Consider the following 139,716-nt stretch of genomic DNA (forward strand, 5'->3'; position numbering starts at 1 on the left):
GATAGGTGAGATTACAATTATACAAATAAATAATGTTTATGCTTAAGAGAATATGATACAATAATATCATGCATAAACAATTATACTTAAATTTACTCATCTTCGGTCATATTCAAATGATAGAAAAATGCGCTTAACAATATTTTAAATTAGCACATCATAAATATGACTTTAAAATTTCTTTTATATGAAGTATTATAATAACAAAAATTGTTATTTGGAATAGAAGTGTGTCAAATAGTTTTCTAATTTATCCAGAAAAGAACTCTTAGAATAAAATTTTTCAATACTCCCACTATAAATTAGAAAAAAACACAAATACAAAACGGATCATTATAGTAAGAAAATAGTATATAACAACAGAGTTCTGTTTAGAATATTCTGAAAAAGGATTTCACTTCTATATAGGATATCATATAATTGCACAACAAAAGAGAAGAAGAACTAAATTTCTTCATATGTGCAATAATAAGCAATAAGTCACAAGAGGATAAAATAATTAAATAACAACTTACCTCGCAGAGTGTGACGTTCATCCTTATACTTAGAGCCACTGAATTTTGATGACTTAACGAGAATATCTTATAATATAGTCATCTCAAAATAATCATGAATAGAGAATAAGTCATTATAACTAAACATATATAAGACTCTAATTATAAATCAATATGATTTATATAAGAACTCAGATATAAGGACGATACATATTTTAAAAATTGCCTCAATTCTCAATAAGTTGTTTTGATAATAGTTAACAGATAAACAACAAAGAGGCGTACAACCTTTAATTCATAATTAGAATTTTAGCATAAAAAATGCAACAATGCATTATTCACTATATATAAAATATATATTTTAATATTATTATGATCCAAATATTTAATTACAGCAAGACACATAATTATGTTTGTCACAAAATTTAGAGTAATAAACTACGAGTCTAGATTAGAGAGTATAATAGAAAGCATAATGTATATTAAAGAGAAATATGTCAATTTTAGATTCAATTAATATAAATGACATATATAATATACAACTTACTATACTCATTTTGAAAACGAAATATTATTAAGACCCTTTAAATCAATTTGTGACAAGAATCAGGAACAAGTGTCTAAGTTCAAATATGTCGCCAAAAGAATGATCAATTAGTGAACTTTGGATCTTTATGCTAAGACAATATGAATTAAAGAATATATTAAATTCAATAGTTTAAGCTCAAATATTGAGAATATATGTTTTGAAGAGAAATTATCCTCAACGATCATTTTAAGATTTGACAAAATTTTGAAACCCACAAATCAAGAATATATATAGTATAATAGTAAAGTTGTTCTTGACAAGACAAATAATTTTGAGGTTATCAACAAATCTCAAAATATATATAGAATATATGATGCAAGAATATAAGTTTGAGTCTAAGAATTTTCACAATCGTAACACTTTAAAACTAATTCACATAAGTGTTATTACCATAAAAGAATATTTTCTCATAGGATATTATAGACTCAAATCTAATGAATATATGATTTAAAAGTGTATATGATTCTCATATCAATTTACATCAAAAAATTAGAAATTTAAATCCCAAATTTTAAGGGTATAACATAAATCAAATCTTCCGAATATTTTGGGTACAAGAGAAATTATATTATTATCCCAAAATAATATAATATTTACTAGTTAATTAGGGATATAAAATTCCTCATTGACACATCAATCTCAAGTTTGAGAGAGTGAGATTTCTCAAAAAAAAAAAAGGGTCAAACAAGAATAAGGAATATTCATATAATTTTCGCACAAAAATTGTGAGAATATAATTTAATTATCCCCAAATAATAACATATAAAACATCTTCGGGGTCATAAAATTCCAAAATATTTACCAACATGTGTAGAATAATAAGTAACCATTATTTGGTAAATAATACATGAAATTTGGAATTTTCTAGCCCCATAAAGCTGAAGCGCGCGTGGCTATTAGCAAGTTGTTTTTTTTTTTTTTTTAAATATATAAATAAACTGTCTTCTTCGCCCGGAAAAAAGAAACGGGTCGTTTTGACCCGCGATTTGACCCGCACTGATCCTAGCTATTCTCAACGAAATTCATCAATTTTTATATCGATTTGATCGAAATTGGGAGAAGGGAAGAACCCATGTATCGATTTTGAGGAATATCGACCCATTCACAGAATGAAAATTAGGGTTCATAGCAAAATTTAGATTCAAATTCGATTGGAATTGGGTTTGCTTTGGAAACAATCGATTTAGAGAATTCCTCATTCGATTTCATGAATCATTAATACAGTAGTGAGAAATCTTGGATTGTAAATGGGGTTCATGGTTTAAATTGAAGATGACTTGTTTATATGATAGAAAACATGGTTTACCACTATATAATTTGAACCATAGCATAGAACAAAACAAATTTGGTACACAACACAGTGGCGTACGTACAACATGCATAGAACCCAAAAAACAATTTGGCAATTTGGATAGAGAATTAAAACCATACGATAGGGTTGGTAAATTTGCACAGCAACTAACAATACAAGGGATGCATGTTACGATTGAAAAGTATAGCCATAAAGTGTATCTATTTGGCTCTGATACCAATTGATGAAAATTTTAGTGTTCAGTCATGAATCACTAGATACAAATTATAGCATATCATCAATAACAAAGAAAGAAAAAGAGATTGTGTACCTTTGAATTAGGTTGATGAGGATAACCGTAGACAACGCTGACAACTATAAGAGGGGTAACTACCCTCATTCCGTCTAGCTCTAGGTTTTCACCATGACATTCAGAATAATTAACCGTCTAATGGGATGACGTTTAAATAGCTAAACGGCTGAGGGCAGGGACCTCTCATTGGGCTTATCTAAATGGTCCAACCCATCACGGTCCATTTAGTTACAAAAGCCCAATCACTCAAATTCATCATATAATTAGTGCTTAACACAATAGACCATAATTTATATTATGACACCGACTTATAATAATTGATTATTGTCAATCCATAATTGATTAATTAAATAATTAATCCAACATATATGTGTTGTTTGCATTTATATCAAACTTTGTTGTTTCTGCGGGGAGGGTAAGATTTGTGAGTGCGGAGAATTGCGACTGCCTAATGGATGAAACACAGGAGTTCAAGCTTTTTGTCTCTTTTTATGTCAAACACTTGTATGACATGATGAATGATCATTCCTTGATTCTTAAACAACGCTTCTCTGAATCAGACTAATTTCATTCAATGATCTGTTTTTTTTTCAATTCAAAATTCAATGATCTGTTTTTTTTTCAAATTTATATTAGACTATTCAGACTCATTTTGCTTATGCTTGATAATTTGACCAGATTTCATTGTAAAAAAGGCGCTCCATATTGGACAGATATAAATCCATGGAATGAGATGTTTTTAGGTTTGCCTTCATTTGAATGCGTGTTTGGTTACCAAGTGAAATTTCAATCATAAAAACTACAAGTGAAATTAAAATTACATATGACCTATATTTCATCATAAAAGCATTTAAATTTATCTAACTAGATAGCCGACCCGTGCGCCGCACGGGTCTTATGAGCTAAGAAACATCCGCTAACAATTAAAATGCAGTAATTAAAATAAATAAATTAACACAACATTATATAATATTGTACTGGTCACTAAAATATAACTAATAGTCGGTGTAGTCAAATAATCACGTACATAAGATTATTTACATTAAACATTACGGAATACTTCGTCATAGACGACATTGGATGTAAAATCAGAATCTTCACCATCTTCATCCGTGACCGGTATCTTCAAACCTTCTCTTAAAGTTTGTTGGTGTAATGTCAGTACACCAAGGGACGTTATTAATTGTGGTTACGATATCAAGCTGTCAAAATTTGAAAATGCAAAGAATAGCAACTTGAAAGGCAAAGAAGAAATCAATAAAACAAAATAGTTTGCACTATCATCAAAAAAAAAAAAAAATTGGAAGCTCTCATATCCTCCACACATTTGATCTTCGCATTTTGCTAAAACAATGCAACATATTATAGATAAAATTGGAACATGCACCTACAGGGATAATGATACAATCATGTAACATTATAAATCTTATCCAGTCTACTTCATAGATTGGTCACAACAATACATTGTGAGGTATGAACTTATATTTGATAAAACCAATTCATGATAGACCAGATGATTAAAAACCTAGTAAAATATCATGCCACAACAACAATATATGATGACCAAACTCATGAATATTGACAAAAGGATCCCATCTCTTTTTCATAGACCATGTTTTAGATACACATACACACTATAGTTCTTAATTAATTTGAGTGCTTAACTAAACTTTTTCTTTTTTGATTTTTTTTTGTTACGACAATTTGTTTATGGCATTGGCCTCACTGGTCCAATTTGGTAAGAATATCCACATGCTGCATTTACTGCATTCTTTGCGTTTCTTTCTACATTTTGGTTACATCTTTTTTTTTTTTAAGGAAGTTACATCTTTTTTTTAGTAAGTGTTTTCTCTGCTTTCTGTTCAATATATATGAAGTGGGTTTTAATATTGATATTGTTGTCTATTATCTTTTTTGTGTGGCTGAAAATAGTTATTGATTTCACTCTCTTTTTTCCCATATTCAAAATTTTATATTTTTTCTTCTTATCTCTTGCTTTCAATTTTAATACGTATTTTGAGGTGAGTATTTCAATGAGAATGGTATACTTGCTTAATACTTCATCAGTTGTTGATTACTATAGTCTTTCGAAATTTATATATACATAAATGAATAAATTTTAAGGTTTGCATACAATTTTGGATGATGATTTTGAATTTTTTTTATCATGTTTGGCTCTTGCGCATGCCTTTAGTTTTTCATATGTTTTAATAGTAATAGAAAATATTCATTTGTATCAACTGCATAGTGGTCGTGTGTATGGGCTGCTGCTATATCGATAGTACTTCGAATGTAGTGTTTAAAGAAGTATTTCGAAATTTGTGGACATGAGAAACTTCTATTAAATTTGTAGTCGAAATTAAGACATTAAAATTATAAGTTTGAATTGTGCTATTAATATTTTCTTTTTATCTACTACATTTACAACGCACGGGTGGAAAGTCTAGTTATTGTGAAATTCAAACTAAAAGGCCATTGGGAGGGAAAATTTTTTAGGGTTAAAGTGATTAGCAATTAATGCAACTAGACCAATGACCCGTGCTACCGCACGGGTCCAACCACGTAAAAGTTGATCGAAACAATAAAAATAATGTAATCATACATTGGCGATAGAAGTTTTATATCATACATAACAAAATGAAATGGTAGCAAACATAACAAAAAGGTTTGAACATTAACCATCAAGATAAATTACGAAAGACTTCGTGATAAACAACATTTGAGGTCGTATCAGTGCTCTCTCCATCTCCATTAACGATTAGTATTTTCAAACCTTGTCTAAAAGGTAGGATTTCATACCAGCAACCACATCCTCTTCCTGAGAGATCAAAATGTCTTTGAAGTCCATGAATTCAAACACGTTCCGAGGCAGGTTGCTAGCATTCACCTTAGTAAATCTCGAATTTCCCATCATGGTAAGCTTGTGCTTGTGTGGCAAGAGTTTGTAATTTCCCTCGTTGAATCCGACCCGGACATTCTCAAGCTTACATGTTCCTCCTTCTTCAACCATATTTTGCATCGTTGGCACCAAGAATTTACGAACCGTAGCATGGATTCGTCCTCGCTAAACAAAAATAACATGTCATTAACATAAATCAGAATAAACCTAATAACAGTGACAACCTAAATTATTGTATATGGTAAGACATTAGATTCATATAAAATACCTTCTCATCAACCAATATCATGTTCATGAAGATGATGTCACCTGGATTCTCCTTATCACGGATGAGCCAGATATGGGCCACACGCACAAGCAACTTCAAATCCTTCTTCCCACCTTTGATGGCTGAAATGGGGGTGAAAATGTTGGTCATCTTAAAGAGAAAAACAAATATTTTTGCTTACAAAACAGAATAGATTTAATCTCACAACTAAGTGGTATTTAAACAGGTAATTGGCAAGCTCAAGTTGAAAGTTTTAAATGTCGATTATACTGGTACTAATTATTATTCATTGCAGCCATAAAATGCAATTGCTGCGAATTGATTTGTTATGCTCTCATACCTGAATTTTCGAGTAGCAATTACTGTATTTTTAATAGTAAAGGAACTACATATTGGCATATTCACTCGCGTGTATACATAGGAAATTTATACATAGAAAATTTTTCTATTAAAAGTAACTCTTATTAAATGCAATTACTACATATTTATTGGCGTCATAAAAGCAATTAGTGCAAATTAAATGTATTCTTCTAAGAAAGTCATGAATGCATTCAATACGCACTAATTGGCTGAGCAATTAGTGCATACTGCATAAAAGAGTTTACGAAAGTTTACGGAATCCGTTTAAATAGTAAAAAAGTTTACGGAATATCATATCATACCTAACCAAATTATAGACAGCATAGAAAAAGTTTACTAATTCTATATGACAGCATAGAAAAAGTTTACGGAATCCTTTTAAATAGAAAAATGGACTATCTTATATATATTGCAGGTATTATTACCTAACCAAATTATAGACAACATAGAAAAAGTTTACTAATTCTATATGACAGCATAGAAAAAGTTTACAGAATCCTTTTAAATAGAAAAATGGACTATCTTATATATATTGCAGGTATTATTCGCTAAATGAATACATACGATTTGATTGACATTAACTACGATTTTATTTACGAAATGAATACATACGATATGATTCCCTAAATAGAAAAGTTTACTAATCGTTGGGAGTTATGGTGATTTGATTGACATTAACTACGATTTTAATGGACATTATGACGCATCTCTATGAGATAGGAAATGAGTAGTTTGAAACATAGCTTTTGAATCAACGGCTGAGATTAGATTAGCAATGAATTCACATCAACGGCTGAGATCATATAAATGCTTAGGAGGAAAAATAGGAAGTGATTAGGGCAAACATGATAGCTTGACAACTAAATTATTTGAAAATAAAATACTCCAGTCAAGCGTTTATCAACTAAATTTTTTTACTGCTGCAAAGGTGATAATATTTGAAAATAAAAACTAAATTATTCTTTCTTTCAAAGAAAAACTTAAACTATCACTAATAAAATACTCCAGTCAAGCGTTTATCAACGCTTGGATACGATAACATATTTTTTGATACGTGTTAATTTTTGAAATAAGTACGTAGTTAATTGCTTTTAATAGGTAGTAATTGGTAGAGTGGTTAGTGCATAATGCATAAAAGCAATTAAAAGTAATTCCTATACGAAAATATGCGACTTAAAAGTAATTCCTGTGAAGAACGAACATTTAATTTTAGTGGTAAAATTCGAGGGAAATTTCACCTTGAAACGCATATCTTCCTATCACTCTATATCGGATAGCACAGTATAGTGTAAAAAATGCATGCGTGAAACATTGAAATGTCAGTAGAATAATGTGATATGAATTAGTGTATGCTTGAAACAATATAGTGTAAAAATGTATGCGTGAAACATTTTCAATTGCCACTTTCTAAGGGATGTTTATGTTATTTCTGATTAGCAATTAGTGTAGGGGTATTAGCAATTATTGTAGGGGATTGTTGACCGACTCGATTAGGCTTTAACACGTATTCAATTGCATTAACGAAGTGAGAGAACTTTTTTCAAGTTTGAATAAACGGATGTGATCAAGTGCTTGAACGGTTGAGATTACTCGAGCAATTAGTACATGTTTAGGAGGGAAAAAAGCTAGGGAATTAGGGCAAAGTAGGGAGGATTAGGGCAAACATGATAGCCAAGCAAGTCTAGCTTTTATAATAAAGGATATCGGATAGCACAGTATAGTGTAAAAAATGCATGCGTGAAACATTGAAATGTCAGTAGAATAATGTGATAGGAATTAGTGTATGCGTGAAACAGTATAGTGTAAAAATGTATGCGTGAAACATTTTCAATTGCCACTTTCTAAGGGATGTTTATGTTATTTCTGATTAGCAATTAGTGTAGGGGTATTAGCAATTATTGTAGGGGATTGTTGACCGATTTGATTAGGCTTTAACACGTATTCAATTGCATTAACGAAGTGAGAGAACTTTTTTCAAGTTTGAATAAACGGATGTGATCAAGTGCTTGAACGGTTGAGATTACTCGAGCAATTAGTACATGTTTAGGAGGGAAAAAAGCTAGGGAATTAGGGCAAAGTAGGGAGGATTAGGGCAAACATGATAGCCAAGCAAGTCTAGCTTTTATAATAAAGGATAGAATTAGAGGGAAAAAATTAGGTTAAATGATGGCAAGACCTAATAAGCTTTAAGAGTAAGTGATTACATAAAGATTCATTTCATTGCCACTAAATAATTTTGGCTAGGTTGTATACAGATTTGCGACATACAGAATTCAATCAAATAATTAAATTGCTCAATTGGATTATAACATAAAACAAAATTCATTCCATTGGATCATAAGACCTCTTATCAGTTTATGCTGCCTATTAATAGAAGTTACAATTACGACTTCTTTTTAGCGACACAGTATCATTGGTTTTAGACATCCAAACATATAAACAACTTCTAATACTAATGTTAAATAACATTGCAGGAAATTGTCCCAGTACTTGATTGTCCACACTCATAACCAATATTTGCCATGGATAATAACATTCAAAACTCTTACATTGATATATGTCCACCTTGTTCTTTTATTATAGGTTCCACAAAACAATAAAGTGAACAAACCATAAAAAAAATTTACTTAGAAAATACGTGACCTGTTAGAGGTTGGTTCTTTGATTAGTTACAATTAGGTCGATTCCTGCCATTCAACAAAGTTTCAAGCAATACCAAGTCTATTCCCTTAAGATGTGCTTAATAATACACATATCAATGTTTCACCCACAATTAAATATTATCTATATAAAATATGATAATTACTTGTTTTATCTTTCAAGAATTCATGTTTACGATAAGTGCAAAAACCAATTAATTCACTTCTTTTACTAATGAAAGAAAACGATATGCAGGTTATATATTAAAGCAAACGGCGCACCATGATTAAAGCGAAACAAACACTTAATTTCATAAGGGATTTTAGCAATAACAGATGGGTGCCATAACTCATAAAAGTTTGGATGAAAAAAAAAAAAAAGGCAGGATCTTAGGTCAACATACAAAGATAACAGTGACGGCAGCAGCTTTCTTGAACACCAAAACCTGCTTTGTTCCTTACCTCCACCGAGCAGTGAGAGTTGACTGTGATGGCAACAACAACTGAAACGACAAAGATAGTGACGGTGACAACATCGACGGCGATGGTCGACAACAGTAACTACGACGTGGGGAGAAACCGATGATAGTTATACAGTTGCGGTTGACAGCAAGGTCTCGATGTTGGGTCAGCCATGGCAGGGATTTAAAACACAACCAGAAGTATCGAATGGAACCCTTTGAAAAAACTCAACATTACGGGCAGCCATTGTACAGTTTGAGAATATGGGAGAAATGTTAAAAAAGACGAGCAAGATGACTAATGATAGAATCTTGCATCTATATTTATACAGGAGGAATAGGTTTGATGAATGAGTTAATCTGCGTGGGAAATTGAGGAGCAACTTTTGTGGTTTTCTAAATTGAAGTCGAATGGCCCTTATTTAATTTTCTTCGGTTATATCAAGCAAGGGAAACTTTGGAAAAAAAAAATGCATGGAAAACAGAAGGATTATAAACAGCACGGTATACAAAAATTATTGGAAAGATACCAACGAAATTCAAAAGGGGAACAAAAGGGAGGGAAATTTCTTAGGTTTTAGTTAAGCTAGTAATTAAAGCAAGATTATTAGAGGGAAAAATTAGGTTTAGTGATAAGCTACACCTAATAAGCTTTAAGAATAAGTGATAAAATGAAACTTAAATCAAGAGATATAAGGTTAACTTGATGACCAAAGTTAGAGAGTTAAGGAATGCAGTGATGATAAGGGTGGTTTTGAGTTCGATTCTCACATGAACAAGTATTTATGTAAACTTATTTATTTTTAATGCCTAAAATACCATTGCTTTATACTACTAAAAAAGATCTTACTTCAGTAACTTGGATCTTGGACTGGTGCTCGTTCGTAGGAACACATCATGGACATTTGGACGGTTGTCCTGCGGTAGCTTTCCCCAAATCTCTCGTGTTATAGACCATATGCAATGGGGTTGTTGAATCCCACATTCAACATGTTTAACCATTGGAGACCCCTTATTGAACATGACATGGAGGAAAGAGATGGTGAATTAATTCAACAAGTTGAAATGCTGTCCGACAGGGAAGGTGAGGTACAGGAAACGCGGAAAGAGAAAGAGGAAGTGATAAAAACAATGACACGTGGCTTGCTACGATTGACTGCTTGGATTTTTATCTTCTTAATAATTTGGACTCAATTATTTCATTGCAAATATTTTTTTTTTTTACCAAAATTCGTGATTTTTTTCTCTATAAATAGAGACTTGGATCATTTCATTTGGACACAAAAAAAATCAAGTTTTTCACTCTCTTAATCTCATTTTAATCTTTCTTTTAAAGTTTTAGTCTTTGATTAGTGAAATGGATCCCAATAACAATCAATTCAACACCCAAAATTCTTCTGATTACCCATTTAGCTACCAAAATCCCAACAATTATCAACACCCAAATCAATTTCTCAACCAACATCCTCAAAACCCAAATCAATTTCCCAACCAATATCCTCAAAACCCAAATCAATTTCTCAACCAAAATCCTCAAAACATGCCTAATTTTGGTTTTGCCTCAAATTTCAATCACCCATCCTTTGTTCCAAACAACTTTCATCCATATTCTAGATCTATGATGGGATATCCATCTCAAACACCCCCATTTAATGGTTATATGCCGATGATGAATGAAAATTTTCAGAGTCTTGGTGAATATCCTGAATTTTCATCACAAATAAATCGTGGTGGAATGACAAGAGACAATGAATTCACTCCAGAGGATACAACTCCTAAGAGCAAGAAAAACCCCCAACCATCATGGAACACTGAACAAAATTTGGTGTTAATTACTGGGTGGATAAAATATGGAACATCCAGTGTTGTCGGGAGAAACCAGACAAGTGAAGCATATTGGGGTAAAATTACTGAGTACTGTAATGACCATTGCTCATTCGATTCTCCACGCGATGTCATTGCATGCCGAAACCGTTTTAATTATATGAGCAAATTAATAAATAAATGGGTTGGTGCTTATGATACCGCTAAGCGTCAGCAAGCAAGCGGTTGGTCGGAAGATGATGTTTTGGCAAAAGCCCAGGAAATATATGCATGTGGGAAGAATGGTAAATTTACTTTAAAGGAAGAATGGCGCGCTCTCCGTGATCAACCACGTTATGGCAGTCAAGTAGGAGGCAGTCAAGTGGGAGGAAATGTTGGCTCAGGTAGTAGTGGATCTAAGAGATCTCACGAGGACTCTGTAGGATCTAGTGCTCGTCCAATGGGAAGGGAGGCAGCTAAAAAAAAAGGAAAAAAGAAAAGCAAGGACGCTGGCTTGGAGGAGGTGGAAAAGGAGTGGGTTCAATTCAAAGAAATGAAGGTGCAAGAGATGGAACACTTTAAAGAGTACACCGAAAAAATGGAAAAGTACACCGCAGTGCAACAAGAGAAAAACAGATTGAAGAAAATGGACATGTACATACAGTTAAGTTCCCAAGAGCATCTCGATGACAGGAAAAAAATATGTTGGAAAACTTGGAGCGTGAGCTGTTTGGAAATTAATTTCACTAATATTTGTTTGTATTCGGTCAAAATTGTCAGTGTTGTCTAGTCCCCAGTGTTTACTTTAATAATTGTCAGTGTTGTCTAGTCCCCAGTGTTTACTTTAATAATTGTTAGTGTTGTCTAGTCCTCAGTGATAGTCCCTAGTGTTGTCTAGTCCCCCGTGACTTATTTCACAAACTATTTGTTTTAATAATTATGCATACTATTTGCCCCGTGACTTATTTCACAAACTTTAATTTCACATACTATTCTATGGTCTTCCTCACTGTGCCCATTACTAACTGTCCACCACACACTATTTGCCCATTAATAATTATACGTGACTTTAATTATACGTGACTTTAATTGTTAGTGTTGTCTAGTCCCCCGTGACTTATTTGCTTTAATAATTCACATACTATTTGCCATTAATAATTATCTCCATTATCTCCACCATCTCCACTATTTGTCAGTGTTGCTTTAAATAAACCATCACTGACTTTAACTATTATCTCCACTATCTCCACTATTTGTCAGTGTTGCTTCACCATCCGTGACTTTAATAATTATACCATCCGTGACTTTAATAATTATATCATCCGTGACTTTAAGCTCGATTTAAAATCATCCGTGAACCAGCTCGCTTGTGGGACATAGCCAATTTGGGTATCATCATGAGGTCATGCATCATATTACATAATATGATTGTTGAAGATGAACGAGATACATATGCTCAACGTTGGACCGATTTTGAGCAATCTGAGGGAAGTGGATCTAGTACACCACAACCATACTCGACCGAGGTGTTACCCACCTTTGCAAATCATGTGCGTGCTAGATCCGAGTTGCGTGATCCAAATGTTCATCACGAATTGCAAGCAGATCTCGTGAAGCACATATGGACAAAGTTTGGAATGTTTCGTGAATGAAGATGATTTGTATCGGACTAAATAAATTAGTTGTGTGTTGTGTGCTTAATTGTTGTCTTGCATTTTAAGCTATTTGTGTGCCGCGTGCTTAGTTTGTTGTATTGCATTTTAAGTTAAGAAAAAAAATTATTTAAATAAATATTGTTTTTTTAAAAAATTAATTGTATTATTTTAATTTAATTATAATCGATAATTATAATTTTATGTAATTATAAAAACAAAAATTAAATAAGAATAAGAAATAAAAAGTGGTGGGGTAGGGTGTTGAATGAAAACCATTGGAGTGGTAAAAATTGAATGAGTGTTGAATTAAGAGAGAAAATGATGTGGAGTGTTGGGAATTGAAAAAATGGGTGTTGAAGGTTATTGAATTTTTTTCTTCCCATTGTACCATAGAAAATTATGGGTTTCTATGGTAATCATAGAATCTATAGGTTCATGTACCCAAAATCCTCACATATAAAATTAATTCTATCAGATTCACGGATCCCATAATAAATCCATATAATTTAGAGTAATTTACATTGATATAATTTCATATTTAGAATTTAGCTTTTTATGACAGATGAGTTGTTGAACTTAGAACTATAAAACTTCAAAACAAGATAAAATACTCAATCTAGTAAAAAATACAATTAATGTTCACATGAACTAACATAATAGATAACAAAACATTATACATCCACATGCTATAGTTCATATTTGGGTTCATGGTAAGATTAACGTAACTAAATTGAGTCACCGCAATTTTAACAAAAAGTTACACTTTAGCTTCAATAAAAAATCAAGGTGTCATTGTACTTTTTGTTAAATTCTCACCGTTTTGAACATACATTTAATTTGTTTGAATGCATAACCGATCTAATCCAATTGATATAAATCTGATCCCATTAATATTTTTGAATGCATAACCGATCTAATCCAATTGATAAAATTCTGATCCAATTTAAATGCATATGATCGATTTTTTATTTTTTTTTGAAATAAAATGCATGATCAATATTAGATTAAGTTTTACTTGATCACATTGAAGCAATGTAGAAATTATTGTACGTCATTACATTATAACGCTCACAAATTCACCGTGCTAACAAACATGTAGGCATGGCAATGGGGCGGGGTGGGGACGGGTTTTACTTTCCCGTCCCCATACCCGATTCTCATATACTTACCCGTTACCCTACCCATATCCAATGGGGATGAGAAATTGAATCTCATCCCCGTCCCCGATGGATTCGGGTATCCCCGCCCCATCCCCATACCGGCATTGAATAACTTTTTTTATTAAAGAATAGAAGTTTTTTGGCATCCTCAAGAGCAATGTTGTAATACATTATCCAACAATGCGCTCACTTTAACATTTGTTAGACAGAATGATTTAGTTGATCTTTAAATATCAATGGTAGTTTTTATTAACATGACAATTATCAAACAAAATAACATGACATATCAACATAAAGTAATTTTTTACATTTGGGACGGGTTTGGGTATAGGTTCGGGGTGGGTACCTATATACTCGTTACCCATCTCATACCCGTGTTTTGAAATCGGGGAAAACCCAAATCCATACCCAAACCCAGTCAAAACGAAGAAAACCCGTCAAATTGGGTTTGGTTCGGGCAGGTAACCGCATATATGGGTTTTGTTGCCATGCCTTCAAACATGTGGTGAGTCAACCTTAACACTTGCATAGTTGAATAAAGCAAAAGACAAAGTAGTACCTTGGTTCAAAGTAATGCCATTTTATGTAAGGATGGCCTTATCTTCCCAATTTGGATCAACAGTCATGGGTATTTTTGGAACTTAACCCTCCAAGAAAAAGAAATATCACGTGATAGTCCATTCTCTCACACACGTGTCACATGACTATCCCATACTCATCCCCAAATTCTTGGGACCCATGTGTATGCCAAACCTTATCTCTAGGAGAGTCCAGATCCTTCCTCCACATAGTAACCACTTTGATCTCAATCAACGGTCCAGATATAGTTTTGAAACCCATGACGTGCTGAATCTTTTTGTTAAATATCTATCTAAATTCTCTCATACTGCTATATGCTATGTGTCTGCTCTTCTTCCCATATTGTCTGTCATGAGCATTCTTGATCACTTGTGGGATGATACCGTCGCCGGACCTAGGCCGGAGAATGGTCTCGGCAAGCTCCGGAAACACCCTACCTTCCCAACTCGTTCCATCTCCGATAAGGGTACGCATCAAAATCTTCACCATTGATGCTAGACTTAACCAATGTAAAAATAATTTAAGAAAATATTAGAGCTATTTCAATAACAAGAAATATTATACATCTATATATATAACATAATTCATCAACCTTAAGCTGAATATATATGCATGTATATAATCTTATCTTATATATTTGTACGTTGCAACTTGCAAAGGTATTTTTTAGATGAAAAATTAGTCTAAATTTGATTATGCACTTGTGATTTGATGTTATGATCAGAATCAGGTGAGGGTGGAAACGTGAGATCCTACAGTGGGGATTCACCGGAGGATGCAATGAAAGTGACACGTAGTATCATGATAATGAAACCAGCTGGGTATCAGAGTAATGGATCAGCACCTGCTTCTCCCGCCGGTTCTACTCCTCCGGTGTCTCCGTTTTCCGGTAAGGTACTTTCAATAATAAAATGTCTAATTAGACCTTGGCTTTCCGGGATCTGTGTGTGGAGTGCTTGAGTGAGGGAGAGAAGCTCAACTTTGTATAGAGGGGTAATTCTGTCCTTTGGGCTTCATATTTTTTCTTCTTTATAAATATCTTTTTCCAAATATATGGTGATAAATTTCCATGATCTAGAGTTTTGTCGTATAGTGTAGTTAATTAATTTATTTTAAGTAAATTTAAGATTACTTTATCATGATGGAAAACTACCGATACCAAACTTTGATTTTCTCATTCTCATAGGTATAAAAGAATTCCAGAATTCTCCTTGTACTTGTTTTTAAAACGTGGCACTTATAAAGTCTAAAATGATAAAATAAGTAGGTTAAATGAGCGTGAAAATAAAACACTTCACATGGGTGGGGGACCATATGAAAATAGTAATACAACAGTTCTTTTCATTAATTTTTTCATTACATACGGTGATAACAAACCGTATGTATTCCTAAAAAAAAAAAAAAATCGTATGTAATGTGGAAACCAATTTAGACCCATAATTAAAGTCATCGCAACACGCACACATTAATATGGTGCTTTTGGTTTATTATAATCATCTCCTCATGATAACGAACTACTATACATTTTATTTACTAAACTTTTTCTGATTTGTATATTTTTTTATGATCAAAATTGTACTATTGAATGCGTGAGTATTAAGGAGCTTATGCTGATAAATGATAACGATATTTTCTAATACATTATTAAGAGTAATGATATTTTGACATCCATTTGATGACAATTTTGTTGACAACCTTGTTTTTCTCACTTCTTATTGGTCAAAAACAATGGAGAGAGAAAAATGAAGAGAGATGATAATAACATCATGTGAGTATGAGAGAGAAAGTTGTCCAAAAGTTGTCAAAAATTGGTTGTCAAAATATCATTTCTTCATTATTAAACATGGCAATGTGCAATTTGCTTAATGTGTTGTATGTGTATGATATATGTAGGAGCTAGAGAGCCCTTTCGTTTTCGAAGAAGGTCAACATCAGATGCGTACGAGAAGGAGAAGACAGGCCCAAACAGACCAAGCCCTTCTTCTCCTTTCGATGTGTGAAAAATGAGTTTGCATGCGTGAATCACCTCAAGGCTCAATGCATGGATCAGTACTGATAAATGAACATAGTGTTTGTTTTCCTTTGGCTCGTTATTTTTTTTTTGTGTGTGTGTTTCTGATGTATATATAGAGGTCGTGTTATATAGTTTATGCGAGTTAGCATGTTGTTTATTTAGTCTGCTCTAGAGATGTAATGCTTCGTCAGTTTAAGTAGTAAGGGGATGGAGCTGTATCTAATCTAACTACTTAATTATATAGTTTGTATGTATATATGCTTATGAAAAGCCTTGCTCATGTGAAATAATGGTTGGTTAAGTGCAACTGGTTTTTTTTTTTTAATAATAGAGGAAAGAAATGGAACGGATTGAGAAATTACTCGCAAGGAGTGGATCCAATATTATTATATTTCAAAAGGTAAAATCGGGTTTCACACAAATATTGACTTTGATTTATCTTCCGTGACTAATGTAAGGAAATGAGGAAATGAGACGACTCTTTCTTGAACTATATAATACAAATCTTTTCCCCTCCATATCAATCACGAGGTTTTCTCCATTCCTCCCGTATATCGTTGTAATGTCTTTAATACTAGGATTTGGAAAAGACTTTTCATGTCATTTCCAATTTAGGTTTGGATCCCTTCGTTGTTTTCTTTTCCTCCCGTACCTTTTTCTCAATATGAGAAAGATGGTACACTCGAATTGTATTATTTAAGTGCTTTTTACTTGCGGATGTCAAGACTTTTCGGATATGAATTGTCATTACTAACGATACTCAATATCCTTAGTAATGGCGAACACAAAAATACCCGATACCCAGAAGCAAAAGGTAAATTAACAAACTAAATTCTTAATCCTACAACCAAACAAAATCCTTCCACATATGATCAATGATCGAGAATAATGAAAGATCCATAGTCTTTAATTAAATCGGATAATACTTGGGTGACATTGTGGTTGGTGACATTGGCCAACCACAACACATGTACAAAGAAACAAAAAAATATTGTGAAAGACAAAGAAGAAAGACACTTGTAACATTGTGGTTGGCCAATGTCACAATGGCACCAACTACAATGTCACCCAAGTGCTACCCAATTAAATCTATCCAAAAAAAAATAGTTGTTAGTGTTCACTCATTTCAACTATACGTGGTCTTTGAAATGACAAATTCTACTACATGTTGATAATTCATTTGTAAGGCTGAAAGCATGGTAAAGTTAGTGTTGATTTTGGATTTCCAAACTGTTGTATTTGAATTTCCAAATTTTATTATCTACCGAAGTTGTTACTAGGTTGAGTCACGACCAGGTCGCTCTCTTTAAGACGTTTCGTGGCACTACCCAAAATTGTGCAAGGTAGACTATCAACCACGCCGCCTCCAGGATAAAACAAGCCCAGCTACAACTGTTCGATTAACTACTGCACTGTAGAAAATCGTTCGAGATTTACACCTTCAAATATGGTACTAAGACCACTCTTTAATACTGAAACCACTTTAATATGGTATTATTACCATTCTATATGGTGTTAAGACCACTTAAATATGGTGTTTCCACCATTCTAACCTTTAAGTTCTCCAAACTTTCAATATGGTACTACGACCACTCAAATATGGTGATACCACCATTTCTCCTCAAATAAAAAAATATTTAAATAATTTATATACTGTTAAGATCATTCATAATTCCGACGGGACATTATTATTACGAAAGAGACTATGATCTTAATAGTACTCTTTATTCCGAAGGGACTTAGATTATCGAAGGGACTATGAACATAAGACCACTCTTAATTCCGAAGGGACATTAAACCGAAAAGGGATTATGGTCTTAAGAACACTCTTAATTCCGAAGGGACAGAAAGGAGTAGAAGCAGAAGAAACTCGTTAACACAAGTCGGAGGGAGAAGAGAGAAACCGCGCAGGAAGCATCAACTGTGCGATTTGGTGTGTTTTTGAACTGAGTGGAGTCCTCTATTTATATAGAGATTCTGTAACTGTTTTAGCTCAAATTGCGACAAGAGTTACTCTTAATGGATAAAGTTAAAATGAAGTTTATCTATTAATCAGTTCAACAATACTTGTGGATAGGATCAAAAGAAACAAATCCACAAAAGTGGAGGAAACAAACTATTAGATTTGAATGAAGGAAATATGAGAAATTCAATTAAATTCTTATTCTTATCACAACCACCATAAGCTAAATTTTTGGTGGCCGGTTATGTAATTTGTATATTTGTGGCCAATATGTAACTAATATTATATATATTAAATGAAATGAATTATTTTTTTTGGTGGCTGGTTATGTCACACCAATTATTGCTTGCATTACTTACTTTGTCTCTAATTATTGCCATATTTATTTTATCTCATTTATCTCATATCTATTTTTCATTATATTTTTGTGAGGTGAAACATGTCTGAAGATGCACAAGATCCGGTTAAACTTGAAGTCCGTTATGTAGATGTGAAAAAGAGGGATTGGTTCACTGTAAACCCCACCGACAAGTTGGACGAGTTGAAGGCAAAGCTTGACGACTTCTTTGTCCATATTGGTTCAAATCATAGAACATGTGATGTGATAGTAAATGTGTCAGGCCTGGACTTGGGGGAGGATAAGGAAGAGGACTTCTGGAAGACCGTGTATTATCCACAACTTCTCAAAGATGATAGCGACGTTGATTTCATGTTTAGGGTAATGGTTGAGAATAATACTTTGTATCTTTTTGTCCGATCCGTTGAAGTGTAATCGTTATTTAAGTGTAATAGTGTAATGTTTGACCGTTTATGTGAGACTATGTAATTTTATAAATCTATGGACAAATTTGTGTAATTTGGATCGTTTACGTGTCATTAAGTGTGTTTAAATGATTACGGGTCATTACCGGCGAATTTGTGTAATTTGGACCGTTTGGATCGTTATGTGTGATTATGTGATTGTGAAAAAAACGATGTTTTGGTGTAATTTTGATGCACCAAGTCGTATTATCCAATAATATAGTTAAATTGGCGTAATTAGGTTCAATTACGAGCATATTAGGGTTTGGACCCAAACTGCATTCAATGCACATCAGTACAGCATTTAATGCTGTACTGATATATCAGTATTGCGTGAATTAACTCGCGCAAGTGTAATACTATGCGTGAGTTAACTCACGTAGTGCTTTATTTCATACATGCCTATGCGTGAGTTAACTCACGTAGTGCTTTATATCATAAATCACTATGCGTTAGTTAACATGCGCATAATTTTACACTTGCGCATCTTAAGTCACGCAACGTTACTTAACTAACGCATAGTATTACACTTGCGTTAGTTAACATGCGCAAGGGCAAAATTGGCATGACTGCAGGGTGCGAGCAAAACGTGCTGGATGGAGAGCAAAATTCTCATCTTTTTTGGTTACACACGAAGGCTCATCTCATCTCTGTTTCTCATCTTCATATATTTATTTTTTTTTTACCAAATCTTCCTATGTTATTTAATTTTTATTTTTTTGCTCTAAAAAAATTAAAATAATATTTTTTTAAAAATTTATCCGGAACTTCACCAAATGACAAGCTAGTCCCACACTCTACACCCAAAGTTAACAAAGTTGTAGTTGAAAACTACCCCTCGCAACCACCACAAACAATTGCAACCATAACTTTAAGTTTTTATTTTTATTTTTTACAATCATTTAAGTTCAATTTGACATGTATCAATTTTTAATTAAACTTATATAATACTAACGTTTAGGTGGGCTCCTTTGTCCGTTGTCAATTCGTTTTAAGTTTTTATTTTTATTTTTTACAATCATTTAAGTTCAATTTGACATGTATCAATTTTTAATTAAACTTATATAATACTAACGTTTAGGTGGGCTCCTTTGTCCGTTGTCAATTCGTTTTATTACGTCAATACATATAAATTACGAATAGTAATTTTTATAAAATCTTGATTTTGATTAAAATTGTAGGTATAAATATTTTGCACTTTCATATTGTGACAAATTTTCCTTGCTTTTTTCAATGACATCAACAATTTACTAAATATAATATAAATTCCAGATAAACTAAAATTTAGGTTTTCAATAAATTACATAAAATTAGAGGATTAAAATTATTTAAAATTTAAAAATGATAAAATAAAATAATTAAAATTTTGTGGGGTATGAAGATCAGGTGTTGATGAATCTTTAATTATTTTTAAGAGTGGACTTAGAGCTCGTACATGTTGCATTGGACGTCCCAAAACATACTCTCAAAAAAAAAAAAAAAAAACTAATTTTATTGTTGCTGGGTGAATGAGAGAATAAACAAAAATCAATACCCGGGTCAACAAAAGAAAAACAAAATTCAATTCTAAACATCCATAGAAATTTGCACCTAGTTTGGGTTGAGTCGTAACATAACATAACATATGGTTCTGGAAACTTGATGAAATCAAGGTCACACTCGTAGAATGGTGTTTTTTGGGATATGGAAGCACTCTCAGCTCGGAGCCAATAAAATGGAATACGCGTTCCTTCTTTTGCTCCTCCTCTTCCATATCTACCTTCCTCACTCTTACGGTTCATTACCTTTCTCTTTCTCTCTCTGTAATTGTATTTACATAGTTAGGAGTGTGATAGTGTTCATGATCCCGGAAATTTTTCAATTTTTTACAACCTATGCTGTTTTTTGATTTGGTTTCGGATCGGTATTATGTTGATCCGTTATATTACTCTAGTTAACTATGAAGGCCAATCTTAATCGAACCAATGGCTACATGGATATAGATTTTGTAAACAAAAAATGGGTTTTTGGAGGTTTTAACTTTTGTATAGGGGATAAGCTTGATCCAGATAACCGATATAGAACCTAACCCAATCCAAAGACTCATCTCATCCATGTCTCATTTGACCTGTAGAGCTTTGAGTCTGTTTAGGAAGAGATGGGTTTATGGCCTAATTAATTGACCTTGACCCAATAAAAGTTTAGGGATGTGTTTTGATCCGATACAACGGTCTCAAATTCTACCTTATGCATCCGTAATTGTTAGTTTTATGATGTCTGTGACGAGGCTTTTATAAACAAAATATTCAAGTTTTTTCCTTTACAAGGAAAATTATTCAAGATGAAATCCCCGGTAGTTTAGTTAATAATTTTGTAGCAGGCTACTATTGTAACTTATAATAGCCATGTTTGGATACATATTAATAATCCGCGGTAGTTTTAATAGTCTTTCGGTCTAACCTGTTTTCATCTTAGCTAATCCCGGTCTTAATATGACTAGTAGAGAACCAGGTTTATTCAGACCTAGAATATGCTTTAAAGAGGTGACCTGGTCTAAAATTTTTGGCCGGCTTTGGGAAAGGTGCGATCCATCCCTTATGATACCTTTTGTCTTTCATTTACCAATACAGTTAACCGGCAATGTGTATGCTGCAATTCAGCTTAGCTTGTTGGGATCCTAGTTTTCAAATTCTTCTCCTTTAATCTTAACTTATACCAAAATGGCCATGATAATCTTTAGGGCATGTAAATCTTCTTTTAAGCACGACTCTCAGTCTTTCCGGAATGCAGGTAAACCCAATGGAGTGTGTGTTTCTCAAGGTGGTCGCTTTCCTCCCTTCAAATCAGAGGGTAACCCTGCCAAAAGGGGTCCTAAAGATTTGACCCTTTGTCGGGTTTTTCGCAAAAAGACTTGTTGTGATGTAACACATACACATCCTGCACTGCTGTCTGTAAGGAAGCTTTCTTCTGGCGGGGAAGCTAGCCCAGAGTGTTTGCACTTATGGGAACTATTGGAATGTGCCATATGTGATCCACGTGTTGGTACTCAGCCCGGACCTCCACTAATTTGTGCATCTTTATGTGAGAGAATTTATGAGGCATGCTCGAATGCTTACTTCTCTATGGATGTGAAATCACAGGTATTTTGGTGATCGTCTTCAGGAATTTTTTTATATAATATATCATGGAAAGAAGTTTAGAGGTCTTTATATATGTGATGGTGAAGGAGCAAAAGCCTATCTGGGGTTTCCAGTAATTAGTCATTCAGTTTACATTTTTAAGCATTCGTAGGAGAAGTATTTGTGCCTTTATTTGATAGGACAGAATTGGTTTCTTGTTAATAATTTGTAGCAGAATGCTGTTCATGTTTTGATAACGCGCCATAAGTATTTCTGTTAAGTAGAAACATTCAGCATGTATATATTTATCTTTTGAGACAAGATGGAAATTTGTATTTATCTCCTTACATCCATATTTTGATTGTTTTAAAACACCAGGTTCTTGCACCCTGTGGAGTAAATGACTTTGTATGTGGTAGGGCTGCTGAATGGGTCTCCAATGGTACAGATCTTTGTCTTGCTGCAGGTTTTCGAGTGAAGTCATCTGATATCGTCCATATTGCCTCAGAAGAAACTTTTTGCTATGGTGATAAAGCAAGTCTAGGTTCAGTTGCTGATTCATGGAAGGCTTCACAGTTTGAGTCGACCAAGAAAGGGGAGAACTCGGTGATTTTTGACGATTTCCAGCAATGGACGAGGGATATGCCATTCAAAGAGAGAGTTTCTTGGGCTATAGGAGGGATGGTTCTAACAGCAGGATTAGTGTTTATAAGGTCAGAATGCAATCCTTTTTCCTTCCAATTATTAAATGGCTGGCTGTACATTTATGTATTTTTTTATTAGGTCAATCTTAGGCAATTAAATTTCAGTGTTGTCAATCGCAGTTGCAGAAAATAGTGGTCTGATCAAATTCCACTATGCGATAGTGCCATAACACCACTATTTGGCAATATTTTTTACTAAATAGTGTATCGCGCAATAATAGTAATTTGTTCAGAGTCCACTATGCTATAGCGCTATAGTGCCGCTATTTAACAACATTGGGCAGTTTTAGAAAGTCCATTTTTCCTTTTGACATGGTACAGATGGAATTTGTCATATATCTTGTTTTTTTTTTTTTAAAAGTCATATATCTTTTTTGTGTTTTACATAGTAATTCTTACATGAACATGTCTCTGTTGGACCCACTAATTAAAAACTTATGGAATATTATGTCTGTCATTTTTGATTTGATGTTTCCAATAGGCATTATGCAAGAATTACTGTTACATTCAGTGAGAAATGATATCTTTATCTTATTCTTGGAGTGGTACCTATTTTATATTTATATCTACATGATAATTATGCAGCAAAAGGAAAAGCAATAGCCAACGCCAGAAACTAGCAGCTATAAAGCGCACCGCAAGGAAGCTGGGAAGCAGGATGGCGGATCAACAGCCTTCAAATGCTCCAGAAATTAGGAAAAGAATTTCCTGATGAGAGCTCTTTGTATGTGTAACTGTTAACAATACATAATTAGATGTGGTAATTTATAGGTCAATCTCATGTTTCTTGTTTTAATTAATAATAATCTAAATGAAGTATATGGCTTTATTTTGTAGCCTTGCTTTCTCGGTTCTTTCCTTTCCATTTTTCATTTAGTTTTTTGATTGATATTTTCGCTTACAAAATGGTGTGTTTTTTCTTTCATTTCAATTCAAACCTTATTCCTGTTAAACTGAGCAATGAAACAATCTTTGGAACTGATAATAATAATACTAGTTTCCACTTTTGACCTCAAGACAGAGGAAATCATGTTGAATGAAATGCGTGGGAGGTGACTCTCTCATAGTTTCAGGAAATGATATTCCAATTCTAGGCTTCTAGCATATATATCAAGTGAGAAATATATTTTCATGTGACTTGGCCTTTGGATTAGAATGAAAAGGTTGAGATTCAATCGTCTCGTTAAAAATTTCATGTGCATCTTGTAGCTCTATTCCATCTCAAACAATATGCCAAATCAATTCATGAAACATTTGAAAAAAAAAAAAATTGAATTGCAAAGGTTGTAGTTGTTTTTTCATCTTCTTTCCAACCCACAATCGCGATCCAGTCTCATAATCGACATTGCCACTCCTATCATTTACCATGAAGCACGAGCAAAGTAGGGAATCGTCAATTTCGCTCTATCTAAAGGCAAATCAATTTTGCTAAAGCCAAAGCAAATGAAAGTGAAGTACAACTTTTAAATTTTTGTTAAGGGTAAAAGAACAACACCGCATTGTGCCTACAATATCTATTTAAGGTATAAACTGTCCCATCGACATCTAACAGTTATACAATCATTGATCGTTTGAATGAGTGCAACCAATGATTATAGAAAGAGTTCAATTTTCATTTTTTTAAGTTCGTTTGGATGTATGCTACCAAATATTAAAATATAAAATTATTTTAACACTTTATTTTTTAGGAAATTAGTTGTAAAAAATAATAGTAATTTTTTGTTTAAAAAAATTCAATAGGATACGATGATGCACAACAATACACATCCAAACGAACTTAAAGAAATGAAAATTGATTTTTCTGCGATCACGACTTACATGCATTCATGCTGTCAATGACTACATGACCGTCTGATCTTGATGGGACAGTTCAAATCTCAAATGAAATTTAACTTTCTTTGAAAGCTTTTTTTCTTGATGGTGATTTTCTTTGAAAGTTAAAATTACAGAACTTAAATCACGTCCCATAAAATAAAAAAAACTTAAGTCACCTAAGAATTTGATTTAATTTAATTAAACTGAAATAATGAGTTAATATATGATGGGCCTTTTATAAGCATAAGTCTACATAGAGCCCATATATTTTAGAGCCCACATTGGTATCACGAAATATAAACCCTAGCTTTTTCTCTACCTGTATTACCAGCAGCAACCTTGGTGGAGCAGTCGCGCGTGTTGAAGACCTGAAGCAGCCATGGTTTGTCTTCTCTTAAACAATCTTGTTATCATTCTGTTATGTATTTGAAGCGAAGCTCCATTGTTTCTGTTTCTTACGTTTGAATTGAACTTTGTAGGGTATCGATCTTAAGGCAGGAGGTAAGAACAAAAAAACAAAAAGAACAGCACCAAAATCCAATGATATCTATCTCAAGCTTTTGGTCAAGGTCAGTTTTATGTTTCTTTAGATCTGAATGAATTTTAACATTGTTGTGTTGACCCTGTAGCTTTATGTTATTTCTTGATCTGTCATTGACAAACAATTTTAGGCTTGTAACAATGAGAAAGTTCCCAATGATTTTTTTTTTTTGACTATGCTAATGCTGATAATTGATGATTAATAAGTTTAATTTATAATGCTGAGGGAATTAGTGAACTCTTTAATTCTGTTTTGTTATCAATGTTGAAGCTTACTACTTCCTCTATGTTGAAATGTAAGCAAAAATGGGTCGAAAAAACCTATTTTTGGTTATATTTCATTGCGATGGATCACTTCATCTCAGAAGAATCTGTTTTCAAAATATTATTATGGGTGTGTTTGTTTAGGATTTTAAAAAAAAAAATCATTTTTGACCCTAAAATGAGTTGGCTTTTCCTAAATTATTATTATTGTTATTGTTTTAAAAAACAAGGAGGTAAATCATAAAAACATTAAAAATTATAAATCATGAACAAGTTAATAGAAGTGATTTTTATGGGCAGTAAAAAACAGAAATTGTTCAGATTTTTTTTTTTAAATCTCTAAAAATTAATCTCTTGATATTTTATCACACAATCCATTTTTTTTTAAAGCTAAAACAAACGCACCCTCATTTTTCTCATATATCTACATGCATATTCATTTGAGATTTATGTCTTTTTTTTTGTAATATCTTTTGAATATTTACATTGAATTGTTTTGATTGGATTTTACATGATCAGCTTTATCGGTTCCTTGTTCGGAGAACTGGCAGCAATTTCAATGCTGTTATACTCAAGAGGTTGTTTATGAGCAAGGTTAACAAACCTCCACTATCTTTGTCAAGGTTGATCAAGTATACCAATGGCAAGGTTTGTCAATCTATGCAATCTTCATTTTCATAGTATTTTTTTTTGTAAATCAGTTTACTATAGTTATAATGGTTACCATTTTGTAATTTACCTATGTAGGAAGGTAAAATTGCTGTCGTGGTGGGGGCTATAACTGATGATGTCCGTGTTAATGAAGTTCCAGCCATCAAGGTTACAGCACTCAGGTTTACCGAGAAGGCAAGGGCAAGAATAGAAAGGGCTGGTGGTGAATGCTTAACATTCGATCAGTTGGCTCTTAGGGCCCCTCTGGGACAAAACACGGTATGTGTCATTCTCGCATTAAGCTTTTGTCAGCTTCTGAGTAATTGACTCTATCAGTTGCTGCATTTTTTGTGAAATGATTGAATTAGTTCTGCTCCTGATTATTTAACGTCTTTTTGATTGAACTTTTTAGAGGATGGAATTTGTTCTCTCTAGTCTCCAACAAAGGAATCACTATAGTGCTATTGCTGTCATTTAATGGATTGATGGAATCTTTTCTTAAAATTAACTGTCTGAGGATCAAAGTTATAGTTTTGTGTTCTTTATTGTGGTCGAATATGTTTCAGGCTTTCCTTGTTCAAGATCAAAGTTATACTTTTATCTGTACTTTTCCTAAATCTTTGCTTAAAATTAACTGAAGATCAAAGTTATTGTGATTGAATTTGTTTTTTCTCTACTCTCTAACAAAGGAATCTTTTGCTGTCATTTATTGGATTGATGGAATCTTTTCTTAAAATTAACTGGGAGGATCAAAGTTATAGTTGTGTTCTTTATTGTGGTCGAATATATTTCACATTTTCCCTCTGTAGCGGTTTGTGCAACTATTGTGATGTAAGGTTTGATAGAATGAAAAAGGTTACGCTGAGGTTATAGAGGATTTTAATAATATAATACTTGGATGCAGGTCCTTCTTAGAGGCCCAAAGAATGCTCGTGAAGCAGTTAAGCACTTTGGTCGTGCTCCTGGTGTCCCACAAAGCCACACCAAACCTTATGTTAGAGGAAAGTCAAGGAAGATTGAGAAGGCTAGAGGAAAGAGGAAGAGCAGAGGATTCAGAGTTTGATGTGATAGTATTTCTTTGCTGGTATTATTACTTTTGAAATTCAGATTTTGTCTACATCTAGACACTGTTGTTATTTGTGTTTGATAATGATTTTCAGTATGGAGATTTTATTCCTTGCTCCCTTATTTTCTGTGGATGTGTTTTGTGCTACTTTCGTTACAGTTTTGATGTTAGAGAATGGGTAGTTGTCAATTAAGGATGCATGCGTTGTGAAATTCAAACATGATATGCTGTTTGTCTAGATTTTCTAAATTACATTGGCAAGTAGTTTTGTTCAGAAATTCAATTGCAATTCATTTCCGCCACCTTCGTTTTGAAACCAAACAGAGCTCAAGTCTGTCTGATTTTACTTTTTTTTTGTTCCATCTTTCACATAGAAATCCCACTTGGTAAAACACGATTTGGTTACAACTTACAAAAATTAACTCTGGTACTGACCTTACAAAAGAACTTAACGAAGAGAAGGTTGAACATAATTTTGAACTTTGAACAGATCAGCACCACCAAAGAAACTTAATTTATTCCCGAGGAAATTCCTTTAAACCAATTATATATATGAGAAGTATTAACTATGTGTCGCTTAGTTAATGTTCGTTTAATCGCTTTAGTTTTTTTTTTCTTTCTTGGGCTCAGCCCTCTTCTTGTACCAAAAAAAAAACTATGTGTCGCTACGGAGAAGAAAGTGTTCCTTGTTTCTCTGTTTCTTGTGATTTCAGTCGAATGAATTAGCTATTTTCCCTTCGACTTAAATAAACTCAAGCATTTTGTTTTTCTTTAAAAAAATATCGGTAGCAAATAGCAAAGCTCAATAGTTTAACTCCATTAAGCATTGCTTACCCTAAACAATAATTACTTTTTTTGAGTTTAAATCCTAGCATGATAGTTTTACGGGTTATTTTATTATTGGTAATCTGTTTTCATATTACCCACGCATAAATTTGAGCTGGTGCTTTTTATATATTGGCTAGACGTCTACCACTATTTTGAATCTGACTACCCACGAAGTATTTAATCGGTGGAGGGTTTTGATAAAATAAAATGCTTAAATGCGTATTTGACCCCTGGAATTCTGGTCCTTCAACAAAAAAATAATAACAATTTCCCCCTTTATCTTAAGGTAAATGTGCTCTTTTGATCCTATGTGTATATATGAAAATATGTTTTTTTAACCCTCTACCTTTAAAGATATACTCCTTTTTGTCTCTTTATCTTTACAAAATGTTGCGATTTTGGTCTTTATTTTGGGATATATGATGTCTTCTAAGCAATTTTGCAATGTTTTGTAAAGTTAAAGGGTAAAATTGTTATTTTTTTAGTAGGGACATAAATCGCAACTTTTTTAAATTCAAGGAGTTAAAAAAAATGCATTTAAGCCAAAATAATACTGAGGGAAGTGTCACCGAAAGCTCCAAGGACGTCAACTCTAAAAGGTGACAACTAATGACGATTCAAATACCTCGTGTCATTCTTTTGAGTTGAATTCTCTTTTTCAACTTATACTCTAATTTGAAGCGGCTCAAACAAAGGCTCTTAAACACAGTCTCAAGTTTATACTAGTACTAGTATTAAAGCTATAAATGTTGAGAAAAACAACAATAGCAATCTTCATGCAACATTAACTGAGAACAACTTTTATTATATTTAATAGATGGAACAAACAAGAGCACTCAAATGAAGCTCAAAACAACCAAAGGACTTGCAAATTCCACATTTATTAAATAGCTTGCCAATATTAAAGTTTCTTTCAACTGAACTTTAATTGAGAGAACGGTTCCACAATTAAGTACTTGAAGATCAGAACTTCTGAATAAAGTCATAAATGTGATTGCTGATGTCTTGTGCTGCTTCTTGGTTGTTGAAGTGTGCTATCCCTTCCTGCACAACCACTTCCTCCAAACCTGGAACATCTTTCTTGAAACCACCATCGAGGATATATTCCTTCATACTCGGCGTAGTGTATACCAAACCACAATCACCTGTAATGTACTTTACCGGTACATTTACCACTCCTACTTCACTCCATGGTGATGTTAGCTCCCAGTTCCTGGAAAGTAACCATTATCAGCTAGTGAAAAGAGGTGAAGTTCTATAACTTTTGACACCTTTTTATTTTTATAAATTTTGGAAAATAGTGACAACAACAAAAATGAACACTTACAAGCTCAAATTTCTATAGTAGTTCAACCCTCCAGTGAAGCCAGTTTTGTTGAATTTAGTAACATAATAATCAAGATCTTCTTCGGAAAGCCAAGATGGTAAGATATCCTGCATATCCGGATTGAATCCAGTTCCATACCCTCCTTTTGGGAAAATTGGAGGACCGGGTTTCCTCGTTGTCATCATGTTACGCAAAAAATAGGCAACACCTACTCCAGCCAATTCGGCTTCGGCTTTTCCAGGTTCCTATCAATGTTATCAATAAAGTGAATACTCTTATATCCTAAATTTTGTTGTATTTAGTACTCAATCTTTAATTATTTGATTCCATGTCTTTATATATACTAAAGTAAATTTAAATTTTGAATTAAATTTACCTGAAATCTGCACACATAATAGTCATCTCCATACTTGGCATGAAATGCATCATAGTTGTTTACTTTGGGGTTTCTTCCAAGGAAGGGTCGGAATGGAACACTAAGACAAACATAGGCCTTGACTCTTTCCGGTCGGAACATGCAAACATACCAACCGATGATCGCACCCCAATCATGTCCGACAAGGTACACTTTGTCCACACCTAGAGAGTCAATGAGTGCAATGATATCACCAACAAGGTGAAAACAGGTGTAGCTGGTCACTGATTCCGGAGCTTCAGTTTCACCGTAGCCCCGAAGATCAGGGGCCACTGCACGGTAACCCTTGGAGCTCAAATCCAGAATCTGATGGCGCCAAGAGTACCATAACTCAGGGAAACCGTGCAACATCAACACCACTGGACCTTCTCCTTTCTCTGCAACATGCATTTTAATGCCATTTACTTCTACTATTCTGTGCTCTACGCTCTCCATCTCTTTCTATGTGTATGTGATTGTGTTTGTTTTGTCTTAAAACTTTTGAGTTTATAGAGCACAAAACAGACTATAATGCAATATTTTTTAGATGGCCATATGTGTCATTTCATCTTAATAAATTTATCCTTCAAATCATACAATATGCAAATGTTAAGAAGTCTTTTAAGAATAATATTATACTGAAGTCTTCAAAGTATGAAAGCTTAACAAATTATTTTTTAATTATAAAATATCAAATTATTAATATGCAAGTTAAATTGTGATAGTAGTTGGTCATTGTTTAATTTTTTTCTCATAACAATGATTAACAAGAATCTAATTGTTGATCATTGTTTAATTTTTTTCTCAATGAATTGTATACGTCACTAACACTTCCTTATCATGATTGTCATCTTGTGTACATATGCGGCGGTGGTCAAGTTGTAGCAGTATATGTTTTGGATCAACAATTGAAAGTGATTTTTAAATTTGTAAAAGGAAAAAAACCATTTTGATATATTTTTTTCTTTCTGTTATTTGCCTTCTATGTTCTACCAACGTGCGTCAGAGTTTAACTACTTACTATTTAAAGAAAACCAACAGATAATAATTTATGTTCGATTCTTGGTATTAACTAGGGTATTAGAAAAAAAGCCTCCCCTAAGGGTGTCGGTTGTAAAACAAGCAATTGAGTTCATGGTTAATGAACTCAAATTGTTCAGGAGAACTGAGATTGATTCGTGAGACAAACAATTCTTAGTCAGATTATATTTATCTGGCTGAAATCTGAGTACCAGAGTCCTTTCCTTATGAACCGAAGAGTTAACAAAAAAAGAGTGTCCACAATTTGATTTTTATTTATTTTGAATTAAAAAATCATCTGATCCCAAGATTAATTACAATAGCATGTGTTGAATATTTTTTTTTTCCTTCAAAAAACCAGCTCCGATTCAATTAAATGCGAATTGGATTGAAATAATGTCTGATCCCAAGATTAATTACAATAGCATGTGTTGAATATTTTTTTTTTCTTCAAAAAACCAGCTCCGATTCAATTAAATGCGAATTGGATTGAAATAATGTTTGGTTTTTACCAATACGTAGTTAGTTATTATAATTTCTTTTTTTTGGTAGATAGACGAAATGGCAAAGCCATTATAAACCCACGCACACATTATAAACTCACACACACAAGTGGAGGTACCGGGGTTCGAACCCCGGTCATGGCATCCGGCCTAACAATTTCGGCATTTTGCCAGTTGAACTAGGACTTCTGGATAATTAGTTATTAATTTCTTTTTTTTTTTTGAGAGAATTAGTTATTAATTTCTATTATGTCAAATTGCTATGTTAAGATGACACATGAAATATATTAAAGCTGCAAATAGATTTAAAATGAAGCTTTGTTTGATTTATTTGATTTGTGCAAAACAGACTCCTAAACAGAAAAATCACAAAAAAGACATTAAGCTATACATCAAATAAAGAATATGAAGATATCCCGTTAAGATGTAATGAATGGTATCAAAATGACACAATGGATTAATAAAATCAATAAAGTGATTACTTATAAGCACAAAGCATAACATCAAGATCACCGTTTTTTTTTTTTTTGAATCGGCAAATTTTATTAATGATGCTCGATCCCGCACACAAGTAGTGCCACAGGACAAGTGAAAGTTACAATGATAGAATACACCAATAAACTGTAACAGAAGGCGGAAAAGAAGAAAAGTAAAGCTCCTTGCCCATACCAAGATCACCATTTAAGCGACGTCTTTTTGTGCTTCTTGTGTTCAGGTATAGTTGGAAAGTAAGGAATTCCAGTTTCCTTAATCCAATCGCCACCATGGAAGAACTTGGATGGTGCAAACCTATGTGCAGCCTTTGAATTGAGGTTATAGATTCCAGCCCATTTCACACGCTTTGATTTGTCTGAACCAGGTCCATAGTTATGGTATTCAGCATAAAAGCAAGTGTCCATGTTAATAGGCCCCTCTTCTGTATGCCATGGCAAAAAACCATCGGGATGAATCAAATCATCGATGAATGTATCCATGATGATAGTCCTAGAGAAATTCTTCCATGGACGGGCTAGGTAGGACTTGTGGTCAAACCTGACTGGATAGAACTCAGGGTCAGCAACAATAGAGCCTCCTTCGATGACTATTGCTGATGGTGCCGTTCTTTCTTTTCTTCCTTGTGCGGTCACAATGCATTGTTGGTTTGACATAGGCTTTCGGACCACGAATTTGCAGTTTTGGAATACTGATTCTGCATTACCAAAGACAAAGTCGATGGTACCTGAAATAGTGCAGTCGCGATAGAATTGACGCATGGCGTGTACATAAAGTGTGTCTTGATATCCATCCATTGAGCAATTGAAGAAGATGGCCTTATCTCCTTGAACTCTTAGTGCCACTGCTTGATGTTTCTGTGGACCAGCTGAGTTCTCAAAACCCATGTTAATGGCGGTAAAGTGATCTCCTTGAATAGCTGCAATGATATGCATAAATTTCTTATCAATTTGTAATTCATGTATCAAAATTGGAACAAAATAAAAAGACAATTAAGGTCTATATATATGCATGAGTGGAAAGAGACATACCAACAGTGGCGGTGTGGTAGGTGGTAACTCCATCCATAAAGTTTTTGTTGCCGGAGATTATTGACTTCTTACCACCATCACCAACAAACACAATATGTGTCATATTTGTTAAAACTTCAACATACTCTCGGTAAACACCTGCCTTAATGTAGATCACAAATGGTGTTTTACTCTCCTCATGAGGAACCTTTTTCAATGCCTCATTGACGCTCTTAAAATCACCACTACCATCTAAAGCTACGGTAACATTAGGCTTATGTTTGAATGTGTTTATCTTTGCATCAAGGAGTTTGCGATGTTCAACCCAAGAAGGAGTCTCAGAATCTTGAAGGAGACGACGTCCAACAATTTTGGTCACGTTCATATCAGAGACAGTGTCAGCAAAATCTGTAATAATAGCCAGGGCATTGCTACTCATATGCATGCTTGATGTTAGTAAGTTTTTCATCTTTTTACCAGCTTCAGTTGTAGTATTTTCGAATCCATCCAAGCATGTATCCATGTATGTGACAGCACCATTGAGCCAAACCTTCAAATTCATGAGAATTTTCTCAATATTTTGAATATCCAACTCGCCTATTCCATCAAGTGACCTTGTGAATTCACCTATTGAGAGATCCATAAGTTGCTTGCAAGTAGCAAGTGCATCTTTGGATCTAGGATCCTTCTCGAGCTCGCGCATCATATCTGTTTCCTTGAGTTTTTCACCAATTTTCTTGATGGTAACATTGAATGCTATTTTAATAAGTTCTTTTGGGTCTGTAACATTGTCTGCCTCTGCCTCTGCTCTTAAGGATTCCTCACATTCCTTCTTGTAATCGGTCGGTTGACAAATGGTTCGTATTGCTTTCATTGTAGAAGCAACATGATTCTTTTTATTGTCTTCTATATCGTCCTTAAAACTATATTTGTTTCTGGCGCCAACTGTGACAACAATAACCATAGCCACCAATAACAAGGTTGATACGCCAATTATGGCGCTTCTCCTTGCATCATTATCAGCCATAATAATATGAGTCAATTAAGGTACTTCTGTTTTGCAAGTATATCAGAAACTTGTTTGAAGAATGCGCTTCCTTTTTTTCCTTCTTACATGTAGATAAAGAATGTCCTTAAAAAAAAATGTAGATAAAGAATGTGTTCCTATGTCTTGGAATAGAAAAGATGATAGTTATTTATATAGAAAAAAAAGCAAGGTGCTTAACACGAATTAATTAACAGCATATAGTTATTTAGTTGAAATGCCAGGTATGAAAAGATGGAACACGGAGACAACACAGTATATAATTAACAGAATAACAGTATATAGTTATTATTAAGGTACTTTTTTTTGGGATACATCTATATAGAGTACGGCCACAATAACTATATCAATCATTAATACTTGTTATAATGTGTAATTTGTAAAAAGAATAAGCAGTAATATTTATGGAATAAAATGGTATTCTTATAACTTTTGTACAATTATATCAAAAATAAAAAATTGTTCTATTTTTTTATCAAAGCAATGAAAATAAATTGCAAACCAGGATTAAGGCCTGAACCTGTTTACACATCAGAAAGAAAGGAAGCCTAAGGCATTCCTTTAGCAACATAAAACAAAGTGTCTAATCAGACATAGCAGCAATTATGCAGTATCAAACCTGTCTAATCCTCTAATCACAATATTTGGGATTGTTTTTTATTACACCCTTTTTGGAACGAGTTTTGATGTGCTCACTACTTGTGTTTTTTGGCGAAACTTGTCTATTTGTTTGCTTCTTTTGCTATCAACATAATTAAATTGGCATGCTTGTTAGCCATTGTCTAGCTGAAATAGCGGTGGTGATTAGTTGGAAGTCAATGTAAACTTTTATATATTTAGATTAGATAAACTTCAATCAAATAAACTCATTTTAATTTTTCTCTACATTTTAAAATAAATTCATATATTATTGATAACAATTTCATAAAAATTACATAAACCTTAATTGGAAATATGTAACAAAAAATACCTTTAATTGGAAATAGAATTGATTTTTGGAGTTAAGCTTTTGTATCATTTTAGACCTTCATATTTTAATGACTATAAGAAAACAACAATTTGTTTTTTTTCCTTAGTAATCTAGAGTTTATTTGGGATAAATAAAGTTTGATCAAGAATTGCTCCACACATGAATCAAATTATTTTTAAAAAAATTCATTAACCACTTGAACTCAATCACTTGTTGGAAAAACCACAATTTAGACCTTATATTCATGCGAAAATGAGTTTGTGCGGTAAAAATAATAATTGTAAGCATGATTTTTTCTTCTTCTTTGAATGGAATAATTGCAAGCATGATAAAAGCATAAAAATATATACCGATTTAAATTTATTGATGTAGGAGGGTTTCCTTAGTAATTTATTATTTATTATTTTAGCCCAATTTTAATAATATCTATTTTATTTTTTATTTTGAATTTTTGGCCCATTAGGTTTTGTTATTTCCCTATTCAAGATATTTTTTAATTCATTCAATAATATTTTAGAGAGTTTTCTCAATTTCTGGTGGATTCCGGAACCCTATTTTCACTAGTTTGTCGCTTGCAAACTTGTTTCCTTTCAATCTAAGTTTAACACTTGCTAATCTACGCTTCCGACTACGTCATTTATACAAATGGCAAGATGAAGGATTTTATAATAAATATTTTAAACACATTAAGTGATTAGATTCACACACCTATAAGTGTGCGTTTGATTTTTATTTTTTTAGGCCAAGTAATTGAGTGATGAGACTCACACACTTAAGTGTGGAGAAATGAAAAATTCAAGGTTCCATTGGTGCGGTGTTCTCGTAGTTTGGTTCTTTTATATATGAATGAATAGTTATTTATTGGTCTAATTTAAATAAAATAAAAAAACTAAATCCTATATAAGCAATGTTTTGAGATCGATTTCCTCTTGTGCATGCAAAAAAAAAAAAAAAAAACAGATGCTAATATTGATTAAAATAAAAAAAACTAAATCCTATATAAGCAATGTTTTGAGATCGATTTCCTCTTGTGCATGCAAAAAAAAAAAAAAACAGATGCTAATATTGATTAAATTAGTTCCCGAGTTTGACTCCTATGAATAAGAGTAATCACTAACCATTAGTTTAAGGAAGAAAAATAAAACATTGCACGAGTTTGAATCAACTAAAACAACATTTTAATTAGTTAAGTAACATATTTTAGTAACAAACAATTATGCCATATATACTGTGTGGTTTCCGTGTTTTACCATTTATAGCAATGAGTAGTTGCACCACATTTGAATTCATCTATGCATATAAATAACAATCAACATTGCATGCTAAGATGTAGGGACGCATTCTTCTCCTACGGACTTTGGCGGAGGATTGCTTTCCTCACGAGCAATATTTCTCTTCTTCATTTTTTTTGTCTGTGTAGTTCCTCAAAAATGGCAGGGGGAGATGCACAGAAAGGAAGAAGAATCGCCATAATTGGCGTATCTACCTTGTTATTGGTGGCTATGGTTGTTGCTGTAACGATTAGCATCAAACGAAACCAAAATGCTGTTAAGGACGATTTTAAGGATGGTTTAGAAGACAACAAAAAGAATCACGTTGCTTCTACATTGAAAGCAGTACAAACTATTTGTCATCCCACCAGTTACAAGAAGGAATGTGTGGAATCCCTCGTAGCGGAGGCTGAGGCTGGCAATGTCACCGACCCAAAAGAACTCATTAAAATAGCATTCAATGTTACCATCAATAGAATTGGTGAGAAGCTCAAGGAAACTGAAATGTTTCATGAGATCGAGAAGGATCCTAGATCCAAGGATGCACTTGATACTTGCAAGCAGCTTATGCATCTTTCAATTGGTGAATTCACAAGGTCACTTGATGGAATAAGCGAGTTTGATCTAAAACATATCGACCAAATTCTCATGAATTTGAAGGTTTGGCTCAATGGTGCTGTCACATACATGGATACATGCTTAGATGGATTTGAAAACACTACCGGCGACGCTAGTAAAAAAATGAAACACTTATTAACATCAAGCATACACATGAGTAGCAATGTCCTTGCTATCATTTCAAATTTTGCTGACACATTCTCTGATCTGAACGTAGCCAAACTTCTTGGACGTCGTCTCCTTCAAGATTCTGAGACTCCTTCTTGGGTTGAACATCGCATACTCCTTGATGCAATGACAAACAAATCAAAACCAAAGCCTAATGTTACCGTAGCTTTAGATGGTAGTGGTGATTTTAAGAGCATCAACGAGGCATTGAAAAAGGTTCCAGAGGAGGAGAGCGAAACACCATTTGTGATCTACATTAAGGCAGGTGTTTACCGAGAGTATGTTGAAGTTTTAACAAATATGACACATGTTGTGTTTGTTGGTGATGGTGGTAAGAAGTCAATAATCACCGGCAACAAAAACTTTAAGGATGGAATTACCACCTACCACACCGCCACTGTTGGTATGTCTCTTTCCAGTCACGCATATATGTAGAGCTTAGTTGTCCTTTTATTTTGTTCCAATTTTGATACATGAATTACAAATTGATGAGAAATTTATGCATATCATTGCAGCTATTCAAGGAGATCACTTTACCGCCATTAACATGGGTTTCGAGAACTCAGCTGGTCCACAAAAACATCAAGCAGTGGCACTAAGGGTTCAAGGAGATAAGGCCATCTTCTACAATTGCTCAATGGATGGATATCAAGACACACTTTATGTACACGCTATGCGTCAATTCTATCGCGACTGCACTATTTCAGGTACCATCGACTTTGTCTTTGGTAATGCAGAATCAGTATTCCAAAACTGCAAATTCGTGGTCCGAAAGCCTATGTCAAACCAACAATGCATTGTGACCGCACAAGGAAGAAAAGAAAGAACGGCACCATCAGCAATAGTCATCGAAGGAGGCTCTATTGTTGCTGACCCTGAGTTCTATCCAGTCAGGTTTGACCACAAGTCCTACCTAGCCCGTCCATGGAAGAACTTCTCTAGGACTATCATCATGGATACATTCATCGATGATTTGATTCATCCCGATGGTTTTTTGCCATGGCATACAGAAGAGGGGCCTATTAACATGGACACTTGCTTTTATGCTGAATACCATAACTATGGCCCTGGTTCAGACAAATCAAAGCGTGTGAAATGGGCTGGAATCTATAACCTCAATTCAAAGGCTGCACATAAGTTTGCACCATCCAAATTCTTCCACGGTGGTGACTGGATTAAAGACACAGGAATTCCTTACTTTCCAAGTATACCTGAACACAAGAAGCACAAAAAGACGGTGCTTAAATGGTGATCTTGATCGTGTTTTTTTTTTTTTTTGAATGGATGGTAGTGAGTTATACAAAGAGTATTTATAATTAACCCTAATTATCACTTTTATCGATCCATTTTGATACCATTGATTAAGAGGATGTTCTTAAGTTTTTTTTTTCAAGAGATGCATAGCTTTGCATTTGATGCAAGTTAATGCCTCTTGTTTGTGGTTTTATTGTTTAGGAGTGGTCACTCGTCTGTTTTGTAGATAGAAAAAAAGAAAAAAAAAGAAACATTTAAATTCCATTTTGTTTTGTAGATAGAAAAAAAGAAAAAAAAAACATTTAAATTCCATTTTGCATTGGAATCAGAATTGTGTGTTAGAATCATAATTGCACATTTCAATTTTAGGCATATATCATTTGGCTTGTAATAGAGAATTGAAATTTTGATTGTATGTTTGACAAAATAATGTTATAAAATAAACTAAACTTATATTCTTATGTTAATGTTGGGAAACAATGGTATTTATTCTCTTCTCTGTATACAGAAAGGTATGTAAATTAGAAGAATACCAATTGAACTTTATGTGGAAAACTCTCTCAGGAAAAATCCCTAATAATGAAAAGATTGTCACAAGGAATTGAAATTGCTTTATACTACTTCCTATTTTGAAATTCCATTGAACATTTACAAATGAGAGATATATTTTAGCATGAAAGTAAAATATACAGAGCTAATAAAGTTATATATTTTGTATCTATTTTCTCTAAATATTCACATGCAAGCAACCCGTAAATAAGATAGGTTTTTGGAAACAATCAAAGTTTGAAGATGTCTTAATCTATTGATTCTATTCACAATCAAAATTCCAGTGCATGAGGTCTCTGACATCGACACGTTTGACATGTGTTTATATTCAAATTTAATCATTTTTATTTTCTCAAATTATTATTGGCATCTATGTGTCGACGTGTCGTTGTCCACTTATGCTCATAATCTAAGGAAAAACAACATTGCATACATTACATAGCATACTCAGAAGCATTTTTCTAATGTAGTTCTACACTTGAAACTGAAACTAACTACCACAATACAAGACGTTCTGGACCTTCTTGTGTGTGCTAAAATTTCAACCTAATGAATAAAGTTCCATTTAGAGGGAAACCAATAGAAGTCATACCTTCCTCATTGCAGACATTGATAGCAAGTTTTAGTGTATGCTTTATTCCACGGCTACAACAATTACTTTTGAAAGAAAAGATTGTGTATAATTGATTTTAGTTAAAACTTAAAAGTGAATTGAAGCTAAAATTGTTTATGTTTGGAAACATCACCGTAAGAGTGGATTGAGCAATAAACTTGAAGTCAAAAACTATAAATTTTAGCTTCAAATTAAAACCAATTGTTGAAGCAAAATCAATTATAGTCGATATTACCCAAATAGGTAAGTATCAGTTTTGCACCTCTAAATCAATCTTGGCTCCTCAGCACAAAGAATGCAACAAGTAGACGTAACAGAAACATTTTCTATTCACAATCAACAAAAGAAAATGGAAATAAAAGGGAAGTGAACACCTTGCGCTCAAAACTGTTTGGTTTTATTAGGAAACAAAACCTTGACTGTGCTACCCTACGTCCGTCAGCACCTCTACCGTGCTAGTCCGTCTGCTCCCAAATCGCATATGAATGGATACGATGCTGGATATATAATGTGACGTCTTCTTTTGTGGTCCTGAAACATCGATCAATTGTTCGTCTCGGCACTTCCCTGGACGTGTTTGCAATTTTGATACATTTAGAGATTATAGTGAGAACGTACGTCTTACACATTTTGTTTGCATTTTTATACGAAGCTGCTTTGTTTTCTGTTTTGATTTATTATTATTATTATTATTATTATTATTATTATTATTATTATTATTATTATTATTATTATTACTGTAATTTGTCTTTCAAGCAATTATGAGTCTCTTCAAAATAAAGTGGATTGGGGTTTTGGATTAGAATAAAAGTTTTTATAAATTGCAGGCACAAAAACCAATTTTTTTTTTAAAAGGACTAGAATCAAAGTACTATAGATTTGCAGGACCAAAAGTATAAATAAGTCTATCAAGTAATTGTAAAAATAAAATTGTCAAGATTTAATTTACATCAATTGTGAATCTATATGTCTGATAGGAGTTAGGAACAAAATAGCGCATAATCATCTATGATGAGAAATACAGCAACAAAAAAACTAACTTCCAAACTAATAATCTAGTAAATATAAAAGATAAATTACAATTAACTGTACAAATGATGACCTTTGCACCTCCTGAAAATTTATTTGATTTACTTCTTGGGGGATTTCTCTCCAGAAGAGTAAGGAATTTTAGTAACCTTAATCCAATCATCCCCATGAAAGAACATAGATGGTAAAAAATGACTTGCATTTTGTGATGTAAGTGTCTTAATCCCAGGCCATTTTACACGTTTTGATTTATCTGAACCAGGACCTTTATTATTATACTCGGCATAAAAACAAGTGTCAATGCCAGAAATAGTACCATTTGGTCCATGCCATGGCATAAACCCATCTGGCTGAATCAAATCTCCAATGTAAGTTTTCATGAAAACAGTCCTTGAGAAATTCTTCCACGGACGCGCAAGATAGGCTTTGTTGTCGAATTTTACATTGTGAGTATCAGCCACAATGTGGCAATTTTGAATGACTATTCCTGATGGTTGATGTCTCTCTTTTCTACCTTGTGCAGTTACAATGCATTGTTGGTTTTCTAATGGTTTTTTAACCAAGAATGTACAGTTTTGGAAAACGGCTATTGCATCGCCAAAGATGAAGTCAATCGTGCCTGAAATTGTACAATCGCGATAAAATTGACGCATGGTGTGTACATATAATGTGTCTTGATATCCGTCCATTGAACATTTGTAAAAGATTGCCTTGTCTGCTTGGACCCTTATGGCCACTGCTTGATGTTTTTGAGGTCCAGCTGAATTCTCAAATCCTATATTGATGGCTACAAAGTTATCTCCTTCAATAGCTGCAATATGTATGCATAAACATCAATATATTTTGTAATTAACATATTGTTTTTTTTTGGTCAAAAAAACATACTGTTACTTCCAAGTAACTATTAATAATAAATTCCCATAGTACTATATCTCTTATTAATCACGCATAATGGTTTTTAAGTTGATATATTTATAGTTGCTTCCCATGTATAGTTTTTGTACATAGAAAAAGCTGAAATAGCGACATGTTAAGGAAAGAAAAATGCGAAATTAATTCGTCTCTAAAATATTTTTACTACGTAAAGGATACACGTACCGACAGTGGGGGTTTGGTAGGTGTTAATTCCATCTATAAAATTTTTGTTGCCAGTAATTCTTGTCTTGTTGCCACCATCACCAAAAAACACAACATGAGTCATTTTCTTAGTAACTTCAACATACTCATGATAAACACCTTCCTTGATATGAATAACAAAAGGTTTTTGGTTCTTCTTTGGCACCTCTTTCAAAGCATCATTGATTTTCTTAAACTTTCCACTACCATCTTTAGCCACAACCACATTAGGCTTGAGTTTATGTTGAGTTACATGAAGAAGTCTTCGAACACCAACAGTTGAACCATCACCAACCCAAGAAGGAACATCATTAACATCATCTTTAGCAACAACTTGTTCACCCACATAATCACCCTTATAATCATCAATAAGACGGCGTCCATCACTTGTCGCATTCAAATCCAACACATTCTTCGCCAAATCCGAAATGACAGCAAGTGCATTGCTACTCATATGCATTGAAGTTGTTAAAATACTCTTCATTTTCTTGCTAGCATCACTAGTAGTATTCTCAAAACCATCTAAACAAGTTTCTTGGTATGTAATTGCACCACTTAACCAAACCCTTAAATTCACAAGAATATTTTCTAAATTATTGAGATCAAATTTTTTTATTCCGTCGATTGACCTATCGAATTCGCCAATAGAAAGATCCATTAATTGCTTGCATGTGTCTAGTGCCATTTTTGCCCTTGGTTCCTTCTCAACCTCATGCAAAAGATTGGTTTTCTTGATTCCCTCGCCGATTTTTGTAACAGTGACATTGAAAGCAATTTTAATGAGCTCTCTTGAATCTGTTGTGTTTCCGGCATTTGCTATTACATTCTCCTCGCATTCTTTTTTGTAATCTGTTGGATGACAAAAACTTTTCACCGCTTTTACGGTTGAAGCCATATGAGTCTTACCGTTGTTATCCTTTGAATCATTAACACCAAAACTTACACCAACGGTAACAGCAACCACCATAGCCACTAGTAAAAAGGTTGAGACGCCGATTAAGACGATTCTCCTCCTCTTTTGTGTATCTTCCTCAACCATTTTGATTTATCTATATATATATGCAGCTAGCTAGCTCCTATGAATGTGCGTAATTAACCACATATATACAACGCACGAGTTTCTACACTAGTAATAAAAAAATTGTATGCAAGTTAGATATAACTTTTTTCTTGTTTCTTCTGAATTATATGTTGATATATTGTTTTCAAAGGTTATGCCGATCAGGCGGTGGTAATCCTCCGTCAAACCCTACCGGAGTGTGCAATTCAGAATGGTGTCCAAAATAGAAATTTGTTTGAATGTATATTATTGAAGAATGATTTAGAAGTTGTTATAGTAAATGTGAGGTTTAGAGTCAAATGCTAGATTAATTATGTTTTCTAAAAACAAAGAATGTTGGAAGCCGCATGATATATAGAACCTTTTTGGTTTGTGTTTCTTAGATTATAAGCTAAATTTAAGGTGATAATTAGTGGGTAGAGTCTCTCCTCTGCCACACTTCATATTTTGTGTGTATGATGCTATGATCTTCTTTATTTCATAAAAGTTAGATACCTCTATTAGACTATTGCTATAATTTTGGTATATAAAAACTCAATTAACCTCAGTAATTTTTTTAAAATATGTTGGTACATCTTTTATTCACCATAAAAACAATAGCAATTGGATTTTTATTTTTTTTTTTAGAAAATGAAGAGGACCTCTACTTCATTTTACATGAATTTTTTTCTTCTAAAGCAAAGGATAAGTTTAAGTTGTTTAAGTTTTATGTTTCTTTTTTCAAATGCATTAAGAAAAACTAATTTTTATTCATTTCTCTTGTCAACATTCTTTTATCCGCGATATGAAACTAATTACTCACACTTGAAAAATTAACAATATTTTCACTTGAAACCACATTTCAAATGAATGAGAATCAAGGGGAAGAAATATATAATCACTGAAACCCAGCTCTGAAAGGCACTCCTGTCATAGGCAACCACGTGTCACCTTGTATAAATTTGTTAACTGTAAATTCATCAGCATCTTTTCCATCAATTTGATGGTACCCTTCCCATGTGACCCTATTACTAGTATTTGAACCTTGTCCCCAATTAGCATATTCTGCATAATACAATGTGCTTAATGCAAAATCCCCTAACCATTCCATCCACCCCTTTGGATCAATCAAACCATCAATAAAACTTTGCATATAAATTGTCCTTGAATATTCCTTCCAAGGCCTACCCAAATATGTCTTTATGTCATTATAATTATTATTTGCACCACCCAATTCACTAGCTGCTACAATGTAACAATTCCATATAGAGAACCCTGTGTTTTGGTTAGGATCTGTTCTTCCTTGTGCTGTAATTGCATTGAATTGATTTTGCATTGGAAGTCTTGGATAGATGTTGCAGTTTTGGAATATTGCTGCTGCATTGCCAAATATGAAATCTACTGTTCCATAAATGTCGCAGTTTTTGTAGAATTGTCGAAGGGAATGCGCGTATAATGTGTCTTGGTAACCTTCAAAGCTACAATTGTAGAAAACTGACATGTCAGCTCCGTTTCTTACTGCAACTGCTTGATGCTTGCTGGATCCCGCGGTGTTACGAAATGTTATGTTCACTGCTACAAGCCCTTTTCCGGTTACAGCTGCACAAACATAGCAAACAATATTTAGTACTTAAGTTGAGACAAGTGCTATATTAACTAATGTACATGGACTAACAGATAAAATGCAACATCAAAGAACACAATGTCCAATTTGTGTTTGATTGCGTGTTATCTAGACTTGTTGTTCAAAGAACACACTTGTGTGTTTTTTGTGCGACTAGTCTAATAACACTTTTGACGCATGCATTATCAAAGGTTACTTGTAATAGAAGTATAAAGTTTAGGTAGATTTTGTTAGTAGTAGTTAGTTTGTTGATTCTCTTTGATATATAGAGAATCTCATGTATTTATTTACTATCTTTTATTTCTATCTATCAAGCTTTCAAGTTATTTTCCCTATAAGATGAATCTTAATCTCTTTAATCCTGTGTTTTGTAACAATTTGCGTATTAGATGACCTAGTGCGTTACCAGAAGTTACGCGAGTGAAAGTATCAGATGACCTCGATACTTATAAGTTATAATGATTATATCTATCATAACACATATAAATTATACGCGTTATGAGAGTAAAATTTAAACGTTATTAGAGTGTGTGCGTTTGTTCGAACTATTAATTAACTTACCAAAAGTTGCGGATTGGAAAGTTGTCCAACCATCAACCACGCTACGATTACCGGTGATGATAGTCTGACCGATGCCATCTCCAACGATCATTAGATTCTCTTTACTCTTAGGAATAGAAACATACTCACTATAAATCCCAGCAACAACATGGATTACATGGTACCCATTGTTGGTGCCTGTTTTGGTAGGTGCAGCATCCACAGCATCATTTATAGTGACAAAATCACCAGATCCATCAGGGTTGACAACCACTTTTTGTCTTACCATTACATTGTCAACACTTGTCTGTAACAACTTTCTATTATTTGTTGTAATTTGTTTTGTTAATCTTCCAATGATAGTTTGAGTCCGACGTAGCGTGAAAAACTGAAGAGTTATCTTATAAAGTTTGTTCACATCAGAAAGAGAGTATGATAAGGTAGTGCTAATTTTTGGAAAAGGATTTACCTCAAGAAAACCATCTAAACATGTTTGATGATTGGTTAAAACAGCACTAAGCAATGTTTGCAAATGATTAACTTGATTACTACTCATTGTAGTATTGGTTTCTAGGGCTTGGAGTACAATGGACAAGAAATCAGTATTTAATTCAGCAAGATTAAGACAATCTTGAAGGACAAGTAAAGTGGAAAATGGAAAGGTGGATTGGTTAAAAAAAGAGGAGATTGATTGAATATTGTTTTGAGTTATTGTTAAGGATTGTTGAAGGAAGAAAATGGTTTGGTCATCTATGGACAAATATTGAGAGGGAAGAATAGATAAACAGAATGATGGGAAGGGTGTAAGGTTGCATGTGGTGTTTGGAGAGGAAATGAGAGATGCTAGAGAGGGAGAGATGAAGAGGATAATAAAGAGGGACACAATAGTGGTAGTTGATGTTTTCATGTTAAGTGGCTATGGCAAATTGGTAGATGGTTGTGTGTGGCTTTAGACATTGGATATTGCATATTTATATACTTTGCTAGCTTGTATTAAATTAACTATTTATGCAGGGTTCAAAATCTGGTCGAGACGGTGTATTGGTAGTTACTGCAGTAATGAAATGCACCAGTGAGATTTGGTATGTAAGTGTAGTAAGAATCTTACACAAGATATAAAAAAAAAAAATTGGATGTTGAACGATATGAAAAGATTTATATATGTATTACTATATCTTAATATTGTAGACAAAGATGAGTTAGTGTCGAATTCACTTTTATGATTATTCTTACCCTAATGTGATAATCTCCAAGCTCCCGTTATGACTCGATAACGGGTATTGTACTTTGTAGTATGTACTCTCTTAGCTATGATTCACATTAAATAAACCACAAGTTTTTTCTTTTACACGATCCCATGGGAAAAAGTAACAAGTGTTATGACTTGAGTTTAATCGATGGGAGAATCTCATAACTTAAGTGCCATATTGATATTTTTTATGTACTTGGCCGTAACAATATCATGTGCACTAAATCTCGGTTGTTTTGTTTATATTCTCAAATTAATTAATTTCAAAATCTAGTTTCAAAAATAAAATTGGAAGATACTCTTTTAAGTTTAATTGATGGGAGAATCTCATAACTTAAGTGCCATATTGATATTTTTTATGTACTTGGCCGTAACAATATCATGTGCACTAAATCTCGGTTGTTTTGTTTATATTCTCAAATTAATTAATTTCAAAATCTAGTTTCAAAAATAAAATTGGAAGATACTCTTTTAATAGAGATTTATCTTTTTTAATAGTGATTTATCATTTACTTTATTTTTAAATTAAAAGAATAGATTATTCTACATTAATAGACGCACTTAATTTCTATATGATGTTAAGTATTTTTCTCTTTTTCCCTAAAAAAAACTATTTTTCTCTTTTAATATATACTTTTAAAATCATAAATGAATTAAAATTTCTTTATGATTTTAAATATATTTTTTTAAATTATAATTTTCAATTATACCTGATTTAAAAATATCAATGCTACAAAGTATCTGTTTAATTATTTTTTATTTATAATTATTTTTTATTTATTATGTTTGTATTTATGTAAAAAAAAATCCGCAAATATTCTCAACTTTTTAACTTGAACTACATGTGAGTAGTTTGATTTGACTTTTATATTTTCACTCTACTAGAGGTAATTATGTTAGAGACACGATTCAATAATATAGTTTGAAATTGAACTTTAATTTGTTTAGTGTTGAAAATAATTATGGTAACAATTCAATCCACTTGAGTTGATATGTTGATGTTGGTTTAAAACTTTGGAGTGTGTTGTTCCTTCTTAGGTCCAAACTTTGGTTTGGTGTCTCGAGAAAATGAATACTCAACGTTCTTTATAAAACGTTGAATCCATGATAGCTATATCTATATCCTTCTCTTAAAACAACGAGAAGCGTGCAATTCCCACGTTCTGTTTTTATATTCTGTTTCAATCTTTATTGTTCACAAATACACCTTCAATAGATTTGATGTGTAAATTTTGATACCGCCAGTCAACTATTAGAAGGTGTTTCCCATTACAAGTCATTTTCAATTAACGAACAAGCAACATATATTTGTAGAAGCCTTAAGCTTAATGGAAGGCATGTTTTATGTTCAAGTTTCATCGTGCCTAGAAGTCATGGCCTTGCAATTTGAGCAACTAATAAATTAACAATTTAGTTAGTCGAAGGGTGCGTTTGGTTTGCAAAACAGTAAGTACTGGACAGAACAGTACAATGCAGAACAACACAACACAAGGCATAACAACACAGGACAAATTTTTATGGTATTGAATAATTTTTTGTTTTATATGTGGACCATCATCATATTCCTAAATGAATCAAATGATCCCTGAAAGACTCTTCGCATGACATCATCACTTCGCCTTGTCCCAAGACTCGTGCTTGGGGGGCTGTGGACCGTCATCATATTCCTAAGGGCATAGGAGCCCTCCAAAAATGGGTTCTAAGCCCTCCAGAAAGGCCTGGGCGCCCTCTGGAAAGGCCGGGGCGCCCTCCAGAAAGAGTCCTGAGCCCTGGCGCGCCCCCTAAAGGGCGCCGCCTCATTAAACTTCTAGAAGCCTCTAGAAAGCGCCCAAAAGCCCCAAAATACACAAATACCCCTGTTGCTTGGAAACCAAGCAACCGAAGCCCAAGCCCATAGCAGGCTATAAATACCACTCTTGAGAGCATTCTCAAGGCATCTAATCATCAGTCTAAACCCTAGAATCCTAGTATTCCTTACCGTACTTTTTGCAAGTACAGTTGGCGCCGTCTGTGGGGACAGGTAAAACTAACCTTGACCACGTTTCGGGATCGCAAATCGTGATTCAGGAACCCTTAAACCAGACCTCTGAATCGTAAAAACTCCTTTGCGATTTAGAAACCCTAACCCCTTTCGACCAACCTAAATCGCACCTCACGTACGATTTAGAGAAAAGCCTCTCGTCATGGCAACAGCCGAAGAGTTGGAATCCATGCGAACTCAACTCGCTCAACTGAAGGATCACAACGATGCCCTTCAGGCCTCAATGGAGACCATGCAACAAAAGCAACTGGAGGAAAAAGAAGAATCACACCATGGCGAGTTAGATGACCCTGAACCACAACCATTATCCACTGAAATCTGGGACGCACCAGTTCCAGAAGGCTTCAAGCCGCCCCATCTATCCACCTTCGACGGAAAGAACGACCCCATGGAGCATGTCACGGCCTTCAATACACGCATGGCGGTCGTCGGGGCTCCCGATTCTCTGAAATGCAAATTGCTAGCAGGTACTTTCACTGACGCCGCCTTACGCTGGTACATGAATCTCCCACGTTTCTCCATCCTCAGCTACCAGGACATGACCAGAAAACTCATACAACAGTTCTCCGCTAGTCGACATCGCAAGGTCCCAGCAACTAGCCTTTTCAATGTGCGACAAGGGCATAATGAATCCCTCAGAGACTACCTGGCTAGGTTCAACGATACAACCATCAAGGTAATCAACCCCAACCAGGAAGTGTTCGTAGGAGCTTTCCAGAACGGACTAAGGGCAGGGCAGTTCAACGAGTCTCTAGCCCAGAAACCTGCGGATTCCATGGAAGAAGTTATAGCCAGGGCAGAATGTTACATCAAGGGCGAGGAGAGCAACGCAGAAAAGAAGGCCAGAGACGCCAAGGAACGCGTAAACAATCCAGAGCGGCGACCTTATCAACCAACAGCTGGCAGAGATCGCGCCCCCTACAGAAGGCCGGAGAGGCGACCGTTCAATCCGTATTCTCAAAGGGACTTCACGCCCTTAAATACTAGGCCAGAGCGTATCATGAAGGAGGTCTTCGAAGCAAGGCTGATCCCAGAGCCCTTGCCAGCCCGCAGCCCCGTCATGGGAAGGGATGAAGACAAATGGTGCAAATATCATAAGGTACGAGGACACGACACAAACTCGTGCATTCATCTTCGCCAAGAAATCGAGCGACTAATACAAAGTGGGAAGCTAAGAGGATACGTCAGGGACAGAAGGGGCGAGAATAAACAAAAAACGGATCATAAAAAGGAGGAAGTGAACGACGAAAAAAGACACGCCATAAACACTATTTCGGGCGGCTTCGCCGGAGGAGGGGAGTCGAGTTCGTCGCGAAAGAAATATGTGAGACAGGTAATGTTGTGCCAGGAGTATGAAGAGACAGATCAGAAGCACGAACCAGAGGTATCCTTCACGCCCAAAGATTATCGAGACGTAGTACCCCACGACGACGACCCCATGGTCGTCACTTTACAAATCTTCAAGTGGGACGTGAAGCGGGTGTTGATAGACCCAGGAAGCTCTGCGGATATTCTTTACTACGACACATTTGATCGAATGGGGCTAGACCCAGAGCAGCTGCAACCTTTCAGAGGAACTCTGGCAGGCTTCACGGGCGAGCAGGTTCATGTGAGAGGATACATCACCCTAAAGACAACTTTCGGAAGCGGATCTCACGCCAAAACCATTCGAGTCAGGTACCTCGTCGTAAACTCGCCTAGCTCCTACAACATCATCATAGGTCGCCCTGCCTTCAACCTGTTGGGCGGGTTCTTATCCACGAAGTTCCTAGTAATGAAGTACCCTCTTGACTCTGGAAAGATTGGAACCGTTCGAGGCGATCAAAAACTCGCCAGGGAATGCTATCATAACAGTTTGCGTTTGCAAAAGACCAGAAAGAAGCCAAGTAGTGAGGTAACGCACGAAGTTAACATGATCGATCTGGATCCCAGAGAAGGCTTCCAGCAAGAACGCCTAGAACCCACTGAAGAATTAAAAGAAGTCTCCATCGGACCAGAAGCCCACCATACAACAAAGATTGGCACGTCACTATCTCCTGAAGAGGAGGTCGCCCTGATCGAGCTACTAAAGAAGAATCTGGATCTCTTCGCCTGGCATCCGTCAGAAATGCCAGGGATGGACCCCGACATTGCTTGCCACCACCTATCTATCAAGCCTGGCGTGAAACCGGTAGTACAGCGGAAAAGGAAGATGGGCGAGGAAAGAAGGAAGGCAGTTGATGAGGAAGTGAAAAAGTTAGTTGAAGCCCACTTTATCAGCGAAATAAAGTATCCCACATGGTTAGCCAACACCGTCCTTGTTAAGAAAGCAAACGGGAAGTGGCGAATGTGCGTGGACTACACGGATTTGAACATGGCGTGCCCCAAAGATCCTTATCCTCTCCCTAACATTGACCACCTGATCGACAGCGCCTCAGGTTACAAAACTCTTAGCTTTATGGATGCCTATTCAGGTTACAATCAAATACGGATGGACCCTCTGGACGCCCCAAAAACGGCCTTTATGACCAGCACAAAGAACTATCACTATGAAGTCATGTCTTTTGGTCTAAAGAACGCAGGCGCCACCTTCCAGCGATCTATGGACACCGCGTTCTCCGCGCAGATAGGACGAAATCTTGAGGTGTATATTGATGACCTGGTCGCAAAAACGAAGGAGGGATACAGTCACTCTGAAGATCTGGAGGAGATATTGAGCCAGGTTCGAAGGTATAGGATTCGTCTGAATCCAGCAAAATGTTCTTTCGGAGTGCAGGCGGGAAAATTCTTGGGTTTCCTCTTAACAAGACGAGGCATCGAAGCAAACCCTGACAAATGTCAGGCGATCATCAACATGAGAAGCCCCACCAACATCAAGGAAGTGCAGCAACTCACAGGTAGGCTCGCCGCTCTTTCTCGTTTCTTGTCCTGCGCCGGCGACAAAGCCTTCTCTTTCTTCGCCTCCATTAAGAAAAAGGAGAGATTCGAGTGGACTCCAGAATGCGAAGATGCTTTCCAGCAAATTAAGAAGTTCTTAGCTAGTCCGCCCATCCTTCAGCGGCCAAATCCGAACGCCATTCTTTTCCTGTATCTGGCGATATCTGACAACGCCATGAGCACAGTCTTGGTAGAAGATTCAGCAACAGGAGAAAAGCCGATTTATTTCGTCAGCAGGGTGTTCAAGGGGGCAGAGCTGCGATATCAGAAGATAGAACGTCTCGCCCTTGCTGTCGTCGTAACAGCCAGGAAGCTTCGCCCCTACTTCCAAAGTCACAAGATCGTCGTAAAATCAGATTACCCGATCAGGCAAGTGCTGGGGAAACCTGACCTGGCCGGAAGAATGGTAGCCTGGTCCGTAGAGCTTTCAGAGTATGACGTCCAGTTCGTACCAAGGGAGAGCATCAAATCCCAAGTTTTGGCAGACTTTGTAGTGGAGCTCGCCTCTCCAGTACAGGAACAACCTCCTTTCGTATGGCTCTTATCTGTAGATGGCTCATCCAACCTGAAAGGCAGTGGTGCAGGCGTTATCTTGGAAGGGCCGGACGACGTTCTCATCGAACAATCCCTCAGACTCGAATTCAAGGCAAGCAACAATCAGGCCGAGTATGAAGCTTTAATAGCTGGCATGACCTTAGCCCTAGAGATGGGCGCCGAAAATTTAAGAGCTAAGAGTGATTCCCAGCTCGTAACAAGCCAGATCACGGGCGACTACCAGACGAAAGACACACAGCTGGCCAAATACCTGACTAAGGTGCAGAGCCTCGCCAAGAAATTTAGCTTCTTCGAAGCCATTTATGTACCACGGGAGCAGAATTCCAGAGCAGATTTATTGGCAAAACTCGCCAGCACCAAACGACCGGGCAACAACAGAACAGTTATCCAGGAAGTGGTTGCAACACCCAGTACGAAGGTGGCCGAAGTACTTCAGGTCGTAGAGAACACAGGAGGATGGATGGAGCCATTGCTTAGATATTTGACAGGATCATTCACACCAACCAACGACGAGGAAGAACAGACAATCAGAAGGCGAGCATCCAAATTCACTCTGGTCTCTGGGAAACTCTACAAAAGAGGCCGCACGACTCCCTTGCTACGATGCCTGGGAGAAGACGAGACGCACTTGGTCCTTCTGGAAGTGCACGAAGGCGTTTGCGGTAGCCATATAGGCGGGCGAGCTCTAGCCGCCAAACTCCTCCGCGCCGGCTACTATTGGCCCACCATGCTTCAGGATAGCTCGACTTTCGTGAAGAAGTGTGACAAGTGCCAAAAGTTCTCTGACAGGAAGCATGTCCCAGCTCAGGAGTTGACCTCTGTATACTCGCCATGGCCTTTTCACAAATGGGCAGTCGACATCGTTGGACCCTTTCCTCTCGCCCCAGGACAGCTGAAATTTCTCATAGTGGGAGTGGATTACTTCACCAAATGGATCGAGGCGGAAGCAGTCGCCAAGATAACTGCGGAAAGAGTAAAGAAATTCTACTGGAAGAAGACCATCTGCCGTTTCGGCCTACCTAAGTGCATAGTGTCAGATAATGGAACTCAGTTCGCAAGCTCAACAATGTTGGACTTCTGCAAGAACCTAGGGATACAGACAAAATTCGTCTCGGTAATTCACCCGCAAGCCAATGGGCAGGCCGAGTCGGCCAACAAAGTTATTCTTAGCGGGATCAAAAAGAAATTAGAGGCCGCCAAAAGTTTGTGCGCAGAACAACTCCATGAGGTATGAATAATTTACAGAGTCAATTTACTCTCGCCTCAACTTTCCAAAGCTTTTAAAATCTCTTTCAAGCTACTATACTATATATAAACAAATGCATCGATCAAAATAAGTACAGGTACTATGGTCCTACCACACTACCCCCCATTCTACAACCAAGGAGACACCGTTTACTATGGTTTATGGCACAGACGCCATGATACCGGTCGAAATCGACACCCCCACATGGAGGCGAGATACGTTTTCAGAAGAAGGTATCTATCTTATTTCGCCAGGCGACTAACATTTTTTAATGCAGGGAAATATTGCTATTGTGAATTTACGTGTTATTTTCCTTAAAAAAGCTAATGAAGTAGGTATGGCGGTAAGCATGGACGTCATTGATGAGGTAAGAGAGCAGGCACACATCAGGGAATTCGCAGCCAAGCAGAGAGCAGCTAGGCGGTACAACTCCAGAGTGACGCCCAGGGAGATGAAAGAGGGCGACTTAGTCCTCAAGCAAGTTGTCGCCCCAACCAGAATAGGCAAACTATTTCCAAACTGGGAAGGACCTTACAGAATCAGAGAAAAATACGCTCACGGGGCGTACAAGTTAGAAGAACTGAACGGAGACGTCGTACCTCGCACTTGGAACGTGGCCAATCTGCGTCACTATTATAGCTAGATTTTTTTTCTTTTGCATTTTAATTTTATTATGTACCAAATAAGGATGATGTAAGATCACCACTGCAACTCTTATATTTTGACTATATCAATAATACAGGGTTAGGGTGGCACTCTTTTCCCCTGCAAGGGCAGGGGTTTTTAACGAGGCGCCCTTTCCTTTTTTCATATCATTGATTCTATCCACATTTTTTCTATCATGCAAACAGAATTCGCTCCCTGAAAGAACAAAGATAAAGGATCCACAACGTCAACCTTGATAAAGGCTCTGGCTGCGTCGACGCATCAACTCGCCTAGCCTTCCATCAGAGTTGGAAGTATAAAATAAAAAAGTCTTCCCTCAGAGCGGGAAGCAAAAGTCCTCCTTCAGAGTAGGAGGCGCCTTCCATCAGAGTTGGAAGTGTAAAATAAAAGTCTTCCCTCAGAGCGGGAAGCAAAAGTCCTCCTTCAGAGTAGGAGGCGCCTTCCATCAGAGTTGGAAGTGTAAAATAAAAGTCTTCCCTCAGAGCGGGAAGCAAAAGTCCTCCTTCAGAGTAGGAGGCGCCTTCCATCAGAGTTGGAAGTGTAAAATAAAAGTCTTCCCTCAGAGCGGGAAGCAAAAGTCCTCCTTCAGAGTAGGAGGCGCCTTCCATCAGAGTTGGAAGTGTAAAATAAAAAAGTCTTCCCTCAGAGCGGGAAGCAAAAGTCCTCCTTCAGAGTAGGAGGCGCCTTCCATCAGAGTTGGAAGTGTAAAATAAAAAAGTCTTCCCTCAGAGCGGGAAGCAAAAGTCCTCCTTCAGAGTAGGAGGCGCCTTCCATCAGAGTTGGAAGTATAAAATAAAAGTCTTCCCTCAGAGCGGGAAGCAAAAGTCCTCCTTCAGAGTAGGAGGCGCCTTCCATCAGAGTTGGAAGTGTAAAATAAAAAAGTCTTCCCTCAGAGCGGGAAGCAAAAGTCCTCCTTCAGAGTAGGAGGCGCCTTCCATCAGAGTTGGAAGTGTAAAATCTTCCCTCAGAGTGGGAAGCAAAATCCTCCTTCAGAATAAGAGACGAAAGAATAAACGCCAGGCGCCTCGACGTGACCGCCGAAATGCTTATGTCGACATTTTAGGGCGACGAAATGTACCAGATGAGTGATAGAGATTTAAATCTAAAAAGAGACGCAGTCACTGAAAACTCTCACTTTTGAAGAAACAACTCATGAAGACGCATTAAACATATAGAATGAAGTCGAAAGCAACGTAGAAAATCATAAAATTATTTAAACATTTGCAGAATATCAAGCCACAACAGGAAAGAGACACCGCATCTGACATAAGCATATGTAAACATCCAAAGTCACAAATCGCCGAGCAAATAAAAAAGTGTTTTAAAGGGCGCTCTAAGAAGCCGCCAATATCAAGTTACAGACCAAGAAACTTAGTTCGAATAACAAACAAATAAAAAAGCACAAAACTATTCATCGTCCACCAACTCGCTGTTCACGATGATCTTGAAGGGATCAAGCTCTTCAACTTTGGCCTCCGGGTTAAATAAAAGCACCTGCTCCTTAGCACGCATAAAGCCGTCCTCAAAGTATAGCGCTAGAGCCCGCCGCCCTTCGTCTACCGCCAACTCTGACTTTTCTAACGCAGCTTTCATCGCGTCCTTCTCCGCCTCCGCATCCTCCTTAGCCTGCTTCATTTCCTCCAGGGCGGATTCAGCAGCTGTTTTGTCCTTCAACGCCTCCTTAAGGCGGCTTTCAAGTCCAGAAGACTTATGTTTCCATTTCTCCACGTCTTCCGCAGCATCATTGTGCTTCTTCTCCACTAGGTCATACTTCGTCTCCAAACAATGGCTCAACAGCATAGTTCTCAAAGCTGCAGTATGGATATCCGCCACCAGGTCGCTGCACTTAGCTTTCACTCCAGCTTCCACGTCCACCTTAGTAAAAGGTACCTGTTCCTTCATATACCTGCCAGATCATCAAACAATAAAGTCACTAAAATTCGAAGACCTAAACGGCCAAAGGAATTAACGCCTAAGAAAACAAGGATAGTATTGTACCGGCGAATGTCGAATCCGGAATGCCAAAAAGAGTCCATCACGTCGTCATTCAGAGAAGTCCCTCCAATTTCTTTTCCCGAGGGCGGGCGGCTGCTGCTAGGTTTAGATCCCCGACCCGTCCTCGCCTTCTTAGACGAAGGAGAGGCCGCCGAAGTAGGGGCATTTCCTCCACCAGCGTTTTCTGAATCGTCCACCTCAATCACACCAGAATCACCTTTAACGGACTCCTTCCTCTTCAACCTCCTCAAGGAAACGCCCACTGGACTGCTGGACACGTAGCCATCAGGGTTCTTACTTCTCTCCAACTCCGCCAAATACTTCCTCATCTCCGCGCCAGTAAGGGGCAACATTTCGCCTGCACAAAGTAGAACGAACTCAGGTGAATAAATCAAATAAAATGCCAAAACCAAAGCAAATGCGAAACTTTTAAAAGACACTCACGCAAATAGGCTTCCATGCGGACAACGTCGCCCTCCCTATTTAACAGGTCATGAATATTTGTCAATGGAACCTTCTCCAGGAACTGAGTTAGCTCATGCTCATAGGGCGACATCGCATCCAAGTCATACCCTTTTACCGCCAAAGGGGCACTGGACCACCGAAGAGGAAACTTTGGCTCGCCATTCACCAGAACTGAGGACGTCGAGCATCCAGGCGACCCCTGCACTCTAACGAAAGTATCCCGCCACTCCTTCTTAAAGTTACAAGCGTAAGGGGGAAAGAGCCTCTTTCCAGAGTGAGCAGAGATAGCTATCCAGGTCCCTTTGTTGACATCTTTGGTACCATAGAATTGGAAAAAGACGGCGACAGAAGGCTCAAGACCCAGCGACTTACATAGAATTTCGAAACCCCGAATAAACGCCCAGCTATTAGGAAAAATCTGTGTGGGCGCCACGTTCAGAAACTTCAATACGTCCATCTCAAAAGGCGTGAAAGGAATTTTCACGCCGAATTCCTCTAAGACGGCGGTATAGACAAAGTAAGATTCGTCCCCCTCGCCCGCCATCTCTTGATCACACACGCGCTCGTCGGGATCACAAGACAACATCACCACGTCCTCTTCCCGCCCGGTAGATGAAATATCGAACTTACTTCGAAATGAATCCATAGCAGAAACATCAACATAAAGGGATTCTTCTAACAACACTTCTTCCGCGAACAAAGACATCCCTAGTGACCTAGAAGGTAATCTTTTTCCCTCCACTGCACGCGAAGTCCCCTGAAGCGGACGAATTTCCCAGCACTCGTCCTCCTTAGCTGCCCCTGAAGCGGCAGACAGAAACACACAATCACTATCATGGCCCGAATTAGCACTTGACTCGCTCGAAAGGTCACTAAACAATTCTTCCCCGAATAACCCATCGTAATAGGCATCCCAATTGATAATCCCATCAGCACCGGTAGCGTGCCTCAGGCACGCTTTCCTCAAGTTCTCTTTTTCAATCGGATCAACGGGTTGGACCAGTTTCCCCTCACCATCGCACTCCCTAATTAGAACCATCTCCTAAACTAACGTTTCTCGCTCTAAACATAAAAATACAAAAAGAGGGAAAAAGAAGGGATGAGAAGTCAATAAGTACCTGCGAGGGAGTGGGAGACGGATCTGCAGATGCTATAAACCGGCAACAAAACGTGAAGAGAACCGAAGAGGAGAGCAGCAAGGAACGTTGGATAAATGAAAAATGAAGAAATGAAGACCTAGAAATCCGTTTTTAAGGGAGAGCAAAAGCCGCCTCGGGAAGCGTGCCAGGCAGAGTTAAGATCAGGACACGTGGCGGACATCAATGGTTCAAGGCATGTCAAAGGTCAGTAAAAACCCCAAGAGCGCCTTGGGGAGCTCGCCATACAAAAGGAACATACGAGATCGCCTAATGGCGACCTCCTTCGAGCAAAACATACACGGAGCAAACCCGGATCACCAACCAACTCGCCTTGACCCAAGACTCGTGCTTGGGGGGCATGTAGGATACGGGCACACAGAACATACACCCGCGGGTTCCGTCAGCATTCCATGACAGACTCAGTACGACGCTCCAAGTTCAGGACATATATCTACCCTCGGGGTCTCCGTGACATTCGTAAACCGCCCTGGAGAAATCCTTCGAAATAGTCCGGCTGCATAGCAGGATTTCATGAAAACATCATCACTTCACCTTGTCCCAAGACTCGTGCTTGGGGGGCTGTGGACCGTCATCATATTCCTAAATGAATCAAATGATCCCTGAAAGACTCTTCGCATGACATCATCACTTCGCCTTGTCCCAAGACTCGTACTTGGGGGGCTGTGGACCGTCATCATATTCCTAAGGGCATAGGAGCCCTCCAAAAATGGGTTCTAAGCCCTCCAGAAAGGCCTGGGCGCCCTCTGGAAAGGCCGGGGCGCCCTCCAGAAAGAGTCCTGAGCCCTGGCGCGCCCCCTAAAGGGCGCCGCCTCATTAAACTTCTAGAAGCCTCTAGAAAGCGCCCAAAAGCCCCAAAATACACAAATACCCCTGTTGCTTGGAAACCAAGCAACCGAAGCTCAAGCCCATAGCAGGCTATAAATACCACTCTTGAGAGCATTCTCAAGGCATCTAATCATCAGTCTAAACCCTAGAATCCTAGTATTCCTTACCGTACTTTTTGCAAGTACAATATGCTTTTTGGGGGACGAAATGTTATTTTGGTGTTTTAGACAACTTGTACGTGGGACATGGTGTTTTAGACAACTTGTACGTGGGACAAAAAGTTGTGATGTGGTTTGGTGAGGGACAAAAATTTCAGTTTTTGTCCTATTCCTTGCCTCCAGTTTGTTCTGTCTCTGAAACAGTTTTACAAATCAAACACTGGACAACTGGAGTTGTTCTGTCCTATCCTTCATTTTTTAACAAATCAAACGCACCCTAAGGCTTAATTGTAAGTTTGCATCTTCGTGCCTTAGAATTGTGCAATTTAAGTCCCCTAAAAAAATATTGTATTTAAGTCTCTATTTTTCAATTATGTGAATTAGATTTCTCAAGTTTCCAATTGTTACTTAGCTTTATTTGAGAGTTTGGAGCGGAAGGGAAGAGAAGATTTTGGTAGGACGAATGTAGGAGAGAAAAAAATAGAGAAATCTTTTAAAAAAAAATAAGTGTTTTTTGAAGACGATAATAAATGAATATTTAGGAACAAAATATTTTAATCTTAAGAGTATTATACCAACATAGATTGGAATTGGAGAATTGATCCAAACCCGACAAAATCACCATCCAAAACAATTTTTGAATTCCTCAAAATTAGGAGGGTTTTGTATCACGAAGAAAAATAAGTCCACCAAAGTCTTCCCTCACCAAAATCCTTCATTCTTTCTATTGTGGCATGTGAGTTAGAATTCTTGCATCGCTTAGAAAAGTGAATGTTGGACAACATATAATCGAGAGGACTAATAAACTGAATGCCTTGAGGTTTTGGATTAAAATATGGTGTTTAACTCACTTGTGTGGTTTCTCTTGGCTCAATGTGGATGATTTTCTAGGCTTCCCTCATGACCCAACAATGGTATCATAGTCGATGGTTCGACGAAGGGTTTAAACAACTCCTTGTGTTGAAAGTCTTTCTGATAAATAACAATGGTGGTCAGACAACGAGTTCCATTGATGCAGTGACAACAGAGGTGCAAGTGTATGTGGATGGAAAAGCTCCCGCTTTAAGGGGAGCATATCCATATGAATGGACAGACTCACACTTAAGGGGAAATTTTTTTGTGGCAAGTGCGTGGGTGAGTTAGATGTCTCACATTAGATAAAAAAAGAGTAAATATTCAATAATATATAAGTGAGAGGACTCGTAAATCCAAGCATTAAAGTTTGGGGCAAATATGTGGTGTCCAATTCACTTGTGTTGTTGCTCTTGGTCTATTTTGGATGATCTCACTGACCTTCGCCTCACGACTCAACTTTGGAATTAGTCGATAGTTACTAAAAAGACAGACTCTTGGAATTAGAGTCGATAGTTACTAAAAAGACAGACTCTTTGAGTCAAAAGTCTTTCTGACAATGGTGGCGAGACGGCGTATCCTATTGATGCAACAGAAGACCAAATGTATGTGGATGACAAAGCCTCCTTCTAAGGGGGAGCATGATGAATTGATCAACTCCCCTTTGAGGTGGAGATTGTTGTGGCAAATATGAGTTTGAAGTCCCACATTGATCTCGACAAAGGATGTTGTACATACAAACTCAGGTGAATGTGAGGAATCAGAATGGTGTGGTACATTTCTCATAGTGCATATGTGTTTTTATAGTAACAAGTTTCACAAAAACTAACTATAAAACTCGTTGAGCTCATAGAGAGATTAACATCATGATTTGTTGATCACCCTTTGATATTCATCTAACAATGGTTGATTACTCAGAGGTAACGATGGTTTGTGCTAGTAGTACATCATTATATATTGTATAAATTATAAACCCTTATAGTGGAGTTCATTTTAGATGGTCCTTAATCCCGTCCAAAACAAGTTATATGAACATTTGATGTCTTGATCAAACAAGGCGACCACGCGCATTCATCGACCATTAAAAGTGCACGTGTAAAGTCTCGTCTTTTGTCACTTGTCAGCACAGTCAAGTTATGTTTCATCGTACCTATTATAGTTAAAATTGGACCAATCTAGTTATGTTTCGTTGTACCTATTATAGTTAAACTTGGACCATCTAGTGACATAGAGAGCTGCTTGTATTTTTTTTTAGAGGAATTAAGAGTTGATTGTAAGAGCGGCAGTGAAATTTAGAGAATCAAAATTGCACGATCAATGTTTGCCAACAAAAGTTGCAATTAAACCTTATTTTAAATGAATTAGATTTTTGGTAGCGACAACAAATGCATTATATTTTATCTGAAAAGTATTAATTAGGATATTATGTATATCTTTTTCTGAGATAAAGGATATGAAATATTAGGAGAAAAATAAAAAGGTTCATCTTATAGATAGATAAAATTGCAATATATATTCATTAGAAACTAACACATAAGTAGAGAATCGAAGTTCAAACTTCAATCACCATGTCCAACCTAACACTTTGAACATTTTTATCCATTGTGGACTCATCTCACAATTTTTTTAATTGAATTATAAGATGCTTGAAAAAATAGAGGGTTAAACAATTAAACTCATCAATAGAATGTGAAAACCCTAATATATAGGAATTGATGACACCCCAAATGAAATCTTGCATAGTGCAAGTTCTAAATATTATCAAATATATAATATATACCACATCATATGCCACATTTTTATTTAGGAGACCATATTCTACACTTGTTTTGTCCGTGAAGTGTCAGCCATGTCAAATAGTTGTATAATAACTATTAGTATTTAGTATTACCGTCATTAAAAAATATATTTAAACATCATACTCCACACGTTCATTTTGATAATTTATCAAGAAATTATGAATTATTTTTAATTACTTTTTTTTGACAGATAAATATTCTTCTGTTTTTTGAGAAAATATTCTTAATTACTTTTACGTAGCACATTATTAGAAAAATGATATGCATGCCTAAAATAGATAACAATTTCTAAAAGAAACACCAAGTTAGGTAGAATTATTTTAGTAGCTTTTCAAACCGAAATCATTTTCAAACCGAAATCAATCTGAAAATAAAATTCTAGCACAAGAAATTTCCTTTTTGGTATAAATTGGATATCCTCACATACTATGAAAGACTAATCTCTCATGTGGGATGTGTAAATAGCAAACCTTACTCATCAAAAACACAATTCCACACTTACACATGTATAGTAAATTTCAGTGATTCAGTTGGATTTGAATAAATTTTGTACATAGATAAAATCACTGTTACAAAAAGATTCACAATCAAACTTGAGGACTCAGAATTTATAATTTATGGTGTGTTCCAAACATGTTTCAGGGCTCAGAATTTTGAATTCCCTAAAAAATATGAACTCAAAGAAAGCAAAAAAATTCAATAACAATAACAATCAAGCAAGTTAAAATTGGAAGAAAAAAATCAGAAGGCTTAACTGATAATCCCATGCTTATATAACTTGTCACTGCCTTCCACTGCTGAATGACTTAATACTGGCTGCCTTTTGAGTTGATCTACTTCATCAAATGTCATCACAAGCTCGGCATTCCAATACCAAGGTTGAACATAAGGTGAATCGCCAAATGAAGATGGATGAAGTATCACAGAACCCCAATCTTTAGTACCAAAGTTTGCTTGCTTTAATCTTCTCCTCACCAACAAGCCTCCTACGTCGTGTTTTTTCATTTCAGATACACTTTTCAGTATCGAAATACAAAGGAGAAGCATCAACACTGCGTCTTCTTCGGGCAATACTTCGACAACCAATAGCCTCCAATTTAGTAGAGCTGTTGCTTTTCCATCTGGGTTATCTTCAGTGAAACGAACTAGTGTTAGAAAACCCTCCTCATCCTCCTCTAATCCGTGCTTCATTTCTTCGTTTTTGTTATTTGGCATTGTCTTTTTCACTTGATATTGCATTTGCCTCCCTTTCAATAACTTCACCTGCAATTCATGATTACAACTTAGGCCAACTTATGAAAGAAAAAAACCATATTTTATTTATAGGATTTAATTCATATACACTGTCAGTGCAAATATTTAGATCATTTAAAATGTTTGACTTTAATCATACTATTTCTAAAGTCACACTGATTGGTTGTAATTTGTTGACACTGTAAAACTTTTTACAATGACCATGTATAAAATTTAAACTCAGTAGAATGCTTAGGGGCGTTTCAACTTTACCGATGACTCGAGAGATGTCGGATTCGTCAAACTAAAGATGAGACTTGATACTAATAATGATGAATCCCACTGTATAATCAATTCATCTCCTGTTGAAAAGCACCATGCCGCTTTACATTGTTCTGCAGGTTCCTTTGGTGTTGCAGTGCCCACAACCTTCTCTGTACTAGACAGAAACAAAAAACAATAAAATATTTTAAATTTGCATGAGACCAATTCAGCTGAGTTCTGACAATATCTGAAACAGGACTAATATGAAATATGAAGGAAATACAGATATACCAATACGACCAATATACACGTTTTCGTGCAGCAGTTTTAAAATTATGCACATTTATAACGACTCAATTTATGTCACATTTATATAAAAACATACCAGGAGCTCTACCAATTGAACCAGCAACATAAGACCAAGATCCTTCGCGTATCTCTATAATCCTATCTTCCCATTTTACAGCTGAAGGAGTTTCACCTCCTCTTCTCCAAAATCCTCCTCCGACCCTGTAATTTAAATATTTGTCTGTGTAAGCACATAATGGTATCACAATTCACGAGATTAACTCTACCAACTACTTCCTCCGTATGAGTATGAATGTCATATTAGAAATATTAAACAAAATCAATTTGAATGTCGCTTTGTATTTTCAAAACGAAATTAATTAAATTTTATCCAATTTTACCCCCAAATAAATATTGTGCAAGCTACTCTTAACTGCTATTTCACTATGCATCTATGACAACCTTTACCACCTAATGGCTAATAAAGATGATATTAGTTATTATTGTTCAAAATATGTGTGGAAAAACATTAAATGACTTCCACTTTTGAAATAGAGGTAGTATTTCTGAATGTATAGGTAAAGTTTTTGAAATTTACCTAATTCTAATAACAAAACACACCCTCCCTGCATGATCAAGAACCGTGCGAGACAACCATCGTCCTTCTTGTGGGCGATAACTATTCATCTTCAGAAATACATCAGATATCATCGCCCCTGAATCATCTGTGACTCGATCAGGCACACATTTCAACAAGTATGGTGCCTGAACTGGTGGAGTTATCGACGCAACAACATTCACCTGTTGACTAACTTCCTTTTCCAATGTTAGAGAATCTGCTCTCAATAAATCATTCCAGCGGAAAGAAACAGTGTCTTGCCGGCTACTTCTCTTTAAACAGTTACCACCACCATGACGACGATATTCGAGCATAACTCCCTTAGTTCCAAATTCGCAGTAAACATGCCAAGCTTTTTTCCATGTATCAAAGGGGAAAGTGGAGATGGCTTCATCTAGCTTTAGCTCACTATGACACCTGATCATTCGGAGGCGTAGGAAATCACGGTTTCTATCCTTCTGTGATGCCTTTATTCTTGGCTTAAGCCTCACAAACACACATGCCTGCATTTTAAAATTTACAGCCACTTCATTGTTTTGCAATACTCTCCTATTAGTCTATTCGTTTAAATAAACTACTTAATTTAATGTGCCTGATGATGAGAGGAAGAGTGTATGAAACAAACCTCGAGTAAAAATCTTGGAAGCAAGGACCTATATTTTGTATTGACATCAATATCTGATTCTTCCCACAAGATGGGGGACTTGATTGAGATGACACCTTCCAATGTCAAAGGTACTTCTCCACCGGCTTTCTCATAAGGTTGATTGAATGCCTTGTCCCATAATATCGTGGTTTCTTCAAACTCCTTTTCCTTCACAGTTTCCGATATAGTTGCAACCTTCTGCATATCGCCCTCTAAGGCCAATACTTTCAAATCTTCCATATACACTGTTGGGTAGCTCTACTCCATTTAGAAAGAAAGAAAAAAAAAATCAAATTAAGGAAGATTTGAAAAATCAAATTTCAGTGGTACATGTGCAACTATGAAGTAGAAGGTTGACAAGTTGGTAGAGGGAAGGATATCTTTGAGGAGAAAACCAACACCTCCTCTAGTTGGAAGCCATTTGATCTCTACATAAAGAAGCTAGACTCTACTACTTACGTCTAGACTCATGGCGTTAAAGTCAAATTAAGGACCATTTTGGATTGCTTTATTAGAAAACAATTTATGATAGTAATGAGCTTATGAAAACAGTTTATGATACATCTATAAGTTTTTTCAGCTTATTTCCATAAGCTACCCAGGATGGCTTGTAAAAACAACTTATAGCTTAGGTGAAAATAGTTTGAATTTATTTTACCTTTCGTTATAAAAATACTGTTTATACATAATCACTTATCACTTACTATAATAAGCGTTTATGTTATAAGTCGTTTATAAAGCCCGTGATTCTAAGGAAATTTAAGAACACAAAACAAAAAACATAGTAATGAAATAAAAGACAAACCTGATGCGTCAACCACATCAACGAAATATCCGAAGTAGGAACCAAACGTGAAGAACATTCAGAACCCAACCTTTGCAACATAAACAAAAAAGCTTTATATCTTTGTCTCGCAGCTATCAAATACAACATCTCACACCTATACGGTTCCATAAACTTTGAACACAACAACCTTTGTTTTTCAACTTCCTTAAAAACTTCATCATCATTCAAACTCAAACTCAAACTCCCCTCAGCAACAACGTTATCAGAATCATTCGAATCAGAACTTGCTTCATTCTCAAACGACTCAAACGGATATCTACTCTTCCAAATCTCTCTACATCTCATCAACGCATATTCTCTATTCTCTTCATCATTGATAACTGCTCTACCAATAACTTTCGAGAATCTTCCCTCGCAGTATTCTCTGTAACTTACATGGTTCAAACAGTGACAGAACCAAATCCATTCAACATCAAACGGAGGAAGAATCATTGGAAGAGAAGAGTTTGATATCGTTAGATCAGAGATCAACGGCATCCATAGATCACGGTACCTTCGTATTGCTTCAACTGTAATATTTGTTTGGTGAAGCCATTGAGAATCTGCAACACTTTTCAAGAACGTGATGTTTCGTTTGGCTGCTGATACGAGATCGATTCCGAGATGTATTGCGGAGATTTCTGGTATCTCTCCAAGACTTCTTGAAGACATGCTCGGAGATATTTCAGAATTCTCCGACATCCGGTCTCAAATATAAGCAAAAGTTCGTCAAAGAAGTTTAGTATGATGTTACTATTAACTCATTTTTAGGTGCGGGAGTCATCAGATGAGTTAGTTGAAGAGGAGAGTGGAGAGAGAAACATAACATGGTTGTTGTGTTTTTTTTTTTTTTTTAATATAATAAGAAAATCTTAGTGTAATAATTGAAGTGTTGAAATGGATTAATGAGAGAGAATTGATGTGTTGTTGTTGTTGGAGCAAAGAGAATAATGGAGAGAAGTAGTGAAGACAAGGATGCGACTCCATACAGGTTAAGGTGGCTTTGTTTGGACATGTGTAAGGATCTTGTAGCTCATTTGGCTTATGACCATTCATGTGTCGGAAAGCTACACTTTCAGATCTTTTATTCTCTTTTTTTTTTAGGAAAGATCTTTTATTCTCTTCTTTTTTTCCCTTGTAATTGAGTGAGATAATTTATTCAATTTTCAACCTACCAATGAAGATAATTCTATTATAATCTGAATTTTTTTAATTGTTTTTCTGTATTTGGATAATAGCTTTTGTGAATTTATTGTCCAAAAAGAGAAAAACTTATGCGAATTTTGTTTGCTCTAGTCTGGAAGCTCATTTTTTTTTTCTCTTACAAGTTTGTAAGCTCATCATATGATATCAAACCTTAATTTTAGTATTGTTTAAATGTTAAATGTTAGATTTTATTAAACATTAGGATGTAATGTCTAGTTCAACTAACGAAGTTGGTATTATTAAGTTGTTCGCTCGAGTTCGAATCTAAAACTTTTAGTCCTGTATATGAATTTTATATAGCATTTGTCATTCTAGAGACCAAATACTATATAAATTATTGTTATTGCATATAGACAAAAATTGAATAAATTATTTTAATTTAAATTGTATTTTTTTTTTTACAAAAGCAAAACGATATTCATTCATTCAAATCGATAGAGTACATCAATACAAACATCGCTAAAAACGTAAAGGGTGAATCTGTGAACAAACTCACAGCACCCAAGTTAATAGCATACAACAGCAAAATGCCTACAAATAATATGATAAAACCTAAGTCACCGAAATACCCATGCTTCCGGATCTGCAACTTTGACACCCAAATCATTGGTTGAATTTGTAATTGACTGATGTAGAACTTTCAATAGGAATTAAACGAACACCGCGACAAAACGCGAAATCAAACGCCGCACAAGACGACGAACAACACAACGCCGCACTTAGACGACGAAATCACAAAAAACACAAAAGGAAAAACTTCATATATGTGAAAACCACTTATTTAGATTGAAAGAAAAGAGGAAAAAAAAGATGTAGAGGGGTGATTCTAGGTCAAAAAATGACCTAAAACCACCCTCCTCGATGAACGAATGAGAAAGAAAGTTTAGAGAGAAGTTGGAGTTTCTCTCACTAGAAAACTAGGGTCGACTTTCATCTTTAATTTAAATTGTATTTAATTGAACCAAACAATTGAAGTCAAGTGGTTAATGAACTCCACCAAAGAATGAATCGTTTAAGAGAATTTAAATTTAATTTTTGAATAAAAAATTACAGTCATATTATATTTACCTCATAATCGAACTTTGAATTGTCAAGATTTCAATCTCTGAAAATTCAAGATTTAACAACAAAAGATGTACTCCCTTAGTTTCAAAATAATTGTCTATTTAACCTTTTCTTTATGTATCAAAATAATTGTCAATTTAGAATGTCAATGGACCATATATTATTATTTTTCCATCATTATATCTTTATTAATTGAATTTCATTCAACTTAACTACTTCACAAACTACAATTAATAGAATATATTTTAGCCATTTTTAATGACCTGATTTAAAAATATGCATTATTCACATAACACATTTTGACCATATTTTTCTACTAATATACAAAAAAAAATACTAGCATATAAGATGTTGTTGGATTGTTAAAAAAAATGTTTGATTTGTCTCGATGAATACTTTTAAAATATTAAGTTTTTATAATTTTTTCTAATAGATTATTAAAAATATTTAAGATCATCCTTCAAAAATAATAATTTAAGATCAAAATTGTGCATTGACATGTATGACGGGATCAACTGTGTCAAATAATACGCGACAGAAGGAATACTAATTTTACTATTAAAATCAATATAATTAATTATTTCTTTAAAAATCATACACAAATCTTAAACGACTATTATTTTGAACTAATATTAAGCTGAATTGAGTAGAATATTTATGAGCATAGATCAGTTAGCATATGCATTGTTATATGCAGAGACCGGAATTCAAATTCTAAACACCCAACTTATTCACTTTAAAAAAGATGAATTATATCCTATAGACTACTTGAAGAAAAAAAAAATTGAATAGAATCACGTGGTCCCAAACCAGTTCTCACCTAATTATTTCTGATCCACTTGTCATCACATGGGTACTAAGACCATTTACAATGGTCACCAACATTAAACACCCTTCAACACCCACTTTTTCAATTCCCAACACTCCACATCATCTTCTCTCTCTTAATTCAACACTCATTCAACTTTAACATCTCCAATGGTTTTTTTCATTCAACACTCTACCCCACCACCTTTTATTTCTTATTCTTATTTAATTTTATATTTTTGTTTTTATAATTACATAAAATTACAATTATCGATTATAATTAAATTAAAATAAAGAAAAACTGAAAAAAAAATTGAAACTAAAAAGAATTGAAACTAAAAAGTGAAAAAAATTTATTTAAATAATTTATTTTTATTTTTGGGATCCATTTCACTAAAAAGAAGATTAAAACTTCACTTAGTTTGCTAATAGAAAGATATAATAAGAAGAAGATAGTGAAAAACTTGGTATTTTTTTCTGTGTCCAAATGAAATGAATCAAGTCTCTATTTATAGAGAAAAAAAAATCTTGAATTTTGATATATATATATATTTTTTTAAAAATTTTTTTCAACAAAATAATTGATGTAGAATTATTAAAAAAAATTAAAAACAGACCAGCCAATACAAAACCAACACGCGTCCCCTTATTCCATATTTTCTTTCTTCTCTCTCCGTCCACTGACATTCCACGCGCTTCTGTCGGCGTGTTTGTTACACGCTCCATTTCTCACCAACCAAGCTGCGACAGGTGGCACAATGGAGCAGGCTTCAACAACGTTGAATGGATTCAACAACTCTCACCTCCAGCTCATCCCTCAACAACATTCAACACACCATTGGACAGGTTCCACTTGTTGAAAGTCAGATTCAACACCCTCATTGTACATGGTCTAAGAACGCACATGAATGATTTCCGGGTCCACCGATGGACAGTGGCAGCACCAGGACACCGCTATTTTCCGGCGGTTCGGTGCATTTAGCCTATGCCAATAGAGAAATGATATTTGTACAACCATTTTATGACAACTTTTGTACCACTTTCTCTCTCATACTCACATGATGTACTTATCCTCTCTCTTCCTTTTTCTCTCTCTATTGTTTTTGACCAATGAGAAGAAAGGAAAGTAAGGTTGTCACAAAAGTTATCATCAAATGGTTGTCAAAATATCATTACTCATGCCAATATTGTATCATGGGCTCTGTGTTCAGTCAGATACAGTGTTATTTTTCAAAGGACAATAATTGTTATTATAAAAACAACGAAAAACAATGTTATTGAAAAACTACACAAAGAAATGCCAAAGAAAAATTACCTCGTTTGTAAATCATTTGTATCACTCTCTCATGGGGTGGCATTTAGGGTGGGTGAGAGGAATAAGAGTTTCCCACTATGGGAAAGTATTTTTTTACCAGTAGATTAGAGAGGAGTACCCATTTTATCATGGGTTGTGCACACTATATTATTTTTCCTCACTCCCTCACCTCACCATCCTTCTCTCTCCTCCATACTCCCACTCACCAGCCGCATCAGAGACAAACCATCAACACCAACATCTTATCCACCATGAAACTACAACCCTTTTCATCTTCACCATGTTATTTTTTTTTTTAAAATGCCCAGAAAATTAAAATGATTCAAACAAATTATTCATGGGTTGCAATTAAGAAACAAGCTTTTTATGGAACCAATTATTAAAACAATTTCATGAGTTGCAATCTAAAAAAAATAATCTTCATAACTTCAATCAAAGGAACCCATAAATCCACTGTTTATGTTTGTTTCGGTACCGTGACAGCTTTCAGTGACAACTTCAAATTGCAATGGGTCTTGAATCTTATGAGGTTCCATTAAGATGGGTATTGAATATTTCTTATGCTTGTAACTTCACCCATTTCAACTCAATAATGTTAAAACAACTTTTCCAGAATAATTACTAGTTTAAAAAACTCAAATCTGAAATTTGTTGAAAGCACAAATTTGTTAGGTTTTTTTTAGAAAAAAAAATGTTGATGATGAATGTAGTGGTTTTTTAACCGTTTCAATCCAAAACCGTCGCCACCGCCGGAACCTACACCGGCGCCGGAGAACTTGCAGGTTGAAAAAAACCGTCGGAGGATGGACGAGGAAGCAACTGGTGATGATGTTGGTGCCAAAGGGAGAGATCGAAGACCATGTGAGAGAAAGCATTAGGGAGGAGATTGTAACTGGAGAGAGGGAAGAAGCTGAGGGACCTAGCTGAAGTTTAAAAAAAATTATGGTGTTGAGAGAGTATGATAAGAATGTGGACTTGATTTAATCTAATGGTCAAGATTAACTTTTTCATGGTGGGAAACTCTTTCCTCTACCCACCCTAAATGCCACCCTCTCATGGTGACGTTTAGCATGAGAATGGACTCTTTTTTCCCATGATGGGAAAGTTTCCTTTACAGCCATAGATTTAACATTATTTTAATTGGATGGCTAAGATCAAGGTCCCCACTAAATGATTAAATAACATTTTTTCATTTGTTTGATATACTGTTTTTTTTTTGTATTAAATCATGGGCCTTTGACATAAAATAAATTTGTTGAATATTAGTAAGTGACATATTTTTATTTCTTGAAGCATATATTATTTTATTTAAAAAGTACGTACCATTTTTTTTCTTGTGTTTACTTTTAAAAATGATGTGGTATTTTTAATAAGATATATTAAAATGATAGCATAACGTTTTTTTTTTTACCAATATCTTTTGTTTTTTTTAATAAGATATCTTTTGTGTCACCCAATTAGCCTTCAACAAAACAAAGAAAACAGTGCAAAAAATGAGTGGAAAAAGTCATCTGGGAACAGCAGCAAAGCAAATTTTCCCTCTTCTTCCTCCTCAGAGAAACGGTGTTTCCATTTTGGGATTGATAATCCCTTCGATCTCAATACAATACTTTGGTTGTATCAGCATAACACTCTTCTCAAATGGGTTAAGATCTATATGAAGTTGTTGCCTTTTCTCAAATAGCAATCTGTGAGCTGATTTTTGACATCAAATAAATAGCTTCTATTCTAGATCTGAACAAACTGCTCCTCAAGACAGGATTAACATGGAGCTTCGATTAAGGGTTCAATAGAAATGATTTTCAATGGGATAATTTCAAAGAGATGAAGTAATATACACACAATAAATGGAGTTTAACACAGAAGCTAAATCTGTAAAAAAAAAAAAAAAACAAAGAGAAGCTAAGAGATAGATGTGATTTAACTTTGTTTTTTCCTGCATATGAAAAAGGGAATAAAGCCGAGTAGATGAGAGAGGAGTAGATGTTTTGGTGTGTGGAATGGGAGGTGTAAAATAGTAATTCTATTTTGATATTATAATAATTAAAATATAAATTTAATATAATTGGAACAACCTGTTATACCGTCAGCTGGCAGGAAAATTTCAACTTTCCCATGGTGGGAAAGAAGTTAACTGTCCCAGGCTAAACGCCACCCTCTCTCAGTCGTAGATTAATCAAGAAGTATAACTATCCATGATGTTGGATAGTTATCACTCTATCCATGACGTTGTATCATTTGGATACAAACTCAGCCCTCCTTCGTACCATGTTCAGCATTACTAACTTGTAAATGATATGAATGACTATAGACATTTGGGATAGCTAGAGAGACTCTAAACATTTGACCTTATAAGTGTGAGAAGACTAGTGACTTAGAAGTTAAGATTTTTGCCAATAACTCATCATGGTCAGTGGCCAAGCCCCTCTATGGCACGGGTGGGCCACGACTTAGCCCACCAAAAATTTAAAATTTTTTATAGAGAAAATTACTAAAATATATCTGACTTTTAAATAAAGTTACATTGTGACACACTCTCTTCTCCATTTTAGTAGTATCATTTATTATCACACTTTTAAGTCCCGAAATGCGTAGATATTATTTTGAACTTTTAAGCTGAGTATTTTAACTTTTTGATGGTCAACTTTGTGTTTAATTCTTATTAAAACATAAATTTTGTGTGCGTGTGTGTTAGTTTATTTTTGTGGCTCACCCGAACTTTTCTTTCTAGCCCCACCACTCACCGTGGTCATACAACCAAGTAAGTATGTGATAGAATCATCATGGCTGGACAATCGGGTAAGTGACAAGGTTATCATGGTTGTGCTAGCGGGAAGTTGATGTGAGTATCATGATTGGTGACCCGATAATGATGGGATAATGGACTTACCAGGATTTATGCTTCATGAAATCTTAGGGCGGATACTTTGAGTGTTATACTAGGAGATTATAATGAAAGAAGTCTCTCTTGTTGAGATGACTAATCACTCTGAATAGGGTAGACTCGATTAGCTATCAAGTTGATAATGAACTGGTATAAATTTGGTGTGTCCTCTCTTTTACTTTGCCTCTTTATGTTGTGTACTTTTATGTTTTACGTCGAGTTCTTTATGGTTTAACTTCACCTTGTCTTAAAATAAATTTAAATATTTTGATAAAGAACTATTGTATTTGACCTCTAGTTAACAAGTTGTCTTAACAAAAATGGTTAACCTATGAAAAAGATTTTTAATTCCCGAAAACTCAATTCAAACCCCTTTCTTGTGTTTTCCATCCGTCTTCACTAACCATCTTTAATTTCTATTATTCAACCTATATGCTTAGTATACCTCCAGTTTTACATCCTTAGTACGATAAAATTATTAAGTGGAGATCAAAATAATTCATGTTGATACGGGCTTTACAGGAGACTTCAACCTGACTTCTCTCTCTAGAAACACTCACTTCTCTCTAAGCCTAACCTTTTCTTCCAGCCGCAACCTAACTTTTCTCCCTTGCCAATCCAAACTTGTTCCTCCAGGATGTAGATCCAACGTCGGTGATGGTATGCCCGGCCTTCACGGCGGCATCACCATCACGCTCCAGCTTGGAGGTTGCTCGTCGCTGTTTCGTCTCTGTTCGTTCTTCTTCGTCGTTGGTCTTCGTCGGATTCCGTCCAGCTGCAGATGGTTTGGATCTGTTTGTTCCAATCGATGTAGTAGGGAAGACAGAGGAGGATGGGTCGATGCACAAAGCTGGAGCTTTCCTCGTTGGGAGTCTGAGATCCAGTTTTGTGTCGGTTCCTGTTGTCTTTGTTGGTAAAGCTCTAGCACGGTTGATCTGCGTTTAACCTGGTGGCTGGGTTGTAGCCTCTTCATCTCCCTTGATTAATCCTACTTCAACGCATCTTCTTGTAGATAGTTGTCGCAAGGATCGCGGTGGATATTTGTTGCTAGTGTCGGTGGCCGTGGTTGGCATTGGTGGCTGTATTGTTGTCCTTTTTCAGTTTCGATGGTGACTGTTTGCAGGATTTGGTGGCAGACTCCCTCCGGGGTCTTTTGTGCTTTCCTTGTTGGTGTTTTCTTGTTATGGTTGGGTCGATGGTGGTGTTAGTGGGTGGCTTGTTTTCGGCGCCTACGAGTTGTTCGTTGTTTGGGTTTACGACAGTTTGGTTAGTTTGTGTTGGTTTAGCAGAGGTTGGGGGTGGTCGTAGGCTTGGACTCTTTGCGGTGGTTCAGTTACGTAAACCCGAAAGGGTCTGTTACAAAAACCCGAAAGAGTCTGGTTCGTTTAACCCGAAAGGGTCTGGTCACTGACGTATTGGACTCATCCCTTGATCTGAGTTCTTACGCGTTGTTTGCTCGAAAGAGCTTTTATGCTTGTTGTTGATTCAGGGAGCTGTTGGCACTTGGATTTTGTACCGTGTTGGCGGTCGATCCATTCGCCATAACTAAGCTCTAATTGTTCTCTGCAGATATTCACTTTTCATTCTTTTTTTGTAACTTGGTTTCGCGCCCGTACGCGGGTTCGCTGGGTTGCGCCTATGATTAGTGAATATTTGTTAGGATAGGTTAGAGTAGATCCACTTAGGCTGATTTACCACGATGTATTCCCATTTGGGTTTTCCTGGGTCAGGTCATATGTCCCCCCAGTCTTTATATCGTTTTCTTTTTATTTATTATATTATCTTTTTTGCTTAAAAAAAAAAATCATGTTGATACGAACTTTTAAATTAATATTTGACGATGATTTAATAGACTTGATAAACTATATATCATACACCAAGAGTTATGATTAACCTGGAATATGTAAATAAGGATATCTTATAATTACATCTAAAAATTGTACAGTTTTTGCACAAAATTGGCTATGTATAATAATAATTATACATTTTCACTCTGTGTTTCTAGCATATATTTATTTTATTCACAAAAATACTTTTAAAAAAATCACAAAAATACAACTAACAATAAAAAATTGCCTTTACCTTTGGTTTTACTTCTACTATAGTCAAACATATTTATTTTGGTCTAACTTCAACTCCTTCAACGATGAGACCACCCTTCAGTCTATAACCAACCTCCATAACACTAATCTTAACCTCCATGTCAACTTCACCACAGAAAAACTCACCCAATTCAATTTCCATCCACCCATCATCCCTTTTAGATGGAACTCGAATATCCTTATTATCTTCTATCAATTTGTTTCCTTCCATCTTTCTATGCTTTTCATAAAACGTAGTATCCTCCTCGTATTTATTGTACAAATATGCCATCCCATTTTGCACTTTGTTGGCCATTGCAACTGATACCTCAGCTGGCGCAGAATCAAGTCCGTACATACGGTGTGAAACCTTTGTGATGAGATAAACAACGTAAGTCGTGTTTGGTGTTAGAATGCGAGTCCTTATTTTGCCTTTAATCTCTAACCAGCTCACTGTTCTTACCTCAGCCACCTCTGCGAATCTGCGGTATCATTAAGGTAAGTTTATTAAAGACCATTGGATCCGCAATGGAAATGGTCGTCATTTTTGGATATTTAAATATTACACATTTTTTATTTATACACTTAATTCCTCCGACTCAATACTCTTAACATTTTTAGGAATGAATCTCAAATATCATTTTTTTTCAAGTAATTTAATGAATATACTCCAACATTTTTAACATAAATAAATATAAAATTCTGAGTTTAAACTTCAACGTTTATCAATCGAAGAATCTCACGAGGATGCTGGGAATGTATGCAGCTTGCAAGGAACACACGAGGATGCTGGTGGTAACATTGTTGGGGAAGGGAACTGGGATTTATAAGCTTCTTAATCCTTCATGACAAAAACACCCTTTAATAATATACCATCCTAGTGGGTCATGCTGCAAACAAATCTATGCCATTCAAAACCTTCTTTCTAAATCTAATGGCTGACATCGATTTTGAAATAAAAATAAAATAAAAAAAAATTGTAGTCTCCTACTGTAGGAGACCCATTAAGGTTGCCTACCGTAGCCAACGCCATTGAGGACAAATGGTTTAAAAAGACATTTTTAATGAGGACAAATGGTGGGGTCTTGCTGAAAGAGACCATGTTTATTGTAGAATTCCAATCCACCGAGCACTCTAAAATTTAATTATCTTTTCTCGAAAAATAATAGGTACTTATTCTTAATTGACATAGATCTCACCATTGAAGATGATCTTAACATTTTTTTTTTAATAAAACATATGCAAATTTCTTTTTATAATTTTAAACAAATATGAAATAACACATCTTTCTCTTAAAAATCTCTAAAACAAATATTTATTTTATTAATATTAAAATGTTTTTTCCCTAAAAAAATATTAAAATATTTTTTAAAAAGAAACTTACACACAAACATAACTAGAACAAGAAAATTAATTTTTAATTATCTTCAACAAATAGGCCATATATTCCTTTTTCCATAACTAGTCAACTTACGTTAGGATGTTCAAATTGAAGTTTACATGCAATGAGTGCTAGCAACACTCTGTTTTTTTTTTGGATAAAATTCATGAAAGTCTCATCATTTAAAAATGGGTCAAAGATAAAGCGCCGAGATTCACATAAAAATTATGAATCCATTTTTTAATGGGTCATAAGGCCACAAGTTCAGGACTAAAACGAAATAACTTGTGCCCTATAGGAGAACAAGTTAAGAATTAAAAAAGGAAATAAAAAATAAATTTTGCATTGAAAAAAAATAAAATTTTAAACTTTTTAGAAGGTTTTTTATTTGTGAGCAAATTTTTTTAAAAATGATAAAATGCACAATTTTCAATACTATATTTCTATATTCGATTTTCTTAACATGTGTCTTTAAAAGGACACAAGTTTTTTCATTTTTAATTCATGTTCCAAAAGTAAAAATATTCTTTTAGATTTTGTGCATTCAATTAACTAAAAGTTAAAAAATTAAATTTAATATACAAATTTCAACAATTTTGTTTTACATTTCACCTACTAACTTGTGACTTAAAGTACAAGTTAAAATTTTTCTATAAAAAAAATTATAAAGATGAAGAAAGATGAAAATAACAATTACCCATCCCATCCTCCCACGTTTTAATTAAGGTGTCGGTTTCTGTACTAAGAGACAAAGAAAGACGAAAAAGAGAAAAGTTGATGATAAAATTAAATATAAACGTGATAAGGACATGCATGCAAACAAAGTAGGTATAGAACAAATCTTATCGGAAAAAACAGTAGAAGAAAATAGATAAAGATGATGTAAGCAAGATATGTGGAAATCTCTGTTATTATAACTTAAGTATGAATACAGTCATGATCAATGATAACTTAAAATACATTAAAAGAAACTGTGTTAATGTTATTATAAATTTGTGTTATTTTATTTGAGGGATTTTAAATTTGTGTTATTAACGTGCAGGTACATGAATAATTGAATTAAACATTTGGATTCAGGCATGATAAGCTTAAACAAAAGGAGTTGAAATTAAAGCAAGTTTACCTTGATTCAGGAGATGATCTCCAGCTCCAATACAATGGATCATTACTCCATGTTATTGACAATTCTCTTGCAGATAGGATATAAGTTTTTTTACCCGAATACTTGTCCAATTTAAAGCTCTACATAACATTACATAAAAAACAATATCATAAATCAATTGTTAGAATCAACACGGAAATTATGATGAACCACCGTGATTTTGCAAAAACTACATATACTTGACCATGATTCTGTCAAACTCATTGCGAATTCATACATGCATGAAATCTATGAATTGTTGTAATTGAAATTAATTGGAGGTGGATTCTACTTACTATGTGGCCCCTGTCTAGGAGCAGAGGTTGTTGGCAGAGAGAGAAGAGATGTTTATATGAAGAACAAGATTGGAGAGTGAGGGGATTGAGGGTTCTTGAAATGATGTCTTCATAGTCAGAGGGTAAGAAGCTTCTCCAAAGTGAGTCAGAGTTAGCTGCTGAATGCAAAGTTGAGGATACCATTGAGAAATTACATGCATCAAGTGGAGATGTGTACGTTAGAATTTTTGAAACACAATCCTCCGGCAGAGTATCTATGTTGGAGCAACTAATTGCCATATGTGCCTATGTGGTTTGCTTCGAGATTACGATTCACAAAATCCAATTGGTATTTAGGAAATGGCTCATCTTATGGCTATGTGTGTTTTGCTTGATATAGGCAAATTCGATGGTAGGTGTCATTTTTGAAGGTAGTTGTCATTGTCTTGTTGTTCGCATTAAGTGTCGATTGGGGTAAGGTTTTAGTCAAATAAGTTGCCCAAATTGATGTATATATATCTTCTAGAATAAGAATTTGAGATTTCTAGAGTTGGTCATAGAATTTATCCCTGAAAAGTTTAATATCAAATTCTATGTTAGGATTCGTTCACTTGAGAAACCACACAATCTTTTTTTTTTTTTTTTTAGAGAAAACCACACAAATTTATGATGATGAGTATATTGACTCTAAGAATAACTCTACATATAGTAATTCCGTTTAATAATTTATTATTGATATTATATTTCTCCAATTCAACCGATGAATTAAAAGCTCTTGTTGAGTAGATCAAGTATAAAATTTCTTAAAAAAGTTTCAAAACCGTTAGATAGTTTATCGGATAGAGTAGTGATATATGTACAACCATTTGTGACAACTTTGTTGACAACTTTCATTTTCTCTCTTCTCATTGGTCCAAAACAATAGAGAGAGAAAAATGAAGAGAGAGAATATGAATATAATGTGAGTATGAGAGAGAAAATTATCAAAAAGTTGTAAGAAAGTAGTTGTACAAATATCATTTCTCTATCGGATAACATCAATTGGATGCACAACAAAATTAAAAAAAAAAATATGTTGAATTTCAATCGTTTGATTACATAGCTACATTTATCAATTTTTTATAAAATTTTGCATAAAATGAGTACTTTTAGTTCAACTATTGAATTAGAGAAATATAATATTGATAACGAGTCACTCTTATAGTTAATATATCCCTTATATACATATATATATATATATATATATATATATATCTCTTTGCCTAGAAGTCTTAGCTCAACTGGCAAATGCCGAAATTGCAAGGTCGGACATCATGACCCGGGTTCGAATCCGGGACTTCGCTGTTTTGTGAGTTTAATTTCAGTGGTTTAGCACTTCATCTAAGACAAAAAAAAAACTAATATATAATAATTAGAGTATAATTTCTTGTGTTTTCATTGAAATAAGTTTTATGGAAAAATGTAAAAACAATTTTTATTGATTATGGATAATGAGAGGAGAAGAAATTGAATGCAATTTGCATTAATTTCACTTCAGAAATGATGATTTTTTTTAAAACAAAATTAATTAAGGAAAAAAGTTGATCTTTTTTTCCTAGGGAGTATATATATTCAATTGGGATTTGTGAACTACTTTACTTTTTTTTTCTTCGTCAAGATAAAACAATCTATTGTTCCTGTGAGCATAGTTCAGCTCAGCAGGTAAAAACATTGTCATACGCAGGGGTCGGTGTTCGAAATCATAAATCTTCACTTACTATTCATTTTAAGAGGTGAAATCATGGTCACTAGTATGGGACCCATATTAAAACTCGAATCACAACATTCAACCTAACAATTTTTATATATTTTGAGGGATTTGGATCGTCTTCCGCCCTTTCTCTCACGTATTTCATCATGTGCCCATTTGAACCATTCGTCCACTATTCCTTGTTGTTTACGACTTACAATTATATTAAGGGTTAAATATGTTTTTAACCCCTATAAATATACCAATTTTTTATTTTAGTCCCTCTAAAAAATTTCTTCGAACTTTAGTCCCCTAAAAGTTTTCTATTTTCACTTTTGCTCCATCATTTCAAGTAAACTCATACGTAGAATTCATATTTTTAAGTAAATATTTGCAAAAAAATTTATAATATTATAAGAAATTAAGAATCTCTCTAAAAAAATATTAGATTTTTTAACAAAACATGAATTAAATATGAATTTTTATATTTTTGGAGGTTAAAAGTTCATATTTAATTCATGTTTTGTTAAAAAATTCTTATTTTTTTTGGAGAAATTTTTACAACATTCTACACATTTCTGCGCAATTTCATTAAAAATACATGAGTTGACTTAAAAATAGGGACAAAAAATGATGATTGAAAAATATGGACTTAAACGAAAATTTCATATAGTTATAGGGACCAAAAACATATTTAACCTTTATATTAATATTAAAAATTAAGGGTTAAATATGTTTTTAATCCCTACAAAATTACGAGTTTTTAAGTTTAGTTCATATAAAATTTTAATGGTAATTTTAGTCCTCCATAATATTGTAGTTTGTAAGAATACTCCCTACATTAAAAACTTTTTACAAAAAATAATACGTTTAGTCCTTCAAAATAGTCCCTATAAAATGCAAATAGAAATTAAAAGTATTTAATTTTTTTTGTAAAGATTAAATTTAATAGACATATTTAACTCTTCCTTCAAAAAAAAAAAAATAGACATATTTAACTCTAACATTAATGAATGAGTTAGGTCCCTGGGCTACTTTAAAAAAAAGGTCCCTGGGCTACGATGCTTGTTACCCCACATAAAATAATTAAATCCGCGCCATTATCAGTTATTATCCAGTTGCCTTCCACTATGTCCATGCCAATTATCCACAACCTTAAACCCACCACCACTACCTTACTCTCCCCCTTCCTTTCTTCACCATTCCCATCATCATCATCTTTCAAACCACCCATCTTTTGCTCCAATCCTTCAAATCTCTCTCGAAGACTCTTCCTTCCTTCTGTTTCCGGCATCTGGGACGCCATCACCGGCGGCAGCGGCAATAACAACACCAATGAAGCCCTTCTTGCAATTCGACGAGGAATGTCTCTCTTCAGACAGGTACACAACGTTTCTTTTCAGTATCAAAATATCTTTAATGGTGAGTTGTAACTAACTAGTGCTCATTTGTTAGGGTGATGTTTTGGGGTCTGTTGTGGAGTTTGATAAAGCAATTGAATTGGATCCTCGTCAAAAGGCCTGTAGGTTTATTCGTTTTTCCGAACTTTCGTCAATATCAATTGAATTTGGAATTGGAATTGGAATGTATTGATATTTTGAGTTCCAATACCAGATCTTTGGCAAAGGGGTCTCTCACTTTACTACTTGGATAGGTACTCACACCTCACCTGCTTTTATTTTTCTGTGGCTGGTTATGTGGGAAAAAAGAATATTACTCTCTATAGTCATTTTGAAGATTTTTATCACCAAATTAGTGTGTATGTTTCGTATCACGGTCAGTATGTCAGAATCACAATCACGGTGACCAACCGTGATTTTGTAGAAGCTATAAAGTGTAGCTTTTAGAAAATCCAACGTGATTCGAACATATCTACTGTGATACCACATACAAGCTTAATCTAAATTAGGCTATGAAAGCGATACTTCAATGATAGTATTGGTGTACAACACGTACGTACTTGATATCGGTACACTTTTGATACTCACCAATGTGTACTCAGAAAGTATCCAACTTTTTTAATTCATTTCAAAATATTTCCATTCTTCTTAAAAATATAGACACAATTGTCATCATTGTTCTATCATCCTAACTAATGACACAAAATTGTACGGTTCATAGTAGAAAGAATATATTCTGATAATGGTGGTTGAAAGATATGTTGCTATTTGTGTGTTTGGAATCATGGTCATTGCAAAACTACGACTAGAAGCTTCATGTTAATATGTGGGGAAAAGGTTGCAAACTTGAAAAGAAACACAAGTTATTCCTACTCTACTTGTTATGATCACAAGTACATTTTGTTTAATAAGGGTAATCATATATTGATTTGTTTATGTATGAATAAAAATTAGCAATGTGAATGTCTCTTCACAAACTTGTTAATGTACCTTGGCTATTTCATATCTTATTTTTTAAAAATTTCTCGTATTCCTATACATGTCGTATTGTACTATGTATGCGGGCTTCTTAGAAGTTAGGTGTTTGCGAGCGCAATTACAATGTGTCACATCTGAATATATTATAACAAAAGGAGACTGAATTAGAACTAGCTGTCTCCAAATGAATGCTTTTTATAATAACACTCTTTTTCCATAGATTTGAAGAAGGAGCTGAGCAGTTTCGGTTAGACGTTGCTCAAAATCCAAATGATACGGAAGAGTCCATATGGTGTTTTCTGTGTGAAGCTCAACTATATGGTGTGGATGAAGCAAGAAAGCGATATCTTGAGGCAAGTCATTGATTGTGATACTATGAAGTTACTCCCGTGAAAAAAGAACATGACAATATCAATTAATTGTTAACTTTCTTGATGAATTTAGGTTGGCAGAGATCCAAGGCCTGTCATGAGGGAAACATATAACATGTTTAAGGATGGTGGGGATCCTGAAAAGGTGTGCTCAATAATGCCTTTGTAAATTTCATAAAATAAAAAAATCCCTTTCACAATTTAAATGCAGTTATTTATGTTAGATTCATTTCCTTATGCCTTTATGAAATGCAATCTGATACTAGCAATTGATTTACCCGTGTAGCTTGTAGGTGCATTCTCCAATAGCAGAGAAAGCGATTATTTTTATGCTTCGCTATATGCTGGGCTTTATTACGAATCTCAGGTATTCTTACAACTTCCAACATTTTTCTTTCCTTACTAACTATACCAGTTACTCCAATCTTGACATCTTAAGAGATTATATATACATCATATTGGTTTAATATCATCATTGATAGCACAACTCTAGATACATCTACCAATCAAATGCATGTATACACAAATGGCGACACTCATGGATACAACAGTAGTTAATAATGTATAATATACTTTATTGTTACTTTTTGGAATTAGTAAGCATAGTTACAAAGCTGAAGAAAGTGGACCAAACTGAAATATTGTGTATTATCTTGATTTTTTTACTATGTCAAAAAGCTTGTGCTTTTTGTAGTTTTTATTTAGTTTGAAAATGATATGTGAATTTGTTAATGCTTGTTAATGATTTTTTCCCGCATAGAATGAAAATGATGCTGCAAAAGTTCATATAGTTGCTGCTTGCAAATCTCCTTATGGGCAAAGGTTTGATTTTGCATATTATGTACACATTTTCTTAGCTAGACAAAGAAATGCAACATTGAAACATGAAAGATGCACATGCATTCTTTGATGCAGGTCTGATGATTATATGGCTTCTCTTTCCAAGGTTCACTGTCTTTGCCGAAATTGGAACTTCAGCTGAAATATTTTGTAGCAAGATGAAGATCATTCATAAATTGCTCTGTACATTACAGTCTAAAGAGATGGTTAATAGAGTTTATCATATTCCTTCATCATTTTACTTAATTTTGTGGTACTAAATGAATATTAGTTGACTGTACTGGATTTATTTTATTTTAATATGTACTTCATTGAAATAATGAAATTATCATTTAGATGAGTGAACTACATTAGGATTATGAATAGTTAATTTTCCATCAACCAGTCTTCCAGATAATGTTTATGTTAATTTTCAATTTACATCAATATTGAATTTTGACATTTCTAGTCTATCCCAAATTAGGGATAACTTCAACCAAATTTAGAGATCTGAGGGGTGTTTAGAAGAGTTTATTCTGGCTTATCTTATATTATAAGCACTAGAGTTGAGAAAAAAAATGCAGCTCGTGATGTATTACTAAGTTGTTTTGTCAGCTTATTTTTATAAATTTTGCAAACTTATGAAAACAATTTATACAGAGCTCATGTAAGTTTAACCTCATTCTTTCTTCAACTGTAGAGGTAACTTGTACATAAATTTTTATATGACAAGTGGTTATTGAGTGTTTAAATATATTATTTATCCAAATGACCCTTAACCAATTAAATAATGTGAATTTAAAAAATTAATTTGATATAATTCATGTTAGAATTATAATGATGATTGTATACTAGTTAGATTACAACATCAAACATTATATCTTAGAGGTAAATGCTTATATTTTCACTTATTTCACTACCAAAAAAAAAAAAAAATACTAGTTAGATTACAGAATGTTTACCTTTGACCTCTTGTGCTGATGTTTGAATGATTTCACTTTGACCGCTTGTTTTAAGTCAAATGTTTACCTGATCACTACTACTCCATCCGTCTCTAAATAATAGTCGTTTAAGGTTTATGCACGGTTATTAAGGAAATGATTAATTGTGTTGATTTTGATGGTAAAATTAGTATCAATTACTAAAACACCCTTATTAGTTGTAGTTAGTGGAGTAGTTAAGTTGGATGAAATTCAATAAATAAGGGTATAACAATGAAAAATAATAATAAATGCTGCATTGGTAGTCTAAAGTGACAATTATTTTAAGAAAAAGGAAAATTGGTAAAGAGACAATTATTGTGAGACGGAGGGAGTATTTTTGAAGTATAACTAATTTCATGTGAATAAAACACATTAATATTTTTTTTTTAAGAAATCAAAATGAGATATATATATTAACAATAACGGTGGTACTAAAGAGAATATCAATTGTGAGACGGAGGGAGTATTTTTGAAGTATACGATCTATCAATTGTATTTTTTTAAGAAGATATTGCTTTACTTGAAAGGGAATATCACAGTTAATAAATACACCCCAACACTGCAACCAAGATGGTAGACAACGTTTTCAACTTGGAATTGAATTGCATGTAACCTTCCGGTTTGAAGATTCGTGGTTGTTAATTTGTTATATTTATATGAAACGGTTTATATTTCAAGTTTGGAACTTAGACTTGATAAGTATATTTGAAATCTATAGCATTTGATTTTAATCACACGGTCGGAGGTTTCAACCGCAACCGCACTCTATGTATTTTCTGTGTTATGATCATTTACAAAAAATAAATAAGTAGAACTTTAGATGGAGAAAGACTGACAAAGGACTATATACGAAATAAAAAAATAGATATTCAATTTGAATAAAATCCATGATGATAAGTAATAACAGTTGGATTTGTATTTCAGGAAGGAAGAAGATTGGTGAACACCCTTTTGGTGATACACCCTCCTACCACTCCTTAGCTGGCAATAAAAAAGGATTAAAATAAGAAACAGATCTGGCTTATTGAAAAAGAAAAAAAGAAAAAAAATCAGTTTCAGCTCTGCCTCTCTCCACGCGATCGCTTTCTCCATCTCTCTCTGCCATTTGCTCCGATTCTCCATCTCTCTCTGCCATTTGCTCCGACGGCCACCAGCTCTCTCTCCGACGGCTCCATCTCAACCCTCTCTCCGACGGCTCCATCTGTCCATCTCTCTACCCATTCTTAGGCGACAGGTCTCTCCATCTCTCCCTCAACCCTCTGGCGACGGCGTCTCTCCCTAAATCGCTTCACCAAATTCCGATCCGAATACAACGAAGGAGATTCATTCTTGCTCCAAACCCATCTGTAAGTTTGAAATTTCTCAATTAATTTTCTTATCTGAAATCCCTATAATCTCAGCAAATATGAATAGAATGGTCCAAAGTGTCGACAACTTTTCTTATGTGGGATGGTTTGTTAAATGGTGGCCACTGATTTGAGAGTTTTGCAAAGTTCATTCAGGAATCTGCGTGTTTGTTGGGCTAAACATTGATTTTAGTGACATCATATTTTACCTGAATCATTTATATTTATGTTCTGCAGCTTCTTTTGGAGATCCTAAGATTTTCAGCATCAGCTTTTTCGGTCTTGTTGAAATTCACTGATATTAGTAACAAGGAATTGATGGACAATGTTGAAATTTTCACTATAGAAGTGTTAAATCTAACTAAAGATTCTATATCTGAAGCCAAGGTAATATTTTTCTTCCTGTGTATGAAACTTGACAATTGGAGGATATAATTTTTATTTTTGTCATTATATGATCTAGGATTTAATTTTGATCCACTGTAAGATATTTTTCCTTTTTGATTACATCATCTCTAAATCATGTATTTCTATTTTCTACATTATTTGAAGTGTCCGACTTTGATAACTGCTTATAAATCAAACCTGTCTGTGGATACATGACTGAGTGGAGGTGTACCAAAACATCAATTGAGAATCAAAATTGAACGCCAATGATTTATCAGTCCTTTGAGGTACCGCTAATATCTTGAGACTTGTGGTCTTCCGGGTTCCAATGAAGTCCTTGAATGTTTAAATTTATCATTTCAGTATTTTTAGTCGTGTGGCGTTCGATGATAGTTAATGCTAGGTAGCAAGAGTAAAACAAATGTGCCAATGATGAAATTTCTCCCATTCATTTCATATTTACACTGCAAGATTTTGTATGTGTCGCTAAGCATGGTTCTTTTTTGATCCTAAGCAGAAAATTCAATCATTTGGATCAGAGATATTAAAGGCCGCACACACGGTCATTGATGTTGTTGTAACATGTGTTGAGAATAGGTGTTTGTGTGTGTTTTAATTGTTGTTGATAGAAATTGTTTTTGTATCCAACAGATAAGGTCTACATCATGAACGAAAACAAACGAAAAAGGGATTGTGGTGTTGGTGTAAGTACAATTTAATTAATGAGATGTTTAATGTGTATGTAATTGTTTGTGTTTTATGCCATTAATGAATCAATATCGTAGAGAATGGGAATGGAAGAGTTTGCACGTCTTAGGCAATCTTTACGTCAAGAAGCCCAAAGAAGACCAAAAAAACGTTCATTAGAAATCCCAAGAGACAGTAATGAGTCGCTCGAACTGGCCATTAACATGATACGCAACGAGAACAATCAGATGCAAATTCGTCTCAACAGATGTCTAAATTCAAGGGAAGTTGAATTACGTGGAATAGAGCATCTCCGTCAATACTGGACAGATGATGATTTATCCGATGAGTAATAATTTATAATTATGATTCTCAATGTTATGACTATCTCCATCTATTGTTAGGACTATCTCCATTAAACCATATGTATTGTACCATTTCAACTATCCGATGATGATTTATCCGATGAGTAATAATAATGGTTGTACCTTGGTTTTTATATTTCCTCATCCATCCATTTATACCATTGTAAGTGTCGTTAATATTACTGAACATTTTTGTTATATTTCCTTATCCATTTATGAAAAAATAGTGGTCATGTATTTGTAAAAATTTGGTCATACAGACCATATATTTGGCTAGTTTTTCTTTCCCAGGTGTAGATAATATCGTTTTAGGCGAATCGAACGCATAATCTCATTTGATCACTGCACTAAAAGCCTTTCCAACCATAAATAAATTGTTTTACAATCAGCGAGTCTATCACGCCTAAAAACGGACAAGTTTTAATTTATGAAAAAATAATTGTCAAAGATAACGGCATCGAGTAAAAAATCCAGCATACAACAATAACCATCAAAGTTGTTTTCCACTAGGTGAGACTAATTAGATGGATCAAACAATGCTATAATGTTTTATCACGAAACCTCATGTATAATAACAAGCCATTGAACCTTAAACTGACATTCTAATTTTGCCAATTTTGAACGCATGAAAGAATTATGGTTACGACATTGACAAATTGTGGTTATGTTGTTCATTTATTTGGTTATTTTTAATTTACATGTGAAAAAAAAAATCAATTCGAGCCAATTTGTCAGTGATACATTCAAAGTTACCACCATCCATTCCATGTACTTTAGATTATTAAGGGCATCATATTTTATGTTGTTAGGTCAGATATGAGAATGACGGCCAATTTTGAATGCAGGGAAAAAATGGTTACGCCTTTGACAAATTATGGTTATATTGTTTGTTTATTTGGTTATCTGTAACTTACATGTGCAAAAAAAAAAAAAATCAATTCAAGCCAATTGTCAGTGAGACATTCTAATTTATGAAAAAATAGTGGCCACGCATATGTAAAAATGTGGTCATACAGACCATATATTTGGCTAGTTTTTCTTTCCCAGGTGTAAATAATATCGTTTTAGGCGAATCGAACACATAATCTCATTTGATCACTGCACTAAAAGCATTTCCAACCATAAATAACATGTTTTACAATCGGCAAGTTTATCACGCCTAAGTACGGACAAATTCTAATTTATGAAAAAAATAGTGGTCACGTATTTGTGAAAATGTGGTCATACAGACCATATATTTGGCTAGTTTATATTTCTCAGATGTAAATAATTTTGTTTTAGGCGAATAGAACGCATGATCTCATTTGATCACTGCATTAAAAGCCTTTCAAACGATAAATAACTTCTTTTACAATCTGCGAGTTTATCACGCCTAAAGACGGACAAGTTCTAATTTCTGAAAAAATAGTGGTCACGCACCTTAAAATATGTGGTCACACAAAACATATATTTGGCTAGTTTATATTTCCCATGTATAAATAATCTTGTTTTATGCGAATCAAACACATAATCTAATTTGATCACTACACTAAAAGCAATTCCAACAATAAATAACTTATTTTACAATTTACGAGTTTATCACGCCTAAAGACGGACAAGTTCTAATTTCTGAAAAAAATAGTGGTCACGTATTTGTAAAAATGTGGTCATACAGACCATATATTTGGCTAGTTTATATTTCCCAGATGTAAATAATCTCGTTTTAGGCGAATCAAACGCATGATCTCATTTGATCACTGCACTAAAAGCATTTCCAACCATAAATAACCTGTTTTACAATCGGCGAGTTTATCACGCCTAAAGACGGACAAGTTTTAATTTATGAAAAAATAGTGGTCACGCATGTGTAAAAATGTGGTCATACAGACCATATATTTGGCTAGTTATCTTTCCCATGAGTAAATAATATCGTTTTAGGCAAAATATATACATGCGAAGATTTCACCTGTCAATAAAGACACAATCATCTTTTATATCAAAGAAGAAAAAATAATAAAAAAAACTGACTCATTAAACTGTACGATAGTTCAACAATGTTAGTAACTAACAACACATGGTGTTTCCTTTAATATTATAGGTGCGATATTGTCCTACCAATTCAAAAATAGCATCAGAAAACATCTACATTACAATCATATCAAAACACTACATTAATTTAAATCTTCTTCTTTTTGTGTCCATCCTTCACCCATGGGGAAAGCAGAACCCCACTTTTTACACGGTTTCTTGGCTTGTTCTTAATTCTAGTCAACAGATTTAATGCATGATGTGCTTCATCATATGATACATTTGCCACCTCCCTTTCAATAACTCTTTCTATCTCATCCATGGAGACATCCTCATCGTCACATACACATACCATTTTGTTGGCTAGACAATGGTTGAATTACCACGGGAACAAATGCAATTGTTGTTAGTGGTTGAGAAGACTACAACAGATGCAATTGTTATTGTCAATCGGGTACCTGAGCCATTAAGTACCTGAGCACTTACCATTTCCTTCCCAAACCAACAATAGTCAATCAGGTACCATTGCAAAGACCTAATGCAACATCTATGTTTCTTAGTAACATCACCGGTACCCCTACCTTGAAATACAACCTATGATTAGGAATTCCAGAACAATAATAAAACCGCAATATCGCTGAGATATCTTAGAAGGAACAACCCGAATAGATAGAAAATGAGGTGGCTCAGACACATCAAAAACTAATTTGTCACCAACAGTCAAAATATGGAGCTCATCTTCTATCTTGCTTTCATCATCCCACATCCCATCATATTGCACTTTCATCTCATAACTATCATATGCAATGCAATCTTGTACTGCGCAAATCATGTGCATTGTCTACTTAACAAAAACACACACAAACCAACAAACCAAATTACTCACATAAAGAAAGAGTGAAAAAAAAGTGAAACAAAAACTCTAAAATCAACAAAATTAGAAACCTATGTAATATGAAATGAAAGTGATAGAAAAGAATAAAGTAATAGCAAAGGTATGCTTAGCAGTAAGTATTTGAGACATTTAGGTAATTATGATCTTAGCTTAAACTTAAAGTTATGACAACCCTTGATGGTTTAAAAAAGTGTTCTTTTTGCACTTAGATAGCTCTAGATTATTTACTGAAATGTGTACATTGTTTGAAATCAAATATTCCATGGATTTTGATAACAAAAAAAAAAAGCCAAGAATTGGCATATTTGTCAAGAAAAAATAAATAATGTGATTCATTCTTGAAACATTCATTCTTAATAGAAAAGTGGTGACTATAGGTTGTTTGTGTTAACATGAATCATTTGTAAAAGTAAATACTATAGCTATGAGCATGTAACAGGACAAACTTCAAAATTCTAATCCCCAATATCTCTTTTCTATTGGAAAGAAGGCATATTTCTTTAGTAAAAAGAAGAGTAAAATGCACACAAAGGGTAGTGTGTACCTGTACATTTAATAAGTGCAATAGTATCATATTCCCAAGGGAAGAGCTTGAAATATATATGGATCATCACAAGACTTTATACGGTATAGACATGTCCCATCTTATATTGATATATTATTGGAGAAATTGGGTGTGATTGGGCAGAAACATGTATAGGAATACTGAATCAATGATGAAGGAGAGATGTAACTTTGGTTCATCTATCTATGGTTCAGCAGTTGGACCACTTTGAACACTGCTATTCCCCTCCCCCACTCACATGGAATCTCTGATTTTGAAATAAAAATTAATGGCCTAATATTAACTATAACAATTTAAATTAATTTCATCGTAGCAACAGTTTATAATCAGAATTAGCATTTAAGATTATAGATGATGTGGTGCATCTTTTCGTCATACATAAGCATAAAAGACCGAAACAATGTTGATTAGAAGTCAACATATTTTAAAACCAACCTCCATTTACTAACTTCAACAACTTATCGTTATCCTAAACATTCAGAATTTTACAATTGCATTCAAGGGGAGTATGATCATAATTGAAATAGGGTAGAAAATGTACTTACACCCATGTTTGTAGAATGTTACTCTGTACCCATACACAACTAAATATCTCATGCATCACCTGCTCTCTAATATCCTTAGTAAGCTCTACTTTAATGATCACCTCATACCTAAAACAAAAACAAGAAAAGAAGAACTAGTGAAAAGATTAGAATTCATTTCGTCATCCTATCTTGATAACTTAATACAAAGTTTACGATCACATAAAATTAAAGGGGGAAAATCAAAATCAAGTCCAGGTGTCCATCTTAGTAAGCTTAAAATTTCACCATTGTAGTCACGTAATTCATTACCATATTTTTTTTAAACGGCCAAATATTATTAACCTACAAGCCCGTGCAAGGTGCACTAATAAGCTTGGGTGAAAAAAAAACAAATACAAGGGGAAATCGGTTGCCACAATAACATAGCTCGAACAAAAACCCCTTAAAAACCACCCCCACAAACAAGGCCTCGGACATTGAGGCTGAAATATACTTTTATACAGAAGCATACAACCGCCTCAATACCGAAGACAACCAAAAAAAATCCAGCTTCCATAAACACCCTGACAACACAAACCCGCAAGCGCAAAACAGTCCCAACAAGCCCCAAAAACACCGCAAAACCAGCAGAAAAACCAGAAAAAACAGCACCATAAAACCACCAGCAAAATCAAGGATAGCAGCACAAACAACAGCTGCACAGCACCTGCTGGCAGCCGCAAGACAGGAACCAGGCAGCAGCAAAACAACAGAAAAAAATCTGCATAATCTAGCAGGAATGCCGCCCCCTGATGACAGCAACCACAAACCGAGCAACCCGCTACAACACTCATCTCAGAAGACCATATTTGATTACCATATTTGATCTACTGTGTGGATTAAAATACTAACTAAAAATACAAAAGTGGGACAAATTATTCACGCCTTCAAACATAGAGTTCAATAAACAAATGAAGCAACACAAACAAAACAAAATTACATAAAAGTTCAAGTATGAAAAAACAATAGTGAATATCACTAACAAGCTTAATTACAATCACTTATTTACTTGAATATTAACACCTGTAATTCAAAAACAAAAGTCACCATAATGATCAACAATAGCAGCTACAGATTGAAATTACAAGTATCCTAGCATAAGTCGTCACAATGTACAATTTGTCTTCACAAATAGAGCAACACAACAACATTCACACACCAAAGAAGGAACAACCAATGCCAAAGCAGAACCTCACATACAACGCTAGGACTATAGCCAAATAAATCATTACGAGATCTATAACTAAAAAGAAAATTTGTGTAAACACCTTAAAACACAAACTCCACCCAAACATGAAGAAAAAATCAACATTATTTGATGACTAGCATGAACCCATTGATTTGATGAAAAATTAAAACCCCTTAAATTGACATTATTTTTCAACAATTTCCTCAATTTCAACATGAATCGCGTTATTTTAAACAAAAATAAAAACACCCAATCAAGAAAAAAATGAAAAACTGGAAGGAGAAAGAAAAATCGAAAAGCATATGGGAATGAACATGTAAAATCGAAAAGCACATGCAACAAAAGATGTAAAAGGAAAGAGAAAGACTGAACCTATGGGTTACGCGGGGGTCAGCGACGGAGAATGAAAGGTTTCGGTGAGAGTTCCGCAGAGAATGTCGAGAAAAGATTTTGGTAAGGGAGAGAGAATGGAACAGGAGAGAGTCCTGCAGGAGAGGATTCGGTGGTGGTGGCCGTTATGGTGGTGGCAGACGAGAAAGAAAGAGGGAGTGGTGGTGGTTAAGAGGAGTGTGGTGGTGAGATAGAGAGAAGTGAGAGAGATTTTTCTACAGAAGGAGAGAGAGTGAAAAGGGAAAGAGTGAAGGAATGAGTTTTGGTGGGGCCAGGATGAGTCACTCATTTAGACTACATGGCAGTGTGTGAGTGGAGGGGTGTAGGAGTGGTATGCCACCTATGGTGGTATGTGTATCAGCACTCTTCATGAAAAGCCTATTTGCAAGTAGTTTGATGTGGACATAGTTGAAAAGTTCAAAGACACCAAAAGTGAAGTGATATAATCAGGACTTGGACACATATCTGAGTGCTTCATTTGATGAGATGGTCTAATATGAATTTGGTCTAACGGTTTACTCGTATATTTTTATTGATGTTTAATAAAAAAATATTATTTTAATTATTATAAAATTCTTTTTTTACAATGTTAATGGTCTACCTTTAAACCATTTTTGAGAGATCCCTATTAAGCATACCTCTATTTAATCATGCTTTCAAACACCTGCCGCAGCCTGGGTGTTGATGTTTTTTCTAATGTTTTGTCTGATTTGGTTTTAAAATGTTTTGTTGTTTATCTTCAACTTGAAGAGCAAGTTGGTGGAGCATTTGTTCTAACTTTGCACACCATATCATATGCGTACCGTAATTCCTAAAACAGGCGAAGTTGCCGTGCTAAACATGCATTTTTGTGGATTCCACCTTTACAATTTTCAAAGTTATAAGTATATCCTAATCCTAAAAGAAAAAGCTATATGATATTTTGTCAAAATCACATAAATTAAGAAAATTGGTATATAATTGCTATTATTTTTACAATTTTATCCTTAAGAAAGAGAGTTTGCTTATGTTTTCAACATAATATTTATTGTTGATTGAAGAAAAATATGCAAAATAAATAAAGGTACGTTGTAAAGAAATAATTAAGGTAATTGGAAATACCAAATGAGTCTTATACAACGGGACAAATAAATTGAATGGTACATAACTTACATTTGCTTTTGTAATTAATAAATTAATTACATTTCTAATTAATTAATTTTCTTTTCAAAAGTTAATTATATTTTTATGAATATGAATTAAAATATTGTAGACTTTTGAACTTTAAAAAAAAAATCATAAAAAATATTATTTCATTGTCTCATACTTTTATCCATGTTTTTACACATTTGCCCAATCTTGCATTAGTATTTTTTTTTTAATAATTTAAAAGAAAAGAGCAAACATACACCAACCAAAATAAGCACCTTAATTATGTTCAAATCATGTACTCCCTCCGTCTCACAATAATTGTCTCTTTAGCATTTTTTATTTTTCTCAAAATAATTGTCACTTTACCATACCAATGCAGCATTTATTATGTTTTTCCACTATTATACCCTTATTTATTGAATTTCATCCAACTTAACTACTCCACTAACTACATTTAATAAGGGTATTTTAGTAAATGCCACTAATTTTACCATTGAAATCAACACAACTAATCATTTCCTTAATTATCGTGCATAAACTTTAAACGACTAATATTGTGAGACGGAGGGAGTACTAATTTTTGGAGAAAAATTAATAATTTTGACTTAGGTGCTTATGATTGAAAATACATAGAATCAATAATCACCCAATTGATGCAAGATGCCGATTCCAATGTCTAATAGCTTGAATTTGTTAATACCTATGAAGCCCCGATACGGATACGGATACGGGTACGATACGATACGGGTACGCGAATACGTCAAAAATTTCAAATTTAGGATACGATACGGCTTGGATACGTTTACAATTTTTTTTAATATATATATATATATATATATATATATATATATATATATATATTAGACATAAACGCACAAAAAATAAATAGCGTGAAATCTTAAAACTAATTACACCAAGTCAAAATACAATGGACCATTCACCAACTAAGATATCCTTTAAACCAAAACATACTATATAAACAACCTGCAATATGATGATACCAAGGTAGTATGAAGATAGTCATCCTTTTCAAGTAATGACCAATATAATGATCCCAATTTACAAAAATTAATACTTGTGATCAAAATACAAATAAAAATTTTAAATAAAAATTAAATTAAATCATTCGGATACTTCTGGGATACGTATCCAGGAGTATCCTTAACGTATCTTTAAGGTATCCAATATATTTTTAAATAAAAATTAAATTAAATCATTCGGATACTTCTGGGATACGTATCCGGGAGTATCCGCGGAGTATCGGTATCCGATACGTATCCGACACGGGTACGGCACCATTTTAAAGTATCCGGACTTCATAGGTTAATACTAAGGAATATCAATCATATGACAATTTGGCATATTCTCAGTGTGACAAGTATCAAAACTTGGATATTCTAGCATATGCCATGTGTGCATCCGCAGCAAGTGTGCTTCAATTTCGTCCTTCTCATCATTTTACCAACTTACCCTTCAACAACTGAAAGCAAATAAAGGCTTATTGGTAATTTGGCAGTACCCGTTCATCAGTAAAGATACAAAAACACACCTGCATGCATCATTTTCTAAACTTCCTTTTCCTTCAAATCCACTTGGGATTACGTAATTTTTTTGCCTTTATTACTAACTCAGTAAACTTCATTTGCATTCATACTTCACAGTACCTTTTACTACGCCAATTGTACCTAAAAGATTCTTATTCCAACCAATCATTTAATATTATTTAATACTTATCCCTATTTATTTTAACTTTGTAACAAATGTTATGATGTAAGAAACTCTAAAAACTACAAAAACCACCACCCTCCTTTCGTGTCAATATTTTTCATTTTTCATTGCAGTACCGTCTTGTGTACTTGTGTTCAAACTCTGAAATTGATCGTTGATTCCGACCGATGTCGTCGGAGCCGTTGATTCAATCGTCTGATTCAGTATCAGCATCCCGGCAATGCGGAGAACTGGTGAGGATTTTCGATGAATTGCCCAAAGCCAGTATCGTCTCCGTTTCGCGACCGGAGACCGGTGAAATAAGCCCGATTCTACTTTCTTATACAATTGAGTTGCAGTATAAACAGGCATGCAAATTTGTTTACATTTATTCTGTTCTTTTTGTTATTCTTTACTTCTTGAAATTGAGCGGGAAAATTGAATCAGTTGCTATGGTTTTCGTTTTGCGTTGTATTGTTCAGAACGAGTTTCAAGGAACTGTTGTGCGTAGAAATGGAAAACTATATTATTAGCAAATTCAAAATTCTTTTTTGCTAAATGTTTTTTTTTTTTTTTGTGTTATTTCTCCGATTACCTGAAAGAGACTCTGGTAATCCAGAGTTCAATCGGAGTTAAGTAAGTTTTGGTCAAGAATTGTCCCATCAAAAATCCGGTTCTTGGTAGACTTCCTTAACCACTTGAGCACAGTTGCTTGGTTGTAAATGAAGTTTTTTCTTTTTTTGACTTGAAGGAAATTATGAATATTAAATATTGGTTATTTTCCTTATTCAAATAGATATTAATTAGTTATCTTTTTTGACTAAATTAATTAGTTATTGTTGGTTTCCATCTATGAATTGGTGAGATTTTTTTTTTTTTTTTTTATGATATTAATTAGAATTTAATATAGATATTAATCAATGTGTCTTTACATTTTTTTTTTTTTAAAGAATGTGCCTTTACACTTTAATTTGTTTAATTATATGCTTTTGGTTAGTCTTTTGAATTATGTAGAGTAACATCATGCTCTGCATACATACAGTCCCGTGAGCTCAGCTCAGTTGGTATGGACAATGCGTAATATATTCACCTTAATTCTAGCCACTAAACTATTGACCAAAAAAAAAAAAGCTTTGCATGCAGCTCCTATCTGACTAATGTTAAGGTAATAGCTTTGATTTGTATTTCACAGTTCAAGTGGCGTCTAAGGAAGAAAGCATCACAAGTTCTCTATTTACAGTTTGCTTTGCGGAAACGTGCAATAATTGAAGAATTTCATGACAAGCAAGAACAGGTTTGCAGTTTGCATTTTGCAGCAATACTTCTTTTAATTCATTGTGATCCCATCTATGAAGCAATGACAGAATCGTTTACACCGATAATAATTTGAAAAAATAAATTAATTGAATGTAATCACATGTGTCGGTGCTACATAAGATGCCACAATACATACATGCATATAGGTGACTATCTTCAGTTTCCTTCATTATGTTCTACATGTTTCCATCTAATTTATTATTTATATCTTTCTCATGAAGGTAAAAGAGTGGCTTCATAGCTTAGGAATAGTAGATCAAATGGTAATGGTGCAAGATGATGAAGAACCTGATGATGGAGCTATACCTATACATCATGAAGACAGCGTTAAAAACAGGTACTAGGACAGGAACTTAATGACTTACATGAAAATAACTTCTTCTCAGTTGTTGGACCAAATCTTCCCTTAAAGTATTTTGGCAAAGCATGGGATAGTTGATTCTTAAAAAGGTGAAGCAGGGCCAAAAGGGGTTGAATTCAGACCTGCATTGAACTAGCCTTTCCAGACATTATTTAGAGTATATAGTTTGTGTAATTTATTTTAATAAAAAAGTGCAGTCATTTATATTTCTAGCAGTAAGTTATGTAGAATAAAACCCTTAGTAGTTATAGCCTATATATAGTTTTTTAGGTCTTATTTCTCAAGATGGGCTTAAAGAAATGTTATAAAAAAATTTTCTTTGTACAGATACGTCCCATCTGTTGCTGCTCTGTCAATAATTCGTCCATCATTAGGAGGTCAGCAGTCAGTTGCAGATAGAGCCAAAGTTGCAATGCAGAATTATTTGGATCTTTTTTTAGGAAACCTAGAGATTGTGAATTCTCGAGAGGTACAAGTGAAGCTTTGCAGTTGATGATTGTATGATTTGTTTAGATACACAGATTTCTTATATGATTCCCCAGTACTGTGTATGTAATGTGTCTTCTACGGAGCTAAAATAAGCCTTTGGATTATAGGTCTGCAAGTTTTTGGAGGTCTCCAAGCTATCATTTTTACAAGAGTATGGTCCAAAACTGAGAGAGGGATATGTTACAGTGAAGCATTTGTCAAATATTTCACAGGATTCTGATGTAACATGCTTTCCATTTCATTGGTTTCACTTTTGTGATAACAATTGGACAAAGGTTTGGTTCTGGTGTATTTATTTCTTCTGCTTTTCTTTTTTTGGTGATAATCGATATCTTAGTTTGTTTGGCTGCATATTATTCCAAAGTTAAATGCAGGTGTAGCTCTGAACTGAGTTAATATAACCAGATAGGCCTTTGGATTCAGTGCTTAACTGCTTTCTTTCCTTTCTTTAACATTAGCTTCAAAATTTTAACATTCCTAATACTTCCTCAATGATCTTTGGATATAAAGTTAGTTTGCTGACTTTGTCTTTTAAGTGCTCATTTAACTATCTTATGCTCACTTGTCTTAGTGGGATATAAATCAACATTTTTCTGTGACGTACAGTTGATTCATACCTTTATTATGAACATTTGCAGTCACATCTTCCATGTAACTAAGTTTCAAGGCTGAATACTTCAATACCAGGCATGCAATGGTAGATTGTATTTAGTTTAAAAAATATAATATAATTAGTTACATTTACATAATTTATCTCTAGGATTTTCTTCATAAAAACCTGACATTATCACATTGATATGCATCGCTCTGCGGCATAGGAAAAACACAGGAAAAACTGAACACATCATTTCCATACCAGAAACATAAGCTGTCAGTGTAACATGGAGAAAGCAAGGGTTGTGATCAACAGAAATATTGAATATTAATGTGATCATGTTTACACATTTTATAGTAATCTCTTGGATTCCATTGGCTACAAATGTCAATTACCTGTTACCAATATTAGAATTACAATTGATATATACAAAATATTAGGTGGGTCCTATCAATTTTTTTGTTTTGTTTAGTAGACCATGATCTATCAATTTTGGTTAACATTAATTGATGGAACTTATAATCAACCAAAAATCCTCAAAGCTTAAGCTATTAGGTGAAGAGACATGATGACGTAAATGATTTAATATTAACAGCAACTTTTATAAGATTTGATATGATGATTAAAGTAGGAATAGGGAACAAATTTAAACATAGAATATCTCTGGAAAAACTCCACTTTATATTTATGTATCTTCTCTTGCAAACTCTCTTTTCTTCATCTGATCTTAGTTTTTTTTATCTAGACTACATTTTCTGCTCACAGGTATGGGCTGTTTTGAAACCTGGGTTTTTGGCCTTGCTGGATGATCCCTTCGACAACAAGCCACTGGATATAATCATGTTTGATGTCCTTCCATCCTCAACTGGCAAGGGAGAGACCAAAGTATATTTAGCTGAACCAACAAAGGAACGCAATCCTTTGCGTTTCACATTTAAGGTGATCAGATTTTGTCTCTTACGGAACTTTTTTAAACTTGAAGATCAGAGATAGTTAAGTCTCTTGGACTGTGTCAATTCTTTGTTGCATCGGCCAGTTAACGCAACTAGATTGACCTGACATTTCAAAAACATGATTATATAACTCTTTTGTTTTCTGTTTAGAAATCCAAATTGAATATTTTAGGTTCAACATAACTTACACTTCAAAGTTCAGACAATAAAATGCATTTAGTTATGGCATGCTCTAGATGATGACCTCCAAGTTGATTAAAAAATTTCAGATATTGTTTTAATTTAATTGATATGTGCTTAAAAAGTATTGAAGAATGTTCTTCTTGAGACATATAATGTTCCTAACTATCTTTTTCCCTTTCTCATTAACCAATAAAATCATGGTCATCAAATTTTAATATGGAACATTTTTTTTCCTAATTGTTTCAGAGAAGAGTTCAGTCTATATGTATTAGCGAAAACTAATGATACAAAAATATATTTTTGAAATTATTAATAGGTTACTAGTGGAAACAGGAGCATATGCTTGAGAACTATCAGCAGTGCTAAAGTTAAAACTTGGGTTACTGCAATTAATGAAGCTGGTCTAAGACCTTTGGAAGGTTGGTGTAGTCCTCACCGCTTTGGTTCATTTGCTCCCATAAGAGGTTTGACAGGAGATGGGAGCCAAGCCCAATGGTTTGTAGATGGACAAGAAGCATTTGAAGCAATTGCTTCTTCAATTCAAGATGCAAAATCAGAGGTACATGTTTACAATTGTTTAACAAGAGTATATTTAAGTTGTTTTGGTGTTCCCATTCAATTCTCAATGATAAGAAATATGGAAACTGGCTGTAGATCTTCATAACAGGTTGGTGGCTGTGTCCAGAGCTATACCTGAGGCGGCCTTTTGATAGTTTTCCTACCTTTAGGTTAGACTCATTATTGGAAGAAAAAGCTAAACAAGGGGTTCAGGTACACATTATTCTCATTGATAAAGTCAGTTCTGTTTGTTATTTTCCTATTCAGCTGCTTATATGCTTTATAAGAATGAAGTGCATAAAAGAGAATCTTACTTATCAGCATATGCCATTAAATGATTGTACAGATCTATGTGCTTATCTACAAGGAGGTTTCTATAGCTTTGAAAATCAACAGCTTGTACAGTATGAGAAGACTGCTCAAAATTCATGAAAATGTGAGGGTATTACGCTCTCCCGACCATTTTGCTTCTGGTGTGTATTTATGGTATGTACTATTTATTGATAAATAAATGAAGTATGAAAATTAACTTGGTATAAATTCCGGTCGATCTTATGCATGAGTGTATGATCAATGCTGGCTTGATTTCTAACAGGTCGCACCATGAAAAACTTGTAATTGTTGATTACAAGATTTGCTTTCTTGGAGGATTAGATTTATGCTTTGGACGATATGACACACCTGAACATAAAGTGGGTGATAGTCCCTCTGTAATATGGCCTGGAAAGGACTATTACAACCCAAGGTAATTCTTTTTTCTTATCTTTATCATTAAAAATATTAATAATTTTGCAATACAATCCAGTGCATATAAGTATGTATTACAAAAGTAAAGATTCAGGCTCCTTAACAGTCAATGCTCTGTGGTCCCTTGTAAGGATTTACCTGTGTGTTATATGTATTACATCCATAAGAATGAGAAGTAGAATTTAATCCTAGATTTGTTGATGAGTGAATGAAATCAGTAGGAATAGGAACGAAATCCATAGGTTGGTGGCTTGGTGTACCTTTTTTCCTTCATGTTTTTGGAGACATGATTTGTGGAATTTTTATTCATGTATAGAGAGTCTGAACCAAACTCATGGGAAGACACCATGAGAGATGAATTGGATCGCCAAAAATATCCACGTATGCCATGGCATGATGTCCATTGTGCTCTCTGGGGACCTCCCAGCCGTGACATTGCTCGGCACTTTGTTCAACGTTGGAATCATGCTAAGGTATATACTAAATTGTGTGTACTTAATCTTAAATGCTTCTTTTTATTGTCATCCTCTCTTACTTGGCGAAACATATCATAGAGAACTAAAGCTCCAAATGAACATGAAATTCCTCTGCTTATGCCTCACCATCACATGGTCATCCCACATTACATGGGAAGAAGTAAAGAGATTGACATTGATGATGAGAAAGATGAAGACAACAAGAAAGAAATTGACAGACTAGATTCATTCTCCTCACAATCTCCACCGCAAGATATACCGCTACTTTTACCTCAAGAAGCTGATGGAGCAGTCACTTCAAATGGAGATCATAGAAATTCCAGTGAATGTTCTCCATTATTGTCCCAAAATCTGGAAGGTGAAACTTTAGTTTCAGATAACCAGAATAAAGGGTTTCAAGATGAGGCTGTTCCCTTTAACTTGGAGGCTCCTTGCATTGTTGATTCCATAGATGATTGGTGGGAAACACCTGAAGGTACCAATGATGCCACTACTTTGGAATATGGACAAGTTGGCCCACGCACTACTTGTCACTGTCAGGTTAGTTATGCCTTCCGGGTCTTGTATACCTGGTGTAAAATTTTTCAATTTGCATCAGTTCTTGAATGAATTTGTTTATCACTCTTAACACATTCTACTGCAACTGATAAAATATGACTCGTGTCATTGGTAAAAAGTATTAAGGATATCAAGATTACATGTTCATACTAAGTTTACATTTTATTCTGTAACCCATCTTTTTTTTGAAGAAAATTCTGTAACCCATCTTAGTAAGATTAACAGCTATATTAATTTTTATCAGAAACAGATGCTTTAAAGAGTCGGGGTTTGTAAAAAGAAATTTGTAAAATTATGTTTCTAGAACAATTTCTGAAAGAGCCATTAACTGATTCTATTTTGGTTGGAAATATTGTTATCTTTACTTGTAAAATAAATTATTATATTTACAGATGCGACATCCTCAATAACCCTGACAAAGGACCTAAAGCTGTTAACCGTGTTTATGTAATGAGTCCAGCATAAAATATTTCTTAGTTTCTGACTTTCCTAATTTTTATCAGTATAACTTTACGTGACTATTTATCTGGTGCCATGCATCTTGGATGGATGTGAAATCTACAGATAATCAGAAGTGTAAGCCAGTGGTCTGTTGGAACAAGTCAACCTGAAGAAAGCATTCACACTGCATATTGTTCTCTTATTGAAAAGGCAAAGCATTTTATCTTCATTGAGGTAAATCAATTATGTGAAAGTTGACTTCCCTTGATCTTGCTTCAATATGGATAATAGTCTCCTGCTTAGTGTTTTTTTTTTTTTTGAATAATCTCCTGCTTAGTGTTGTAACTGCATGAAACATATATTTCCATATGATCTCAACTTGATTTCTGATTTTGCATAATCTGATACTTTATCAAGCATTGGAGGGATCGTTTTATTTTATTGTGCTTAAAATACTTAAATGACATATACGATTGAATGACATTGCTATTTTGAAAACAAGTTTCCTGTGAGTATCGTACAATAATATATGGCATCTAGGGTTGTTAAGCGGCATAATGTAAATGCTAGCCAGTCAGGTATTAATGTCCCAATCTCTACATTGGGTTGGTTGACAGTTGACAGACACGATAAAGATTCAATGTCATGATGTAAAATCACCATCTTCAAGTATTGAATTTGGGGGTCATTTTAATAATGATTGTTTGGCGAGGGCGAGGAGGAAGAAAACATAAAACTTTGCAAGAATTAAAAGAAAGCTTGAAACTTTTTAACTTTAATACCGGTTACATGTGGCACCTTAAGGTTAGAACAACGTTAATAATCATCTGGTCAAAATATGGATTTTATAAAATACAATAACATGATAACAAATTATGGTTTTGTTAAATCTTAGAACTGAATCTCTTCCAATATTTTTCATGGGCTATTACCACTTACACTATACCCTCTAATGTTCACGTTGCACTGAGGCCATAATACAAGGGAAATGCTATATTGTGCCCTAAGGGCACAGATTAAGAAACCAAATGTAGAAGTTTTTTCTTGGAAATTGTGCATTTAATATCTTAAAGTTTCAAAAGTTATCTTTTCAATATTAAGTTTGTCTCTTAATTCCATTTTTAGCTTCTTAACTTGTGCCCTTAGGGCACAAGTCAGCATGACCCTTAATATAAAGATACCTATGTTATTACAATATGGTTGTGTGTAAGTATTGAATTAAGTTTTGAATGACCTATAGTATCAGTGACTGGATACCGTTTTTTAAAAAAAAAGTATAGGATCAGTGAATTTCACACTTTGACTAATAATAAACTCATATCTCACTTCTTTTCCCTCTGTTTTCCATTCAGAACCAATTTTTCATATCAGGTCTAGCAACGGATGACACAATACAGAACCGTGTTTTGGAAGCAATATACAGGCGCATTTTGCAAGCCCACAAAGAACAGGAAGATTTTAGAGTTATAGTTGTGATGCCCCTCTTGCCTGGCTTCCAAGTAAATGTTACTCGCTTTTCGTTTATAATGTCCGTCCTCTTTTCTCTGGGCCTTAAGTTTTTTACAGTTTTGAACTATCATTCCCTAACAGGGTGGTCTGGATGATGGTGGTGCTGCAACTGTGAGAGCCTTAACACATTGGCAGTATAGAACCATTTCTAGAGAAAGGCACTCCATATTACACAACCTTGAAGCTATAATTGGTCGTAAGACACATGATTATATTTCCTTTTATGGCCTAAGATCTCATGGCAGACTTCATCCAGATGGTCCTATGGCCACAAGCCAGGTGATTATATTACCACCCAATTGAAACATATTTTGATTTTGTTTTTAAAACATCTAATCAAATCAGGTTTTACTTCAATCGAGTATTTCCACTCAGGACTATCAACTAATCTTGAAATGATTATAGAAAGTGTAGTTTCAATTTCCCATACCTAATATATACATTGTTTAGCTCTTTCGAAGATTTTAACAGCACAAATGTTTTCCTTTGTTTGGTCTATACTACCATATTTATACAGGTATATGTGCACAGTAAGTTGATGATAATCGATGACCGTGTAGCTTTGATAGGATCATCTAATATAAATGACCGGAGTTTGCTTGGGTCAAGAGACTCTGAGGTACACTTGATATCTGCTTCTCACACTAAGTCTATAACCTGCTACTTCTAGAGCTTATGTAATTATGTTAAAATGTTCATACTATTAGTGTAACTAATTTCTGCTTTTGAGATTACCGTTGTTCAATAAATTGATGGCATTCTTTTTAATTCACATTATCTCTAGTATATTATGCTATAAAAATTTATCTAATCAGATCGTTCAGTTTACATGTCCCCCCAAGTTTAAGTGATAATAGTAGCTTTCTTATACAAGTATATTGCAGCTAAATTGAATTTCAGTTTTGGTCGGGGATAGAATAACCTCAATTTATGTTTTCCCTAGCATTTTCATCTATTTTCTGCATTTTGAGGACATACATTTTTTTCCAACTGATTTGAATAGAGATTAAGTTGATAGCAATAAATATGTGCTATGTTGCTATGATTGTTAGCACATAATTCAATGGCTTCCCATTTTTAATATGGAATGCCTCTGTTCAATTGCATATCTGGTAGAGTTCAAGCAATTCATTTTGATGCTGTCAATCATTTGGAAGAAATGGTTTGACACATCTTAAGCACAAAACACTACCTAACAATGTAATACAAGTATAGCAAAGGTTTCTAGTTTTTTTTGTTTTGTTTTTTTATTAAGAATTATCTCTATATTTCTGGATTAAAGAAAATGACTTTAATTCTTCCTTTTGGTGTACTAGATCGGAGTAGTTATAGAAGACAAAGAGTATGTTGAATCATTGATGAATGGAAAGCCGTGGAAAGCTGGGAAATTTTCCCATAGCCTCCGCTGTTCCCTATGGTCCGAGCATCTTGGTCTTCTTACTGGCGAGGTTAGTCAAAATAATCAGATTTAGGTTTTCATATGCATATGCCACATCATTGGAGGAAACAAAGGCAATGCTCTAATGTTCGTCAATGAATTGGCTACACACTTGTAGCTGACCCCATTACAACTAAGAAATGGAAAATTGCTCGGCCTTGTTTATTTTTGCTAAGCCTTTGTTTCTCTATCTGTTTTTCTAGTTAGCTCAACCATAATTTCCATGAGTAACCGTGCTGACAATATTAGTACTATTTTCCTGTTCGTCCTTTATAAAATGATTTATGTTCATCTATTTACTTCCTGACAATAGTATTGTTCTCATAACAGATCAGTAAAATCATGGATCCAGTGGCTGATTCAACCTACAAGGAATTGTGGGCAGCAACTGCAAAGGTTAGATTTTGCTAAATCTAGTATATCATATCTTACTGCATTGTGTATTTTCTCTTATATTGAGTGATTTATGAAACCTGTAGAGCGTTTTTTAAGAACGTCCATTTAGCTGATCACGATGTTAAGAAGTCATATCATCCCTTAATCCCTTATATTTTAATAATTAAGTGTAACAGTTTTCCTGACAACACATTGTCTGGTAAGATCTTTTGCAATATAGTGGGATGAAGAACAAAAGCTACGTTTCTTAATTGAGCAGACACTTTATTATACTACAGTATAATGAACTGCTGTATGTGTTACAGGAAAATACAAGAATCTACCATGAAGTCTTTGCTTGCGTCCCCAATGATCAAATACACTCAAGGTGTGGATTTATCCTAGCTTTCTTATGTCTTATTTCGTCTCTTTTTGTTACTAGTTAATAATTCTTATAATGCACTGTTATTATTCTTCAATATATGCAGAGCTGCACTTCGGCAAAGCATGGTCCAGTGGAAGGAAAAACTTGGCCAGACCACCATAGATTTGGGAATAGCCCCTGATAAGTTAATATATCATGAGAATGGAGAAACAAAAGTAATAGACCCAATAGATAGATTGAAGTCTATAAAGGGACATCTTGTTTCCCTTCCTTTGGATTTCATGCGCGAGGAAGATTTAAGACCAGCTGTTATTGAAAGTGAGTTTTATGTAGCTCCTCAAGTATATCATTAACTATGGTGTAGTTTTGGAGGCTCTTATATTATAAAGGAGACGTGGATGCTAAATTGGGAATGAGAGAACTTGTCTAGATATAAAACTGAAATAGAAATGATAAAGTATATAGATATGAATTGGTTATTATGATTGTTAACAACAGTTTTAGTAAGGGAAATGATAGTGCAGAATCCATTGTTGTAAATAACGGCAGTTCAAAACTAGGTAGCATTACTTTAGTATATAATTCATGGTATGCCCTGCAAACTTTCACTTTGTATAGTACTAATTCTTTATTTGTGAAGGAAATTGTAAATATATATTCTTCTTTGGTTAGTTTGACTTCTTCAAAAAAAAATATTTTTCTTTGGTTGACTTGAGAATTATTCATGTACTATTGCAAGAACGTGTGTCATGTAGGAGGCGAAAATTTTCTTATGAAATTATTTAAATTTGATCAGAAATGGTATTATGTGAAAATATATTGATGGAGTAGCTTCAAAAAAGAAACATATCAAAGAGATTATTTTTTTTTTTTGACAGAAGATAAATTTTGTTTTTTTTTTTTTAAGGAAGGAGGAAGGAATTGTTATTGCATTTATTATAAAAAGTAATAAGAGATTAATTTATATGCATTAACGGTGTAAAAGTTTTTTACACATGTCAAATCAAAACATGCTAAAAATGAATCTTTTTTAAAAGAGCTAAAAAGGTATTTTTAGAGATATTTTAAGGAGGTATTCTTACATGGTCACAAAACCAAATCAATAGTGTTTGGACACACACACATAAAAAGATGGTCCTTAAAATATTCAATCATTTTTTTATCAATTTCCTCTTTACTATTAAAAAAATATTTTTTTATGTGTGTGTGACCAAACACTTTTTATTTAGTCATGTGACCATATTAGAATTTCTCTATCCAAAATAGAAGCAAACAAAAAGAAAGGGGTACCTTTCAAACATTTACAAATCTATAACAGTGTCATCCAAGCCTATTTCTAATGAAATCTGCTCTAACACTTGATCATGAACTACATCCATCCAGACCTGTGTCTTGTTAATAGATAAACTAATATCTGCTAACCTATCAGCATAACAGTTATCTTCTCTAAAAACATGAGTAACTATAAAATTCATTTGTCTTGTTATAGCTACGTAGTTATCTCATCGGTTCCTTACATTCCAAGGCACCATAAAAACCAGCAGAACTAATTCTAGCCACAGATTGTTCCAACCTTTTTCTCTAGCTATTTCAATGTTAGCATAGCTCCTGATAGCTCAGTAAATAAAGAAGATCCTTCACCCAAATTTTGAGCAAAGCAACCTAAATAGTGAGATTCCTTATTCCTAAAGATACCCCCACAAGTAGCTTTAGTTGGAGTTCCAAATGTCGCACCATATGTATTACACTTGAGCCAATTCAACAGAGGGGGTTACCAGATTACTTCTTTTATAACACTGGCCTTTGAATATTCTTAATTCATAAATAGAACTGCATGCATTCTTCTTTGTCTTGTTAACAGAAAGTGAAACATTTGAGATTATCAAGTTGAGAGCTGACTTCCAATGTATCTGTCTATCATAGTTACTACTTTGATTACTTACAAACCAAAATCACGTTCACTATATTCATTACTTACTAAGGCTGCTTGAATCACAATCTTGCATTGTGGAGACCAGCCTTTGTATTTTATCTGTCGTATAATACCTACGTGGGTATAAATCTCGTGTAGTGCTTTTCAATTATACACTTCAATTACTCATTATATCTTTGACGACTGCAATTTGTTTTGATATGAGATGAGATTACTGATTGAGCAACAACATGGGTTTGTTGTCATGGATTTCTTATTTAACCAAAAAAAACTAGCAAATCAAATCAATTGAGAAACAAAACTGTACATTGCAAACACTAAAACAATATTTGTCAAACAATCACTTCAGTGATATCACTGAGACAAACCTTGGAAGTCTTTTCCACACAGTATCTTTTATATCACATGGAATCTTGTTATTGCTATATATCATCAAACCAACCTAAGCGATACATCACATCTATCAAGTCTTCATCGTTTGATTCATCTTTCTCCAAAGAAATTGGCATCTTTCCCTTTTCATCAACCGATCTTGTCTCACATGAATGCATGTGACTAGCATTTGAGTTTCCTGAAACCTTTGGTGTATCCAACATGGATTCTAACAAACTACCATTGCATGAAGAATCTGGTTCAAACGACTGGAATGGAATCTCCTCAACTGGATACTTATGAATCAGCGGAGAGTCATGAGATTGAAAACCTGAATAGTCTGGAAATGGAGGCAGGTCTGATTCTGTGGTTGCACACATAAGAGAAGTTTGACCCCTGAAATTGATAGATGTACCCTCATGTAAATATAGCATAATTAAAATTGGATGAATTTAGGATATAAACGACAATGGTATTGAATCTAATCACCTATCAATTATTGGAGAAGTATTATTGCTTATAGAAGTATTGGCCACGTTATTGTGTAGCATATTTGAAACATTGATGGAATTTGGAGATTGAAAATCTGAACATTCCGAAAATGGAGGCAAATCTGATTCCATGGCCATAGTCATAAAAGGAGTCCCATACCTGATTTTGATAAATACAACTCATGTAAATATAACATGCATAATTAAATTTGCATAATTATTTTTTGCTTATAAACACCAATCTAGTATTGAATCTACATACCTATGAATTAATGTTGGGGAAGTATGATTGCTTGTAGAAGTGTTGGTCACATTATTGTATAGCATATTTGAAACCACCTTTGGAGATTCAAAAGATTGAAAACCTAAGTATTTTGATTTTGGAGGTAGATTTGATTCCATGGCCTCAGTCATAAAAGAAGTTCCACCCCTAAAATTTGTAAGTGCAAACTCATGTAAATATACATAATTAAAATTGCATACTTTTTTTTTTGTGTGCATGTGAGCACCAAATGATATTGAATCTACTTACATGTTAATTAATGAAGTGGAAGTATGATTGCTTGTAGAAGTGTTGGTCACATTATTGTATAGCATATTTGAAACCAACTTTGGAGATTCAGAATATTGAAAACCTAAGTATTTTGGTTTCGGAGGCAGATTTGATTCCAAGGCCTCAGTCATAAAAGAAGTTCGACCCCTGAAATTAAATTTGTAAGTGCAACTTACACACACACACACACACACACACACACACACACATACATACATAAATAAAATTGCATATTTTTTTTTCTTCATGTGAACACCAAATGATATTCAAGCTACTTACATGTTAATTGATGATGTGGAAGTATGATTGCTTGTAGAAGTGTTTGCCACATTATTGTATAGCATGGTTGAAGCCAACTTTGGAGATTCAGAAGATTGAAAACCTAAGTATTTTGGTTTTGGAGGCAGATTTGATTCCAAGGTCTCAGTCATAAAAGAAGTTCGACCCCTGAAATTTGTAAGTGCACCTCATATAAATATACATAATTAAAATTGCATACTTTTTTTTTTTTGCATGTGAACACGAAATGATATTCAAGCTACTTACATGTTAATTGATGATGTGGAAGTATGATTGCTTGTAGAAGTGTTCTCCACATTATTGTATAGCATATTTGAAACCAACTTTGGAGATTCAGAAGATTGAAAACCTAAGTATTTTGGTTTTGGAGGCAGATTTGATTCCAAGGTCTCAGTCATAAAAGAAGTTCGACCCCTGAAATTTGTAAGTGCGCCTCATATAAATATACATAATTAAAATTGCATACTTTTTTTTTTTGCATGTGAACACGAAATGATATTCAAGCTACTTACATGTTAATTGATGATGTGGAAGTATGATTGCTTGTAGAAGTGTTCTCCACATTATTGTATAGCATATTTGAAACCAACTTTGGAGATTCAGAAGATTGAAAACCTAAGTATTTTGGTTTTGGTGGCATATTTGATTCCATGGCCTCAATCATAAAAGAAGTTCCACCCCTGAAATTTGTATGTGCAACTCATGTAAATATACATAATTTAAATTGCATACTTTTTTTTTTTTGCATGTGAACACGAAATGATATTCAAGCTACATACATGTTAATTGATGATGTGGAAGTATGATTGCTTGTATAAGTGTTCTCCACATTATTGTATAGCATATTTGAAACCAACTTTGGAGATTCAGAAGATTGAAAACCTAAGTATTTTGGTTTTGGAGGCAGATTTGATTCCATGGCCTCAATCATAAAAGAAGTTCCACCCCTGAAATTTGTACGTGCAACTCATGTAAATATACATAATTAAAATTGCATACTTTTTTTTTTTTGCTTGTGAACACCAAATGATATTGAATCTACTTACATGTTAATTAATGTTGTGGAAGTATTGTTTCTTATAGAAGTACTGGCCATATTATTGCATAGCTTATTTGAAACATTTGAAGGCTGCATAGTTGAGATATGCACTGGGTTTGCATGCATTTGAAAGTTGTTTCCATTTATCCCGTGCAAAATTGTTGGATATTTTATGCTGAAAAAGTCCTTTTGGAACTTCACTCCATGTAGGTCTGATTTGTCTACTTGTGAGACATCAACTTGTTCTAGCTGGTTGCTCAAACTACTTTCTCCATTGTCATTAAATTCATCATTGTAGAGTGGCAAACCATCTCTTACACGTTTCTTTTCTCTTATATTCCAATTGTTTATCTCATTATTTGTTCTTCCAGACAACTAACACAGATGAAAGAAATACAAACAAGTATATGAAACATCATATGAACACATGTAAACCAATTTGGAATAATTGACAACATGATTTTCAAAAGCCTTCCTTCACGTATATACAGTGAGAATTGTTAACTAGTAAATAATCCAAAATAACATTGTGTGACACAAGTGGTTGTATATTTACACTTTCATATCTTAAGCACATTGTCAAGAGTTTGATATACGACAGGCTCACATGTGCAAAATAAAACAGTTTTTTGAAGATATATCAAGTATCAACCCTTTAAATAGATACCACCACATGAAATTACAATAGCTTACAATTATAAAAAAACTAATTCAAATAGGATCATAATAGCTTAAAGACACATAAATTAATAGAGTAAATTACCCTAACATCCTCTACGAAAAGATTGAATTGCACTCCCCCCTTCTCTCTTATACAAACGATCTAACATTGAATGGTTGACATTACTACAAATATTTGATTTTAAATATATATCTATAGTAAAAGTTATACAAATGAAAATTAATCCAATATTTAAAACGTTTTAAACAAATCTTTATAATCATTTATGAGAAAAGAAAAAGATATAACAAAAAAAGTTTAACAAAAAATCATTTTAATTTCATGTTAAATTTTTTTTTTTTTTGAAAAAATAAATCGCAAATCCTTAATTAAAAATCTGATAGAACTATAAGGACATGCATGTTAATTTAACCATAAATTCAACGGCATAATTTGTGACTTTTGATGCATGCAATTGTAGACTAATATTATACAAATATATTAACCAAATAAAATTGCAAGAATATACAAACCTCTTGAGCAGTTTTAGACCAGCTGGAGTTCCACATATGAAACTGAGGCAGATCTGATTTCATGGTTGCAGTCATTGTAGGAGTTTCACCCCTGAAATCGATAAATGCAACTCATGTAAATTTAACATAATTAATTTTTGTTTTGTGTGTGCATATAATCCCCTATGGTATTGAATCTATTTACCTGTTGATTAATGAAGAAGAAGCATTATGGCTCATATAAGTGCTAGCCACATTATTGCCTATCATATTTGAAACATTTAGAGGCTGCATAATTGAGACATTGTAAGAGTTTGAAAGTTGCTCAAAGTTGTTTCCATTTAGCTCATTCGAAATTGATGGATGCTTTCTACTGAAAATATATTGGTTGCTCAAACCACTCATACTGTTTTCTCTATCATATAATGGCAAACCAAGTTTTTCACATTTCCTTATTCTTATATGCCAGAAGTTTTTTATGTCATTATCAGTTCTTCCAGGCACCTAACACAAATGGAAAAAATACAAAATAAGTATATGACCAAATATACAAACAAATAATGCATATAAACTAAATTGGAATAATTGTTATCATATTTCTCAATAGTTCTCATTCACTGTTGTTTTTGGATTTCCAAACTGTTGTATTTGGATTTCCAAATTCTATTATCTACCGAAGTTGTTACTAGGTTGAGTCACGACCAGGTCGCTCTCTTTAAGACGTTTCGTGGCACTACCCAAAATTGTGCAAGGTAGACTATCAACCACGCCGCCTCCAGGATAAAACAAGCCCAGCTACAACTGTGCGGTTAACTACTGCACCGTAGAAAACCGTTCGAGAATTACACCTTCAAATATGGTACTAAGACCACTCTTTAATACTGAAACCACTTTAATATGGTATTGTTACCACTCTATTATGGTGCTAAGACCACTCAAATATGGTGTTACCACCATTCTAACCTTAATTTCTCCAATGTATCAATATGGCACTACGACCACTCAAATATGGTGTTACCACCATTTCTCCTCAAATAAAAATATTGAATAATTTTTATATACCGTTAAGATCATTCTTGATTCCGACGGGACATTGTTTATTCCAAATAGGGACTATGATCTTAAAAGTACTCTTTATTCCGAAGGGACATATATTATCGAAGGGACTATGAACTTAAGACCATTCTTAATTCCGAAGGGACATTAAACCGAAAAGGGACTATGGTCTTAAGAACACTCTTAATTCCGAAGGGACAGAAAGGAGTAGAAAAAGGAGAATGACTTGTTAAACAAGTCGAAGGAGGGAGAAGAGATGAAAGACTCGTCAACACAAGTCAAAAAAGGGAGAAGAGAGAAAGAGTTCCCGACAACTCAATGAAACTCTTTGGTGTGTGGAATGCACTGTGTGAGCTCTCTATTTATAGAGAAAATTCACAACTAATAAGTGAGAAACTTTGGGAACAAGTAACATATTACTTTGCGATTAAGTAATTCACATATTAGATCTAGTACAAAAATATCTTAATTGAGTACTAAAATATATTAAATTTAGTACAAAAATATATTATATTATGTACCAAAATATTTTAGCAAAACTTGGGGACTAAGAAAGCACTTTCTAATAATGATTAAATTAATTATTTAATTTATCATTTCCAAATAATAAAATATATATCAATATATATTTTTCTCTAGTGCTTATGTACCCCCATTAATTAGAGGTACACCCCCACTATATAAACACTACTAATGTGTGTGTTCCATCCGATGTGGGACTTCCACTTTTTCAATTCACACAACACTAGTTCTACCCAACATGGGAATTTGTGTTTAGTCTTTTTACTCAATTTCCACACATGTTCCAACAATCCCCCACTTGAATTTAAAAAATGGTTTCAGAAGTAACGTCAAAAACGTCTCCATAAGATTTGCTAGTAAACAAAGGTGTCGCCTACAACTTGAACCTTTGCATAGCGAGTAAAATTCTGATTAACAAGAGTTGCTTACAGCATTGAACTCTATCTCAGACATAGAACCCACACACAAACCTTTTCTTAAGGTGTATTCTAAAAGCCCGTGCGTTTATGGCCTTGCACGTGTATCCCGGTTTTAACGAACGCTCTAGGTATTCTGCCCTGAATCCCATAGGAACCGGCCCTTAGTTCCACATTCATATAGGTGAGTCTATCAAGAGTACTCCTGTAGCTATGTACTCCACTCCAAATAGAGTATAGATCTCATTAAGAGTTTCTATTATCTCATCCTTCTATCGCTGCAGGAATCATGCTTTCTTACTTTTAACATAGCATGTTCTATCACTTGTGACTTGTTATTACCCATTGAACCTATTTCTTGGGATCTCCAGTCATGTAGGTCGGGTTACCATCACTTGTGACCTTTGGGCATTAGTCCCATCCTATTGGATGTGTTTAGGACTTTCTTTTTAGTAATTCCTTTCGTCAAAGGATTGACTAATTCTTTATCAGTACGTACATGATCTACTTTAACCGTTCCTTTTGAGAGTAGCTAGCTCTCTAATCCTTTATGTGTTCATGCCTTAATTATCGTCTCTAACGATTCTCAATTTTTGTGATAGCTGCAGACTACACAATGAATTAACACTTCTGGAAACGGTTTTATCCACTAAGGGATTTCAACTAGCAAGTATCTTATCGACTTGCTTCTTCACTAGTTTTCTCTAGTGTTCTCATCTCAGATTCATTCCATAGTGGACTGAGTCAATATCATTTGTTTCAACAAATAACTCCTCTAGTGATGCTCAATATGCAAACACTAGTCGCTAAATATTCATCTGAAAGATGTTCTATTTTATATCTTGTACCATTTAAGTACAATAGGTTACTCCTCATGAAGTAATTCTAGAGTCATAGTCTTCTTAAGGCACCTCATGACTCTTTCTATAGCATGGCAATGCTTCTCATCCGTCTACTAGTAAACTTGCACAAGAGGTTTACGACATCGGCAATGTCGGGTCTAATACATTCAGTGACATACCTAAGTATTGCCAATGATGCTCGCATCAGTTTTTCTAACTCCATCTCAAGTGTTCTTACACTTGATCATAATATATGATTGCAAGTTTACGGTGAAATAATAATATTTCCTTAAGAACTTCTCACCTTTGTGAGATTTATCAAAAAAGTTCTCTTTTCTGATCTAGTAATCTTGAAACCAAGAATTACTTCAATTTTGTCTAGGTCTTTCTTATCAATGTTATTGATAAACAATGATTTCACATAATTCATAACGTGAATCTTTAAACCAAATATGAGCAAGTTGTCTTCATAGAGACATATGATCGTGCAAATATTATTTGTCACTTTCATTCACTTTATACTCATTTGATAACATTAGAATGTCAAATTTTTCATGTCATTCCTTAAGAATTTATTTTAGACCTCACAAAGAATTATCTAACTTACATGTCTTGTTTTCTTGTCCATGAATCGCAAAACTTTTAGGTTGTTTCATATAGATTTCTTCTTCTAATTCACCATAAAAAGAGGCAACTTTCACATCCATTTGGAGTACTTTCGAGTTATGAACGGCGGCTAAAGGGACTAGTACTCTTATGGATATGATTTTTGTGACTGGTGAATGAATGTCGAAAAAGTCTATATTTTTCTCTTTGTCTAAAACCTTTGACTACAAGGAAAGCCTTGTATTCATCAACCGTCCCGTGAGGTTTTAGTTTCCTTTTCCAAATCCAAATACAACCGATTGGTTTTGCAACTATGAGACAAGTCAACCAAGTGTCATGTTTTGTTAGACTCTAGAAAATTCATTTCATCGTTTATTGCTTTTTGCCATAATTCAGCATCCAATGAGGATATAACTTCTTTAAGGCTTAATGAATCTTCTTCCAATATATAAACCAAGTTCATACTCTTTAGCATTTTTAGCTTTCTTACCTCCTTGAGGTTCTATAACATCTCGTATGATGTTTTCATAACTATTTCTAATTACATGAATGTGATTAGATATAGTGCCCCCACTAGTTCTTAATTTTTAGAAGGGAATTTAGTTTACCCCCACTAGTGCCCCCACTATTCTTTAATTTACAGGGGTACTTACTTCATAGAAATCAACATCTTTTTAATTCTATGATCACTTTAACATTTAGGTCCTAAAACCTATATGCTTCGTTATTTATAACATACCTAATGAATACACATTCATAGGCTCTACTAGTGAGTTTAACTTTCTTGGGGTTCAATATCCGAACTGATATCAGACAATCCCAAGTTCAAAAAATAAGACAAGTTAGGTTGTCTTTTCTTCAAAAATTTCTTAGTAAGAATTTTTGTTCTTAGACTTTGGTACTCTATTCAATATAAATTTCAATTTTTGTTATAAAAATTGAACAATCAAGCATATCAATTTTATTTTTCAAAATTCACAGTCATCAATAAATATGATAAAATATCATTTTATCATTTCTAATTTATGTGTCATCAAATTCACACATATCATAATTTATTATGTTTAGAGATTCATATTCTCTAAATTCTGATTTATATGAACTTTTGGTTCATATTTCTTGACTGCAATAAATAAAATTGTCTAATCATATAACGTTGGAATTAAGTCCAAGTTACTCAAGTTTAAAATTAAACGCTTGTTCACATGTCAAATATTAAAATCACACAACTAATAAAATAGGAGGAGAGTTTAATTTTGAACATACCATCAAAGGTGCAATCTTTTTGCACAAGAATGTATGGTACACAAGTCTCTCTTTTAAGTCTGAGTCAACTCAGTCTTATTCAATAGAAATCTGAAATTCAGATTCTTTCATAATTTATACGAAACATTTGGAACAAATTTCTCGCATAATTTCCAGTTCATCAAAAAACCTTTTCGAATAAGTTCATTCGATTTTTCAATGTTCACATTTTGTACATATAAACAGGAACCGTTTAGATGGTAAAACTGTCCTTTTTCTTCCTCGGCACATTAAATCTATTCAATGAATTTAACTTTGATTATAAGTCCATTCACTTGTTACTCAAGAGGTGACGCGACGGGAAGCAAACTCAATATTCCAATACCAAGTTAATTAATATATATAACAAACAGAGTAACAATTGATACTTTTGTAAATCAAAGAGGATTTAACCAGCATAATTTTCTCGAAATTACGTGGATGTGCCGAGAGACAATTTTTTTTTTTTATCCACAATTAACTCTATGCTTTACCATTAAAAGCGACATGTGAATTTCTTAGTGTTGTTGTTGTAACAACAAACACTTCATTGTTTCAGTGGAAAGATGTATTTCTATAACTTGATTTATCCTTGTTTTATTTAGGGACAACTGAACCTTAATAACTTCTTCGGTAGACATGACAGTTCGAAACGTCTTAAAATTGTTGTTTTTGGATTTCCAAACTGTTGTATTTGGATTTCCAAATTCTATTATCTACCGAAGTTGTTACTAGGTTGAGTCACGACCAGGTCGCTCTCTTTAAGACGTTTCGTGGCACTACCCAAAATTGTGCAAGGTAGACTATCAACCACGCCGCCTCCAGGATAAAACAAGCCCAGCTACAACTGTGCGGTTAACTACTGCACCGTAGAAAACCGTTCGAGAATTACACCTTCAAATATGGTATTAAGACCACTCTTTAATACTGAAACCACTTTAATATGGTATTGTTACCACTCTATTATGGTGCTAAGACCACTCAAATATGGTGTTACCACCATTCTAACCTTAATTTCTCCAATGTATCAATATGGCACTACGGCCACTCAAATATGGTGTTACCACCATTTCTCCTCAAATAAAAATATTGAATAATTTTTATATACCGTTAAGATCATTCTTGATTCCGACGGGACATTGTTTATTCCAAATAGGGACTATGATCTTAAAAGTACTCTTTATTCCGAAGGGACATATATTATCGAAGGGACTATGAACTTAAGACCATTCTTAATTCCGAAGGGACATTAAACCGAAAAGGGACTATGGTCTTAAGAACACTCTTAATTCCGAAGGGACAGAAAGGAGTAGAAAAAGGAGAATGACTTGTTAAACAAGTCGAAGGAGGGAGAAGAGATGAAAGACTCGTCAACACAAGTCAAAAAAGGGAGAAGAGAGAAAGAGTTCCCGACAACTCAATGAAACTCTTTGGTGTGTGGAATGCACTGTGTGAGCTCTCTATTTATAGAGAAAATTCACAACTAATAAGTGAGAAACTTTGGGAACAAGTAACATATTACTTTGCGATTAAGTAATTCACATATTAGATTAGATCTAGTACAAAAATATCTTAATTGAGTACTAAAATATATTAAATTTAGTACAAAAATATATTATATTATGTACCAAAATATTTTAGCAAAACTTGGGGACTAAGAAAGCACTTTCTAATAATGATTAAATTAATTATTTAATTTATCATTTCCAAATAATAAAATATATATCAATATATATTTTTCTCTAGTGCTTATGTACCCCCATTAATTAGAGGTACACCCCCACTATATAAACACTACTAATGTGTGTGTTCCATCCGATGTGGGACTTCCACTTTTTCAATTCACACAACACTAGTTCTACCCAACATGGGAATTTGTGTTTAGTCTTTTTACTCAATTTCCACACATGTTCCAACATTCACTTTAAATGAGAATTGTTGACCAGAAAATAATCCAAAATAACAGTGTGTGACACTGGTGATATATTCACACCTTGATATCTTAAGCATATTATCAACATGCGCATATGATAAAGGACTTGGTAAAATAGATCAACCATTTAAATAAATCTTACGTGAAAATAAATTAGTTTACAATATAAAACTAATTCTAATAGTAATATAGTAGCATACACAACATATAAATGTAGCCTCCCTAGTAAGGGTGTGGGTTGCTACTACATTCGATTGTCTCACTCTCGTAATAAACTCTACCTTAACATTTGATTGTCTCATATAAAGTAGACGAGGCACTAATTTTTTTAAGAATTTAATGGATATACACTCATGGTACTTCAATTAAAAGTGGAGAATTAAACATTTGGGTTCAAAGAGAACTCACAAATAATAATACAATGTTCAAATCAAAATATATGATAGATAATTGATATATGCATGCTATTGCTTATTAATGATGATGATGATGATGATTATAGAGAAATACTTCATGTAAAAAATTGCTATAATATACAAATCTTTTGAGCTATTCGAGACCATTTTGGCATACAGTTCAACGATTTTATGTCCTTTTTCTTCAGTAATCGGACACTTTTTTATATCTGGGTGTAAGTGATTAAACCATCTTAGTCGACAACTTTTGCCACCTCGAGAAAGTTCCATTTTCATTTGTACTGCATCTCAATTACACTCTCCATATTGACTTACATACGCTTTTAATTTTTCATCATCTTCGTAAGTCCATGATCTTTTTTTCAACTTATTAGGATCACCGTCATTGCCTTTTTCTTGATTCGAGAATGAAGACATAATTGTTGCCTTTTTGACGGATCATATAAGTAGAGTTTGAAAGGTGGAAAATGGGGAGCATGAGTGTGATAGAACTATTATTTATATAGGGAGCTAAAGAACATGACTTAAAATACAATTTATTTTATTAAAAAAATATATAATTTATTTTAATAGCTTGTTAAATTTAAGATAGAGTTGATTTCTATGAAGTTCTAGATTTCTCTTTGACTATATAGGAGGATTGACAAATAAGCCAATCCTGTAGGGTACAAAAATCTACGGTTTGTCTAGAAGAAATAATATTTGTACAACTATTTTATGACAATTTTTGTGATAACTTTTTTTTATGAGTAATGATATTTGTACAACCAACATGTGACGACTTTTTTTCTCTCTTCTTATTGCTAAAAAAATAGAGAGAAAAAGAAAGAAAGTAAGAACATAATGTAAGTATGAAAGAGTTGTTCAATATTTGTCACAAAATGGTTGTACAAATATCATTTCTCTTTTTTTATACTATATGTTTATTTTATTGTATTTGGTTATAAATTTTTCGAATATATCATAGTCAAATAAATATTTAAGTTATATTATTTCTATTGTAGTGAAAATTATTCTTATTATAATGTGAAGTGAAAATTATTCTTATTATAATGTGATTTAGCTGATTTTTTTTTAATTAAAGATGTAAATAAAATATTATACAAAACGTAAAACTGTATTTAAAATATTTTAAGTAAGTAATATAGTTGTAATTTTTTTTGAAGGGTAATATATTTGGAAGATAAAAAATCAACTCAAAATCATGTATCCACTTTATATATATATGTATGTGATATAGTCATTAAATATTGTTTATTTTTCCAATACAAATAGATACTATTATTTTGTCATAAAAATACATATATTCGTACAATTATTTTTTACTAAACAACAATTGATTCATATTTTATTTAAAAAACAATTAATTCATTTTTTTCTTTAAATAAAACAATTAATTCATTTTTTTGACTAAATTAATTAGCTATTGCTAGTTTCCATCTATAAATCGGTAGAGATTTTTTTAGGATATTATTAATTACTTGTTTTTTGAAACATAAATTAATTAATTATTAATATATTAATAAATATAGATATTAATGTTAATCAGTACTATATTTTCAAACAACAATTGAGGGTCAATTTCTGTATTTTGTTTTTTCTTCTGAATATTAATTATAAGGTTAAATATGTTTTTCTGTCTCTATAAATATTATAACTTTTCATTTTAATTTTCTTAAAAAATTTCTTTAACTTTTGGTCCGCCAAAAGTTTTATGTCGTCTCTTTTGGTGGGACTAAACTCATGTATCCACTTTATATTATGTATGTGATACAGTCATTAAATATTGTTTATTTTTCCTATTCAAATAGATACTATTATTTTGTCATAAAAATACATATTTTAGTACAATTATTTTTTTACTAAATAACAATTAATTAATTTTTTTGACTAAATTAATTAGCTATTGTTGGTTTCCATCTATAAATCGGTGGGGATTTTTTAAGATATTTTTTTTTTTGAAACAAATATTAATTAATTATTATTATATTAATAAATATATATTAATATTAATCAGTACTATATTTTCAAACAACAATTGAGGGTCAATTTATGTTATTTTGTTTTTTCTTCTGAATATTAATTAAAGGGTTAAATATATTTTTCTGTCTCTATATACATTCTAACTTTTCGTTTTAGTTCTCTTAAAAAATTTCTTTAACTTTTGGTCCGTCAAAATTTTTACGTCGCCAAATTTTATTTTTTTACGTCGCCACTTTTGCTGGGTCTAAAAGTCAAAGGAAATTTTAAGGAGTTTAAAACTAAAAGTTGAAATATTTATAGAGATCAAAAACATATTTAACCTTTAATTAAATAACACTTTAATAATTTGTTTAATTATATCCTTTTGTTTTGGTTGGCTGGAGAATAATCTTTTGATGTTTAAATCACTCGACATTAAGCTTGCATCACAAGGAAGAAAGAATCACAAGATCTCTATTTACAGTTTGTTTTGAGGAAACGTTCAATAATTGAAGAATATAATGATTAGTAAGGACAAGTTTGCAATTTACATTTTGCTGCAATGTTTCTTGTAATTCACTATGATCCCACCTATGAAGCACTCACACAGAGACATCAGACACCAACATTGACACTCGTTAATAGTTTTAAAAGTTAAATTAGTTGAATGCAATCACACGTGTCACTGTTAGTGTCAAATACCCAACACACATTCTATCAGAAGTATTGGTGCTACATACGATGCCACAATCCACACAACTTTTCATGTTACTTTGTTCTTGTCCGTGTTGGTCATTCGTCTCTGGTTTGATTATGTTGCTCGTGACCTTCACACATCACTTTTTTGCGGTTTGGTTTCATGCCCCGCATTGAGTTCGCTACATTATGCTGGTGTGTATTTGTTTGCGACACATTTGTGTTTTTATACCACTTTTGCTGTTTAACCATCAATGTAATAGCCTTTTAGGGTTGATTATGTTGGAACAAAATGTGTTTAACAATAAACCTTAAAGAGTTTTGATGATAACAAGGTATTAAAAATTGTAAATTGGATTAGCTAATATTTGTTCAAGTGTACAGGACCATAATTATAAAGTTACATCATCATTGGTTCTGAATAAGCAAATAAAGAGCTATGGAAACAACAAAAATTTGAAGCTTGGACGCTCCTGAAGGCAACTTGCTCCTGAAGAAAAAGCGCTCCTGAAGTCAAGCTGCTCCTGAAGAAATAGCGCTCCTGAAGTAAGCTGCTCCTGAAGAATAGTGCTCCTGAAGACAAGAGGTCCAGAAGTCACATCATCAGAAGCTGCATCATCAGAAGCTGCAGAAGTCATCTCATCAGAAGCTGCATCATCAGAAGCTGCATCATCAGAAGCTGCCTCATCAGAAGCCATTTCACCAGAAGCTGAATATCAACTGGATTTGCAAAGAATCAAGAATTGAAGAATCATCAATGCAAAAGCTGTCTATTGGATTCGAAAACACAACCAAAGGATTAGTGGAGTTTGCAACGGTCATTTCAAAGGTGTTTAAAGGCATGTGTTTGCAATTTGGACAAAAGCGTTGACATTGTACTTTGTACGAATTGTACAACCACGTTCTCCACTACTCTGTTTTGTGTCTGCACTTCAAGACAAGAAAACAGCTCCAGAATACGGTCTCGCCTGCATAGATGTTCCTTTGGATAAGGAATGGATTTCAAAATTGTTCTTCATAGGACAACAACCAAATCAGGCAAAAGATCATTGGTGAAAGATCAAGCTTCAACAACGACTCTTTGGTGTGCTGGCAATTTCACAACGTCTCTTTCACACCTCTATATAAAGGAGTGAAGACCTAGAGAATTGGTAATGCAAGAACGCTGAACGAAAGACTCACAAAGATTTTCACAAGTACCAAACCTCTGCTGAAATTGTTCTGCATTCACTTAGAATTTCTGTGTCTCAAAGTCATATCTTAGAAATTCTTAAGTCCATTGAGTCTGTATCTGATTTGTATTGTGAGCACCTCTGATTGTATATCAAGTGTTCAACCTTAAACAATTTTCTGTGCAATTTTGTTTAGTTAGGAAGTCTCTTGCAGTTGTGCTTGAGCAGGAAGTCTCTTGATTGTGTTCTTGAGCAAAGGAAGTCTCTTGCTTGTGTGCTTGAGCATTGGAAGTCTCTTGCTTGTGTGCTTGAGCATTGGAAGTCTCTTGCTTGTGTGCTTGAGCATTTGTAATCAGATATTACTCATAGTGAAATCTCCTTGGAAGTGCAAGGGGGACTGGACTACTTCCGGATTGTGGAAGGAACCAGTATAATTGCTTTGTGTCGTTCTTCTTCTCTCTCTCTGTTTTATTCCGCTGCATTTAGATTCTGATTATCACTTCAGAAGCTGTCTCACTTAGCTTCTGATCAGTGTGTTCAGTTTTTAGGAGAAACGAAGAATTTTTCTAAAACACAATTCAACCCCCCTTCTTGTGTTTTTCTCACCTTCAATTGGTATCTAGAGCCTTGGTCTGTTGTGTATCACTTAACCGTGCAACAGTCAAAGATCTGAGAAAAACATGACTACTCCTCCTCCTGATGGTGATACTAGCTATAAAAATGTCTCACATGATTATAGTGATAGTAAGAAAACCAGTGTTGGAAAAGTTCCAAAGTTCAATGGAGATGCTGAAGAGTTCTCTTGGTGGAAGACCAATTTTTACAGTTACATCATGAGCCTAGATGAAGAATTGTGGGATATTCTGGAAGACGGCGTTGGTGGTTTAGTCCTTGATGAAGAAGGAGCTGCTGTGGATAGAAAGAAACATACTCCAGAACTGAGGAAACTTTACAAGAAGCATCATATTATCAGAGGAGCTCTTGTCACTGCCATACCCAAAGCAGAATACATGAAGATGAGTGACAAATCCACTGCTAAAGCTATGTTTGCTTCTCTCTGTTCAAATTATGAAGGGAGCAAGAAGGTCAAAGAAGCAAAGGCTCTCCTGCTTGTACATCAGTATGAGTTATTCAAAATGAAGGATGATGAAACTATTGAGGAGATGTACTCAAGGTTTCAAACCTTAGTTTCTGGTCTACAGATTCTAAAGAAGAGCTATGTTGCTTCTGATCATGTAAGCAAGATACTCAGAAGCTTACCTGCCAGATGGAGACCAAAAGTGACTGCCATTGAGGAAGCTAAAGATTTAAACACTTTAAGTGTCGAAGATCTTGTTAGTTCTCTCAAAGTTCATGAGTTAAGTCTTAATGAACATGAGTCTACTAAGAAGAGTAAATCAATAGCTCTTCCATCCAAAGGCAAGTCATCAAAAGCTCTCAAAGTGGTTGAATCTGAAGAGGAAGAACAGTCAAGTTCAGACTCTGAACCAGATGCTGCTGAAATGGCCATGCTCTCAAACAGACTTCAATATCTGGCCAAGAAGAACAGAAAGTTTCTCTCCAGAAGGGGTAACTCCAGAAGCTCAAGGAAAGAAGATCAGAAGGGATGCTTCAACTGTAAGAAGCCAGGTCACTTCATTGCTGAATGCCCTGATCTTCAAAGAGAAAAGTCAAAGGACAAGTCAAAGAGGTCTACATTCAAACCAAGCAAATTCAAGAAGCAGATTAAGCAGAGTTTAATGGCAACCTGGGATGATTTGGGTAGTGAATCTGGATCTGATAAAGAGGAAGCTGATGAAGATGCAAAAGTAGCTGTTGGGTTGGTAGCAACAGCAACTTCAGAAGCTGGATCAGATTCAGACTCAGAAGATGAAAATGAGGTATATTCCAAAATTCCCAGAGATGAACTTGTTGAGTCACTTAAAGAACTTCTTACACATTTTGAAGTAAGAACCAATGAGTTGAAGGATTTAAAAGAAAAATATGCTGATTTGGTACAACAGCAAAAATCAACTCTATTGGATCTGAAAGCTTCTGAACAGGGACTTAGGGGCTTTGACTTCATGTGTAAAACATATGAAGACCAGCTCAGGTTCTTATGTCAGAAGCTACAAGAAAAGTGTAATGAAAAACCTTTAAGTAATCATGAAATTGCTCTTGAAGACTTCATTATATCTGGCATTGACAGAAGCAGAGTGGCTTCTATGATTTATAGCATTTACAAGAACAATGGCAGAGGAATTGGTTTTCCAGAAGTGAAACTGGAGAAAACCAATCTAAAGTCTTGTTGTGAATGCATCAAGGAAGGTCTGAAAACATTCTTTGTACCAGAAGGGGCTGAGTTGGAAACTGTTGTTCAATCAGAACCTGAAGCTTCTAGTTCTAAGGCTAAGATTACTTCAAAGCCAAAGAACTCTAAGTCAAAGGCTATGATCAAATCTGATTCCAAAACTTCAAAGGTTAGGATCCTGAAAAGATCAGAACCTATTCCTCAGAGTCTGGTGAAACCAAAATCTGGGGTTCTGAAGTCTAAGTTTCAGAAGAAGACAGTTACTGCTTCTGAAGTACCAAAACCTAAGGTGATGGCTAATCAGAAGCAACCCAACTCACAGCACAAGGTACAAGAAGTGAAGAGTAAAGCCTTAAGTACTAACCTTCCAGGACCCATAGAACAATGGGTACCTAAATCTAAAAATGTCAATGATGCAGGTATGTCTAAGAGCAGTGCCAAAGCAAAGATCATGGTACCTAGACAGCGGTTGCTCAAGACACATGACAGGAGACAAGTCCATGTTCCTCAGCCTAACAATGAAAGAGGGAGGAAATGTGAAATTTGGAGGCAACCAGTCAGGCAGGATCATAGGTACAGGAACTATTGGTAATTCCTCTACCTCAATTAATAATGTATGGTTGGTAGATGGTCTTGAACATAACCTTTTGAGCATTAGTCAATTTTGTGATAATGGTTATGATGTGCTTTTTGAAAAACCCAACTGTACAGTAATCAACAAGGAAGACAAATCCATTGTGTTCAAGGGAAAGAGAGTTGACAATGTCTATAAAATCAATTTTTCTGAACTGGCTGATCAGAAGGTGATTTGCCTACTATCAGTGAATGATAAGAAATGGATGTGGCACAGAAGGTTGGGACATGCTAACTGGAGGTTAATCTCTAAGCTTAGTAAGTTACAACTTGTGAAAGGGCTACCAGACATTGACTATCATTCAGATGCACTTTGTGGTGCATGTCAGAGAGGGAAAATTGTGAAATCATCTTTTAAAACCAAAGACATTGTCTCAACCTCAAGACCTTTAGAATTACTCCATATTGATTTATTTGGACCAGTGAGTACTGCATCCTTATATGGAAGTAGATATGGATTAGTCATTGTTGATGATTACAGCAGATGGACTTGGGTGAAATTCATAAAGAGTAAAGATGTTGCGTGTGATGTATTCAGTAGCTTCTGCACTAAAATTCAATCTGAAAAAGAATCAAAAATTTTGAAAGTCAGAAGTGATCATGGTGGAGAATTTGAAAATGAGCCATTTGAAGCTTTTTGTGAAAAACATGGAATTTTCCATGAATTCTCTTCTCCTAGAACACCACAACAAAATGGAGTTGTAGAGAGAAAGAATAGAACTTTACAAGAAATGGCCAGAACCATGATTCATGAAAACAATTTACCAAAACATTTTTGGGCAGAAGCAGTGAATACAGCATGCTATGTTCAAAACAGGATCTATATTAGACCTATTTTGGAGAAAACAGCATATGAACTCTTTAAAGGAAGAAAACCCAATATCTCTTACTTTCATCAATTTGGATGTACTTGTTACATTCTGAACAACAAGCTCTACCTAAAGAAATTTGATGCCAAGGCCCAAAGAGGAATCTTTTTAGGTTACTCTGAAAGGTCAAAGGCATACAGAGTGTATAATTCAGAAACACTCTGTGTTGAAGAATCTATGCACGTTAAATTTGATGACAAGGAGCTTGAAGATAAAACTTCAAAGCAAGGTGAAAGTTTTGCAGAGATACAGGTTCCTGAAGCTACTCCAGAACCTGATCAGATAGCTGAGTCTGAAGATAGTCCAGAAGCTGAACCCACATCAGAAGCGCAAAATGAAACTGCTTCTGATGAAGCACAAGATGGCTCACATCAAGAAGATCCTCCCAGAAACACATTCAAACACAAGTCTTCACATCCTGAGGAGCTAATCATTGGAAACAAAGATAGTCCAAGAAGAACAAGATCACATTTCAGACAAGAAGAGTCAATGATTGGACTAATCTCAATGATTGAACCTACAACAGTTGATGAAGCACTTTCAGATGATGGATGGATCCTAGCTATGCAAGAAGAGTTGAATCAATTTCAAAGAAATGATGTGTGGGATCTGGTACCCAAACCTCAGCACAAGAACATTATTGGAACAAAATGGGTATTCAGAAACAAGCTGAATGAGCAAGGTGAAGTAACAAGAAACAAAGCAAGGCTTGTTGCACAAGGGTATAGTCAACAAGAAGGCATTGATTACACTGAAACGTTTGCTCCAGTTGCAAGATTGGAAGCAATCAGGTTACTTCTTTCCTATGCAGTTAATCATGGCATAATATTATATCAGATGGATGTCAAGAGTGCATTTCTCAATGGTGTCATAGAAGAAGAAGTGTATGTTAAGCAACCTCCTGGATTTGAGGATATTAAATATCCTGACCATGTTTTTAAACTGAAGAAATCACTATATGGCTTGAAACAAGCTCCCAGAGCTTGGTATGATAGACTAAGTAATTTCTTAATCAAAAATGATTTTAAGAGAGGACAGGTTGACACTACACTCTTCAGAAGGACCCTTGGGAAAGATATTCTTGTTGTGCAAATATATGTTGATGATATAATATTTGGTTCTACTAGTGCATCTCTTTGCAAGGAATTTTCTGAGTTAATGCAGGATGAATTTGAAATGAGCATGATGGGAGAGCTGAAGTTCTTCCTTGGCATTCAAATCAATCAATGCAAAGATGGAGTCTATGTTCATCAATCAAAGTACACAAAGGAGCTTCTGAAGAAGTTCAAACTTGAAGATTGTAAAGTGATGAACACTCCAATGCATCCTACGTGCAACCTGAGCAAAGAAGATGAAGGAGCTAAAGTAGATCAGAAGCTGTATAGAGGTATGATTGGTTCTTTGTTATACCTCACTGCATCTAGGCCAGATATTTTATTCAGTGTATGCTTGTGTGCAAGATTCCAATCAGATCCTAGAGAATCTCATATGACTGCTGTCAAGAGAATCTTCAGGTATTTGAAGGGAACAACTAATCTTGGACTCCTTTATAGGAAATCCTTAGATTATAAGCTAATTGGATTCTGTGATGCTGATTATGCTGGTGATAGGATTGAAAGAAAATCAACCAGTGGCAATTGTCAATTTCTGGGTGATAATCTTATATCCTGGGCTAGCAAAAGACAAACAACTATTGCTATGTCTACAGCAGAAGCAGAATACATTTCAGCTGCAAGTTGTTGTACACAACTACTTTGGATGAAACATCAGTTGGAAGATTATCAGATAACTGCTAACAGTATTCCCATTTATTGTGATAATACTGCTGCTATTTGTTTGTCTAAAAATCCAATTTTGCATTCAAGAGCTAAGCACATTGAAATCAAACACCATTTTATCAGAGATTATGTTCAAAAAGGAATTTTAGATATACAATTCATTGATACTGAAAATCAATGGGCTGATATATTTACTAAGCCTTTAACTGTTGAAAGATTTGATTTTATAAAGAAAAATTTGAACATGCACTTCGTGTCTGATTAAATGTTTGCTTGCTCCTGAATAGGATTTTAGGTTCTGAAGTTAGTTCAGAAGCGGTAGTCCATCAGAAGCTCTTTATTGAGGTTCTGAGGAAAACTCGCTTCTGATGATGACATCAGCATCTGAAGTCCAGAAGCTGGATTTGTTGCTTCTGAATAGTTGAATAAGTGGAAACGTTGGGAGTTACTTTTTAAAGTAACTTCTGGCCCACTAACTTGGTAGTTACTCTGTGAACTTCTTACGTGGCCTGTATGTGTTGGTGTATAACTAAAAAGGGCAATGATGATTTAATAGCTATGAAAGTACTTTTCACGCGCCCCCAATTTTGTCATTAATGTTATGTTTGTTTGTCTCTTTTGAATTGCAATCGTTTTACTTTTAACACTTTGTCAATTCACACACTACTCACTCACAACAAACACATTTGCTCTCAAACCGTTTGCGAAGTAAGCGCATTCTCTCAACCTTAGAACCCTAAAAATCTTCATCTTCTTCAAATCTTCGTCAATCATCAAATGGCATCATCAAGCTCAAAAGTTTCAGAATCTACATCAAACAAGCAAAGCGTATCAGAATCTGGGTCCATCTACAAAGAAAAGACTATGGATATTCCATGGGAATCCTTGATAGTCCAAATAGAGTCACCAGTGGACTTTACTTCACTCAAGAAGTACGAAGTAAACATGGAAGGTTTAATAGAAACACAGGAGCTGTCTGAGTATTTCAGAATGCTAAATGGGCCAACATATGTGAATTTGGTCAAGGACTTTTGGTTAAAAGCTGAAGTGTACAATGAAAAGCCTGCAAAAGTTGTAAGCAAACAAGCTGGGTCAAAGAAAGGGAAAATGGTCATGGATATGAATCCTACATCATTTGACAGCTTAGAAATAAGGTCTGAAGTGATGGGCATTCCTATAACCATCACTGAGGAAGTTATAGCTAAAGCTTGTAGAAGGCATGCAGAGGGAAGATTCCAAGAAATAGTCAGGAAGGAAGATGTCCTGCTACAAGGTTACTACAACACTCTTCTGGGTGGGAAGAAGGATGCAAAGCCCTCTGAAATGGAGATTCACAACAGGATGTTGGTGAAGTTCAGTAATGATTGCTTCTTTCAAAGAGCAGGAGGATCTGACCAACCCAACAATCAACAGAAGCTAGCAATTTACTTCATGGCTATTTTGGAAAAGATAAACTTCCCAAGATATGTAATGGATCATCTCTGCTGGGCCATAAACGAAAGCATTACAAGAGAAAGAAAACAAGTACCCTATGGAAGATTGCTGTCTGAAATCTTTCATCAAGGAAGGGTGCTGGAGTTCTTAAAAAGGACAAGGAGTGCTTCTGATAAATGTTTCAAAGTCTCTACTGCTGAAAGGACTATCAGTAGCAGGAGCTTACACTCTATGAAGTTCTTCAAAGAAGCCCCTAAAGATGAAAAGTGGTTAGAGATGACAACTGCTGAGACTGAGATAATCAGGGACTTTCCTCCCATCTTTAAAGAAAGCAATCCTGAAATCTTAGCCAATCTAGTAGCTGAGTACATCTTGGAGGAAGATGCAAGCACTCAGGATGAAGCTGCTCCTGTTAAAGTGAAGAAAGTTAAAAGTGCTCCTGGAGCTGCTGCTGATAAGGTCAAGCAACTGAAAGTTGTTAAGAGAAAGAGAGGAAAGACTGAAACTGTCTACCATAAAGAGAAGTTGGATGAAGCTCTGGACGAGTTAGAGAAAGAAGAAGCTGATCCCAAGTTGAAGAAGAAGAAAGCTCCTCTTGAGTTGAAAAACTCTATGTTTGAAGTAACTCCAGTCATGGAAAGGATGGCTAAGGAATACGCTGCTGATAAGTTAGCAGATAGAATGGAGAAGAAGAAAATTAGGGCTGCTTCTATTCCCATAAAAAGAAGCAAGGACAGATCAGAGTCAGTCATCACAGAAGAGCATCTGAATAAAGCTCTTGATGGGATAAAGGCAAATGAGCACAAGAAGAAGTCTGAAGAAGTCAAGGAAGTGGCTGTTAAAGCTTCAGAAGCGGTTCTGAAAGCACCTAGTACTATCACTTCTGAAGCTGGCCCTGCAGATCAGGTAATCCAGATTCCAGTCACCTCTATCCCCACTTCACCCTCTTCACCATCAGCACCTGAACCAATAGAAGACACTTCTGTCTTAGACAATCTTGCTCTCCACTACTCAGGTGAGTTACCCATAGACAAAGCCTCAGAAAAAGCCTCTGAAACAACTCCAGAAGCAGCTGCTTCTGAAAGTGTTGTTTCAGAAAACCCTCATCAACAAACACCTGAACCACATAAACCCACAACACCCCCACAATCACCAAAAGCCATCACTGACCCCCAACTCAACACTCAAACAACAACTTCACCACAACAACCACCATCTGAAACTGAATTTCAACCTTTACCTGAACACTCTCCTGAACCAACTCCCATGGATGTTGACATCTCTCTAGTCAATGTTCAAGCCTCAACCTCCACCACACACATTGATTCTGACCAGCCCTCATCTTCTAACACACAAACACACCTTACCATTCCAGTTCCTAACCCTATTCAAGATTTAGAAATCAGTGATTCTGATCTTGAAATCCTTGAACATCCACCCACAAACATCCTGGAATCTGGATATATCGATTCTGAGTTTCTGACAATCTTGAGTCAGATGCACAATCTGGTGGATCAAAGAAGGACGATTGATCTCACAGGTGCATATGAAGACTCCTGGGCATCACTTCAGAACAGGGCAGCTGAGCTTATTGAAGAGATCAAGGCTAAATGCATCAGAGTCAAGCAAGCTTCAGTCAGAAGGCTAATGGAAAATCTGAATCAGAGTCTTAGAGTAAGAAGTTCTACACTGCTCCTGGCAAACCAGCCTTTCTTCTTTGAAACGGATTACTTGACCAGAGAAGCAAGGCTGTGTAAGCTTCTGAAGAAACAGATGGCACAGCAGCAGCAAGAAGCTAAAGAAAGGGAACAAGCTCTTCTTCAGAGGCAACAACAACTTGAAGAATTGTTGAAGAAGAAGATTGAAGAAATGGAAGAGATGAAGAAACAACAACAAACCAACCCTTAGTTGCACACCCTTGTGTTTTTCGTTGTTTGTTGTTTGTCTTATTTTCTTAGTCCTTGCTTCTGAAATCATCTTGTCTTATTTCTTTTGCTTCTGAATGCTTACTGATTCTGACTGTTTAGCTGCTTCTGACAATTGAATATACATGATTTTTTGCTCTGATTTATTTAGTTCATTGCTTAGTATACTCTCTCACGTTTGAGTTTTTCTCATATCTTTTTGTCTTTTGTGCTTAGATTTATTTTAATTTTTTTTGATAATGACAAAAGGGGGAGTATATGTGACAAGTATTTAAAGGCTCTGAGCCCCATTAATGGCATTTGAAATTTTTGAAAAACTTCTATCTTTTTACCTTATTGGTATAAGCTATGAATGAACGAAGGAGTATCAAAATTCAAGTAAAGTTAATTGAACCATTCTTCTTATCTATAAGTTAATTCTTTCAATGATTCAATTTTGCTTTTAAGCTCTGATAATAATTATTGCGCGCAAAATGAATTTAATTAACCTGGATAGAACTTAGGGGGAGCTTACAAACCTCACCTTAAAGACTATCAGACTCAGGGGGAGTTTGAGCTTACAAACCTCAGATTCTGAGCTTACAAACCTCAGAACCCCAAAGTCAACTTGTTAATTAGATTAACAACAATTGATCAATTTTAAATACTTTTGTTTGTCATCATCAAAAAGGGGGAGATTGTTGGAACAAAATGTGTTTAACAATAAACCTTAAAGAGTTTTGATGATAACAAGGTATTAAAAATTGTAAATTGGATTAGCTAATATTTGTTCAAGTGTACAGGACCATAATTATAAAGTTACATCATCATTGGTTCTGAATAAGCAAATAAAGAGCTATGGAAACAACAAAAATTTGAAGCTTGGACGCTCCTGAAGGCAACTTGCTCCTGAAGAAAAAGCGCTCCTGAAGTCAAGCTGCTCCTGAAGAAATAGCGCTCCTGAAGTAAGCTGCTCCTGAAGAATAGTGCTCCTGAAGACAAGAGGTCCAGAAGTCACATCATCAGAAGCTGCATCATCAGAAGCTGCAGAAGTCATCTCATCAGAAGCTGCATCATCAGAAGCTGCATCATCAGAAGCTGCCTCATCAGAAGCCATTTCACCAGAAGCTGAATATCAACTGGATTTGCAAAGAATCAAGAATTGAAGAATCATCAATGCAAAAGCTGTCTATTGGATTCGAAAACACAACCAAAGGATTAGTGGAGTTTGCAACGGTCATTTCAAAGGTGTTTAAAGGCATGTGTTTGCAATTTGGACAAAAGCGTTGACATTGTACTTTGTACGAATTGTACAACCACGTTCTCCACTACTCTGTTTTGTGTCTGCACTTCAAGACAAGAAAACAGCTCCAGAATACGGTCTCGCCTGCATAGATGTTCCTTTGGATAAGGAATGGATTTCAAAATTGTTCTTCATAGGACAACAACCAAATCAGGCAAAAGATCATTGGTGAAAGATCAAGCTTCAACAACGACTCTTTGGTGTGCTGGCAATTTCACAACGTCTCTTTCACACCTCTATATAAAGGAGTGAAGACCTAGAGAATTGGTAATGCAAGAACGCTGAACGAAAGACTCACAAAGATTTTCACAAGTACCAAACCTCTGCTGAAATTGTTCTGCATTCACTTAGAATTTCTGTGTCTCAAAGTCATATCTTAGAAATTCTTAAGTCCATTGAGTCTGTATCTGATTTGTATTGTGAGCACCTCTGATTGTATATCAAGTGTTCAACCTTAAACAATTTTCTGTGCAATTTTGTTTAGTTAGGAAGTCTCTTGCAGTTGTGCTTGAGCAGGAAGTCTCTTGATTGTGTTCTTGAGCAAAGGAAGTCTCTTGCTTGTGTGCTTGAGCATTGGAAGTCTCTTGCTTGTGTGCTTGAGCATTGGAAGTCTCTTGCTTGTGTGCTTGAGCATTTGTAATCAGATATTACTCATAGTGAAATCTCCTTGGAAGTGCAAGGGGGACTGGACTACTTCCGGATTGTGGAAGGAACCAGTATAATTGCTTTGTGTCGTTCTTCTTCTCTCTCTCTGTTTTATTCCGCTGCATTTAGATTCTGATTATCACTTCAGAAGCTGTCTCACTTAGCTTCTGATCAGTGTGTTCAGTTTTTAGGAGAAACGAAGAATTTTTCTAAAACACAATTCAACCCCCCTTCTTGTGTTTTTCTCACCTTCAGATTACGTGGTTGTTGGGTCATGTTTAAGCACCTCCGCGTTTTATTTTTTATTTTATTATTTATAACTTTCTCGCAGAGGTAAACGAGTGACTTTATAGCTTAGGAATAGTAGATCAAACAAACAGTAATGATGCAAGATGATGAAGAACTTAATGATAACTTATATGAAAATAACTTCTCAGTAGTTAGACCAAATCTTTCATTGCAGAATTTAGGCAAAGCATTGGATAGTTTTTTCCTTAAAAAGGTGAAGCAGACGCAAAAAGGGGTTGAATTCAGATTGCATTGAATATTACTAGCCTTTTCAAACAATTTTTAGAGTATATAGTTTATGTAGTTTATTTTAATAAAAAAGTGGAGTCATATATTTCTAGCGGTAAGTTATACAAAATACCTTTTAAAATTTACTAGCTATGATTCTGTAGGTCATATTTCTCAAAATGGACTAAAATAATTGTATTTATAAAATTGGTTTTTTCTACTAGAGTCAAAGTTGCTATGCAAAATTATTTGGACCTTTTTCTTAAGAAATCTAGAGTCCGTGAATTCTTGAAAGATATGTTAAACAATCATAACTCTTATAATTGTTCAATGAAACTATCTTTTCGGGACCAATTTGGAAGTCTTTTCCATTCACAATTACAAACAAAGTACCTTTCATCAAAAAATAAAACCATCACATCTAACCAACCTAAGTTAAACACCGATTTTATTAAGTCTTCTTGTTTTAATTCATCTTTCTCCAAGGTTTCTTTCCATTTTCATCAACTAGTTATGTGGAATGCATTTAATTAGCATTTGAGTCTTCTAAAATCGTTAATGTATCGAACAACTAATGGCATTAAAACTATTACCTGCCAATTAATGTTGGGGAATAATTATTATTGCTTATAGAAGCACATGAATTTGAAAGTTGTTGAAAGTTGCTTTCCATGTATGTCAGATTTGTGTACTTGTGAGACATTAACTTTCTCATAAGAGGTGGCCTCTTCGTGATCCATCATATTCCGTTCGATGGGATGTGTAGAAGATGTGACGGTCATCTCTCCAACATAGCGATGGAAGTTGGTTGTGCCCTCATGTCACCTCTCTGCCAATGTTGTAACTGCATGGTTTTAAAAATCGAACTGATCATCGACTCAACAAGAATACTGATTCAATGGTTCATTGGCCGAACCACTGAATCACTGATTGAACCGCATAGTTGCATTGGATTTAACCGGATGACTATGTCAATCAACAATCTCTATATCAAATATATATAGATATTACACTGAATTGAACCGGATAACTCAGTCTTTAAAATTTTATAAAATATCATGACACCTATAAAATGTCACAAAAATCACTAAATAGATTATTTAAACACAGTTAAGTAAGACCAAAGTTCTAAAATATATATTTTATGTTAATTAAAGACAATTAAATCCAAAATTCATTTCATATAAGTTTATCAAAATATATTTTTACATTATATTTCATTTTTAATTTTTGATATAAATATTTCATTTGTAAATAAAATAACATATTTTGAGTTGAAAAATGAAAGTAGATACTCCCTCCGTTCCTTTTCAAGTGTCTTTTTAGGGTGAATTTTTCGTTCCTATTTAACTGTCGTTTTGGTATTTTAAGGGTACGATTTGCCAATTATACACTTTGTCAATTACTCTTATATTTTTCAATAAAACTAATTAATACTATATATTTGAAAACTAAAGTTTGTTTTTTTTTTTAAACAAAGTTTGCCTTGTTTTAAAACAAAATATGTTTCTTGTTATCTTCAAATTTAAATAAATATAGGTTGGTTTGTTAATGATATTTCAAGAACAATATTTAAATCTGGTAAAGGAGTAATCTCAACATTCAAATCTATGTCACACGGTGTGAATCTAACATTGGTTAAAGTCATAGTTGAAGCCTTAATTTGATTAAAGGAGTTGGAGCAAAGTTAATTTTTTTCTTAGCTTTTGATTAATGTGAACTTGGAATAATTTCGATATAGACTTAAAATAATTAAAGAGATATGCACAAAACTTAGAAAATTGAACATTGTTTGTTATGAGAGAAAGATAAAGCGCGCAAAAAAATAGGAATTTGTTGGAGAAAGAGAGTAGTAACTAACAATTGTTTGTTACATATTAAATTTAATGAAAAGATGAAGTGTGTGCAACAAATATGAAATTATTAGTGGATTAAAATGAGGGTATAATAGGAAAAATGTGCAAAAATACACTTCACTATTTTTGTGTTAAAATTTTAAAACGACACTTAAAAAGGAACGGAAGGAGTACATTTTAGTAAAAGACACACATTCAATTGTACACTTGCATCTTTCAAAAAAAAATTGTACACTTACATTTGCTGTTTTTTTTTTTTTTTACAAATATATCTCATTGTATTGGTTAGTCGTTATTCTAATCATCATCATTATTCCTTTCGAAAAAATTATCAATTACTAGCGGAAAGACGGACACGCGCTCTTTTTATTGTACTAACATTTGAAAATTTTGAACAGCGTCTTTTTTTATAAAATTTTAATTTTAATTAAAAGTAAAAATGTAAATTTTTGTTTTGTTTTCAAATTATAACAAATCAAACTAAATTATCTATTTCAATGAAACCAACAATATAACAAAAAATATATAATTTAAATTCTTTTTTTAATGACACCAACAATAATCTTTATAATAGAAAGTTGTAGTTTAAGTGTATAATTGGGATAATGAAAAAGTAAGTATCGGTACACTCATCTAGTTTGTTACACTTTTTAAATGATAATGATAAAGGAAAAAATTAAAAATTTATGGTTGTTACACTTTTATTTTAATATTTAAATTTATTCTTATCTATTTGTTACATGTGTTATTTGTATTGAAAATTGAGAGCATTTTTGAAAAGAGAAAAAGTCAGCCTAAAAGAACTGAAAGGGGTTGTTTTCTTTATATATAGTATAAATTATTATCAATTTTCTAGCGTTTTTTATTTATGTATTTTTTTATATGTAAAGAGTAATTGCTAACATTTGTCATTAAAGAAAAATCATTTAATTTAAGGACAAATGTAGGTGTATTTTCTTATATGTTTTTTCGTAGGTTTTTTACATAAAATTTTCTATTTTGTAGTTATAACAAACTTTGATAAAAGTGTGGATATGAGAAATCATATATAGTTATGACTTATGAGTATTTTATGTGAAGAACCACATGAAAAGCATTTAAAGAAATGCAATGCATCTAAGTTTTATCCTTATATTAATTCTACGGAAAAAAATTAGGTACATTTTTTTAGGTGTTTTTTTTATGCTTTCTAACTAAACTACTCACGATTTCCTTGAATCCATAATTATTTCAATGTTTATTGTAGTCACAAAAAATGTATTTTAGCTAAGAATGTACCATACGATAAACGCATAAGAAAATTCACATAAGTTTAGTCCTTATTTCTAACTTCAAATTTCATTTTAAATTATATTTAATTTAGGATAGCTTTTGTTAATTTAATGGATAATTCATTCATTTTTTAAATAGTAAATTGATAGATAAAATTTTAAATATTTATCTTATTAAATTTTTTATTTTAATCAATTTTATATATTTATGACAAAATAACATTGTTTGTATACATGTGCTCATTATTTTCATTCTAAACATACACTCTTTATAATTTTTCATCTTAGATAGCTAGCATTTATTTATTTATTTTATACTATAAGTAAATATTAATAGTTTATTTAGTCAATTATTGAGTTATAATACCACAAAAAAATAAATTTACAGGTTTATAGTATAAGAATTCTTTTTCATTTTATTACTTTTTTTTATAAGGCAAGAACAAACTGACATTAAACAGTTAGGCTTCCAACTAAGTTGGTACCCTCCTTCTCTGATCTTTTGTCAAATGTTCATAAATATTATTAAAAAAAGAGAAAAATTTACAAAAAAACTAGGGAAACATAAACCTAACACAGTAAAATCACACAAGCGTGTAAGTCGACCCCAAACGGGTGATACAAAAATTAAAACAACACAAAAGTATATCAATCTCTAATTAATCCTAAAACTAATTAAAGGTCTTCGATGCGGTGATTGAACCCTCGATCAACACGGAGGCAGTTCATGCACCATCAACTCCTTGCAACAATAACAACAAGCTAAACGACCATTTCGAGTTTCAAATTCCAGATCAAAGTGAATGGTGAATTTTAGGCTAGTGTATGAATCATCTGCCAACACAGAAATAATTCAAGATGCATCAACTCCCTGCAAAAATAGCAACAATCTCTTTATGACTCTTTCGAGCCCCTGAAATCAATCACGAAAATTGATACGGATATTAAGGCAGCAAGCAACAGTTCGAAGAAAGTAAACCTTAACCTTGACATACGCAGACAGACTTGGACAATGATCAGAGAGTCAAAACATCGGAATGCCCACCACAAATTGATTACCCACCTTCAAAAGATCAGATCACAATTTAACCGAACCAACGACGACGATGAACCGCCATAGCCTATAAGCCACCGTCACAGCAAGGCAACCGAATTTGGACCTACAAACACCCAATCAAACCCCTTACGGGTTTTTTAAACTAGCTGAAATTCCAAAACCACCGGCACGACAGAGCAACCAGGAAGATCTGGAATTTCACAAAACACCCAAATCCACCGGATGACCGAGGCCGTCGGAAGGATCTGCGAAAAGTGATGCGGAGGAAGAGCCCCGTCACACCATCAACTGCAAAGTTTACATTTTTAAATTGAAGGTGCTTGTGGTGGAGAGTGGGTGGCGGCGGTGTTCGAAGAAAGGGGTGGCGTGAGAGAGAAAGGTTAGAGATAGCACAACGTCTTTTTCAAAAAAAAAAAAAAAAAGGTCATGTAGAGGAAAAACCATTATTATACATCATACATACTAGCGGAAAGACGGACACTTACATGTCCGTTTTTCCACTCTTTTTATTGCCACGCGTGCAGACTATCAACGATATTTTATATTAAAAATATTATATTCATTAAAATTATAAGTATAGATATTTGTGAATTTTTTTTTTTTTTATAAGCCAAGAGCAAAATGACATAAAAAATAATAGTGTCCAATTAAGTTGGTACCCTACCCTAATTTATTGCCAATTGCTCATATATTTTATTAAAAAAGGAAAAATTACATAAAAAAATGTATGATGGACTAAAAACAAAAGATAATATACTTATATGTGTCAAAATTGTCTCTACAAGTAAATCACATTTTGTTTTTAGTCTCAAACAATAACACATGTAAAATGCAACCTTTAACACCAAATTTTAAAGTTGTTGACGGAAAACATTTGGGGACCATAGTATGTAAGAAAATCTTAGAGCCACTAAAAACAAACAAAAAATAGAATGGAAAAAATTATTTAACCCATAATTAAAATAATAATTAAAATAATTTTAAATGTCCCCGTGAGCATAGCTCAGTTGGCATAGACAATGCATTGTGGGTCCGAGGTTCGAACCCCAAACACCACACCTTATAAAGTTGAATCCTAGCCACTACGCTACTTGACAAACTTGACAAAAAAAAACCCATTTCACTTCCCAACACAATACTCCCTCCGTCCGTTAATAACTGCGTCATTTATACAAAAAAAAAAATGTCCCAAAATAATTGAGCCATTTCAATTTTCAATACAATATTAATTACTTTTTCCCCTTTATAACTCTAATTAATTCATCATTCCCAATTCAATACTCTCTCCGGTCACTATTATAAGCAAAATTCCACTTTTTAGATACATTGAATAATTAATGTATCTAAAAAGTGGAATTTTGCTTATAATAGTGACCGGATGGAGTATATTCCACTTTGCAACACTCGCTCTAACACTTACACTTTTATTGGATGATATTAATGTATGTCCCACCACTTTAAGTAGAAGTACCCATATCTAAAGTGTGAGACTCATCTTGATTTAAGTCAATAAACTGATAGGACAATAATGAAAACCAAGAAAGAAACGATGCAAAACTGTGTAAAATAGAAACTGGAACTTAGGGTTTCTAAGGTTTGAGAGAGAGGGAGATAACTTGTAATAAAAGAAAACTAATCTACTAAAAATTTACAAGGCATAGGAGTTTATATACATTGAGAAATATAACTAACTCCTTAACAAAACCATAACAAACTTGTTTCTTATTCTACAAGTAAGCTAGTTTGTTACTTTATTCACAAGCTTATCCAACTAACTTTTTAAACTAACATAATAACTAACTTCTAACTAATTAATTATCATTCCAATATAAACAATTAAGTGTTTGGAAGAGTGTTGAAAAGAGAGTCTTGAAGCACAACTATTTTTTTTTATTCAAGATATAAATTTACATGGGTATTAGTTGGATCAATGGTGGTCGAGTCTGTTATGTTGCTTAAGAGTGTTGGTATAGGCTTGAGTTAGTGAGGGTTCAAGTGTCTATTGTGCCTGTACTTGGAGCTGTGTTGGTTAATGGTTATCAAGTTGGATTTCTGCAATTTAGATTGTTAGTTGCTGCACAACTTGTGGCCGTTATGTTGTGGTATTATTCATCCTTTTTTGCTCTCATGCGGATTTATGGATAGGGGTTTCGTTAATTTGCTTTTATGCCTGTTTTAGAGTTTAATGTTGATGGTGGTATGATGTATTTGAAAATTGTTCATTTCACCAACAAAATTGCTCTCCCACACCAAAAAAAGGACCCAAATACTCTCAACGCGGCAGTTAACTACCATTCGTTACTTACGCGGCAGTTAACTATCGTTCCAAATCCATATCTACATATTCATAAAAAATAAAAACAAAAACGCCAACGGCAAGTGCTATGGAGCCTCATATATGATGAAATTTTGACTTGCAGCTGGACTTTGAGATCATGCAAAATTGTATATTTTCAGTTGAGAAACTCTTACTACTTTTTTTATCTATTAACTTCTTCAGTTGCACCCAAACATGCAAAATTTAAAAGTTTCTTTATTGTTCATATTTGGCTTACTTTACCTATAATATTTATGAAAGACACTAGCCATGATAATACATAATCTTTTGGGGTGAGTTAATATCACTTTTAGTTTAATTGTGATTATGGCCCAATTTTTTTTATTGGATCAAGGCATTGTTTCTTTGAAATTAACACACC

At 34.4% G+C, this 139,716-nt stretch overlaps 16 protein-coding genes, 2 long non-coding RNA genes and 1 other non-coding gene across 25 annotated transcripts; 11 read left to right on the forward strand and 8 right to left on the reverse strand.

The window, feature by feature from the left end:
- Nucleotides 1–5,256: 5,256 nt before the first annotated feature.
- Nucleotides 5,257–6,128, reverse strand: LOC146957272 (uncharacterized). Its single transcript, XM_085735470.1, has 2 exons — nucleotides 5,855–6,128; nucleotides 5,257–5,751 (listed from the first exon to the last, which is right to left on the reverse strand). Exons 1-2 carry the CDS (start codon nucleotides 6,002–6,004, stop codon nucleotides 5,455–5,457), a joined length of 447 nt encoding a protein of 148 aa, XP_085591596.1. The 5' UTR covers nucleotides 6,005–6,128; the 3' UTR covers nucleotides 5,257–5,454.
- Nucleotides 6,129–10,643: 4,515 nt separating this feature from the next.
- On the forward strand, nucleotides 10,644–11,974 carry LOC146957273 (uncharacterized). Its single transcript, XM_085735428.1, has one exon. The coding sequence runs from the start codon at nucleotides 10,672–10,674 to the stop codon at nucleotides 11,905–11,907; it is 1,236 nt and encodes a 411-aa protein (XP_085591554.1). The 5' UTR covers nucleotides 10,644–10,671; the 3' UTR covers nucleotides 11,908–11,974.
- A 2,849-nt stretch (nucleotides 11,975–14,823) lies between these two features.
- On the forward strand, nucleotides 14,824–16,832 carry LOC146957274 (Dormancy/auxin associated family protein). Of its 5 annotated transcripts, none has more exons than XM_085735462.1 (3): nucleotides 14,824–14,977; nucleotides 15,236–15,504; nucleotides 16,405–16,832. In XM_085735462.1, exons 1-2 carry the CDS (start codon nucleotides 14,863–14,865, stop codon nucleotides 15,469–15,471), a joined length of 351 nt encoding a protein of 116 aa, XP_085591588.1. In that variant the 5' UTR covers nucleotides 14,824–14,862; the 3' UTR covers nucleotides 15,472–15,504; nucleotides 16,405–16,832. The 5 variants fall into 5 exon arrangements, with proteins under 5 accessions (XP_085591588.1, XP_085591562.1, XP_085591571.1 ...); XM_085735436.1 differs by having other exon boundaries at nucleotides 15,236–15,405; XM_085735445.1 differs by having other exon boundaries at nucleotides 15,236–15,400.
- Nucleotides 16,833–18,927: 2,095 nt separating this feature from the next.
- Nucleotides 18,928–19,260, forward strand: LOC146957275 (uncharacterized). The gene has a single exon (XM_085750164.1). It carries the CDS (start codon nucleotides 18,928–18,930, stop codon nucleotides 19,258–19,260), a length of 333 nt encoding a protein of 110 aa, XP_085606290.1.
- Nucleotides 19,261–20,898: 1,638 nt separating this feature from the next.
- LOC146957276 (folate receptor family protein) lies at nucleotides 20,899–23,927 on the forward strand. The gene is made up of 4 exons (XM_085735475.1): nucleotides 20,899–21,064; nucleotides 22,059–22,408; nucleotides 22,766–23,100; nucleotides 23,677–23,927. Exons 1-4 carry the CDS (start codon nucleotides 20,956–20,958, stop codon nucleotides 23,801–23,803), a joined length of 921 nt encoding a protein of 306 aa, XP_085591601.1. The 5' UTR covers nucleotides 20,899–20,955; the 3' UTR covers nucleotides 23,804–23,927.
- A 1,305-nt stretch (nucleotides 23,928–25,232) lies between these two features.
- LOC146957277 (large ribosomal subunit protein eL18-like) lies at nucleotides 25,233–27,549 on the forward strand. Its single transcript, XM_085735508.1, has 5 exons — nucleotides 25,233–25,288; nucleotides 25,386–25,475; nucleotides 26,230–26,358; nucleotides 26,458–26,640; nucleotides 27,266–27,549. Exons 1-5 carry the CDS (start codon nucleotides 25,286–25,288, stop codon nucleotides 27,422–27,424), a joined length of 564 nt encoding a protein of 187 aa, XP_085591634.1. The 5' UTR covers nucleotides 25,233–25,285; the 3' UTR covers nucleotides 27,425–27,549.
- On the forward strand, nucleotides 25,596–25,678 carry LOC146957278 (small nucleolar RNA snoR53Y). The gene has a single exon (XR_015025323.1). It is a non-coding gene; the product is annotated as a small nucleolar RNA snoR53Y (small nucleolar RNA).
- Nucleotides 27,550–29,028: 1,479 nt separating the features above from the next.
- LOC146957279 (epoxide hydrolase 1-like) lies at nucleotides 29,029–30,470 on the reverse strand. Its single transcript, XM_085735498.1, has 3 exons — nucleotides 29,959–30,470; nucleotides 29,583–29,827; nucleotides 29,029–29,468 (listed from the first exon to the last, which is right to left on the reverse strand). The coding sequence occupies exons 1-3, from the start codon at nucleotides 30,430–30,432 to the stop codon at nucleotides 29,219–29,221; spliced, it is 969 nt and encodes a 322-aa protein (XP_085591624.1). The 5' UTR covers nucleotides 30,433–30,470; the 3' UTR covers nucleotides 29,029–29,218.
- A 1,615-nt stretch (nucleotides 30,471–32,085) lies between these two features.
- Nucleotides 32,086–34,043, reverse strand: LOC146957280 (pectinesterase-like). The gene is made up of 2 exons (XM_085735488.1): nucleotides 33,023–34,043; nucleotides 32,086–32,910 (listed from the first exon to the last, which is right to left on the reverse strand). Exons 1-2 carry the CDS (start codon nucleotides 34,026–34,028, stop codon nucleotides 32,174–32,176), a joined length of 1,743 nt encoding a protein of 580 aa, XP_085591614.1. The 5' UTR covers nucleotides 34,029–34,043; the 3' UTR covers nucleotides 32,086–32,173.
- A 2,299-nt stretch (nucleotides 34,044–36,342) lies between these two features.
- LOC146957281 (pectinesterase-like) lies at nucleotides 36,343–38,794 on the forward strand. Its single transcript, XM_085735521.1, has 2 exons — nucleotides 36,343–37,476; nucleotides 37,589–38,794. The coding sequence occupies exons 1-2, from the start codon at nucleotides 36,447–36,449 to the stop codon at nucleotides 38,323–38,325; spliced, it is 1,767 nt and encodes a 588-aa protein (XP_085591647.1). The 5' UTR covers nucleotides 36,343–36,446; the 3' UTR covers nucleotides 38,326–38,794.
- A 1,573-nt stretch (nucleotides 38,795–40,367) lies between these two features.
- LOC146957282 (putative pectinesterase/pectinesterase inhibitor 21) lies at nucleotides 40,368–43,434 on the reverse strand. The gene is made up of 2 exons (XM_085735534.1): nucleotides 41,617–43,434; nucleotides 40,368–41,329 (listed from the first exon to the last, which is right to left on the reverse strand). Exons 1-2 carry the CDS (start codon nucleotides 42,671–42,673, stop codon nucleotides 40,620–40,622), a joined length of 1,767 nt encoding a protein of 588 aa, XP_085591660.1. The 5' UTR covers nucleotides 42,674–43,434; the 3' UTR covers nucleotides 40,368–40,619.
- On the reverse strand, nucleotides 43,424–45,861 carry LOC146957283 (pectinesterase-like). The gene is made up of 2 exons (XM_085735541.1): nucleotides 44,859–45,861; nucleotides 43,424–44,272 (listed from the first exon to the last, which is right to left on the reverse strand). Exons 1-2 carry the CDS (start codon nucleotides 45,742–45,744, stop codon nucleotides 43,572–43,574), a joined length of 1,587 nt encoding a protein of 528 aa, XP_085591667.1. The 5' UTR covers nucleotides 45,745–45,861; the 3' UTR covers nucleotides 43,424–43,571.
- A 2,408-nt stretch (nucleotides 45,862–48,269) lies between these two features.
- Nucleotides 48,270–53,487, forward strand: LOC146957284 (uncharacterized). Its single transcript, XM_085750173.1, has 2 exons — nucleotides 48,270–52,826; nucleotides 53,122–53,487. The coding sequence occupies exons 1-2, from the start codon at nucleotides 48,270–48,272 to the stop codon at nucleotides 53,485–53,487; spliced, it is 4,923 nt and encodes a 1,640-aa protein (XP_085606299.1).
- Nucleotides 53,488–61,271: 7,784 nt separating this feature from the next.
- On the reverse strand, nucleotides 61,272–65,473 carry LOC146957285 (enolase (DUF1399)). The gene is made up of 6 exons (XM_085735549.1): nucleotides 64,620–65,473; nucleotides 63,794–64,072; nucleotides 63,148–63,671; nucleotides 62,647–62,771; nucleotides 62,271–62,431; nucleotides 61,272–62,027 (listed from the first exon to the last, which is right to left on the reverse strand). Exons 1-6 carry the CDS (start codon nucleotides 65,340–65,342, stop codon nucleotides 61,515–61,517), a joined length of 2,325 nt encoding a protein of 774 aa, XP_085591675.1. The 5' UTR covers nucleotides 65,343–65,473; the 3' UTR covers nucleotides 61,272–61,514.
- Nucleotides 65,474–72,453: 6,980 nt separating this feature from the next.
- LOC146957286 (F-box protein PP2-B15-like) lies at nucleotides 72,454–77,162 on the reverse strand. The gene is made up of 3 exons (XM_085735560.1): nucleotides 76,817–77,162; nucleotides 76,503–76,621; nucleotides 72,454–74,480 (listed from the first exon to the last, which is right to left on the reverse strand). The coding sequence occupies exons 1-3, from the start codon at nucleotides 77,093–77,095 to the stop codon at nucleotides 74,033–74,035; spliced, it is 846 nt and encodes a 281-aa protein (XP_085591686.1). The 5' UTR covers nucleotides 77,096–77,162; the 3' UTR covers nucleotides 72,454–74,032.
- Nucleotides 77,163–79,633: 2,471 nt separating this feature from the next.
- Nucleotides 79,634–82,494, forward strand: LOC146957287 (Tetratricopeptide repeat (TPR)-like superfamily protein). Its single transcript, XM_085735568.1, has 8 exons — nucleotides 79,634–79,906; nucleotides 79,980–80,046; nucleotides 80,139–80,178; nucleotides 81,123–81,255; nucleotides 81,347–81,418; nucleotides 81,560–81,640; nucleotides 82,034–82,095; nucleotides 82,189–82,494. The coding sequence occupies exons 1-8, from the start codon at nucleotides 79,655–79,657 to the stop codon at nucleotides 82,253–82,255; spliced, it is 774 nt and encodes a 257-aa protein (XP_085591694.1). The 5' UTR covers nucleotides 79,634–79,654; the 3' UTR covers nucleotides 82,256–82,494.
- A 1,414-nt stretch (nucleotides 82,495–83,908) lies between these two features.
- Nucleotides 83,909–85,996, forward strand: LOC146957288 (uncharacterized). Of its 3 annotated transcripts, none has more exons than XR_015022656.1 (4): nucleotides 83,909–84,421; nucleotides 84,659–84,808; nucleotides 84,974–85,095; nucleotides 85,460–85,996. It is a non-coding gene; the product is annotated as an uncharacterized LOC146957288 (long non-coding RNA). The 3 variants fall into 3 exon arrangements; XR_015022655.1 differs by lacking the exon at nucleotides 84,974–85,095 and having other exon boundaries at nucleotides 85,460–85,512; nucleotides 85,594–85,996; XR_015022652.1 differs by lacking the exon at nucleotides 84,974–85,095.
- Nucleotides 85,997–87,708: 1,712 nt separating this feature from the next.
- On the reverse strand, nucleotides 87,709–91,834 carry LOC146957289 (uncharacterized). Its single transcript, XR_015022726.1, has 3 exons — nucleotides 91,455–91,834; nucleotides 89,873–89,980; nucleotides 87,709–89,574 (listed from the first exon to the last, which is right to left on the reverse strand). It is a non-coding gene; the product is annotated as an uncharacterized LOC146957289 (long non-coding RNA).
- A 2,522-nt stretch (nucleotides 91,835–94,356) lies between these two features.
- Nucleotides 94,357–105,366, forward strand: LOC146957290 (phospholipase D zeta 1-like). The gene is made up of 20 exons (XM_085735580.1): nucleotides 94,357–94,678; nucleotides 95,503–95,604; nucleotides 95,849–95,964; nucleotides 96,316–96,457; nucleotides 96,585–96,752; nucleotides 97,838–98,011; nucleotides 98,525–98,767; nucleotides 98,863–98,979; nucleotides 99,113–99,252; nucleotides 99,362–99,511; nucleotides 99,830–99,986; nucleotides 100,068–100,529; nucleotides 101,112–101,222; nucleotides 102,341–102,487; nucleotides 102,579–102,776; nucleotides 103,015–103,116; nucleotides 103,814–103,945; nucleotides 104,266–104,331; nucleotides 104,637–104,698; nucleotides 104,799–105,366. The coding sequence occupies exons 1-20, from the start codon at nucleotides 94,499–94,501 to the stop codon at nucleotides 105,046–105,048; spliced, it is 3,219 nt and encodes a 1,072-aa protein (XP_085591706.1). The 5' UTR covers nucleotides 94,357–94,498; the 3' UTR covers nucleotides 105,049–105,366.
- The last annotated feature ends 34,350 nt before the right edge of the window (nucleotides 105,367–139,716 follow it).

Source organism: Medicago sativa, chromosome 1 (genome assembly GCF_051527215.1).
Source record: "Medicago sativa cultivar Bolivia chromosome 1, Bolivia_mono, whole genome shotgun sequence".
NCBI classification, from domain to species: domain Eukaryota; kingdom Viridiplantae; phylum Streptophyta; class Magnoliopsida; order Fabales; family Fabaceae; genus Medicago; species Medicago sativa.

Bases quoted from the DNA above. Each gene is read 5' to 3' on its own strand.
- LOC146957275 (XM_085750164.1), top strand. From the start codon at position 18,928: ATGTCTGAAGATGCACAAGATCCGGTTAAACTTGAAGTCCGTTATGTA.
- LOC146957290 (XM_085735580.1), top strand. From the start codon at position 94,499: ATGTCGTCGGAGCCGTTGATTCAATCGTCTGATTCAGTATCAGCATCC. The intron at 94,679-95,502 runs GCATGCAAATTT...TGTATTTCACAG, and splicing joins TTGAGTTGCAGTATAAACAG to TTCAAGTGGCGTCTAAGGAA. The intron at 104,332-104,636 runs GTTAGATTTTGC...TATGTGTTACAG, and splicing joins TGTGGGCAGCAACTGCAAAG to GAAAATACAAGAATCTACCA.
- LOC146957279 (XM_085735498.1), bottom strand. From the start codon at position 30,432: ATGGAGAGCGTAGAGCACAGAATAGTAGAAGTAAATGGCATTAAAATG. The intron at 29,828-29,958 runs GTAAATTTAATT...TAACATTGATAG, and splicing joins ATTATGTGTGCAGATTTCAG to GAACCTGGAAAAGCCGAAGC. The intron at 29,469-29,582 runs GTAAGTGTTCAT...GTTACTTTCCAG, and splicing joins TACTATAGAAATTTGAGCTT to GAACTGGGAGCTAACATCAC.
- LOC146957283 (XM_085735541.1), bottom strand. From the start codon at position 45,744: ATGAAAACATCAACTACCACTATTGTGTCCCTCTTTATTATCCTCTTC. The intron at 44,273-44,858 runs GTAAGTTAATTA...ATGTTTGTGCAG, and splicing joins TTTCCAATCCGCAACTTTTG to CTGTAACCGGAAAAGGGCTT.
- LOC146957273 (XM_085735428.1), top strand. From the start codon at position 10,672: ATGGATCCCAATAACAATCAATTCAACACCCAAAATTCTTCTGATTAC.
- LOC146957285 (XM_085735549.1), bottom strand. From the start codon at position 65,342: ATGTCGGAGAATTCTGAAATATCTCCGAGCATGTCTTCAAGAAGTCTT. The intron at 64,073-64,619 runs GTTTGTCTTTTA...TAAATGGAGTAG, and splicing joins TGATGTGGTTGACGCATCAG to AGCTACCCAACAGTGTATAT. The intron at 63,672-63,793 runs GTTTGTTTCATA...TTTAAAATGCAG, and splicing joins TTCCAAGATTTTTACTCGAG to GCATGTGTGTTTGTGAGGCT.
- LOC146957277 (XM_085735508.1), top strand. The intron at 25,476-26,229 runs GTCAGTTTTATG...TTACATGATCAG, and splicing joins ATCTCAAGCTTTTGGTCAAG to CTTTATCGGTTCCTTGTTCG. The intron at 26,641-27,265 runs GTATGTGTCATT...ACTTGGATGCAG, and splicing joins CCCCTCTGGGACAAAACACG to GTCCTTCTTAGAGGCCCAAA.
- LOC146957286 (XM_085735560.1), bottom strand. From the start codon at position 77,095: ATGGCAATTAGTTGCTCCAACATAGATACTCTGCCGGAGGATTGTGTT. The intron at 76,622-76,816 runs GTAAGTAGAATC...AATGTTATGTAG, and splicing joins TCCTAGACAGGGGCCACATA to AGCTTTAAATTGGACAAGTA. The intron at 74,481-76,502 runs GTAAACTTGCTT...ATGATACCGCAG, and splicing joins AGATCATCTCCTGAATCAAG to ATTCGCAGAGGTGGCTGAGG.
- LOC146957281 (XM_085735521.1), top strand. From the start codon at position 36,447: ATGGCAGGGGGAGATGCACAGAAAGGAAGAAGAATCGCCATAATTGGC. The intron at 37,477-37,588 runs GTATGTCTCTTT...ATATCATTGCAG, and splicing joins CTACCACACCGCCACTGTTG to CTATTCAAGGAGATCACTTT.
- LOC146957274 (XM_085735436.1), top strand. From the start codon at position 14,863: ATGAGCATTCTTGATCACTTGTGGGATGATACCGTCGCCGGACCTAGG. The intron at 14,978-15,235 runs GTACGCATCAAA...TGTTATGATCAG, and splicing joins TCGTTCCATCTCCGATAAGG to AATCAGGTGAGGGTGGAAAC. The intron at 15,406-16,404 runs GTACTTTCAATA...TGATATATGTAG, and splicing joins TGTCTCCGTTTTCCGGTAAG to GAGCTAGAGAGCCCTTTCGT.
- LOC146957284 (XM_085750173.1), top strand. From the start codon at position 48,270: ATGGCAACAGCCGAAGAGTTGGAATCCATGCGAACTCAACTCGCTCAA. The intron at 52,827-53,121 runs GTATGAATAATT...TTTTTAATGCAG, and splicing joins GCGCAGAACAACTCCATGAG to GGAAATATTGCTATTGTGAA.
- LOC146957276 (XM_085735475.1), top strand. From the start codon at position 20,956: ATGGTGTTTTTTGGGATATGGAAGCACTCTCAGCTCGGAGCCAATAAA. The intron at 21,065-22,058 runs GTTCATTACCTT...TCCGGAATGCAG, and splicing joins CTACCTTCCTCACTCTTACG to GTAAACCCAATGGAGTGTGT. The intron at 23,101-23,676 runs GTCAGAATGCAA...ATAATTATGCAG, and splicing joins GCAGGATTAGTGTTTATAAG to CAAAAGGAAAAGCAATAGCC.
- LOC146957280 (XM_085735488.1), bottom strand. From the start codon at position 34,028: ATGGCTGATAATGATGCAAGGAGAAGCGCCATAATTGGCGTATCAACC. The intron at 32,911-33,022 runs GTATGTCTCTTT...ATATCATTGCAG, and splicing joins CTACCACACCGCCACTGTTG to CTATTCAAGGAGATCACTTT.
- LOC146957272 (XM_085735470.1), bottom strand. From the start codon at position 6,004: ATGACCAACATTTTCACCCCCATTTCAGCCATCAAAGGTGGGAAGAAG. The intron at 5,752-5,854 runs GTATTTTATATG...ATTTTTGTTTAG, and splicing joins TGATATTGGTTGATGAGAAG to CGAGGACGAATCCATGCTAC.
- LOC146957287 (XM_085735568.1), top strand. From the start codon at position 79,655: ATGTCCATGCCAATTATCCACAACCTTAAACCCACCACCACTACCTTA. The intron at 80,179-81,122 runs GTACTCACACCT...CTTTTTCCATAG, and splicing joins TCACTTTACTACTTGGATAG to ATTTGAAGAAGGAGCTGAGC. The intron at 82,096-82,188 runs GTTTGATTTTGC...TCTTTGATGCAG, and splicing joins AAATCTCCTTATGGGCAAAG to GTCTGATGATTATATGGCTT.
- LOC146957282 (XM_085735534.1), bottom strand. From the start codon at position 42,673: ATGGTTGAGGAAGATACACAAAAGAGGAGGAGAATCGTCTTAATCGGC. The intron at 41,330-41,616 runs GTACGTGTATCC...TACATATTGCAG, and splicing joins CTACCAAACCCCCACTGTCG to CTATTGAAGGAGATAACTTT.